This window comes from Muscardinus avellanarius, assembly GCF_963383645.1.
Source record: "Muscardinus avellanarius genome assembly, chromosome: 9".
NCBI classification, from domain to species: Eukaryota; Metazoa; Chordata; class Mammalia; order Rodentia; family Gliridae; genus Muscardinus; species Muscardinus avellanarius.
In genome coordinates, this window is record NC_137795.1 from 108285949 (window position 1) to 108424613 (window position 138665).

Consider the following 138665-nt stretch of genomic DNA (forward strand, 5'->3'; position numbering starts at 1 on the left):
CCTCCTTCCTGTCTGTTCCAGTCCTAGCACCTCTCAAGACTCTCTCAGGACCCTCCCCCCTCCAAAACCCATCCTGACCCCTCCAGCCCATGCTGCTCCTCCTCCTCCTCCTCCTCCTCCTCCTCCTCCTCCTCCTTCTTTGTTGTCTGATACTGGACATTCAACCAAGGTGGGGGGGGGGTCCTACCTCTGGGTTACTTCCCAGACCTATTTTATTTTGAATCAGGTCTAAGTTGCTGAGGGACTTGCTAAATTTCTGAGGCTGGCCTTGTACCTGCAATCCTCCTATCTCAGCCTCCCAAGAACTGGGACTACAGATGTGTGCCACCAAGCCCAGCTTCCCTGCACTTTTCTGCTAAAGAATAGGATTTGCCGGGCATAGTGGTGCACGCTTGTAATCCCCGCGCTTGGGAGGTGGATTGTGCTGGTTCGGAGCCAGCCTTGCTGGCTTAAGAGACCCTGTTTCCAAATTTAAAAATATATATTAATATGTATATATTAAAAATACATACATATTATATATTATATATTATATATTACATATTATATATTACATATTATATATATTATATATTATATATTATATATTATATATTATATATTATATATTATATATTAGGTCTGGGAGTGTAGCCCAGAGGTAGAAGGGCTTCCAGGAACCCCAGTACCACCAAAAAAAAAAAAAAAGAATAGGATTAATACCTGTACCCATCCAACCACAGATGACAGCCCAGGCGTATCATGAAACTCTCAGCTAGGGCTTAACTTGACCAGTCAAGGACGTCTTCAGTTTCCCAGAGCACCAAGCCCTCAGAGCCAACAAGTGAGCAATGTGCTTGTTGTCTATCTCAAGGATCGACTCCAGAGGGCAAGAGGGTTTTTTGTTGTTGTTGTTGTGTGTGTGTGTGTGTGTGTGTGTGCGCGCGCGCGCGCGCGCGCGCGCTATTCCTTGCAATGTTTGCACAGGGCTGGGTAGATCTGAAAGCTCGGATCTTTCAGAGTAGCAGATTAGAATGCCGGGATCTTCCTGTGGCCTGAGCTGGTCAAACTGGGACACACCTGGAGTCTTCCTGACTTGAGATTTGCAGGTGTCTGCTCAGTGTTCAACCCTGTAGACAATGTCCTCCGAATCATGCGATAAACAGGTTTCCCCAAAGCCTAGTGAAGTTCTGCTGGTCTTCTCAGCCTGCTCCATCTCTGCTCCTGCCAAACACCCTCTCCATCGCCAATTAGTTCCCAAATGAGGCATCACGTAGATGGGATTGAGGGGCGGCATCCAAGTATCTGGACAGCCTCTAGGACAAAGCAGTACCTAGGCTCAGTGGTTTATTACAAGTGTACCGTGCTGGCTCATCGTCTGAACAATTCTCCTCCTCCTGGAATTGAAAAGACAACAGCAACTAGGAACTGAAGCCGTGTGGCGCCTGTGAATCGGTGTTCATGTGCTAAGGAGCCAGACGCACCTCAGGAATGGGCTCTGCCTCCAAAGCAGATGCAAGCCACCGTCCTCTGCTCTGGACGAGTGCGCTGGAGAGCCTGCTCCAGCCTCCTGCCTCCTAACCTCTCATGTGGGAGGGCGGGCTGGCTTTTCTCTCTCCCCACCTCTCCCCATCGTCACAAGTCGCTAGAATGACTGTGGGGCAGGCTGCGCGCCTTGGTCTTGCTTTTGCAGGCCAGTTGAGTGATGACTGGGGTAGTGGGGGGAGGAGGAAGAGACCCAGAGAAAGGACTCGGGAAAGTGTTTGCTGGACACAGGTGAGCCCTGGCCTTCCTAGGTGGATCGTGAAAGAGCACCTGAGTTCATGGCCATGCAAGTTCTAGAATGACAGCGATTGGATGAGCTGCCCCCAGCTCACCCCTGTGAGAGGGGCTGGAAGGGGGGGTATGATCTGGCTCTGGCGCGGACCCTCTGAAACTCATGCTGACACTCGATTGCCATCATGGTTTTGGGAGGCGGGGCCTTTAAGGAGCAACTAGGTTGCTGAGAAGGAGAGGCCTTGCTCATGCCCAGGGTTAGTGCTCACTGCAGGGAGGTCGCCATCTTGCAGTGCTGGGGTAGTTGCCATGAGAACGGTCGATACAGAATGAGGTCGCCCTTGGGTTCTGTGCCTTCAGCACCCGCCCACGTGCCCTTTTTCATGTTGTGAGGAGCAGGAGGCCCTGGCCAGATGTGGCTGTTTGATCTTGGACTGGCAAGCCTCTACAGCCAGGAGCTAAATTAAATCTCTTTTCTTTCTAAATAACCCAGTCTCGATATTCTGTTATTACAACAGAAAATAGACTGTATCCATTTGTATCTGGAATACAGAAAACTGAGAGCCCTGCTAAACACTAAGGCATGAAGAAAGACTCAGCACCACTAGGTCAGTGCTCAGTGGGGTCAGACCTCTGTGATGCTTTTTTTCTCTATTAACTACTCTAATCCAGAGGAATGTGTTGGCGCGCATGCTCTCTCTCTCTCTCTCTCTGGGTGGTGAGTGAATCTGGTCTCCATCTGACACTCAAGGGATGGGACAGTTTTCTAACTTGTGGGGTAAGACAGGAATGTTCTCATTCATTTGTCTTTTCTCTCTCTCTCTCTCTCTCTCTCTCTCTCTCTCTCTCTCTCTCTCTCTCTGTCACCAGGTGGGTCCAGGGTGCTGCCAGGCTATGGTTGTACCTTCACTGTGAGCCCAATATAATCCTTATCAAAATGTGCCATCACATAAAAAGACTGGGAGCATAATTTCCATTTCTTACCATTCGGGAGATGAAAAAGCTCTAGAAGTAGATGGGGGTGAATATACTTGATGACTTTGTATGCTTAAAAATAGCTCAAATGAGCCGGGCGTGGTGGCACACACTTGTAATCCCCTCGCTTGGGAGGTGGAGACAGGAGGATTGTGTAGGTTTGAAGCCAGCTGCGCTGGCTTAAGAGACCCTATTTCCAAATTTTAAAAAAAAGTATAAAATAAGTCTGAGAGTGTAACCTGGAAGTAGAAGGGTTTCCAGGAACCCCAGTACCACAAATAATAATAATAATAATAATAATAATAATAATAATAATAATAATAAAAAAAGGTAGCTAAAATGGTAAATTTTATGCTATATGTCACAATAAAAAAACTTTAAAGTAAAAAATTGGAAAACTGGACAGGTCCCACAGAGAGCAGGAGAGGGGGAAGAGCCACTGATCAGGGGACAGGGGAAAGCTGAGAGGACAGAGGATGTGGGGGAGACGCAGCCTCCTCTCTCCCTCCCTCTGTCCTCCACTAATCAAGACCCGCTCTCTGCAGCTTTGTGCTCCCCGCTCCTCCTAAAGCTCTGCTCCCTTAGAACTGAGCACTTACCATCTCTGCCTGGTGGATGCAACATTTCATCTCCAGCTATTGTAAGTTTACTGTGGACACGACGCACGTTCTGAACACGTCTGTATCACATACCTAGACCAAACTGGGCACATGCTGGGTACTCTAGACCCATCTTTTTTTTTTAAATAAGATTGGGCAAGCTAGGTGTATTGTTGTACACCTGCAATCTCAGTAGTTGGGAGGCTGAGACAGGAGGATCACAGGTTCAAGACCAGCTTCAGCACTTAAGGAAGGTTCTCAGCAATGTGGCAAGATCTTCTTTCAAAACAACAAAAAGAGGGCTGGGAGTATAGCTCAGAGGCAGAATGCCCCAATTTAATAATAATAACAATAATAATAAATAATAATAATAATATTGTAATATTAAAATTTACCTTAGTAAGACTTTTCTCTGGGCTATACTTTCAGACCTATTTTTTTTTTTAAACAGGGTCTCACTGAGTTGCAGAGAGCCTCACTAAGTAGCTGAGGCTGGCTTTGAACCTGTGTGATCCTCCTGTCTCAGCCTCCCAAGCACTGAGATTACAAGCGTGCACCACCACGCCGGGCTAGTAAGACTTATTATATATTTATAAATAGTAAGTTTGTACTTTACTCCCCAGAGCAGTATCACATACTGGTACGGTGGTTCTAAAGTAACGAGTGATACTGCGCCAAGACAGACCGGATGCTCACTCCCGGGGTGCATGGGTAATCCCCTCCCTGGAGCAGTCTTCAGAACCTAGCCTTTCACCGCAGACACCTTACATGTTGAGTACACCTCTTCTGTTTCAATCACCACCACGCTTGGCGTGAAATGTCTCCACGATATGCAAACAAACTCAAAGGACAAAGATATGCCTTGTAGAGAATGACGTCTTCAAAAGCACATGAAATCCTGCAAATGTCTGGCACACCGGAGGGCCCACAAAATATGCCACAGGATACAGAGCTGTCTTACACCAGAATTTCATAACATTTAGAGAAGGGGAAACGTTGATAGGAGAAACATAAATGTTTTCATGTGTTTGGATGGGAGAGTCTGTGAGATGAATTTTTGCTGTAATCACACACTCGGTGCCCATGAGGCTAGGCAGGCAGCTTCAGAGGGAGAGACCGGGCTGGCTTTTAGGATGCTGAGGAAGTCCAGGAGCCCAATCCCTTGATCTAAGGAGGCCAGCTTTTGTTCAGTTACCACTAGTTGCCCAAATTTCTCATTTCTCACTAGAAGAGTAAGAAGTTCAGATTTCTAGGGGGAATGCCCAGATATTTAAAATACCATGGGGGAGGGGAAGGGAAAGCCTTCCCTTTTTTATGGCCACACCTGCATTCGCCAGCAGTCACCTTATTCTCAGCCATGAAACGTAAAACCTCACCAGTCCCTGACGCCCCCAGCCCCATGGCGGCGAGAGTGGCTGCCAACCCAAACCTGTCCCTCACCTGCGTTCCATGCTCACGTCTTCCACCTGCTCTTGGACTTAGCTTTTGTGACTCAGCGCTGCCTGTGAATTCTCCCCACCACCCCGACTCCCACGCTGGACTCCACGCAGAGCGCAGGGGTCCAGACATCCCGACTCAGGGGGCCTCACCACAGCCTCCAGCGGTTCCCTGTCCTGAGGCTGTGTCCCTTGGCTCCTTCATTACTTCCTCTTTGGGGGTCTTCCTTACCATTCTCTGTCACCCCCCCCCCAACTCTCTCAATCTTCTATACAGGCTTTTTCTCAAATCTTGAGAAAATATTTTTTCTTCTAACCTTGGGGTTCCCAAGGGTTCTGTCCCAGGCCTCTTCATTTCTCTCTCCACACCCATTTTTTGGGGGGGATTATCCACTTAACCATAGCTTCCAAAACACATCAATGGTTCTCAGAACGTCCTGTCTCCAGCCCAGCCCTGTCCCGCAACCCGACCCTGAATGGCCTAGGTACTATAGGTCACACCAACTGAACAGGTACAAGACTGCTCCTCCTCCGGAGTGACCCTTCTCTGGGGGAGGCCACTGTCATCCCATCCCGTCAATTACATCAGCAGAAATCAGGCCAACCCACCAGAAATCAGACCAACCCCACCGATTTCCCCTCCTTAACAGCCCCGTACAATCTGCCTAGTAACTGTCTAATCTCCCCCCAGCCCCCCTCTCATAATGGGAGTTGAGCCCAGGTACTTTTGAGCTACACCTTCAGCCCCATTTTACCTTTTTGCTTTGAAACAAGGTTTCGCTACGTTGTTGAAGCTGGCTTCAAACCGTCAGTCCTCCTGGTCTCTGCCTTCCCAGCACTGGGAGTAGAAGAGGGGGCGCCAGGCCTGGCCGTGTCTCTCGAACGCATCCCTCGGTTCATCCCAAGGTCTCCACTAGCTGACACACAGATAACTGATCAGGCCCCCAGTCTGTCCCTCGGCCAGACACCTTTCTAAAACACACCCATGCACCCACGGCCCCAGTGCCCACTCCCTGCGATGTGCTCTGACTCCTTTCTAGCTCTCAGGCCGGGTCTCTGGCGTCTCCCCTCACTGGGCACTCCACCTCCTTCCTGTTACCTCTGGTCCACCCCTTCCTCTGCTTCCTGCTTCCAAGGGTCCCACCCTCCCAACCTCGGACTCCCCTGCCACAGCCCCTGCCCGCTGACGGCCAGCTCTGGGGCTCTGCAAGGGCAGAGTCCTTGCCGCCTGCCTCCTGTTGTGCCAGTGCCCAGCACCGTGCTTGACTCAGACAGCAGCACCTGTTACATAGTTGCTAGGGTTGTTTTTGGTGGTGATGTACCACTGCCAAGGGCCTTGTTAATATTGACTTCATTGTAACATTGGCCCTCATTGTAACAGAGGTGAGGGGAGCTTCATGCCCCAGACTCAAGATTGCTGTCCTAAGCCCAGCATGCCCGGTCCCCTACCCTTGCCCTCCGTTGCCAGGCAGCCCCAGCACACAGCTGCCTGGGCTGGCCAACTGCAGATGCAGAGGCTTCGCCACCAAAGCCCCTCCTCAGCAGCAGAGCATGTGACGGAGTGCTCTGTGAAAGCAGCCTTCATCCCTGGCTGATGTGCTTCCAGGCAGGCAACAGCCACCTGCTGTAGTGGAGCCCCTTGGGAACCTGTAAACAGGCACAGAGCCTAGGGTGGCCCGTGTCTCCATGGGAACAGCCAAGGGCAGCGGGACCCCCCCCCCTGCCTTCCTCCGGAGCAGTCTTGCACACCTGCCACAAGGGGAAGGCGCACTAATGTCTCTTCTTGTCAAATTTCTAAGCTGGAAGCGGTGTGGCGATTAAACCTATCACATTCGGATTGGGAGATGCCAATCAACAGCAATGGGTTAATTGTTGCCCAGGAGGTGGGCAGTGGGCTTGGGGAAACGCCCCGAACTTCAGACTCGTGCTTTGATGTCATGCTATGTACAGAGAGCCATCCTTTGTCTCTGGGCAGTGGTTCCCCACCCAGTCTGGCCGTGGCGAAGCTCCCTCGAGGGAGTGGCTGCCTTCCCGTGAGACGTCTGTAAAGGTGTCTCCGGGGCACCATCGCTGCTGGTTCTTTGTCATCCACGTCCAAGTTGGGCAGCTTTAGGGACTCCTCCCCAGACGCTGATAAAAGGATCCAGGCCTTCCACCCCAAGGTCTCCTCCGGCGTGGGCCTCCAGAATCCGTCGGGGAAGGACCTACCCAGGTGAACACTAGACTCAGAAGAAGAGCGGGGGCGGAGCCGCCGGGGCGGGGGCGGGGGCGGGGGCGGGGGCGGGCCAGGCCGGCGCGGGGAGGTCGGACTCGGCGGCGGGGTGCGCGGCCTCGCGGTGGAGGCGCTGGTGCCGCACCAGGTGGGTCTTGCGGCTGAAGCTCTTGCCACACTGCGGGCAGGAGAAGGGGCGGGAGCCCGTGTGGATGGCCTGGTGGCGCACCAGGTTGGTTTTGGAGCTGAAGCTGCGGGCGCAGACGGCGCAGGCGTGGGGGCGGCTGCCGGTGTGCACCGCCTGGTGGCGGCCCAGGTGCGACTTGCGGCCGAAGCGGCGGCCACACTGCGCGCAGGCGAACGGCCTGGCGCCGCTGTGCGCCCGGGAGTGGGCCGCCAGGTTGGGCCGCGAGCCGAAGCGGCGGCCGCACTGCGCGCAGGCGAAGGGCCGCTCGCCCGTGTGCACGCGCCGGTGCCGCGCCAGGTGCTGCCCGTGGGAGAAGCCGCGCCCGCAGTCGGGGCAGAGGAAGGGCCGCTCCCCCGAGGGGGCGCGCGGCGGCGCCGCCGAGTCCGACCCCGGCTCCACGCCCGGCCCGCGGGGCGCGCAGGCCGGGGGCTCGGCGGCCGCGGGGTCCACCGTGGCGCCCAGGGCGCAGTCGCCGCACCCAAAGGGGCGCGCCTCGGGGCGGTGCAGGCGCTGGTGCGACGCCAGGTTCTTTTTCCAGCCAAAGCTCAGGCCGCAGTCGGAGCAGGAGAAAGGCTTGGGCCCGGGAGGGGACGGGGCGGGGGGCGCGGCGGGGGTGGCGGGGGCGCCGGGCGCGGGCGCGGCCGGGCACGCCGCCTCGTGCACCCGCTGGTGCCGCACCAGGTGCTGCTTGTGCGTGAAGCTGCGCGCACACTGCGCGCACTGGTAGGGCCGCTCGCCCGTGTGGATGCGCTGGTGCCGGATCAGGTGCGTCTTCTTGCGGAAGCGCTTGCCGCACTCGGCGCAGGGGAAGGGCCGCTCGCCCGTGTGGGTCTTCTGGTGCGAGCCGAGGTGTATCTTCTGGCTGAAGCGCTTGCCGCACTCGGCGCACGGGTAGGGCCGCTCGCCCGTGTGCGTGCGCAGGTGGCGGGTCAGGTGGGCCTTCTTGCTGAAGCGCTTGCCGCACTCGGAGCACGGGAAGGGCCGCTCGCCGCGGTGGCTGCGCTGGTGCCGCAGCATGTGGGCGCGCTGCGTGAAGCTGCGGCCGCAGTCGGGGCAGGCGCAGGGCCCTTCGCCGCGGTGCAGCCTCTGGTGCAGCCGCAGCGTCAGCTGGTCGCGGAAGCGCCGCTCGCACTCCCCGCAGCCGTAGGGCTTGTCGGCGACCGGGGCCCACCCCGACAGCGCGAGCCCGCCGAACGCCCCCGGGGCCCCGGGTTCCAGTTTGTACGCTGCGGCCAGGTGCCCCAGGTCTGGCGCGGGAAATGGGGTGGGCAGCAAGGAGAGATGCTGGGGCCATTCGGCCACCTCCCCTGCTTCCTGGTCCTCGTCCTCCACCTTCACCTTCCGGATCATCCACTCGTCCCCTGAGTAGTCAAAACAAGAGAGGTCTGTTAAGGCCAAGTAGACCCACCACTTCGCGAGTCCTGCACACTGAGGTCTGCTCCTCTCTACCCAGAAGACCAAACCCCAAACTCCTCTCCACCTGCAGCTCTCTGGAGGTGGGAAGCCGCTGAACACCTGTCCCTCCCCTCCTGGGCCCTTTCTCCAGGCTTGCTGGCCAGCCCAGGTCTCCGTTTCCTGCTGGTTCCTTTCTCTAACCAGTCTGTCATCTCCAGATGAGCACCCCTCCCGCCCCTCCGGGATGTCTGAAAACCTGGTTGGTGCTTACCTGGCCAGAGTTCTCCTGACCTTCCCACACCACCCCCTGGCTAGCTACACCATCTAGGGCCCCAGCCTCCTCCTCCCAGCAGGATGCCTGGGAGCCCTGACCCCTCCCCTCCACTGTTTCTCCTGCTCTCCCCCTCCCCTCTGACCACAGAGGACAGGGTATCCTGCAACTGTCCCCTGCTCCCCCTGCTGAGACTCCCCTCAGCCCCAAGGGGAAATCTCAGCCTGAAGAGGGCGCTGGAGTTCACAGGACATGACCTCTCAGAAATGCTTCAGCGGGGGGAGGGGGGGGGTGTCAGCCCAAGGGCAGGTTTGAGTTCTGGGGAACTCCTACAAAATGTATCTATAGAGGCAGGCCTGGGAGTCTGCTCTCCTGCAAAGCTCCAGGGTGAGTCTTGTCTGAGAACCACTGTGATCCGAGTTCCTGTTTGTCCCTAAAAGTCATGAGTTTCAGGCTGAGTCTTAGTAACATTACACAGTTGCCACAATGACAGCTACCTCCAGTTCCTTCCATCCATCCATCCATCCATCTGCATGCCATGCTGTGATCTCACTTTCATTGACTTTGTGAGACTTTCAGGAGTCATCAATAGTTGCTGATTGGCTAAAGTAGGATAAAGCAGGTCCGAGCTGTGGCTGCGGCTCACCCAAACCTACGTGTACTTTCTTCTTCCAGGTGTGAACCTTCTCACGGCCACGCTGCTCTTCTTGGACCCCCGTCCCGTGTCCCTTTTCCTTTCTTAGCCTAGAATGTCTTTCCATGCTGCAGCCCACCCCAGTTCTACGCAGAAGTCTATGCCTCGCTCAAGCTAGAGCACAAAGCTACATGTCTGGCAGATCCAGTCAAAACCCGGATCCTGCCACGGACTTCCACGGCACTTACGTTAACCCTTTCACACTTATTTAGGTGATTCTTTTAATTCTTTGTGCTGGTTCATATTAATGTCATCTCAACTAGATTTTAGCTTCTGGAGGGCAGACTTTCTGTGTATTTTTTTTTTTTTTTTTGTACTGAGACTTGAACCCAGAGGGCATTCTACCTTTAAGCTATACCCCCAGCCCTTTTTAGTCTTTATTTTGAAACAGGGTCTCACCAAGTTTCTGAGACTGGCCTCAAACCTCAAATCCTCCTCTCTCTCAGCCTCCCAAAGTGCTGGGGTCACCGGTGTGGTCCAGTGGCCTGGTAGAAATGCCTGTACCCTACTTTTGTGTCTAATAAATACAGCAGTATGTCTAATAAAGATGAGTATTGGCACCATTTATGAGGGCCAACTACAGACGAAGCCTAGGCCACATGCTGTCACAAACCTTCACAGTGACCACGGAGTAACTAGGATCCTTGTTTACAGATGAAGCAGGGAAAGCAAAGGAGGCCCAGCCGCACGAGCTCAGAGGTAAACGTGCAGCCAGGGCGATGCCAGGCCTATGCAGCTCTAGGGCCCATTTCCTCCAACGCTTCTCAACACAGCCTGTGCGTGTAGTCACTAAGTCAATCCTCCTGGAGTGAGTGAGGTCACTTGGGCAAGTGGTGACCAGGAGCCGCGCGTGGTGGCGCACGCTTGTAATCCCAGCACCTGGGAGGCAGAGGCAGGAGGACCGCACAGGTTCAAAGCCAGCCTCAGCTACTTAGGAGGCTCTCAGCAACTTAGGCCCTGTTTCCAAATAAAATAGGTCTGAGTGTAGCCCAGAGGTAGAATGCCTCTGGGTTTCATCCCCAGGCCACACACACACAAAAAGTGACAAGGATGGTGGTCCAGAAGGAAGTGATGCGTGGGCCATGGAGTGATCACCCTGGGGTGGGAGAGATGAATTGGCTGTGACCGGTTTTAAGCACTTGGTGCCACCAAGGTCAGAGGAGGTCTGGGGGAGGAACATGCAGAAGAGAGACTGAAAGAGCTGACCAGCACTCTGACTCTTCCTGGCAACTGTAATCCCGGTGGCCAGCAGCTTGACTTCAGTTGGGGGGAAGCCAGGAGGGGCAGCTAGAGGGCGCTGAAGGGAGGTGTTTCTCTTGGGTGACCCCCCTCGCCTCTTGATTCTGCTGCCCACATATGAAAACTCCCCTGGAGCTCTATAGCAGAAAGCCGCAGGGCCCCAAGTCGCTGTGGTTGGAAGGTCCTGGAGCGGCCCACCCTACTCCCCCTGCCTCGCCCCAGGGTGGACCTGGCCCCAGATCAGCGGGAAGACTCACCACAGCAGGAGCCCACAGGCTCAGCCTTCGGCAGGGTGCATGAGCTGCCGCCTCTGCAGGGAGCCTCAGCTTGTTCAGTCCCTTCACCTTCCTCTGGGCCAGGAGCCTGGTGGCCTGGGACAGAAGAGGACAGCTAAGAATTCCAGGAGCATTGGCCGGACAAAGGTCCCCACTGAAGATCTGGTGCTAGGAACCAGAGGCAGCTGAAATCCCAGCCCCATTCCCCAGGGCTCCATCCCACCTCATCCTGTGTCTGGGGGGGGGGGGGGCAGCGAGTTCCCAGCTGCCCTAGGGAACACCTCAGGCTCCTGGGAGCAGGCAGCTCAGGGAGTGCAGGTTGCAGGAGCCACAGGCGAGGAGTTTCTGGGATGCTTGGTAGTGAAGGCCAGGAAGGGCCTGACCTGAGGCTTGCCTGAGACTCCTAGGTACAGGGCGGGGCCTCTCAGACCCTGGCTCCAAGGCAAACCATTGGTGAGGACGGGATGTCAAGAGGCAGGCAAGCCCCTGTTAGGCTCCATCCTGGGTGCCCCTACCAGAAAGTTCTAGGGAAACCCCTTAGCTACCTCTCCCATCTGTCTCTTCCAAGTCTCTCCCAACCTGACCTCCCAGTGAGCCTACCCTCTCCACCCTGGGGGCTTCTGCAACATGCCCACAACACTAACATCTTCAAATGGTGTTTACAAGTGTCATATATTTACGTGTACTACCGGTTGACTCTGCACTCTCTAGGATTAAGCCCTTTGGAGGTAGGACTCTTTGGTCATGGAGATATTTCAAATATCCAGAATAGCACACAGTAGGTGCTCAGTCCATATGTGATGGGAGGAACGTTCCCCTGAGCCACCCCTATGATCCCCGTGACTTACCTGAGCATGTGCCCAGGGTTCTTTCTTCCTGGGAGGAGGACACCTGCCTCTGGGCATTGTGGGAACTGTCCCTGGGCTCACTCTGGGGCGCCATCTCTGGCTGTCCTACAGAGAATCCTGTTACAGGAAGGAGGACAGTTCCATGTAAGCCATCCAATAGGGAACTGTGACCAGCCTTTCCAGGTGCTCAGGAAGGACATAGCCTCCCACCAGCATGATGAGGGTCAGCCCAGGCTCCCTAGAAGCCTGGCCAGGCTCAATCTTTGAGTTGAGTCAAGGACAAAAAGGAGAAGCTGATCTGGCTTGGTGACACACGCTTATAATCTCAATACTTGGGAGGCTGGGACAGGATCACAGGTTCGCTGCCAGCCTGGGCTATTTAGTGAGGACCCTCGGCAACTGAATGAGACACTGTTTCAAAATTAAGAATTAAAAAAATAGGACTGGAGGTGTAGCTCAGAGGAAGACTACCCCTGGTCTCAAACCCCAGTTCCTCAAAAAAGAAAGAATATATTTAAATAGGTCCTTTGTGAGTCTCCATGAACACACAGTCTGACACAAGCTCGCTCTTCTAGGCATTCAAATACACCTGGTGTAACCTAAAAGGATGCTGCCCTATAGGCCCCAGGGCTCGGAGGTGCAGCCTTCCAGGAGTGGCTCCCTCGTGTGAGTGTAGACCCCCCTGGCCCCCCTCAAGTTCCTCCAGTTTCCCATCTCACCCAGGGAGCTGAGGGCCTCCAAGGTCTCTCTCATGACAACCAGGTAGCCCCTCCTGGGGTGAGGACAGACCCTGCAGAGAAAGGACAGCCTTGTCAGGCTCTCCCAGGGGCCCAGCGCTACCCACTCTCCCTCAAGCTGCAAAAGGAATGTCCTCAGGTGGGGCAGGGAAGCTGGACTTCAAGAGCAGAACCCTCTTGGGGGGGGGCATGGAGAAAGGTTCCCAATCCTGTAAGTTCTGGTTGGCTCTGGTAAGCCCCAGCCCCACCTGACCTGCGCCTCAGGGACCTTGCCTGGGCAAGGGAGGAACCCTGGTATTCTCTGGGGGGAGAGAGTGGAGGCTGGGAGCCCAGGGTGGGGACGAAGGGTGAGACTCCCTCTCCCAGGTCTTGCAGCTGTCACTGCAGGAGCTAATGAAATCGGAGCCCGCTGCCTGGGCGGAGGTGTCACTTTAGGGCTAGGTGGGAGGGGGTCACTCGCAGAGAAGGAACCCAGTTAAAGGTAGTACATGGCCCTGACTTCCTCTCCCTAAACCCCTGCCTCAACGCCCCCCCCCCACCCGGGACGGACACCCCCCATGCAGCCCCTTCCCAGCTGCTCCTCGGGCGGTTCCTGCCCCTCCCTACATAGACTCCCCTCCCCCTCTCCCAGGCAGCCTTCCCCGTCCCCCTGCTCCCCCAGCCTTCCGCCCTCTCCCCCCACCAAATCGGGCAGCCTCCTGAAGCCCCGCCCCCGGCCCGGCCCCTCCCCTGCCCCTCCGGGTCGGCCCTCTGCCGCCACAGCCTCCCTGACCCTCGCTCCGGGCAGTCTCCCGCAGAGCTGGCTTCCCCTCCCCCTCCCTGCCCGCGGCCCTCCCCGCTCCCTCCCCTCCCCGCTGCCCGCGCCCTCCCTTCCCTCCCCCCTCTTTTCCTTCCTTCCCAACACCCGCCCTCCCCACGCAGCCGCTCTCCCCCACCCCGCCCCTCTCCTCCCCTCCCCTCTCCTCCCCCACTCGGGTTTCTCTTCCTTCTCCTCACCTCGGCTCCCTCCTCCTCCCCTCCCCAGCCCTCCTCCCGCTCTCCCCACGCGATCCCTCCCTCCCTCCCTCCAGCAGCTATCCTCCCCTCCGCGGCCCCCGCCTCCCTTCCCCCTCCGCCTCCCCTGCAGGCCAGGCTTCGCCTCCCTCCCCTCCGGGTCCCCAGAACAGCTCTTCCCCTCCCCCTCCAGCCCGCTCCCCAGCCCGGGGTCCGGCAGAGCCCCTCATCCGGACCCTCTCTGGCCCTGCCCCTCCCCTCCCCGCCTCCCCTCGGAAGCCTCTTTCCCCCCCCCACACCTCCCTCAACGCCCCGTCCCCATTTCTGCTCCCCACCGACTTCGCACCCCCTCCCAAGTTTTCCTCCCGACAAGACCCCCCACCCTTCCGCCTCGCCGGTCCTCCGGAGTCACTCCAGGTCCCGCGCGGGCTCCGGGCTCACCTGTCAGCGCCCTCTCCCGCCCCTCCTCCCCGCCGTCCCCGCACCCTCTCCCCTCCGCGGAGACTGCCCGCTCCCTCCCCTCGGGACCTCCCGCCCCTCTCCCCAGACTTCCCCGCCCCCCAGCACCCAGCCCGCGGGCCCGGGACCCCCCCGCCCGCCCCGCCCCTCCCCCACCGGCGCCGGCGTCCGGGGCTGTCACCTGCAGAGCCGGCCGGGCGTGCGCCGGGAGGGGGCGGAGCCAGCGCCGGGCCCCCCGCCCTTACCTGGCGGCCCCCGCCTCCGCGCCGCGGCCCGCTCGGGGACCCCGGCGCCCCGGCCTCCGGCCCCGGCCGGCTCCGCTTGCAATGGCGCCCGCCGCCCGCAGCGCGGGTGCCTACTGCCCGAAAGACTGACAGACTGACAGCCCCGAAACTTCGAGGGGAGGGGAAGGAAAAGCCGCCCGGGAGAGGGAGCTGGGCAGAGGCGCCCGCGAGGGGGGACCGGGAGAGCGGGAGCGGGGCCCGGGCGCCAGGCTGGGCTGGGGTCCTGGGGTGGGGGCGCAGGTGAGGGTCGGAGACCCGACGCCCGCCCGGAAGCGGGGATGAAGTGAGCGTTTGGGGGATGGAAAGGGGGAGGGGCGGGAGGAGGGAGGGGAGCCGGGAGGAAGGGCACTCTGCGGGGAGGGAGGGTGCTCGCGCCTCCGAGGGAGGAGCCGGGAAAGGTGGGGGGGGTGGGGAGGAGGGGGCGTGCGCGCGGGGGTGCGGCGGCGCCGCGGTCCCACGGGAGACCGGCTGGCTGGCAGACCCGGGTCCCGGTGAGGGGTGGTCGGGCCGGGAAACTCCGCCCCTTCCTACACCCGGATCCTCCGACCCAAACTCTCCAGCCCCGAGTCCACCCGCTGCGGAAGGACAGTGGGGAAAGGTCCCAGGCGAGAACGCTGAGCCCCTCCACGTAGAAATTGGGGAGGCTTTAGGCCAGTCCCCCAGGAGCGGCTGCTGGGGTGGGGCTGGGAGGAGACCCCGAGGGGGGCGGGTACGCGGGCGGGGAGCCCAGAGGTCTCTGCGATGGGCCCTGCTGAGAGGTGCCCGAGCCTTAGGTGTGCAGGCGCCCTCCACCTTCCAGCCCTGCCCCTCCCTGCCCGGGTTCTGACCGCTGCACCCCACTCCTCCCAGCCTCCTCGAGCTGAAATCCAGGCTGACCATTCCCGGCCTCCCCCCCACCCACTGCAAACTCCCCTGGGTTCCAGCTTCTCCTGCTGCTGCTGCGACTGGTGTTTCTTCCCAGTGCCAGTGCTGCCCCTCGTGATGGCTGGAAATCAGAGCTAGGGATGAATCTGGGGAGTGAAAGGGGATGGACAGCCCCTGTTGACAGAGCAGGCGTCCCTGGCTGTCGCACCCCCTCACAAGGATGGGACACCTGTGGAATCTGGGCACAGTGACCCAAGGTTGGGGGACCTGGAGAGCAGGTGGCCCCTGGACTCAGCCGCAGCGAGAAGCTCTCACTGGAGGACCTAGGCAGATAACCTGTCCCTCTGTGTGCTGGGGTTCAAGGCCAGAAGTGAGGTGTCCACGTGTGTAAGCACAAACTGGAGTATATGTGTGTGAGAGAGAGACAGACTCTGGGAGAACAGTGTGCACAGCAGACCCTTTCCCAGGGCCCAGAAGCCAGTCCTAGCCACCAGATCCATGGGCTGGCCCCGAGAAGAAACTCCTAACCTGGCTCTGGTTCTCCTCAGGGGCAGTGGCTGTGCTGAGTGCTCAGTGGGGCCACGGGCTTGGGAGATGGAGGAGAAATCTGGGCCACGTTCCAGTCTGGTGTCCTGAGCTCTGCTGGTAACCAGGATGCAACCAGGATCCCCCCCAGGAGCCTGCCGCTGCCGGCTCCCAACCGGACACCCAGATTATGCCATCCGGCTCAGCCCCCCTTCACTTCCCACCCAGGCCCTGCTTCCAGGCTCCCAGCCCAGGCACCTCATGCAGGGACCCTAGGAGCCCCTCACAGGCCACACAGAATCCCCCTCAGGAAGAAGTCAGATCAGAGCCAACAGGGGGAAGGGTTGTCCTCTCCTCTCCTCTCCTCGCACTCAGAAGCGCTCCAGCTACCCTGGCCCTCACTTCCTGAACACCTGGTAGGACAGGGGACCAGTGGAGATGGGAGAAGAAAAGGGAAGGTACCATAATCAGGTCAGTTCGAGGCTGGAGGACCACGCCAATCGCCGAGCCCAGTAACTCTTCACCTCTATGGGGAGCCATGACCTCCCCCTCTGGAGAATCTAATGAAAGTTGTGAAACTGTCCTCAAAAGATTGTGCACAAATCCCATTTCAAGAGTTCAAGCAGTCCCTGGTCCCACTGGTGCTTCCCTGGGAAGCCCTGCCGTCTTCACTGGTAAGGAAACAGAGGCCCAGGAAGGGGCGGCTGCTCGGCCTGAAGCCTCATGCTAATTGGTAGTGCCTGAGTGTAGAAATACCAGAGGCACTGGTGTCTGGCCGTGGTCCCCCAGGACACACATGCGAGGAGGGGTGGGAAGGGGACTGTTTCCAGGGAGAGCTGGCCTCTGAGGGGCTGTTGGGGCAGGTCCAATCTGGTTCTGGCCAGCTGGTGCCTGAGGGCTTGATGCAGGCATAAAGCCTCCTTGGTAAAAGGACCTCAGGCCTGGCTCTCTCCAGACTGGCCTCTAGCCACAGTGGGCAGCAGCGAGGGCAGGTGACCAGCGCTGGCTTCTCCTGCCCTGGGGCAGCACTTGCCCAAGCCTTAGGACACCCCGGAGAGCCGTGGGGGTGAGGCATGCTGCTCCCTGCCTTCCTCTTCGGGGTGCTGTGGGCACCCACTAGTGGGTAAGCAGGCCGTTGGGACCCCTTCAGCTAAGGTGTCTCCCCTCCACATGTCAGGAACCCCCTGGGATGCCCGAGCACCTGTCCCTTGGCCTCTGCCTTGCTTCTGGGACCCTCCCTGGGAGTTCATTTTTCCAGGAGTGGGGCACAGGACTGGGCTGCTTGGTGACAGCATCTGTGGCTCCCTGACTATGGGCAGGCGGTGGTGTGAGCAGACAGAGACCATCCATGTGGAGGAGGAAGTGGCCCCCCGTCAAGAGGACCTGGTGCCCTGCACCAGCCTCCCCCACTACAGCCGCCTAGGCTGGAAGCTGGACCTGCCCTGGAGCGGCAATGGGGGGCTCCGGGGGCCCCCAGCGCCCGGGCTCTGTCCCATCTACAAGTGAGTGGGGGTCAGAGCCTGGGCTGCCTGCCTGGCAGGAAAGGAGTGACAGCCGGACATCCTGAGAGTGGGGGAGGACCTGGCACAGACAGCCATGTGGGAAATGGGTCCCTGGTAGGCTCAGGGCAAGAGGGAGAGACTGGGGGTATATAGATGAGGGGGTGAAGCCTGCTCCCTCTGTCTGCTCTCCCCCATCTGTTCCCCAACCTCATTCTCACTCTGCATATGGGAGATTCAGGTCAGGAGGGGGGGGGATTCTGTGATGTGGCCCCTCAGAGTGGATGGCTAGAGAATGTCTCAGGCCATTCCCAAGACAGGCTGGGCTGAACCTCCCTCTCCTGCTTCCCCTGCCTGGGGATGCAGACCCCCAGAGACCCGGCCTGCCACATGGAACCGGACAGTGAGGGTGTGCTGCCCAGGCTGGGGGGGCACCCACTGTGCAGATGGTAAGTGCATGGATGGTTGGAGCACCCCAGGGATGGGGATGGGGAGACCAGCCCCCACCTGTGACTCCAGGGCTGGTGGGCTCCGAGGAGGGGGCTGACATCTGAGTGTGCCTTGTTCTCCCCTCCACCCACCGCAGCACTAGCCGAAGCCAGTCCCGGCGGCCACTGCTTTGCCACGCGGCAGTGCCAGCCTCTGGTGGGCTGGGTGAATGCTTCTGCAGGCAGCCTGGAGGAGTGCTGCGGCCGGCCCTGGGGACGCAGCTGGAGGAATGGCAGATCCCCCCAGGTCTGCCACAGCTGCTCCAGCCCACAGGGCCCAGGCGAGTCTGAGACCCAGACCTCTAGACAGCCCTGTCCTGGCCATCTCCGGCCCTGGGGTCCTGAGCTCTGCAGGGCCCTGCCTCCCCTGCCCACCAGAGTGCCCAGGCTCTGTCCTGCCTCTCGAGGCTCACAAAGCACCAATGTGATGTGTCTCACACAGGCAAAGGCAATGCTTCTTCTGTGGCCCTCTTGCAACCCCTGGCAGGGGCTGTGGGCCAGCTCTGGAGCCAACGCCAGCACCCCTCAGCCTCCTGCCTCACCTGGTCAGGCTTCCATTACCGCACCTTCGACGGGCGCCACTACCACTTCCTGGGCCGCTGCACCTACCTGCTGGCAGGCGCTGCCGACTCCACCTGGGCCATCCACCTCAGGCCCGGAGACCACTGTCCCCAGCCGGGGCACTGCCAGCTGGTGAGGGAGGGCCATGGGACAGCCCCCGGGGGAGCTGGCATGGGGGCAGTGCTGACCCCATTTCACTGTGCATCTCCCCAGGTCCGGGTGCTGATGGGCCCAGAGGAGGTGCTGGTCCAGGGCAGAGGGGTCTCTGTGAAGGGGCAGCTGGTCCCCGAAGGGGAGTCTCGGCAGCTCCACGGTGAGGGCGCTGCAGCGTGCAGCAGGGGAGCTGGGCCGCCGCGGCTCCCACACTACTGAGGGGGCTTTGGGGATGAGGAGCCAGGAGGGTGCAGCTGGTGCCCCCGCTCCCTGCCTCTCTGAGCGTGATCTTGGCAAGCCCCTCTGCTTAACGGAACCTGTTTCTACACCAGTCTCATGGGAGTGTCATCAGACTGGGGTTGCAGGGGTGGGAGATTGTTTTTCTGAGGGGTGTGTGGTGCGTATATGGTGGTTTTGTTTGTGTGTGTGTGGTGTGTGTATGCATGCTGTCTGTGGTATATGTGTATGTTGTGGTTTGTGTATGTGTGGTGTGTGTACATGATGTTGTGTGTATATGTGTGTGCTGTGTTTGTATGTGTGGTACATGTATGTATAGTGTCTATGGGGCTTTGTATATGCGTGCTGTAAATGCACGTGTGGTATGTCTGTGTTTGATTATTTATGTATAGTATGTGTATGTGTGGATATGTGGTGTTTTGTGCATGCATATTGTATGTATAGTGTGTTTATGAATGATGTGCACATATGTGTGGTGTGTATGTGTGGTCTGTAGGTATAGTGTTCTGTGTTTATATATGTATGTTGTATGGATGTGTGGTCTATGTGTGTGGTATATGTGGTGTTTTGCATATACATGTTATAGGTGTGGTATACATGTATATGTAGTGTGTACATGTGATGTGCATGTATTGTGGTGTATGTTGTATGTAGGTTTTGTGTATGTGTGTATGTAGTGTGTGGTATACACATGTGCAGTGTGTGCATGTATGGTGCATGTGCTATGTAATGCATGTATCTATGCATGTGCTGTGTGTGCTGTTTAAGTGTGGTATGTGGGGTGTAATGTGAATGTGTTAGATGTGTTTTGTAAGTGTGTAGTGTGCATTGCCATATGTGGTGTTTTGTGTACGTGTGATGTTTGTGATGTGTGTGGTGTGGGTGTGTGTTGCAGTGACTCTCATGAGCGTGCCCACAGAGGGAGAAGCACAGAGCTGTCTCAGCTGTCAGAATCCCTCCCCTCCCCGCTCCTCCCCGGGAGCGAGTCCTGCAGTGCTGGGGGTGCTCCGTGAGCCCTTTGCCTTCCAGGGCTGAGCCTGCAGTGGCAGGGGGACTGGCTTGTACTGTTTGGGGACCTGGGGGTCGTCGTGCGGATGGACAGGTCCAGTTCAATCTCCATCTCTGTGGACCAGGAATTCTCAGGACAGACGCAGGGCCTCTGTGGGCTCCACAATGGCCGGCCAGAGGGTAGGTGGGGTGCGGCTTGGTAGTGGTGCGGTGAGGCGGGGAGAGGGGGTCTCAGTCCAGCACCGCTGCCTCACTCTCTCTCAGACGACTTTTTGGAGCCAGGCGGGGGCCTGGCTGCACTACCTTCCACATTTGGGAATTCCTGGAGGCTCCCTAGCTCTGAGGTAAGCCTGCTGCCCTGGACTCCCTCCCGCTGGAGGGGCTGGGCATCCCCCAGGGGTGGCCCTCAGGGTAGGGAGACACAGGAAGTTGTTGGTGCAGCAGAGCCCACTGCTGCTGGAGAGTCCCGGACGCCCTCCCTGACCGGCTGACCTGTCTGCGGCCGACCATGGCCTGGCTCCCCTCCAGGGCCAGCCACTGCTGCCCTCACAGCCCAGGGTGTGGGCCGGTGGTGCGACGCTGGGGTCTTGAAGTGACTGTGAGGGTGGGAGGGTGGTGGTCATTTCCCTGGCGTTCTGGCTAATGTTCCTCCTCCTGTGGCCTGGCCTGGCTCCCTTTCATCCCCAGCCTGGATGCCCGGAAGCAGTGGAGGCGGGCCAGGGCTGCGAGGGTCCCCTGGAGGGCATCCAGGAGGGCATGGAGGCGGGCCAGCTGCAGGCAGAAGCCCAGGATGTGTGCCATCAGCTGCTGGAGGGTCCATTCAGGCAGTGCCATGCCCAGGTAGGATGGGTGGAGGAGAGGAGGGGCCCACAGGGTGGGTGAGATGCCCCGGTCTGGCCACCGGTTCACGTGGGGCCGTTGGCAGAGACCTGCCCTCCAGATTGCGGGTGGGATTCTGTCTGACCATCACTCTGGAACAAGCAAGAGGTGCATTCCATGCCGGTGCGAAGGGCTTTGGCTGAGAGCGGTCCTCCCCCGCAGGTCCCTCCGGAAGAGTATCACGAGGCCTGCCTCTTTGCCTACTGCGCAGGGGCTACAGCCCACAAGACCCGCGAGGGGCGGCGGTGGGCTGTGTGCGCCACCTTTGCCAACTACGCCCAGGCCTGCGCCAGGGAGCATGTCCACGTGCACTGGAGGAAGCCCAGCTTCTGTGGTAGGCACTGCCTACCCCACGGAGCCCACCGACGGCCCTGGAGCAACCCCATTTCCTGCAGGGTGTGGTGAGATGGCGCAGCCCCTCACGGCCCGCTCCTGTGCCCACAGAGCGCCGGTGCCCCGGGGGCCAGCTCTACTCGGACTGCGTCTCCTCCTGCCCCCCCAGCTGCTCAGCAGCGGGCCAGCAAGAGGAGGGTTCCTGCAGAGAGGAGTGTGTCAGTGGCTGCGAGTGCCCGCCAGGCCTCTTCTGGGATGGTGCCCTCTGTGTGCCAGCCGCCCGCTGCCCCTGTTACCACCGGCGCCAGCGCTTTGCCCCCGGCGACACCGTGCGCCAGCTCTGCAATCCCTGGTGGGTCCTTGGGCTATGCCCAGAGTGGGCGTCTTCCCTCTGAGCCCTTCCAGCCTCCCCCAGATTGCCTCTTCTGGGGCCTCCCTCACAGGGACCCCTGGCCCTGCCTGAGGTCCCGGCCAGTGGCCACCACCCCTTCCAGCAGTGGCGGGGCTCCAGCGGAGGAACGGAACCAGGGCACTGGAGAGTTCTTTCCCATTTGGCCTTCCCACCCGGGGTGGGGCTGATGCTGCAGCACGTGTCCTGCCCTGTGTGCCCACAGTGTGTGCCAGGATGGCCGCTGGCACTGTGCCCAGGCCCTGTGCCCCGCCGAGTGCGCAGTGGGCGGCGACGGCCATTACGTCACCTTCGACGGGCGGAGCTTTCCCTTCCAGGGCAGCCAGGGCTGCCGCTATAGCCTGGTGCAGGTGGGCAAGGGAGCAGTGCTGGGAAGGGGGTCCCGCCAGAGGAGGGGCCTTCCTGGGGTGTCCTGGGGGAGGTGACTGGAAGGCAAAAAGCAGAGGGAGGATGGCGCTGGGGGGACACTGCCCCCCGAGCCCCGTTTCCAGTTCCCACCTCCTCCCTGGATGCCCATGAAAGTCCTGCCATCCCACCTCAGGGCCACAGAAGAGAACCCCGCCCGAGATCACCTCTCACAGATGGGACAGGCCACATCACACACAACAACCCCAGGGGAAAGAAGGGACCCTCTTCCCATCCCAGCCTCCCCCAGTAAGGTTGGGTCTCTTCCCAAGTTCAGAGGAAGCTCCCTCGCTTCCACTCCTCCGGGGCACCTGTGGGAGTCTCTTCATGTAAATAAGGGGCCATCCCCATCCCTCTATCTGCCTCCTCCCTTTCTGAATAGTGATGGGTTGAGAAAATCACAGGAGCTTAGAGTCCTCAGACAGGCAGGCAGCATCCCCCAAACATACACAGCTGAAGATGAGTGGGTGTACACACACACACACACACACACACACACACACACACATCCACGCTTGTGCGCATAGACACAGCAAGTTCATATAGATGAACATACATACCCACGAGGAGGAAAGAGAAATCACCCCCCAACGCGCAGGCGTACATGCATACCTGTATACACGCAGACACCATCAGACACTCGTCCAACACCTGTGCACACACATACACACAGACATCTGTGTGTGCCAAGCCTTGGCCAGGCTAAGTCCAGTGCCATAGAGTCTGGCGGGGACTGGCAGCTGCCTCCAGGTGGGGCTGAAGGTCTGCAGAGACCTCCTAGGAACCCAATGCCCGCCCATCCCAATCCTTCATCTGCCTCAGGACTACGAGAAGGGGCAGCTGCTCCTGGCGCTGGAGCATGGGGCCTGCGACTCTGGGAGCTGCCTCCACGCCCTCTCTGTTCACCTGGGGGACACCCACGTTCAGCTCAGAGACTCAGGTAGCCTCAGCCTTGTGCCAGGCCTGCTGTGCTCCCTTCCCAGCCTGTGGACTCAGGTGCTGACCTGAGCCTGCCCTCCACGCTGCCAGCCCTGTGGAGCCCAGTAACTCTCCCCCAGACTGCTGCAGCCACCTCACTGCCTCGACTTCCCCCCTGCCCTCCCTCAGGCAGGCACACTGTCCTGATGACATTGGCCGAGGCATCTTCTGCCTCATGGTCAGGGAAAACAGCCATGCAGTTATGAGAGGCTGAACGGCCTCATGGCACGACCAGCCGAGCAGGGCTCCTGGCCCATTTCGGCCTCTCTCGGCCTCTCTCAGCCTCTCTGCCTCCACCTCCTCCAGCCCCAGGTTGCTCCTGGGCACACTTGTGCCGACCACAAGGAGAAAAGGATATGCAAAAATGAGTACTGATGGGGTTCCTTGGGCCATGGTGAGATCTCAGGTGGTCTCAGGTGGCAGACCACCCTGGCTTCTGCCTCCCACCCAAGTCTTTTCCTTCCTGAAGCCCCGCTGTCCCGCTGCTCTAGCAGCCCATCAGCAGGCCCTTCTTCCAGGAGCTGTGCTGGTGGACGGCCAGGATGTAGGATTGCCCTGGACGGGTGCTGCAGGCCTCCGTGTCTCCAGAGCCTCCTCCACCTTCTTGCTGTTGCGCTGGCCTGGGGCCTGGGTCCTCTGGGGAGTAGCAGAGCCTGCAGCCTACATCACCCTGGACCCCCGCTATGCCCACCAGGTGTGCCGGGAGGCTGGTGAGGGGCTGGGCAAGGCTGTGCTGGGGCTGGACGTGACTGTCCCGCATGGCCTGCATGGCCCAGGTCCAGGGTCTATGCGGCACCTTCACCCGGAACCAGCAGGATGACTTCCTGACGCCAGCCGGGGACGTGGAGACCAGCACGGCTGCCTTCGCTAGCAAGTTCCAGGTGGCAGGTGGCGGAAGGTGCTCCTCAGAAGGCAGCACCCTGCTCTCCCCCTGCAGTACCCACTCCCAGCGCCTTGCTTTTGCAGAGGCAGCCTGTGCCGCCCTGCATGGCCCAGCCTTCCAGGTAGCCATGGCGTCTCCTCCCACACCTGTAATACCAAGGGACCAATGCCAAGACAGAGCTGAGAGACAGGGGAAGGCAGCAACAGGCACCGAGAGGCTGGGGAATCTGAGAAGGAAGAGTGGACATTTCTCTGGGTGTGGTGGCACACACCTGTAGTACTTGGGAGACTGAGACAGGAGGATTGCGGTTCATAGCCAGCCTCAGCTACTTAGTGAGGCTCTTTGCAACCCAGTGAGACCCTGTTTCAAAATAAAGAATTTTATTTATTTATTTATTTATTTATTTATTTATTTATTTTTGTTTATTTTTGGTGGTACTGAGGTTCCTGGAAACCCTTCTACCTCCAGGATACACTCCTACGGGCTACACCCCCAGACCCATTTTTTTACTTTTTATGTGGAAACAGGGTCTCTTAGGCCAGCAAGGCTGGCTCCGAACCAGCCCGATCCTCCTGTCTCTGCCTCCCAAGCGCAGGGATTACAAGCGTGCGCCACCACGCCTGGTGCTCAAAATAAAGAATTTTAAAAAATAGGGCTGGGATGTAGTGTGGAGGTAGAATGCCCCTGGGTTCAATCCCAGTACCACAAAATCAATAAATACATAAATAAGGATAGATCTGGGGTTGTACCTTGTAGATAGAACACACTTGGGCTCAGTCCCCAGCACCAAGAGCCATTTCCTCTCTTCCTAAGGAGTGTCATGGGCTGGTGGACAGGGAGCCCTTCTATCTACGCTGTTTGGCAGCGGTATGCGGCTGTGCCCCTGGCCGGGACTGTCTGTGCCCGATGCTCTCTGCCTATGCACGCCGCTGTGCCCAGGAAGGTGCCCTTCTGCCCTGGAGGAACCAGACCTTCTGCCGTGAGCCCCTCAGCCCAGCCAGGCTGGCCCCAGACACCCTCCCTGCCCTCTCCTGGGCCCCTCCTAGGAGAAGCTGAAGGGGCGGGACCTCTGGCCTTGGGGGTTGCTGGGATTTTCTTCCTGTGGAAGCACTGGGTGTATGGGATCCAGTGGGGTGGTAATGCCCCTGATTTTCATATGTCCCTGTGTCCAGCTATCTCATGTCCTGGTGGCCAGCAGTACCAAGAGTGTGCCCCATTGTGCGGCCGCCACTGTGGTGAGCCAGAGGATTGTAAGGAGCTGGACAGCTGTGTGGCTGGTTGTAACTGCCCCCCGGGGCTGCTGTGGGACCCTGAGGGCCAGTGTGTGCCCCCTGCCTTGTGCCCCTGCCAGCTCAGAGCCCAGCACCATGCCCCTGGCAGTGCCACCATGGAGGACTGCAATCGCTGGTGAGGGTGGCAGCCCGTGGGGAAGGGAAGAGGTGGGCTGAGGAGGGAGGGCTTGGGGGAGACGAGCTGGGTGTGGAGCAGTGTGGTTACAGTAGGGCCAGCGGATGCTCATAGCCCCCCCCCCACACACACACACACACTGAGGTAGAGCGCTTTCGGTCCAGGAAGCACTTCAGTATCTCCACCGTCTATTAAATTTTGCTTTCTGACAACAACTGAATGGAGTAGGAAGTTTCCACTTTGCAGATGGAGAGCTGAGGCTCAGCTAGGCTGGACAGCTTGTCACTGAGAAGTACAAGCACATTCTAGACCAGAGGAGGCAGGGCCAGGCCCGGAGTTGGGCGCAGAGGGCAAGTGAAGCTTAGGTGAAGTCCTCTCCTACCTGGGCTGGGGTGGCTTGTTCAGCATTTCCGCCCTGCCCCAGCGCTCTGAGAACAGTCCCTGCGGAGCTGGGGCAGGAGAGTGACTGTGTCTATCCCAGGCACGGGGCCACTAGAGCAGCCTGACTTCCTGCGCTGGTGGCTGGGGTGTTGGCAGGGGGCTTCCCAGGCCCCCAGCATTTGGGCTGTCTTCCCACTCAGTGTTAGCAGATCCAGATACCTATGTCCCAGGTGTCTGGCCCCTGAGACACCCTAGGCCCAGCTCACTCCCACCCACCCTCTGCCAGTGTGTGCCAGGAGAGGGGTCTCTGGAATTGCACGGCTCTCCGCTGTCCCCTGCAACGGGCATTCTGCCCCGGGGAACTTGTCTATGCCCCCGGTGCCTGCCTGCTCACGTGTGACAGCCCCAGCACCAACCACTCCTGCCCGGTGGGCAGCAATGACGGCTGTGTCTGTCCCCCAGGCACCATGCTGCTGGTGAGGACAGGCAGGGGCAGTGGGGGGCAGCAGGGTGGCCTTCCCTATGCCAGGGCACTGCCCTACTCTCCTAGATGCCTCAGTGTCCCCACCCCTCTGTCCAGGACAATCGCTGTGTGCCTCCTGACCTGTGTCCCTGCCGTCACAGTGGGCAGTGGTACCCGCCTAATGCCACCATCCAAGAGGACTGTAACATTTGGTATGCCTAGCACTGTGACCTGTGACCCCCACGACCCTGTGACCCCTTGCTCCCCAAGCATCATTCTTCCCTCCGCTAGAAGTGTTGGGGTGGTAGCGGGATGGGATCCCAGACTGGCCTGGGCGCTGGGAACCCTCCAGAATGTACCACGTGGGGGCCCATCTGGAGTTGCTGGGGCCCACACCAGCCGCGCCTCCTGCACGCAGCTCCAGCCCCTGTCCTCAGTGATGCCTCCCCGCTCCTTGCCCACAGCACGTGCCAGGGCCGGCAGTGGCGCTGCACAGGCCAGCTGTGTAGTGGACGGTGCCAAGCATCAGGTGCCCCCCACTACGTGACATTTGATGGACTGGCCATCACCTTCCCTGGGGCCTGCGAGTATCTGTTGGTTCGCGAGGCCAGCGGCCGCTTCAGCGTCTCTGCCCAGAACCTGCCCTGCGGGGCCAGCGGCCTCACCTGCACCAAGGCGCTGGCCGTGCGCCTGGAGACCACTGTTGTGCACATGCTCAGAGGTGGCTGTGCTGTCGCAAGGGTGACACTGCCGGGGGGCACTCCAGCGTGGCACCGAGGCTTCCTTCGCTCAGGCCCAGCTTCTCTCTGGGCTTGGTTGTCCTCAGCTTGGCGGGGCTGGGGGCTCTCCTCTTGGCTGGGAATCATAATTTTGGAAGTCTTTGAAAAATATAAGGCACAAAAAAAAATGTAACAACTTGCAGTAAAGTCACATAGGGGGGAAAGTAAAAGGAAGCGTAGGGGGGCGGCTGGGAGGCCTCATGGACCTGGGAGGCTGTACTCCAGGCGGGGCCTCAATGCCTCTGTCCCTCCACAGGCCGGGCAGTGACGGTGAACGGGGTGAGCATAAGGCCCCCCAAGGTCTACACAGGCCCAGGGCTGAGCCTGCGCCACGCCGGCCTCTTCTTGCTGCTGTCGACCCGCCTGGGCCTCACTCTGCTCTGGGATGGAGGTCAGGCTGCCCTGAGCACTGGACTCACCCAAACCCTTCCTGCCCAGTTCTGTCTCGTTCCGAGGTCAGGGCGGAGCCCCTCAACACCCCCACGGGACAGGTTCCAGCGTGACAGCCGGGCCAGGTCCTCTGCCTTCCCAGGCCCTTCCACCTGCCATTCTAGCCTCTGCTGGGCACCCTCAGCCCCGTGCCACCCATCACAGCCCCAACAAGTGGTGGGATTCTCCAAAGTATGTTTTCATCATTCTGTTTTTCTTCGTTATGAAAGCAATACCGCCTCGCCCAAGAAACATTTAGAAAATACCAAGTTTTAGGAAGGAGAAGAAATGAAAATAGATCTCCTAACATCCCACCACCCAAACACAAGCAGTTGGCGTTTGAGAACTGCTAGTGAGAAATCGAGGGAATCCAAAATAACCCTGCGTGGACTTGGCACAGTGCAGCTGAGCTGTTCCCAGTCTCCCCCCCCACCCCCCCGCCAGGGCTGGGGGTTTCAGCTCATCCTAGAGCCAGGTTTCCCATCCAGGATCCAGCCTGCTGGGAGATTCTGCTGCTCCCTGAGGGAACTAGGCTCCTCCTTCTCACCCTTTCTTCTCCAGTGTCTGTCCCTTTATCTCTCCCTACCCCAAAAAGGAGAGAACCAGTGCTCACTGTTGGGGGCACACAGGATGGCCTTATGCCCCAAGGCTTCTTGCCCCAGCCTTGCTGAGGGATAGCCAGCTCATTTTTCCCAATGATGCCGCCAGGCACCCGGGTCCTGATACAGCTGTCCCCACACTTCCGTGGCCGCGTGGCTGGACTTTGTGGAGACTTTGATGGTGATGCCAGTAACGACCTGCGGAGTCGCCAAGGGGTCCTGGAGCCCACGGCTGAGCTGGCTGCCCACTCCTGGCGCCTCAGCGCCCTCTGCCCCGAGCCAGGGGACCCGCCACATCCCTGCACGGTGAGCCCACGGGATGGTGGCTGGGACTGTGGGAGCTGAGGGTGGGCAGGGGTCAAGCAGCCGAGGAGATGAAGGTGCCGCCCTGTGCCGCAGGTGAACGCGCATCGGGTGGGCTGGGCGCGGGCCCGCTGCGGGGTGATGCTGCAGCGGCTCTTCGCCCCATGCCACGCAGAGGTGCCCCCGGAGCGGCACTACGAGTGGTGTGTGTACGACGCCTGCGGGTGAGGAGGCCGCCTGCGGGTGGGGGCAGCAGGCGGGGGAGGCGAGAGTTCTGGGCTGACCACTCCCTCCCACAGCTGCGACTCGGGGGGCGACTGTGAGTGCCTCTGCTCTGCCCTCGCCACCTACGCAGACGAGTGTGCCCGGCGTGGGCACCACGTGCGCTGGCGCAGCCAGGAGCTCTGCCGTGAGTGCCCGCGCTGGGCCCTGCTGCCTGCTCAGCCCCTTGTCTCACCAGCCCCTCATCTGCACCTGCCTGCCCGCTATGTGCCGGGAACTTTTCTAGATGAATTAAACATTTCAGGGGTAGCTGCCCCCTAGGGACGCCATGTTCCAGCTCTCCTTGGAGTGGGTGGAGCGGTCTTTACAGGCAAAGATCTGCCCCCGCCTCCTGCCCTCTGGCCGTGGCCTGGGGCTGGCTCACCTGGCGCTGTTGGTCTGTGCGTCCTAGCACGTTGGGAGCAGAGCCTCTCTCCTCTCCCCAGCCCTGCAGTGTGACGGGGGACAGGTGTACGAGGCCTGTGGTCCCACGTGTCCCCCGACCTGCCATGACCACCATCCTGAGCCTGGGTGGCACTGCCAGGCCGTCACCTGCGTGGAGGGCTGCTTCTGCCCCGAAGGGACTCTGCTCCACGGTGTGTAGTGAGAAAGGGCAGCGGGGAGGGCGCAGGCCACGCGGGCAGCGCTGGGCCGGGGACACCGGGCCCGTCCTTGAGCCTGTGCTCTGTGACCTCAGGAGGGGCCTGCGTGGAGCCGTCTGCTTGTCCCTGCGAGTGGGGTGGCAGTCTCTTCCCACCAGGGACTGTGCTGCAGAAGGACTGCGGGAACTGGTGAGTGGGGGGCCGGGCAGAGCTTGCGCCCCTGGACTGACCAGACCCGGCCTTGGCTGATCCCAGGCCCCTGTGCTTAGCACGTGCCAGGAAAGTCAGTGGTACTGCGGGGGTGACGGTGCCCCCTGTGAGGAGCCGGAGCCTGGCTGTGCAGAGGGAGAGGCTCCGTGCGGGGACAGCGGGCAGTGTGTGCCACAGGAATGGCTCTGTGACAACCAGGACGACTGCGGTGACGGTTCAGATGAGGAGGGTGAGGGTCTCTGCCTGTGTGTCTGGTAGCTACGGCTGTGGGGCAGGGTGAGGGGCCGGGGCCAGGGAGTCTGTCCCAGCTTCTCTACCTCAAGGACCTGAGCCCACCTGCTTGCCCCACGTCAGGCTGCGCCACCCCGGGCTGCGGAGAGGGGCAGATGACATGCCGCTCCGGCCTCTGCCTGCCCCTGGCCCTGCTCTGTGATGGGCGGGATGACTGCGGAGATGGCACAGATGAACAGGGCTGCCCCTGTCCCTCCGACTCGCTGGCCTGTTCTGATGGACACTGCCTGCCCCTCTCCCTGCTGTGTGATGGACATCCCGACTGCCCCGATGCTGCGGACGAGGAATCTTGCCTGGGTGAGTTGCGTCCAGCCTCCAGGCACCCTCTCCTACAAGGCCCAGGTCCTGGTGACCCTGGCCTTGCCCACCCTTACCTCTGCCAGGTTCTGGCTTGTGAAGCTGGCACCTGTGAGTGAGTGAGCAGGGCACCCCAAAGAGTGGGAATATGGGGCAGAGTCCTGGGAGCGGCTCCTCCTCTCTGCCTGCAGGGCAGGAAAACTGCATCCCTGGGGAGTTGCCCTGCATAGATGGCACCTGCGTGGGTGCCATCCAGCTGTGTGATGGAGTCTGGGACTGCTCCGACGGAGCTGATGAGGGGCCTGGGCACTGCCCCTTGCTTGCTCTGCCCACACCCCCTGCTGGTACCATACCTGTCCCCTCTGCTGGCTCAAGTCCCCTGGGCAGTGCCAGCCCTGGTGAGTCTCTGAGGCCTGATAGCCCCAGCGGGCAGGATGTGGGGGGGGGGAGTATGAGGCAGGTGTTTGTTAGCGCTGAGCTCTGGGAGGGCTGTGCGGGGGGGACTTGAGGCTAGCGCACGTTTTCTGGCCTTGGACCTTCTCATAGTGTGGGGAATAGGGTAGGAGCCCTTGAAGCAGGAGCAAGGTCTGGGGAAACCAGCAGAAGGCAGGAGGGTTTGGCCTCTGGGAGGGCCCAAAGGTGGGGAAGGAAAGGACTTAGGCCAAGAGTCAGGTGGGCCTGGAGCAGAAAGAGGGGCCCAGGGCCATGGGAGGAGGAGCTCCCTGCGGGAGCCACTGAATTCCTGAGGCACTAGCGAGGCTGCCTTCCACAGCAGCCCCCTGCAGCCCCTTCGAGTTTCCATGTGGCAGCGGCGAGTGCACCCCACGGGGCTGGCTCTGCGACCAGGAGGAGGACTGTGCTGACGGCAGCGACGAGCTGGGCTGCAGCGGGCCTTGCGCGCCACACCAGGCACCCTGCGCCAGCAGCCCGCACTGTGTGGCCCTGGGACAGCTGTGTGACGGTGAGCCACAGTGCCCTGACGGCTCAGATGAAGGCCCAGACACCTGCGGTGAGTCCCACCCCCCCAGGCAGGCTGAGCCCTGCTCTCCCAAGCACCAGGCCTTCCCTCTCTGCATGAGGCCCTGCAAACAGTGACTCTGGAAGACTTCAGAGTCTCAGCGACTTTTCTGACTTTTCTGCTCTTTTGATCTTTTTGTGACCATGTCTTTGAGAATTTTTGGCCTCCCATGCATGCCCAGGGGACCTTTCACATTGAGGCAAGAAGGGGCAGGAGTGTGGGCAGTGGCTCTGCGGTGCCCCCAGCCTCTCTCCATCCCTCCTGGTGGAACTTTCTGTGAGCTCCTGCAGCTAGCCCTGTAGGTCTTGGCCACTTTCCCCAGAGGAAGCTGTCCACAGGCCCCCAACTCCTCCCCAGGGTCCTGCCCCCGGGCCCCTCCCGCAGCAGGTTTCTTTGATGGGTGAGCCACCTGGGCTCTGCCTGTGGACCTGCCTTTAACGCCTCCCTGCCAGCCCCTCTTCAGGGAGGGCCCGAGCCTGTAGGACAAGTCTTCCCGCTGGCCCCCGCAGGCTCCAGCCAGCCACCCCCATGCCCTGGCCTCGTTCCCTGCGCTTTGGCCCCCTGGCTGTGCCTGAGTCCTGAGCAGCACTGTGATGGTGTCCCTGACTGCCCCCAGGGCGAGGACGAGCTGGGCTGTGGTAAGGACACTGTCCTCCAGGCCAGGCCGTGGGTGGCACACCAGGGGGCAGCTCTAACTCCTGCTCATCTGTCTTCCCCAGAGAGACTCCCAGTCCCAGGAGGCCCCAACAGGACCAGGGCTCCCTGCCCAGAATACTCCTGCCCCAGCGGCACCTGCATTGCTTTCCAGCTGGTGAGGTGGGGGCTGGGCTCGGGAGAGGCTGAGCGTTGGTGCACCCCAGGCAGAAGCCCTGAAACTGCTGATCCCCAGGTGTGTGATGGGAAGCCGGACTGTGAGCCAGTGGAGGAGGCAGGACCCTCCCCTGAAGAGCAGGGCTGTGGGGCCTGGGGCCCCTGGAGCCCGTGGGGGCTGTGCAGCCAGACCTGTGGGCCTGGGGTGCAGAGCCGGGGCCGCCGCTGCGTCCCGCCTGGTCTCTCGGTGCTACAGCGCTGCACAGGTCCTGAGTACCAGTCTCAGGCCTGCTTCGCCGAGGCCTGCCCAGGTGAGGGGGGCTGGGGACCCCAGGGAGGGGAAAGAGCATGGGCCCCAGCCCTAACCCACCCCCATTCCCGGCACAGTGGATGGTGCGTGGAGCTCCTGGTCTCCCTGGTCTCTGTGCTCCGAGCCTTGTGGGGGCACCATGACGCGCCAACGGCAGTGCCACCCGCCCCAGAACGGTGGCCGGGCCTGCGCCCTGCTGCCTGGGGGCCCTCCAAGCACCCGTCAGATGAGTGAGTGGAAGAGAAGAGGGCTGGGGTGCTGCTGGGGGACACTTGCCTGTGGCGGGTCCACCTTCCCAGCCTCTGACAGTCCCGGTTACTCTCAGAGCCCTGCTCTCAGGAGGACTGTCCCAACGCCACCTGCGCTGGGGAGCTGGTGTTCCGGGCCTGTGCCCCCTGCCCGCTCACCTGCGATGACCTCTCTGGCCAGGCCACGTGCTCACCTAATGGGCCCTGCCACAGCCCAGGTGAGGGGGGCTCTGGGCCCAGGGTCTGTGGAGGCCGCACTCTGTGTAGAAACTCACCCCAGGCCTTCCCTAGGCTGCTGGTGTCCAGAAGGGCAGGTGCTGGGCAGCGATGGGCAGTGCATGCGGCCCCGGCAGTGCCCCTGCATGGTAGATGGTGCCCACTACTGGCCTGGGCAGCATATCAAGGCCAACTGCCAACTCTGCATCTGCCAAGATGGGCAGCCCCGGCATTGCCGGCCCAACCCAGAATGTGCGGGTATGTCCCCTCGCCCCAGGCCCTTCCTTCAGGGTCTCTGGACCCCTCCCTGGGCACCCAGGTGGGCGCCCGCCCTTGTCCTGGCTCTAACTCTTTCCCCTGCTTCAGTGAACTGCGGCTGGTCCTCCTGGTCCCCCTGGGCTGAGTGCCTGGGCCCCTGTGGGACGCAGAGCATCCAGTGGGCCTTCCGGAGCCCCAACAACCCCCGCCTCTCTGGCCGAGGACACCGGTGTCGGGGGATCCACCGCAAGGCTCGCAGGTAGCAGCCGGGACCTGGCCCTCGCCCCGGCCTCCCACGAAGGAGGCCTCCCGGGTGCCCCTTCCCACCGAAGCTACTTCATGTCCACCATGAACCCCGCAAGAGGAGGCTGCTCAGTGTCCTCCCAGGCCCAGCCCCAGGACTCCCTGCAGCCCAGCCTTCTGCTTCAGTATCATGGCCCCAGAGCAGGGCAGACAGAGCCCGTAGGTGGAGCTCCACAAGTCCAGGGGCAGGATCGGGTCCCCTGTGCCTCTGGAGGTGCGTGGGGGAAGGCTTTGCAGGAACACAGCCATTTATGCCTGCCCAGCCCCTCTGGAATGGGCTCTGCCAGCTGGTGGTACCACTGCAATGGTTCCCCAACTCTGGGCTGGTTGTAATTTCTTGGGGACGGGTTATGGGATGGGGTTATTAGGTGACCATATGTTAACCCAGGACTTTCCCAGTCTTATCACTGCAAGCTCCCAGTCCCAGGGATGCCCTTGGCCCAGGCAGACCAGGAAGACTGATGGCCCAGGTGAGCCCCTCCCAGGCTGGCAGCACCCTCCCTTCCCAGGTGCCAGACGGAGCCTTGTGGGACCTGTGAGCAGCAGGGCATTGTTTACCGTTTGGGAGAGCGCTGGCGTGGGGGGCCCTGCAGCGTGTGCCAGTGCTCACAGGCAGGCATCGTGCACTGCGCTCCCTACTGCCCACTGGGCAGCTGCCCCCAGGTGAGGTACCCCGGGGCAGGGCCAGGCAGTCTGGAAGACCCTTTGCGGAGCCCAGACTTGAGGAGGCTGGTGGTGGCGTGGGTCAGAGGTGGGCAGGTGGCCTGATGTGTGTGTCCCACAGGGCTGGGTGCTGGTGGAGGGAGCAGGAGAATCATGTTGCCACTGTGCCCTGCCTGGTAAATGATCGGGGGGGGGGGGTGAGGGACCCCAAGGGGAGAAAGATCCAGCCAGGACTCTAAGAGGTAGCTGGGGAGGCCCGGCCTCTACATCCTAAGGTGTACCCCCAGGTCGTCGGCATGAGGCCTGAGCCGGCTTGCACAGTTGTGTGGTGCTCACTGTACGGCATGGCTGGTGCGTGGGGCCGGGCTGTCCATCTAGAGGCAGCCCGTCCTAATGCCTAGACGTTGCTACTCACGACAGTTGTTCCCAGTTAGGAACCGCACCTTCTAGCCTAGTCCTAGCGTGGCTTTGGACTGGCCATGTTATTCTGTTGTCTAAATATTCAGTGAAAACCTCCAGTTTCACAGAGGGCAGGAGGGACCCTTCCCAGCTGGGGGTTGATGATGGGGTTCTGAGGAATTCATAGGAAAGAAAGTGCTTCAAGAACTGGGGGGCCTGTGTGTCGAGCCAGGGATCCTGGGTCTCTTTCACCTCACCCCACATAGGAGAGAACCAGACAGTGTCCCCCGTGGCCACCGCTGCCCCTGCTCCAGCACCTAGTCCCCAGATGGGCTCGCCTCTGGTCATCTACGGTCTGCCTCCCCCTGGAGGTAAGGCCATGTACTGTTGTGGTGGGTGCTTTAGGGGGACAGCCCCTTGCCCCCATGTGCAAAATTATCCCATCCCTAGCTGCTTGTCCCTGCCCTGTCCATCTATCCTGGTCAAGGTAATCTGTGTGGGTCCTTTGCATATACCCAAAATATGCCCTAAATGTGCCCACTCCAGCCCTCCCTCTCTCCTGAACCCAGATTCCTGCTATGCTCCCCTGGGCCTGGCCCAGCTGCCCCAAGGGAGCCTGTGGACGTCATCCCAGCAGCCTGGGCACCCGGCCTGGACTGCCTTCCTGGGGGATCCCACTGAGGAACCGCCTGGAGAGGAAGCTTACGCTGAGCGGCACGGCCAGCCTGCCTACCTAAAGGTGGATCTGCTGCAGCCCCGGAACCTTACGGGTCAGTGAGGAGGAGGGCGGCTGTGGTGGTGGCAGCGGGGTAGTAGAGCTGCTGCTTGGGCCCCTGGCCCCTGACTCCTGCCCACACTGGCCCTGTCCCAGGCATCATGGTGCAGGGGCCCCGCTCCCCTGATGCTTCCAGAACCACCTTCTTGCTCCAGTTCAGCAGCGATGGTCAACGGTGGCACAGCTACCGGGACGTCCTCCCTGGCACCCTGCGTCCACCCAAGGTACTAACACCCAGCATGCCCATTTGTGGATACCACATTTTCTGTCCCCAAGGGCTTTGCGGTCTCCCTGAGGGACAGTCCTACATTAGATGCTTGTGGGATGCCTGGTAAGGGGGGCCATGCTTCATGGAGCCCAGTGCCTGGGGGCCAGTCAAGTGGATGCCAGAAGGCAAAAGCAACTCAGGCTCTGGGCAGGTGTGCGAAGCTCTGTAGCAGCCTGCAAAAGGGAGGGGTGGGGAGACATCAAATTCACTGAGGCCTTGGGGGGCCCAGACCCATTCAGGTCGGTGTGGAGCAGCCAGACCCATCTTGCCTGTGTGGGGTCTGCATCCTGCCCAAGGAGGCCCCAGCGGGGAGACAGGCCCCATGAAGCGGCAGGATCGGTCCACACAGCTATCACTTTTACCTATTTAAGGAACACTGGGCTCTGTGCCAGGTGCTGGGCTGAGGCCTAGGGACAGATCCCTCATTCTTGGGGCCCTGCCAGCCCCGTGGGAAGGGCTTAGGCCAGGACCAGACCCCTGCAGCCTCAAGGGACCAGATGGCTTCAGCCCCAAAGGCAGGGTTCCACCAGGGGCAGGGGAACTTGGATGGGCAGAGAGGAGTCACCCAGCAGGGGCACAGGAGCAGCCCGAGCAGGAGGCAGGCCTCTCAGCAGGCACCCTCTGCTGCAGCATCTCCCTGGGAACTGGGATGGTGTGGCCCTTGAGGTATGGACGTTTGGCCAGATGGTGCAGGCAAGGTACATCAGGGTGTGGCCACAAGATGTCCCCCACAACGATGTCCAGCACAGCATGTTCCTGTGGGCAGAGCTACTGGGCTGTGAGCCAGGTACAGGCTGGGCCTGGGGTGGGAGGGCCGGGAATGGACAGGGGGGCAGCAGGAGCCTTCAGTAATACATCCCACCAGCACCCCCATGCCCAGGAGGTGGGCCCTGCTGTGCCAGTGGCCGGTGTGTCCCACTTTCTTTCTGATCTGAGGCCCCTTGGAAGGCAGGGGATAGTTGGTGGCTCCTGTGATTACGCTGCACCACCAGAAGCTTGAGCCGGAGAAAGGTCTTCTCATGGGAGGGACTTGGGCAGGCTTCACTGGCTCCTGCTCCACCCACAGAGAAGAGGCCTGTGAGTCCTGCCCCAGCCCTTGAGCAGATGCTGAGTACCAGCTCCACAGCCCAAGCTGGGTTCAAGAGCCTACAGCCAGGAATGGCAGCCATGCCCACACTCCCCCCACACCCAGAGGCTCCGGAGACCCCTGCTGGTAAGACCCTGTGCCCTTCTGCCTGGGTGCAAGGCCTGTGTGAGCCCAGCTTCTCTGAGAAGGGACAGAGGCCCAGGGAGGCCAGTGGCTTTGCTCAAAGTCACACAGCTCAAGGTTAGTTTTGGTAGACTCAGACCTAGAATGCAACTTTCCTGACCCCCACCCCCTTTCCATTGCCCTAAAAGAGGCAGAAAGTGGGGCACCCTAGATCCAAAGGCAGAGAGGATGGGGACTGCCAGGAGGGGCTGGGGAGGAAGTCAGGCCCTGGGCAGCTGGCTGCGGTGGCACCCACAGGACAGAAGATTGCCCCCAGGCCCTTCCCGCCTGTGCGGTGCAGCCCGGGGCAGGTGCCCTGCGAGCTGCTGGGCTGTGTGGAGCAGGAGCAGCTGTGTGACGGGAAGGAGGACTGCGGTGAGCCTGGGCCTCTTCCTCCCGCTGCAGCTGCAAGAGGGCTGCAGGCCTGGGGTGGGCTTCCCACTTCCAGCTCATATGGGAAGGATCTGGAGAGGGTGGAACAGTAGGGAATGGAGAGAAACCTAATGTCTGAAAAATGTCAGGAACGGGGGTGTCTTTAAAGATGGTAAAGAGGAGGAATAGGGTAGGCCCAGGGTCCCACCCTGTTGTATTAAACCTAGATGACCTTTGAGGAGACTCATCTACCATCCATCTGCTCATCCATCTGCTTATCCACCCAGCCACCCATCTACTACCCAACTACCCAGTCACCCTTCCAGCCACCCGCCCACCCACACATATATATGCATGCCTTCGTCCACCCACTTGCCCATCTACCCACCCCTCTCCCATCTACCCGCTCATCCATCATCCATTCACCCATACATACTGCACTTATCCGTCAATGCATTCATCTATCCCTCCATCCACACACTCAACAATCCATCCATACATGCCCATCCATCCACTCATCCTTCCATCCATCCATCCATCCACCTACATGCCCATCTGTACATGTATCCCTCTACCCATCAACCACTCACCCACTTGCCCACACATCCATTCACGCACCCACCCATACTTACACGCATCCATCCATCCACTTGTCCATCTACTCCCACCACGTCATCCATGTACCCATGCATCCAAAGTAAATAATTATAATCAAAGCCTAGTCTTCAATCAGGAGAAGAGAAATCAAGTGTTAGTTAATCACAGGAAGGAGCACTCTAGGCTATACCCATTTAGGAAGAGGGTACCTATGTTCGATTTTCATTACTGTAATAAAATACTGAATTTTCTTCAGCGTTTAACTTGAAGGAGGAAAGATTTATTTTGGCTCAAGATTTCAGAGGTTTCAGTCAATGGTCATTTGGCTCCAAGGCTGAAACATCACAGCAAAAGATCATGGTGGTAGAAAGCAGCTCAGCTCATGACAATCAGGGAAGAGAGAAAAAGAGAAGGAGAAGGCTGAAGACAAGATATAAGATGCTCCTTTCCAGGACACACCCCTCAGTGACCTACTTGACTCAACTAGTCCCCACCTCCCAAAGTTCCCACCACCTCCCAGTAGGTCATCAGTATGAACTCATGACTAGATTAATCCACTGATGAGGTCAGAGCCACGCTTCCCAAGAGCCCCACCTCTGAACATGGCTGCACTGGGGGCCAGGCTTTCAACACATGAGCCTTTGGGGGTCATTGCAGAGCCAAACCCTAACAGTACCCAAGGGAGCAGACTGCTTTTCTAGGCAGTATGACCTCTCTCTGGAAACTCCAAGAGCCTTTGACACGTAGAGACGGTGTGAGACCCATGTAGACCAAAGATCCTCATGGGCCTCCCCCAGGCATGGGGGTGGAGGAAGCTTCCCTGCACAGGCTGCAAGAGGCTTTGGGAGGAAGCAGAGTTCAAGGCCTCTGGTCAGCAACTGCGGTTCTGCTCCTGGGCTGAGGCTGACGCTCAGCTTATCACCCCCCGCAGAATCTCTGACATGGCTCCTTTTGCTCCGTTTCTCTGGCAGTGAGCACCATACGCTTCACGGTGCCTGCTACGGCCCTGCCCAGGCTGCCAGCGTCAAGGGCGCTCTGTTCCCCGAGCCAGCTGAGCTGCGGCAGTGGGGAGTGCCTGCCCACTGAGAGGCGCTGTGACCTGCGACCTGACTGCCAGGATGGCTCGGATGAGGATGGCTGCGGTGCGTGCCAGCTGGGCAGAGGACAGCCCTGGAGCCCTGCTCCTGTGCCAGCCTCCTCTGAGCCCTGACTCATCTGTCCTCCACAGTGGACTGTGTGCTGGCACCCTGGTCTGGCTGGAGTGGCTGCAGCCGCAGCTGTGGCTTGGGCCTGGCCTTCCAGCGCCGGGAGCTGCTGCGGCCTCCGACGCCTGCGGGCAGCTGCCCACTGGAGCGGCTCCGCAGCCAGCACTGCTTTGTGCAGGCCTGCCCAGGTAGCCAGGCACCCCATAGGGAAGTGGGGATCAGCCCCCAGGCCTCCTCAAACCACATCAAATGGGAGACCTGGGCTGGTTCCCAGGGATCCTTACCAAGAGATTCCCCTGCTCTCCCCGGGGGCCGCAGTGTCCAACCTCCTTCTCTGGGACCCTAGAATGATGCCCCTCTGATGTCATAGCCTAGAGCCCCAGAGGACTGGCCAGAAAACTTGTTCACACATGCCCTCTTGCCTGCCTGAGTGGCCCGTGAGGCCCTTCAACCACACATCTCAGGTTCCTCCTGCGTGCAAACTGGGGACGGTCATTGCTGCCTCTGGGAAGACAGGAACACCATCGTGTGGCGGTTTTGGAGCCTGACCTCATGTGTCAGCTAGCTGTACCACATCTCTGGGGCCCACACCAATGGCCTTCCAGTGCTTCTGTCTCAGGAATTCAAGTTCAGTCCCATACTGCCACTGTGCACTCCAGAAAGGGGCTTCCCACACATGGCTCCCAACCCAGTGGCAGGTTCATCTGTGATCACCAGACTTCCTACTGTCACAACTCTTCTTGGGGTCCAGAGTGTGATCCTGGGAGGCAGCTGAGGTCCTTCCCTGGGTGGTCTCCCCTGTGGGAACCTTTCCTGGGACAGCAGAGGAAGCTGGGCTTCCCTGGCTCTGCCAGCCTTTCCCTCTAATACAGCTGGTGGGTTTTTTTTGTCTCCATCCCCATGGACCCCATTCTTCCTTCCTCCACAGTGGCTGGGGCATGGACAGAGTGGGAGACCTGGGGACCCTGCAGTGTCTCCTGTGGGGGTGGCCACCAGAGCCGCCAGCGGAGCTGTTCAGACCCGCCTCCCAAGAACGGGGGTGCCCCCTGCCCCGGAGCCTCCCAGGAGAGAGCCGCCTGTGGCTTGCAGCCTTGCCCAGGCAACACAGGTAAGGAGCCACTGGGCTGGGATACCCATCTTGCGTCAGAGCCCCAGGGCCAGATCTCTGGGCTCACCCCACCTGGCCCCATCTTCCAACAGACTGCGGGCTGGGCCGGGTGCTTGTGAGCGCCGAGCTGTGCCGGAGAGGGCTGGTGCCCCCGTGCCCACCCTCCTGCCTGGACCCTGAGGGCAACAGGAGCTGCAGCGGGCACTGCGTGGAGGGTGAAGCAGGCCTGGCCAGTGGGTTGAGGGGTGCCCACTCAAGCCCCCAGCCCTCAGTCCCCAGCTGAGTGCCCTCCTTGTGGCCCCCAGAATGCCGCTGCCCCCCGGGGCTCCTGCTCCATGACTCTCGCTGCCTGCCCCTCTCCCAGTGTCCCTGCCTTGTTGGCCAAGAGCTGAAGCAGCCAGGGCTGTCCTTCCTCCTAGACAACTGTAGCCAATGGTGAGGCCTGCATCTGGGCGGGGGGGGGGGGGGATCTCCATTCCAGCGCCTCCATCCTGACCAGCCCCTCTGCCTCCCTACTCCCACAGTGTGTGTGACAAGGGGGTGCTGCATTGCGAGCCCGGGGGCTGCCCCCAGCCCTGTGGCTGGTCCGCCTGGTCCTCCTGGACTCCCTGCGATCGCTCCTGCGGCTCTGGAGTGAGGGTCAGGTTTAGGTGAGCAAGGGGATTGGAAATGGGCCGTAGAGGGAGGAAGTCTCAGAGCTGGCCAGCCTGGTAGGGCAGGATGGCAGGACAGAAAGAGAAGGATGAGCAGGCATGGTGACGCACGCTTGTAATCCCAGCACTTGGGAGGCTGAGACAGGAGGATCGTGGTTCATGGCCAGCCCCACATACTTAGTGAGGCCCTTTGCAACCCAGTGAGACCCTGGGGTGTAAGCTAGGGGTGTAGCTTAAAGGTATAATGCCTCTGGGTTCCAGTACTGCAAAAAAAAAAAAAAAAAAAAAAAAAAAAAGGACAAGCAAGGCTGGGTGCACGGCTGGAGGGAGACAGGCACGTGCCCAGGGCTGCCTCTCTCCCCAGGTCTCCTTCCAACCCTCCAGTGGCTTTCGGAGGTGCGCCCTGTGAGGGTGACAGGCAGGAACTTCGAGCCTGCCACACGGATTGTGGGACAGGTAGGGCAGGAGCCCGCCTCCTCTTCCCAGTTCCAAGCCCACGGCAGGATGGGGCCAGCGAAGCTTCCCTGGTCCCAAGGGCAGCCCTTGAAGTGGCCTTGGTGGGTGGGTTTCAGTCGATGGGGAGAGACAGGCTCCCGGGCAGAGCCCACACCCCATGGTCTGCAGAGCTGAGGAGAAGAGGTTTGTGGGGCCCGCTGCATGTGCTGGGCTGGAGGAGGCAGGCAGGAATAGCTAGAGACCAAACAGGGGTGCCGAGCGGTGTCCCTCTCTCCGTGGGCCGGAGGCTGTGCCAGCACCTGGGCAGAGTTGTACAGAGTGGGCCAAGCCATGCGTGGGAGATCGGGAGGAGAGTGTGGGTAGGTGGGGTGAGGAGGAGGCTGCAGTATGGGTCTGGGCCGGGTTCTTGCAGCAAGAAGGAAGGAGAGATGGGTGAGTGGCTGGTGATGTGCTGACAGCTGTCCCCAAGGACTCGGAGTTTCCCACATGGCAAAATCTGGAAGAGTCAATTTGGGGAGCTGTGAGGATGGGTGATGGTAGTGTCAGGTGCTGGCCAGGCCGTGGGCATGGAGCTGGGACCAGGCTCCTTGGGGGGCTCTGCTCTCGACCCCCAAGTGTGAGAGGTAGAGCTGGGAGTGGGGGTCCTAGCTAGCTGGGAGGTGGCAGAGGTCTGTCCTGAGCCTAAGCAGGACTCCTCATCCTCATAAGCCCCTCACTGGGCTCCAGGCTCCTGAGACCCCACCCCAGCACTCCCCAGCCTGACCAGGGCCCGTGCATCGAGCCTGTCCTGTGTCCCCCTGCAGGGCTGCTGGGCTGGACACCCTGGACATCCTGGTCCTCCTGCTCCCAGAGCTGCCTTGTCCCTGGAGGGGGCCCCGGCCGGCGACGGCGTTCCCGGCTCTGTCCCAGCCCTGGGGACACATCCTGCCCAGGAGAGGCCCTCCAGGAGGAGCCCTGCAGCCCCCCCATGTGTCCAGGTACAGCCTGACCATCCCTGGTGGAGCCGGGCACGTGGGTGGGATGACCCAGCAGGACTGACCCTTGGAGCAGATTCCAGGCCTCTAGGAGCCACTGGCTGTGGCTTTCAGCTGCTCCCTCTCCCAGCCGTCCCCAGGAAGTCAGCATGTGATTGGCAGTGCTTGGGACCATCCTAGAGGTGGGGAGCCCACACCCCCAGAGCTCTGACCCCTCTCAGCCCCTCTCCTCCCCACATCTCTGCCACATCTCTGACCCTGAACTCGGCTCTCTGGACAGTGCCCAGTGGCTGGGGCCTGTGGGCCTCCTGGTCAGCCTGCTCAGTCCCCTGCAATGGGGGCACCCAGACACGTGGGCGCACCTGCTCGGGCTCAGCTCCTGGGAAGCCTGTGTGTCCTGGACCCCATAGTCAGACCAGGGACTGCAACGCGCAGCCCTGCACAGGTACCAGGTTCCCTCCCGCTCTCCAGCTGGGGCCTCTCCCACCCTCACCTGGCTTTGGGAAGCTGGTGCCTTAGGCCAGGGAGGCTTCACAGGAGTCCCCTGTCTCCCCAGTCCCTCCCACCCTGACCTGTGACCAGCCAGTGACCTGGCTGCAGGCTCCTGCACTCCTGCTGGGGCAGACTCCTTCCCAGAGGGGCCCAGTAGGGCTTGGCTCCTCAGGCCTGCATGCAGGGGCAGATCCCAAGGAGCAAGGCTACCCCCGCTCCTCCCTCGTCCTGGCCTGAACGCTGCTGTCCTCAAGTTCTCCTCTCAGGGCCATTTATACCAAGTGGATCAAAGCCACAGCTCCATAGGTGACCCCCAGGCACCTGGGCAAAACTGAGGGGGAGGGAGGAAGGACAGTCCTGCCCACCAGCCCACCCGATCACGCAGGTCGGCCCCTTCCTATGGCCCTCCCTGCCCTGCCCGCTTGCCCAGACCTGCTCTGTCTTCCCGTCCAGCCCAGTGTCCAGGGGACATGGTGTTCCGCTCAGCAGAGCAGTGTCGCCAGGATGGAGGTCCATGCCTTCTGCTGTGCCTGGCTCAGGACCCTGGGGTGGAGTGCACGGGCTCCTGCACCCCCAGCTGCACCTGCCCCCCGGGCCTCTTCCTGCACAATGCTAGCTGCCTGCCCCGCAGCCAGTGCCCCTGCCAGCTGCACGGGCAGCTCTACCCACCCGGGGCAACGGCTCGCCTGGACTCCTGCAACAACTGGTGGGTGCTGGGGTGCAGGGGTGGGAAGGGTGCTGAGCAGGGGCTGGGCTCTAGAGGTGGACAGGTGTGGGCACACACAAAAACACACACACAGAGTTAGTTCATCAGGCCTCCATCCCTCAAATATGTCAAAGCCGTAAGTGCCAGGCGTGGGCCCGTGAAGACCGCGGAGAATGAGCGCCTGCCTGGCCGCGCATGCGCATCTGGCAGGACTGCTCAGCCCCATCTCGTATGGGTCTCAGATAGGGAAGACGTACGATGGAACCAGAGCCTGCAGAGGGGCTCTAACATCCCCTCTCAGCTTCCTGTTTCTTTCCTGAGTATAATTCCCTACCCAGGATCCCCTCCATTTCTGCTCAGAACTGGGGATCCCCGGTATGCAAAGCTGCCACCAGGTCCCACCAGCAGAGGGCGCACTCCCTCCCTCCCCCTCCCTCCACCCCTTTCCTTCCATCTTCCATTTCCTTCATTCTTTACTTTCTTTTCCCTTTTCCTTTCTGTCCGCTGACTCCTCTTTCAGTCTCCTCCTTTACTGTTCCCCTCCCACTCACCCCCTCACTCTCTCTTCTTATCTTAGATTACTTTTCTGGAACTTCCAGTATTTGACAAGTAGGCTTTAACACATGCATCGAAAAAACTCAGAATGAAGAAGAGCACCCAGTTCTCCTTCTGTTGACCCCTAGCTCTTTCTGAAGCTGGCCCTGGTGACCACTGTGCTGGGTGGCGCTGAGTAAACACAGATCGTAGATTCAAAAGTATAAAAAAGATGTCTCCCAATAAAGCTAGGTTCAAGGGGTGGCACAGGGCCTGGGACGTCATGAAGCCCATGGAAGGCGGAGTTGAGGGGAGGCCCTGAGTGGGCGCCCCGAGCCCACCATGAACTTCATGGCGTTGGTACACAGGCTCTCGGGTGGGTGGGGTTGGGCCTCATGGGCCCTTCCTCTCTCTGTAGCACTTGTGTGTCTGGCGAGATGGCGTGCACCTCAGAGCTCTGCCCAGGTACCCCCTGCAGCGACGGGTCCTGTGGTCCATGGGGAGCCGGGCCCTTCAGAGATGAACTCCCGGTAGTGTCGGTGGTGCCTGGGCAGGCAGGCTGCAGGACGGCTTGGCCTGGTTTCACACGCACCACCCCGCTCACCCTGACAGTGGCTTGTGGCTGGAGCCCCTGGACCCCATGGAGTCTCTGCAGCCGCAGCTGCGATGTGGGAATTCGGCGGCGTTTCCGGGCAGGCACTGCACCCCCTGCTGCCTTTGGGGGTGCTGAGTGCCAGGGCCCCAACATGGAGGCTGAATTCTGCAGCCTGCAGCTGTGCCGAGGTAAGAACTGGGGCTCAGGTCCTGAGGCCTCCTTAAAGAACCTTCTGTTCTGGGAAGTGCACACCTGTAATCCCAGGACTTGGGAGGGCGAGACAGGAAGATCAGAAGTGTGAGGACAACCTCAGCTATGTAGCAAGACTATTTCAAAACAAAAAAAATAAAATAAGGCTGGGGGTGTAAATCAGAAGTAGAATGTCTCTGGGCTCAATCCCTGGTATCACACACACAAAAAAAAAAACTTTCAGAACTAGACATGGTACTCAAGTACCTGTAACCCCAGTACTTGAGTATTTGGGAGGCTGAGCCAGGAAGATGGCAGTTTCAAGGCCAGTCTCATCAACTTAGAAAGACCTTGTTTCAGGCTGGTTGTGGTGGCACATGCTTGTAATCCCTGTACTAGGGAGGCTAAGACAGGAAGATCGCAGGTTCAAAGCCACGCTTGGCAACTTAGCCAAGCCCTCTGCAATAAGAAATAAAAATTGGGTTAGGGGTATAACTTGGAGATAGAATGTCTCTGGGTTCCATCCCCAGTACCAAAAAAAAAAAAAAAGAAAAGAAAAGAAAAGAAAAGAAAGAAAGAAAGAAAAGAAAAAAGAAAAAAAAGACCTTGTTTCAAAAGAAAAAATAAAAAGGGCCAGGAGAGAGAATGCCTCTGGGTTTAATTCCCAGCACCATGTACACACATAAGAAGAAAGAACTGTCCAGATAGGACCCAGGAATACCCCCATCCTCCCTACACGTGCAGGGGCTTCCCCAAGAGGTACCATTAAGAGGTGATCCCCAGAGACTCTAGGAACCCTTTCCCTGAGAGAGACCCTCCCTAGAGGCCAGCCGCTTCCTCCCTAGAACACAGGTCTCTTGAGGTGGGACACGGCGCTGCCGTGAAGTGGCCGTGAATATGGATGGGGGGTGTCCTTGGGTGTTTGGTTGGGAGGAGGAGGTGCGCTGGGCATGGGAGGCGAGGCCTGCACTGACCTGGCTGCCACCCCCAGGTCCTGGTGGGGAGTGGGGTCCCTGGGCTTCGTGCTCTGTGCCCTGTGGTGGAGGCTACAGAAACCGCACCCGAGGCGGGGGCCCCAACGGCCCTATGGAGTTCTCCACCTGCAGCCTGCAGCCCTGCGCAGGTGAGAGCTGCTCTGGGGACCCTTTGGTTCTTGTCCCTGGCAACTCAGGGCACCCTTACTCCCCTCCCTTGGCCCTGTCCGTTGGCCCTGTGCAGCCCCCATGGCAACCCCAGCCAAACCCGGAGCCGATGCCCTCCAGGCTGGGAGCCCAGGGGATAGTGAGTATACCCAGGCTGGGTGTCACTCTCTGTGTTCCCAGGGCCAGTACCCGGCGAGTGCCCTGGGAGCCAGCAGTGGCTGGACTGTGCCCAGGGCCCTGCCTCCTGTGCAGAGCTCAGCGCCCCAAGAGAGACCAACCAGACCTGCCAGCCAGGCTGCTACTGCCCATCTGGGATGCACCTGCTGGTGCGTGACCCCTTCCTGGCCACAGCGGGATCTCCTCGGGGACTGGACCCTGGGGTGGCAGGCAAGGGGCATGCACACTCTGGGCAGAGGCAGAGCCAAGGGTGTGGGGCTGAAGGAGGAGGGAGGGGAGACCCTGCGGAGTTGAGGAAGGAGCTCTCGGGCCCTGGATCGGCTCTGACCTGAACCAGGTGGCCCTGGGCAGGCGTTGCACCTCTCTCTCGCCACCGGTTATTTACTGAACTAACTCCTACTATATGCTTGGTCTTGGACTGGGCTATAACATGTGGGGGGGCAGGCTCTGCCTTCAAGAAGCCACTAGCATCCAGGCATGGGGCGCACACTTATAATCTCAGTACCTGAGAGGCTGAGACAGGAGGATCACAGGTTCGAGGACAGCCTCAGCTACTTAGTGAAACCCTCCGCAACTTAGAAAGACCCTGGTTCAAAATAAAGAATAAAAAATAGGGCTGGGGGTATAGCTTGGGGATATCATGCCCCTGGGTTCCATCCCCAGTCTTGCCCCAAAAATGCCACTAGCAGAAGAAACCAGACCTGGGGCTCCCAGAATGAAGGCAAGCATTGGAAAGACAGGAGGCGAGCTTTATACATTGTGGAGGCGATGGCTCAGCCATAGTGGGCTTCCTGGAGGAGGGGCCCTTACCTGACTGGCTGAGTTTGGAGGGTAGGGAGCAGGAGGCCCCATTGCGGCCACAGAGTGAGGGGACCAGGGCTGAGAAACACGGGCAGGCATGGGGGGTGTTGAACAAAGGGTTCCCAGCCAAAACGTGGGGCGGGGTTAAAGATCACTGGGTCTCATTACTCTCAGGCCATTACTCTGTGAGCTCATTACTCTGTGAACTTGGGCGGGATCTTCTGCTGCCTCAACTGCTTCCTGTGTAAGGTTGGGGTCAGGCTACTCCTAGCCGTGGGAGTCAGCTGGTGAGACAGGGAAGTGCCCCCCACGGCCTGGCCACAAGCTTCCACACACTTGACCTTGACCCAGGTGCTCCTGGGTGGATGTTTCTGCTAAACTTGAGCAACTCCCACCCAGTCTCCCTGTATATACATGTTGTTTTTCTGATTTTATTTTATTGGTGAAAACTTGGGGATTTTTACACTACTGCTGTACAAATTGAAAAATTTCATATTTTCATAGCTTATTTCAAAGGCATTTGACAGTTTGGTCTCATGTCCTCAGAGGAAAATTATTTTTTCCCAGAAATATTGGGAGAGGGGTCTGTCCCTTGGTGACCCCTGCAGCAGCTAAGGGTCTGCTTTTGCCAGACAGGAGGGGACAAGGGAGGGCTACTTGTGGAAGGAACGTGGGTGGTACGGGAGGGGAGCTGAGGAATTGGTGCTGGCTTTGACCGGGGAGGTCCAGGCTAGACCCAAAGTTGATGGAGGGCTTTTGATTCCAGAACAATGTGTGTGTGCCCGCCCAGGACTGCCCCTGTGCCCACAGGGGCCGCCTCCACCCCCCAGGCAGCACTGTGCTCCGTCCATGTGAGAACTGGTGAGACCCTGGTCCTGCAGTGGCCCCGTGACCCCTGAGGATGCCCCGGACAGCTATCCATCCTTGGTCACAGAGATGCACACCACCCCCCAGGCACAACCATCCGTCTAGCCCCTTCTACCCTCTACCTGCCCATCCCCACTGCCTTCTCTCCCCTTGCCTGTGTAAGTACACACACACACACACACACACACACACACACACACACACACATACACACCTTGAACAATAGAGGCTGCGGGTCTCACTGTCCTGGAGGCTAAAGTCAAGACCCAGGTGTCCGCAGGACTGGCTGCCTCTGAGGCCACATGGGAGAGTCTGGGAGTCTATTCCCAGCTCTCTCCTCTTCTTTCCTGGTAGCCTGCGGGCAGCCTGGCACTTCCAGGCCGGCAGGTGGCCTCTCCTCCTGCTCTCTTCCTGTCACTTACCCCAGTGCACGTCTGTGTCCAAGGACGTGAGTCACGTTGGATCAGGGCCTTAACTTAGGACCCCTGGAAAGATCTGATCTCCCCACAAGGTTCCATTCACAGGCACTGGGGGCTGGGGCTGAACGCGGGGTGCGGGGGACACCATGCAGCCCATAAGGCCACCGCCCCGCTGTCCCATGCAGCTCCTGCATCTCTGGGCTCATCACCAACTGCAGCTCCTGGCCTTGTGAGGAAGGTGAGAAGCCCCCACTTCTGGCGGCCCCCACCCCTTCCCTTGGCAGCAGCGAGCCTGGGCTGGAGGGGGCTTCCCTTGCCACACGCCTGGCCTGCCTCACCTTCTCTCTCTGCCCCATTCCTGCGCACCCCAAGGCCAGCTTACATGGTCCCCCTGGACCCCGTGGAGCATGTGCTCAGCCTCATGCGGTCCTGCCCGACGCCACCGGCACCGCTTCTGTAGCAGGCCCTCCAGCATGGCACCAGCCAGCCCAGCTCCACTGGCCTCATGGGCCACGCCCTCACCCCTGTGCCCAGGCCCGGAGGCTGAGGAGGAGCCCTGCCTCCAGCCAGGGTGTGACCGTAGGTGCCACGGCCCGCAGGCTGACCCTCCTGGGGCCCGGGTGGGCCCATGCCTGCCCACACTGCCACCTCGCACCCACTGCCCTGGTCTCTGTCGCACTCCTGGACCCCTCCTCTGCTCTCCCCCAGGGGCCGGGGGCTGGGGGCCTTGGGGGCCCTGGTCCAGCTGCAGTCGGAGCTGTGGGGGAGGCCTGCGGAGCCGGACCCGAGCCTGTGACCAGCCACCGCCCCAAGGCCTGGGAGATTTCTGCGAGGGGCCTCAGGCTCAGGGGGAGACCTGCCAGGCTAGGCTGTGCCCAGGTACCTGCCAGTGAGGGGCAGGATCCCAGGGCAGAGGTGATTTGAGGCAGGCCAGGGTGCTGCCCCCCCCCCCACATTTCTCAGCCCATCCTGTCCCCTCCAGTGACCAACTGCACTGCCATTGAAGGGGCGGAGTACAGCCCTTGTGGGCCTCCCTGTCCCCGCTCCTGTGACGACCTAGTGGTAAGTCTGGCCCCCTTGTGCCCCCACCTGGCCTCAGATCCCAAGGCCACCTTGGGGGGCGTGGGGGGGCAACGAGGCCCTGGATCCACTTTACAGTTAGCACATGCCGGGCTGGTTCCACCTCATTTCAGAGAGCACCAGCCTCACCTGGAGGCCCTGGGCTTCATTCAGTACACAAATTAAAACATATTACATCAGGGTGTGGTGGCACATGCTTGTAATCCCAGTACTCGGGAGGCTGAGACAGGAGGATTGTACAGGTTTGAAGCCAGCCCCAGCTTCTTAGTGAGGCTCTCCGCAGCTTAGTGAGACTCTGTTTTCAAATAAACTATAAAATAGGTCTGGGAGCCGGGGGTGCTGGCACACACTTATAATCCCAGCATTAGGGAGGCTTGAGACAGGAGGATTGCGGTTCTCAGACAGCTTCAGCTTCTACTTAATGAGGCCCTTTGCAACTCAGTGAAACCCTGTTGCAAAAAATGAAGAATAAAAAATAAGGCTGAGGGTGTAGCTCAGAGGTAGAATGCCCCTGGGTTTATTTATAAAAAATAAATAAATAATAAAATAAAAAGGTCTGGGAGTGTAGACTAGAGGTAGAAAGCCCCTAGGTTTAATCCCCAGTACCACACACACACACACAAAAAAAAAACTTTTATTACAAACATAGCACAAACACCTAGCATGGGGCAAGGGCCATAAGTGTTTGGGTGTACAAACTTTAAGTGTGTGTGTGTGTGTGTGTGTGTGTGTGTGTGTGTGTGTGTGTGTGTGTACACCCACCCAGGCATCATAGACACTGAAGGAAGTAGACACGGACAGGATCCCTGTCCCCATGATCTCCCATTTTGGGGGGGAAAGACGCAAGTCAAAGGCTGTATGTGTCTTTCTCTGATGGACCTGTGTGGAGGGACCAGTGCTCCGCAGTGCTCTGAAGGTCTGGGTGGAGCTTTGAGGCCTTTGTGTAAAGGAGGTCCCAGAAGGGTCCAGATGTGGTGAGATAGAAGGAGGAAGGGGAGGAGCCAAAGGACTTGACCACAGCCAGAGAACATGGCCTTGCAGCAGCCAGCCTGCCCAGCCTCTCCAGAGGACCACAGCTGTTACCCAAGCAGCTTCTTGGGGTCCCTGCTCTCCGAGTTCTAGGGAGGCCTGGGCCACACACTAAGCCCACCATTCTAAGAAATTGGGGTTTCACATTTGGAGGGCATTGAGTTCTAGGTCCTTTCCTGGGGAACTGCTGGGTCCTTCTCCCTCCCCCCAACCCTTCGCAGGATGGAAACTCAAAGCCTGGCTCCTGTCCCTTCCTGCCTTTCTTAACAAAACTTCAAGGCATAGCTGGATTCAAGACAGGAAGTCTTGCCAGGCGTGGTGACGCACGCAGGCTTGTAATCCTAGCATTTGGGAGGCTTAGATGGGGTGATCATGATTTGAGGACAGCCTCAGCTACTTAGGAGGGCCTGTTTACAATGAGACCCTGTTTAAAAATAAAGAATAAGCAGGGCATGGTGGCGCACCCTTGTAATCCCAGCATTTGGGAGGTTGAGACCCTGTTTCAAAATGAAGAATATAAAATAGGGCAGGAGGTGTAGCTTGGAGGTCAAATGCCCCTGGGTCCCTCCCCAGATCTGCAAAAAAAAAAAAAAAAAAAAAGAATAAAATATAGGGCTGGGGGATCGCTCAGAGGTAGAATGCCCCTGGGTTCCATCCCCAGGACTTCAAAAAGACAGAGGTCTCTGAGCTAAGGCTCCTGCTCCCTCTCAGCCTCCTGCCCCCGCCCCTCCCGGGGGACCGACTCTCCCCTGGTCCCTCGGCTCACCAGAGCCCTCCCTTGCTGTCCCCGCAGCACTGCGTGTGGCACTGCCAGCCTGGCTGCTACTGTCCTGCGGGCCAGGTGCTGAGCGCGGACGGGGTGCTGTGTGTGCAGCCGGCTCACTGCAGCTGTCTGGACCTGCTGACTGGGGAGCGGCACCACGCAGGCGCGCAGCTGCTGAGGCCTGACGGCTGCAACCACTGGTGAGGGAGCGGGCGCCCTGGGAGGAGAAGGGCAGGCCCACCTGGCGCCTGTGCACCTGAGCTCTGCAATCCCAGCCTATGGGCACGGAGACCCTGCTGTCCCTGAGAAGAGGTGGGGCAGGGCCCCTGCCCATTGTGCGGGGAAACCAAGGCAGCCGGCTCTGTGTGTCTGCTGAGGCTGGACAAGCAGCAGATCTAGCACGTGCTTCCACCGTCTGGACTCACCTCTGTCTGCGAGTTCCCCTCCCGGGATCCTGGGTAGAACATAGCAGCTGAGACACCCCCAAAAGGGCCGAGTAGCATATGGAGTGGCTTCTGAGGCTTCTGGAGAGTGGGAGAGAGGACAGGACCCAGGACCTTAGCTGGAGGGATGGGGGCAGGAAGGGCTGGCCACGCTGCCTGTGGGGCCTGGGGCTGCACTGAGCTGCTGATTTCCTCCTGCACCTGCACCCCTGCCCAGCACCTGCGTGGAGGGGAGGCTCAACTGCACAGACCTGCCTTGCCCAGGTACCAGCCCAGGTGGAGGGAGGTGAGGGGAAGCAGCCCTAGGGTCTCAGAGGGGCCTGGATGGGGAAAGGGACCCACTACACCCATGGCCGCCATGTTCTCGCAGTGCCTGGGGGCTGGTGCCCGTGGGCAGAGTGGACGGCATGCTCCCAGCCCTGCTGGGGCCAGAGGAGGACCCGCGCCAGGGCCTGTGCCTGCCCTGCTCCTCAGCACGGGGGTGCCCAGTGCCCTGGGGAGGCAGGAGAGGCCGGGGCCCAGCAGCAGAAGGAAGTCTGTCCCAGTCCCACCCCGTGCCCAGGTATGGAGTCCCCACAGCCCTGTGTCCCTCCCACGGAGCCCCCTAACTTTCACTCCAACCCAGTGGCCTGAGGCCTCCTCCGGTGAGTAATTTTCTTCCTGGCACAGTGGACGCGTCCTGGAGCCACTGGGGTCCCTGGTCTCCCTGCGACGCCTGCCTGGGACAGTCCCATCGGAGCCGGGAGTGCAGCCGGCCCCCCACCTCTGAGGGAGTCAGGCCCTGCCCTGGCGGCTACAAGCAGAGTCGCCCTTGTCAGGGCAATGTGACGCAGTGCACAGGTGAGGGCCCGGAGGGCCAACCAACCCCCAACAGGCCCCTCTCGGTGGGGACAGTCCGCTAGCCACCTGCGCGCGGTCCTGGTCAAGGTGGCAGGCAGGAGCAGGCGGCAGGCAGGGGAGAGCCCCTGGGAGTCCTCCCGTCTCTCTGCTTCTCTCCTTCCCTAGACTGTGGGGGTGGCCAGCATCTGCTGCCCTGTGGGCGGCCCTGCCCCCACACCTGCCAGGACCTGTCCCCCGGGAGTGTGTGCCAGCCAGGCCCGATAGGCTGCCAACCCAGCTGCGGGTGCCCCTCAGGCCAGCTCTCCCAAGACGGGCTCTGTGTGCTCCCAGCCCTCTGCCGCTGCCAGTACCAGCCCGCAGCCATGGGTCAGTGCCTCACCCTCCTTGGCCTGGGCACCAAGGGGCCGCCCTGCCTGGCCCCTTCACTTCTGCCCATTGGGCCCAAACTGGGGCTACGGAATGGGAATGGGAAGCACCCACATCCCTTCACATCTTCCCACATCCCAGGCTGGTCCAGGTTGGAGTTTCCATCTCCTTCCTCCAGGACTTGAGCGCTGTGGGGTGCACGGGTGCTGGAAGGCGGGAGTGTGGGGTAGGGTTTGATGGGGGGTGCTGAGCTGTCTGGAGCCCCTCACTCCTGCACCCTTCAGGGATCCCTGAGAACCAGAGCCGGTCTGCAGGGTCTGGGCGCAGCTCCTGGGAGAGTCTGGAACCTGGGGAAGTAGTGACCGGGCTGTGTGACAACTGGTAAGCAAGGAGGGATTGCAGAGGCCATGGCGCCCTGGGGAGGATGGGCTGGGGAGGGCGGGCTAGGGGAGGGCAGGCTAGGGAGGGCCCCCTTGGAGGGTGGGCTGGGGAGGGCGCCCTGGGGAGGACGGGCTGGGGAGGGCCCCCTGGGGAGGGTGGGCTGAGGAGAGGGGGCTAGGCCCTGCCCCCCCCAATGCTGTTTCCCTCGTCCCCAGCACCTGCGTGGCGGGTGTCCTGCAGTGCCGAGATGTGCCCAGCTGTCCCGGGGCTGGCATGTGGGGCTCCTGGGGACCTTGGGAGGGCTGCAGCGTCTCCTGTGGGGGAGGGGAGCAGCTGCGCTCCCGGCAGTGCCCACGACCCCCTTGCCCGGGACTGGCCCGCCAGAGCCGCACCTGCCACACCCAGGTCTGCAGAGGTGAGCCCGGCCAGCCTCTGCCCTGGAGGCCCCTGGGCTGAGAGTCCCGCGGCGCCCTCACCCTGACCTCTCCCACCTTGCCCTGGCCAATGATGGGCAAGCCAAGAAGGAAGTAGCCAGGTTCAGAGGAGCCCGTGGAAGGGGGCACTGCTGGGAGGCTGAGCACGGGGTGAAAAGCAGGTCCAAAGAATGTGGGTGCAGAAGTAGGCAGCAAGGACAGGGAGCTGGGCTGGGCACTGATGGGGTGTCGCCGCAGAGGCAGGGTGCCCAGCCGGCCGTCTGTACCGTGAATGCCAGCCTGGCGAGGGATGCCCCTTCTCCTGCGCCCACGTCACAGGGCAGGTGGCCTGCTTCTCCGACGGCTGTGAGGAGGGCTGCCACTGTCCCCAGGGCACCTTCCAGCACCACTCAGCCTGCGTCCAGGTCAGAATTCAGCTGGCCAGGAGCCCAGGGCCCCCCTCACCTGGCAGCTCGTCGCTTCCACAGACCCCATGGCTGCTGGCAGGGGCCCCTTCCTCACCTAGGCCTAGGCAGTGAGACTGTCTGGGGCCTTTTGCTCCAGCATCGAGGCAGGCAGAGCTGGAGGGCTCAGTCAGAGATAGAGGCTGTGCAGCCTCCTTGGGTGTCCCTTCTTCCCAAGGGCTGGGGACCATCTGCCACCCATGGGCGGTGCCTGGCCTCCTCCCCAAAACTTCTTCCGGCTCCCAGGTTCCCCTGAGGGCCACCCAGCTCTGCAGTGCTGGTCCCTGCAGGTACAGGGGACTCCTTTCCAAATCCCAGGGGCCTCCCCCTGGGATTTGGAAATCCCAAATCAGTTCCAGCACACCCACATCACAGGGCAGGTGGACACTGAGTCCAGAGAGGGGAAGGGACCCGCCGGGGTCACGCAGACAGTGGCACTGAGAGACTCAAACCCAGTCATCCTGACTCCTAATTCTGGCTGAGACTCTTCCTCTGCCAGTGGCTGCCCCCGCGGGGGGCCTTCAGGTCACACCTTCTGGGGTCTTGCTAATTCGTTCCATGTAGGAAGCTGGCTGACCCCTCTGGCCAAGCCCCTGGCCTACCTGCTTCTCGTGGTGTGTTTACGCCTCTGATGCAGGACCACTGTCCTGCTCAGGCCCAGAAATGCCCTACTGAGGCCCAGAGCCCTCCTCCCTGTGCCTGCACCCCAACATCTGTCCTCCTCCCTGCGTCTCTTCAGATGCCGTGCATGGGTGCCTGGCCAGCGGGTGGTCTGTGCGACTTTTCATCCTCTCTGCCCCACCAACCCAGGAGTGCCCCTGCGTGCTGACCGCCTTGCTGCTGCAGGAGCTGGGGCCCCCTGGTGCTGACCCTGGCTCGGAGACATACCCAGCCCTTCCGGGAGAGGAGAGTCGGCCTCTTGGGCTTGGAGCTGAGCTGAGCCCAGGCCAGACGTTTCAAACAGGCTGCAGCAACTGGTGAGGGGCACGGAGGGTGGGAATGGGATGGGACATTTGGGGAGACTTGGGGTGTAGGGAGGGGCTAGAGCACAGGGAGCTCTGCCTGCCCTCTGCCCCCACCCGGCTCCATCTCCATCTCCGCACCCTGTGGGGCCACCCTGTCCCAGCCAATCTGCCCTGTCCCTCCCACGGTGCCCTCTCCCCAGCTCCTGCAGTCACGGGAAGCTGTCTTGCTCCGTGGAGGACTGCTCCGAGGCCCGCAATGGCTTCGGTCCCTGGGGCCTGTGGGGCCCATGCTCCCACTCCTGCGGTGTGCTGGGCACCCGCACCCGCAGCCGCCAGTGTATGCAGCCCACGCCTGCTACTGGTGGCCAGGGCTGCCATGGGCCCCATCAGGACCTCGAGTACTGCCGCAGCCCTGCCTGCCCTGGTGAGAGCAGGAAGGCGTTGGCGCCAGGGTGGGAGGGCATCCAGGGGGACATCCAGGAGGCCTTCCTGCTGGAGCAGCCTCTGATGGGGTTGAGGATGGAGAGAACATGTCCAGCTTTGGAAGAGGAGTGGCAGGTGGCAGCAATGGCCTTGGCCCTTCTGTCAAGTGCTGAGCCTGGACCGGAAGTGTCCACTGGAGATCAACCGAGATCTCCAGGGAGGGCTGGGCCAGAGAGCGAGGGCTCGGCCCTGACCACCAGCCTTGGGCGTGTTCCTGGTGCACCGCCAGCTGGGAAACATCTGAGCGGGGTCATCTTTATCACAGGGGCTGAAGAGTCTGCGGTGGAGTCAGTGACAAGCCTTCCAGGTAGCTACAGACGCCCCACACTTCTCCACAAAGCCTCCCTGTGGGAAGACCAGCCCAGGGCCCCCTCCCTCCCCAAGCCTGCTTCAGGGCTGGGAGCCCAGCTCCCTTCCTGTCTCCTTCCTCCCTCTGCAGGCAGCTGGGGGCCGTGGTCGCCTTGGTCCCCCTGTTCCCGCAGCTGCACTGACCCCGCTCACCCTGCGATGCGCAGCCGTGTGCGCCTCTGCCTGGCTAACTGCACTGGGGGGGACCCCTCCCAGGAGCGCCCCTGCAACCTGCCTTCCTGCACAGGTGTGCCTTCCAGCCCCAACCTCTGACCCCAGCCACCACCCTCAAATGAGTCGTTCTAAACACAGCCAGCGTCTGATCCCCAAACACCAGCGTCTAATACCCCTTAAGCCGGGCGTGGTGGTGCACACTTGGAATCCCCGCGCTTGGGAGGCGGAGACAGGAGGATCACGCAGGTTCAAAGCCAGCCGCGCTGGTTTGAGAGACCCTGTTTCCAAATATAAAAAAGTATAAAATAGGTCAGGGAGTATAGCCCGGAGGTAGAAGGGCTTCCAGGAATCCCAGTACCAGCAAACAATAATAATAATAATAATAATAATAATAATAATAAACACCCCTTAAGTGATGACCCATTTCCAATGCTGACATCTGGTCTCAAGTGAGTGTCGAGTCCAGGCCAGGGGTCCTCTTTGCCGACTCAACAGCTGCAGGGGAGCCTTGCTAACGTCCAGCAGATCCCTTGAGTTCATGCATGGGTGTGCTGAACACTGGCCCCAAGGCCCTGCCCCATCCCTCAGTAGCCCTATCAGTGAGGAATTACTGTCCCCATGAGAAAAGGGAACACGGAGGCCCAGCACCCAAACCACACAACCCTCAGTATCCGATCCAGAACAGGAGCCCAGGGATCCAGCTGAGTTCACAGCTGGCCCACGGAGGACATCTGCACAGAACCGGGGCCAGGGAGGAGGGCGGGGCAGGCTCTGCTGGCTCCAGCCACACTCTGTCCTGCAGAGCTGCTGCCCCTGTGCCCTGGCCCCGGCTGTGGACCAGGGAACTGTTCCTGGACCTCCTGGGCCCCATGGGAACCATGCTCCCGCAGCTGCGGAGCGGGCCAGCAGCGCCGCCTTCGAGCCTACCGTCCCCCGGGGCCAGGTGGACAGTGGTGCCCTGATATCCTTACTGCTTACCAGGAGCACCGCTTCTGCAACCTGCACGCTTGCCCAGGTGAGGCAGGTGGAGGGAGCCCACCCCACCCCTCCCTGGACCTGCCCTAGGGAGGCCCAGGCCTCTTGCTTCCTCCCGGGCCCCCTGCCTGCCTCATCCATCGCTCAGGCCAGACGCAGGCTGAGGCTTACGGGGTGTGGGGTGAGGGGTCCCAGCCTGAGCTGACCTCTGATAGAGCTCTTCTCTTTCCAACACAGTGCCTGGGGGCTGGTCACGCTGGAGCCCCTGGTCCTGGTGTGACCGGAGCTGTGGGGGGGGCCAGTCCCTGAGGAGCCGAAGCTGTTCGAGCCCCCCACCCAAGAATGGGGGTGCCCCCTGTGTTGGGGAGAGGCACCACGCCCGGCTCTGCAACCCCATGCCTTGTGGTATGGCAGTGGTGACAGCCACTTCCTGTCCCTCCCTGGCTTCCGTCTGCAAAGCTCTCTCCACACCTGCCACTAACCTCATCCCCACACCTGCAGGAGCCCTGAGACCCAGAGGCAGGAGGTCACCTCACGGGCTGGTTAAGAAGGCAGACCCGCAGGGGTGGGTGGCGGGATCTGGGCTCTGGGCAGGAGCTCCCTGTCTGTGTCTCTGTGCTGCCAGGATCCGCCCCTGACCCCCCACCCTGGGGCAGAGCTCATTCCCTCCTTCCCTGCCCTCCAGCCTGGTGAAGTTTGTCAGAGGGTTTGAGGGCAATTCAATATGGGGGTGCCTGGTCCTACTGGGACCATTGAGCAGAGGCTGTCACTGAGCCCTCCCCCTTCAGTTCCTCCTATCACAGCACCTCCTAGCATACTCATCCCCCATTAGGAAATCCCCACCCACACTGCACACAGCCCCCAGGACAAGCACCACGGAGCTTCTGGGAGAGAACGTTGGCCTCTGAGGTCCAGATCCAGTCCAGCTCACTAAACATTCACTAGGTGCCCAGCTAGACACTCGGCACGACCTGTGAGGGCGCTCACCCTCCATGCAGGCTGTCCCAATCCAGGGTCTCCCCACAAGCCCCAGGATTCTCTAGACACCAACAGTGGGAACAGGGTGGGTCCGTCGCCTTTTGAGGTACCAGGGTCCCCAACTGGGCAAGAGGAGGGCTTCTGAGTCCTGGGGCTCAGCACCCTCTTGACACCGCCCTTCCCCCCACTCAGAGGAGGGGTGCCCAGCTGGCATGGAGATGGTCAGCTGTGCCAACCGCTGCCCCCGCCGCTGCTCAGACCTGCAGGAGGGAGTCCTGTGTCAGGAGGGCCAGGCCTGCCAGGCTGGCTGTCGCTGCTTCGAGGGTACACGCCCAAGTCCCCGTCGTGTACACCAGGGTGTTGGGAAGGCGGGTGGGGCCCGAGGCTGCCAGCCTCAGTCCTCCGGGATCACCTCCCCACAGGGTCCCTGGAGCAGGATGGCGGCTGCGTGCCAATCGGGCACTGCGAGTGCACGGACGCCCAGGGCCGCAGCTGGGCTCCAGGGAGCCAGCACCAGGATGCCTGTAACAACTGCTCCTGCCGGGCGGGGCGGATCTCCTGCACTGCTGTGCCCTGCCCACCTCCTGCCCACTGTGCCTGGAGCCGCTGGTCGGCCTGGAGTTCCTGCAGCCGCTCGTGTGGGCCCGGGGGGCAACAGCGCCGCTTCCGGTAGGGGGCTGCCAGACGGCAGGTGTCCTCTTCTGAGCTGGGTCTCACCCTGCCTGGAGCCTCCCTCTCTGATAGAGCACCATGGGTCCTTGCCAGTGATTTTGTTACCCTCCATGTTCTGACCAGCACTGTCCCTGGATACCCAGGCCCCTCGTTAGCACCCTAAGCCCGTCCCCAGCTCCCCCGGGGTGTCTTCCCAGGAGCCAGAGGGGTGATGCAGGGTCTGGGCTGTTTCTCACTGCCTCTGCCCTGGGCCCTCTCAGGTCCTCCACGTCGGGCTCATGGGCCCCGGAGTGTCGGGAGGAGCAGTCACAGAGCCAGGCCTGCCCTCAGCCTCCCTGCCCACCCCTGTGTCTGCATGGCACCCGCCCGCGCTCGCTGGGGGACAGCTGGCTGCAGGAGGGAGACTGCCAGCAGTGGTGAGTGGGGGCAGGGCAGGGTGCCTGGAGTGTCCTGCCGGAGAGCAGGCCCTGAGTCTGGCCTCCTCCCCAGCTCCTGTACCCCGGAAGGCATACTATGTGAAGACATCGAGTGCCCAGGTCTCAGCTCATACCCCCCACCGCAGCCCACCCCACTAGCCTCCTGCTTCTCAGCCCATCAGCAGGGTCCCCTGCCCCCCAGCACCTGCCTGCCACCCCCATGCATGAAGGCCAACCCCTCCACGCCTCTGACCTCACCCATGCCTTCCCACAGTGCCCGGGGGCTGGACACCCTGGTCCCCCTGGTCCAGCTGCCCTGTGTCCTGTGGAGGAGGATACCAGGTTCGCAGCCGGGTCTGCATGGTGCCAGTCCCTTACCACATGGGCGCCCCCTGCCAGGGCCCCGACGCCCAGACCCAGCGCTGTGGGCGGGAGCAGTGTTCGCGGTTGCCGGAGGCCTGCTCCTGGGGCCCGTGGGGGCCCTGTTCCCGCAGCTGTGGCCCAGGCCTGGCCTCGCGCTCTGGGTCCTGCCCCTGCTCGCTGGCTGAGGCAGACCCAGCATGCAACGGCACCTTCTCACACCTGGACACCCAGGCCTGCTACCCAGGGCCCTGCCTGGGTGAGTGCGCCTGGGATGGGGAGCCCCCGCCCTGGTTTTCCTACCTTGGGAAATGCAGGGGGAAATGTTTCCCCCACGCCATCCCCCCAAATCTGCCTGTAACTCCTAGCATTCTGCTGTTCCCTCTCGCCCTCCAGAGCCCTTCACCACTGGGCCTCCTTGCTGGGGGCGGGGAGCAGCCAATAGGGTCTTTCTGACCCTCTGGTTCTCGCTTGCCTTGTCCTGGGTGAGAAGGTGCAGGGCAGAGGCTGGGGGGCCAGAGGGGCCTGCTGACGCCCCCTTCCCCTAGACGAGTGCCTGTGGAGTGGCTGGAGCCGCTGGACGCGCTGCTCCTGCCAGGTGCCCATGCAGCAGCGCTACCGACACCAGCGCCCAGTGCCCGGCCGCGCCACCGAGGGCCCCCCGTGCACGCGTCTGGATGGCCACTTCCGGCCGTGCCCCCTTGCCAACTGCTCAGGTGAGGCCCAGGACAGAGAGGCCAGAGAGCAGAGCAGAGCAGCTGCATTTCCTCCTGTAGAGCCAGCATCCCCAGTTATCCACACGCATTCTGACCCACCTCGGTACCCAGTTACTGCCCGATTTGTTGAAACTGCCCTCAGTCTTTCCCCATCTACCAATCTTCGGAGCACCTTCCAGGCCCCTAAGCCCTGTAGCTCCCCACTCCATGAAGATTCCAGGCTCCCCAAGGCCCAGCCCACCCTGATCCTGCCCAGGGGTAGACGGGCTGAGCAAGTGCGGGGGGCAGGTGCTGGCCTGTCCCGATGTGGAGTGGGCAGGCTTGTAACCTCGCCAGGTGGCCCTAAGGACCTCACTGGGACGTGCTCTAGCGCAGGAGGGTTCGTGAGTCTCCCACCAGCCTGCTTCCCCCTCCTCCTCCCCCTTTGCAGAGGACAGCTGCGGTCCTCCCTTTGAGTTCCAGCCCTGCGGCTCTCCCTGCGCCAGCCTCTGTGCCACACGCCTGAGCCGTCGGCTCTGCCAGGACCTGCCGCCCTGCCAGCCTGGCTGCTACTGCCCCAAGGTGGGGGCTGGGGGCCTGGCGACTGGGCGGAGGAGGAAGGCGTCCTCTGTCTACACTGCCTGTCCCTCCTCCCCACGATGCCCGCAGGGGCCCTGCTTCCTCCAGACCCTCAGAGCTCTTCCCAGGTCGTGGGCACCATCTGTGCATTTGCTCAGCAGAACCCACTGCTAGAAGCACAGCGACCGCCAGCCAGATCTGACCTACCTCTCCTTCCGCACAGGGGCTGCTGGAGCAGGCTGGGGGCTGCGTCCCCCCAGAGCAGTGTAACTGCTGGCACACCTCGGGAGAGGGAGCAGGGGTGACCCTGGCCCCGGGAGACCACCTGCAGCTGGGCTGTAAGGAATGGTGAGCCGTATTGGAAGGGGAGGCATAAGGCTGAGGATGGGGGTGGGGCAGGTCCCGAGGGACAACCAGACCAGGCAGAGGCCAAGCCAAGGCCCTGGGGCCGAGGTAGGCCTGCGGGCAGGTGGCCCCAAGACACCAGACTTTGACCTTCCTCACCTTGTCCTGGAGGCCCCCAGAGCTCAGGCTGCCCTGGCTGAGCCCACCCCTGCACCCAGGGCCCACCATGATGTCCCCTTCCCACAGTGAATGCCAGCACGGAGAGCTGCAGTGTGCCAGCCGGGGCTGTGAAGGTAACCCTGGCCTAGGGAGACAGCGGTCCCATCTGCGCAGGGCTGGGGCTTCCCGGGATGTGCAACTTTCAATGCTAAAACTGGGACAATCCCAGACAACCAGGACCATTCGTTCCCTGCCCTCCACCTCCCCCAGCCTTTCCTATTTCCTACCCCTCCTAGCCATAACTCTGATCGCCCCCTGCTGCCCACTGGGGTTTGGGAGCTTGGGGGTTGGGAAGGGCACAAACACCCTGTCTTTCTAGGTCTTCTGCCTCTGAGCGGCTGGTCCGAGTGGTCACCCTGTGGGCCCTGCCTGCCCCGAAGTGCGCCAGAGGGGCACCAGCCCCTGAACACCGGAGGCCCCTCTTCAACCTCTGCCCCCCTGCTGGCTTCGGAGCAGCACCGCCACCGCCTCTGTTTGGACCCTGAGACAGGGATGCCCTGGACCGGAGACCCTCAACTGTGCACAGCAATCGTCAGCCAACATCGCCCCTGCCCTGACCCTGGAGCCTGCTCTGGTAAGGAGGGCGGTGCCTGCCGTGGCCGGGGCTGTCCAGGTGGCAGTGGGCAGAAGTTAGCCAAGCCGCTAACTTCTGTTGACCCTGAAGCTGGTGTTGAGGCAGTTAGAAAGAAGTGGACATTGTGGGTCTTTGGGCACATTAGCAGGGGTCAAGCCCAAGGTCTTAGGTGGAAGCCGGAGGTGGGGCCTCAGCACTGCCATTTTATCTCCCCCAGACTCTTGCCAGTGGAACCTGTGGGGACCCTGGAGCCCCTGCCAGGCGCCCTGTGGCGGAGGTTTCCGGCTGCGCTGGAGAGAAGCGGGGGTCCCCCCAGGAGGAGGCTGTCGGGGGCCATGGGCTCAGACTGAGAGCTGCAATATGGGGCCCTGCCCAGGTAACTGGCACCCAGCATCCAGAGGGGGCCCAGCACTGGTACATCAGAAATGGCACCTGTGAGCAGGACATGGGTGCACCTGCCTGCAATCCCAGTACTTGGGAGGCTGAGACAGCAAGATTGCAGGTTCAAGGCCAGCCTCGGCAATTTAGGGAGATCTCATTTCAAAATCATATAGATAGATATGGATAGAGATAGAAGGCTGGGAGTGTTGCTCAGAAGTAGAATGCTTCTGGTGGGGAGGAGAGGGAAAGAAAGAAGGGGAGAGGGAGGGAGAAGAGAGAAAGGTAACTAGCTAGCTAGATGATAGATAGATAGATAGATAGATAGATAGATAGAAGATAGATGGATGTCTCTGCCCCACGGGGGACAGTAGAAGGAAGGGTGCTGTCCTGGGGACCAGAAGTGTCTCCAATAGTTCCTACTTTCTGGACCCTAGGGGAGGGCTGCAAGGCCCAGGACACCGTGCCCACCCTTGACTGTGCCAATCAGTGCCCTCGAAGCTGCATCGACCTCTGGGACCATGTGCAGTGTCTGCAGGGGCCCTGCAGCCCAGGTAGCCAGCGATGCCCAGCCTGGCCTGGGGATACTGGCCATGCCCAGTCCCCCTTCCCTGCTTCCTGATTTCAGAAAGTGAGGACTGGGGTGGGGTGGGGGGAGTTCCGACTGCTGTATCAGATCATCGTAGGACAGGAAAGTGGGCCCTTGGGTCCCTTGTAGTGATCGGCTCTGAGTCCCGCATGGACTGGGGCTCAGCCAAGCCCTGCCATGTCCACGACGATGCTCAAGCGTGCCATAAGGATTACCAGTGGTGCCCACTCCTACAGTGGGTGAGGGAGTGCTGTGCCTTTGAGGCACAGGCTGTGAGAGGCATTGTGGATCCCGGGCTTTAGACCCAGGCTGGCTTCTGGGACACACATCAGGTATGCCTTGCCCGAGCACAGGACCTTTCAGTCTTCTTGACTCCATCCTCAGGCTGCCGCTGTCCCCCTGGCCAGCTGGCACAGGATGGGCATTGCGTGCCCATCTCCTCTTGCCGCTGTGGGCTCCCCAGCATGAATGCCTCATGGGAGCTGGCCCCGGCCCAGGTGGTGGAGATCGACTGCTACAACTGGTACGAGCCACGGCAGGAGCCAGGCAGGGCTTGGGGTGGGAGCGTGGGGCAGGATTGGGCCCTCAGCGCTGCCAGGGAGTGAAAGTTCTGTTCCCCCAACCCAAACCCTGGTCAACAGCACCTGCATCAACGGGTCGCTGGTGTGTCCACGCCTCGAGTGTCCAGTCCTCGGGCCTTGGTCAGCCTGGAGCAGGTGCTCGGCTGCCTGTGGTAGGGGCTCCATGGAGCGCTATCGGAGCTGTGAGGTGCATGCTGGAGGGGCACCATGCCGGGCCCAGGACACAAAGCAGATGCAAGAGTGTAACCTGCAGTCTTGCCCTGGTGAGCACCCTGGCCCGGCCAGCCTGTCGCTCTACCCATCCCTCCATTGCTGTGGGTGGGAGCAGGGAAAGGAGGCCTGGCAGGTGGCCTTTGGGTGAGACACCCCCGCCTCTCCCTCTTTCCCTCTTTCTCTCTGTGCCCCCAGAGTGCCCTTCTGGCCAGGTATTCAGCACCTGTGCCACCTTGTGCCCAAGCCTCTGCTCACACCTGCAGCCTGGCACCCTCTGCGTGCGGGAACCCTGCCAGCCTGGCTGTAGCTGCCCTGGGGGAGAGGTGGGTGCAGCCGCTGGGTCTTGCCTCCTGCGTGGGGGGAGGGAAGAGGCAGTGGTCTGAGTGTAACCCGGCCTGCCCCGCGCAGCTGCTGCACAACGGCACGTGTGTGCCCCCTGGCGCCTGCCCCTGCACCCAGCTCTCCCTGCCCTGGGGCCTCGCTCTGACTGCTGAAGAGCAGGCCCGGGAGCTGGCCCCAGGGACTGTGCTCACCCAGAACTGTACCCGCTGGTAAGAGATGAGTGGCTGGAGCAGGCGCGGTGGAGGACGGGGTTGCTGAGAAGGGGCTGGGGAGGAGGGCAGAGGGCCTCTGAGCAGTACTCTGTCTTCCCAGCGTCTGCCAAGGTGGAGCCTTCAACTGCTCCCTCTCTGACTGCCAGGGTGAGATGTGGTCACCATGCCCCCACCCACAGCAAGGCTGGGGGGCCTGAGCCAGGAAGAAGGGCCCTGCCACAGCCTAGGCCAAGCCACCTCCCCCAGATGGCCTCTGTCTGCACCAACCCCAGGGCAGCACCCCTGCCCAGCTCTCCTTGGGCACACAGGGTGTCTGCTCTGCTTATGGGGGCAGTACCCAAGTACACTGCTCACATACCGCGGCTGTAGGTGAGGCTGAAGTAGAGGTCCTTTCCTGCTGATGGAGAAGTCCAGGTCGAGAGGGGTGAGCTCAAAAGAGGAGGCTGGCCGGAGACCCAAGGCCTGTGGTACTGGCCCTCTGCTCTCGTGTGCCCGGCTCTGCCGCACTGGGCTCTGAACTCATCCAGAAGACAGGGCTAGCCCCAAGATCTTCCCAGCTGGCTGGCGAGGGTGGGCTGCCTTCCAGGAGACCATCTCTGGGTCTGCACCAGCAGGCAGCACCAAGGATGTGGGCGGGGGATGGAGGCTGGGTCCAGGGCTGACCTGAGAGTGGGTAGATGGTCTTCCCCGCAGAGTGTCCTCCTGGGGAAGTATGGCAGCAAGTGCCCCCCGGGGAGCTGGGGCCCTGTGAGAGGTCGTGCAAAGAGAAGAATGCCACAGAGACTCAGAGCAACTGCGGTGCGGCCGGGGCCTCGGGGTGCGTGTGCCCACAAGGGCGCTTCCGCAGCCAGGCGGGCGCCTGTGTCCCCGCAGACCTCTGTGAGTGCTGGCACCACGGGCGTCCCCACCTGGTGAGACACCGTGTCCCCTCTGCTGCTACCACCGCTTCCTGATCCCAGGCCTCCCCGCCTGTCACACTGAATTTGTTTGTTGTTGTTTGTGGTGCCGGGGATTGAACCTTGGGCTTCACACACGCTAGGCATGCGCTCAACCACTGAGCTGCATCCCTGGCCCTTGGTGTGTATCTGTAACGCCCCAGTGGGATGGAATCTGGCCCTGGGCTGGACCCCTTTCCTGACCCCAATAGTTGGTGACCCTCCTAAGGCTTGGGGAGGGCTGGCACGTGGACCCCAGTCCCAGTCCATGGCCCTGGTTGGCTGCTTCCAGGCTGGGTTTGGGATCGGGATATTTGGGGAGATTGGGAGAGACCAAGCGAAGGCTTTCCCTGCACCCTAGCTTGGATCCGAGTGGCAGGAGGCCTGTGAGAGCTGCCACTGCCTCGAAGGGAGGAGTGTCTGCACCCAGCACTGCCCCCGCCTCACCTGTGCTCAGGTACCCTTGGCCCTGTCCCCCTCTCGGCTGGCTCCCTGGGCTCCTCCTCCATGGCTGGTCTCAGGGTCTCTGGGCAGGCAGTGAGGGGTGCAGGGTGCAGGACCATCCAAACTTCTGGGTGCTGATCAGGCACTGCTCCCTCTACAGGGCGAGGTGATGGTGCAGGAGCCAGGGAAGTGCTGTCCCACTTGCCAACGGGAGACTCAGGGTATGGAGAATACCTGGATACTCCTGCTGGACCCTTCTCCCCAGTTACCCACACCCGGCCTTCCAGCTCAGCATGTGCCAGCCCTCCCCAAGCCTGCCTCGGTGGGGGAAGACCCCCAGGGCTACATCATAGCGGCTGGCACCCTGCCCACAGGCTCCAGCCATCCCAGGGGCTCTGTCCCTCACGTGCATTCATCCACAGCTTCCCCTACACCCCACCCGCCTCCTGCCAGGCTCACCTGCACCCCTCTTCACAGAGGAGCAGCCAGCTTCCTGCCGGCACCTCACGGAACTCCGCAACCTCACCAAGGGCCCCTGCCACCTGGACCAGGTGGCAGTGAGCTACTGCAGAGGGCTCTGCCCGTCCAGCACCGACGTCATGCCAGAGGTGAGCCTGGGGCTGTGTCTTGACCAGAGCAGGTCAGCCAGAGCCCTTGAGGGCCTGGAGCCAGCCCAGGAGCTGGGCAGAGCCTGGAGGACACAGTCCATCCTCACAGAGATAACAATGGAACTCTTAGAGCCTTTCACTAGGTGGCTCTGCATAATCTGGGAACACATCGTCCCCTGGCTGCTGTGCGCCTTGAGACAGAGGAGGCAGGACATCAACAAAGAAAGGCTAGGAGAAGGGAAGCCCCAGAATCTGCCCTGCCTGGACAGTGCTGTTCACAGATAGGTCCTCTCAGACATCACCCACAAGGTGTCCACCTGAGCAGGGCACAGGCTGTCTCCCTCTGTGCTTGCTCTCCCTGACCCAGAGGCTCGTTGTTGGATCTGCTTAGGGGCTTTGTACCCCTGACTCCCCCAGCCCTAGGGCCAGAAACCTGGGACCACTGCTGCCAGCATCCAGTCCGATGGAGCCCAGCTCCCAGCCCACAGCCCCAGGGCCCAACTCATGTCACTTCTACACAGGCCATTCCCTCCTGCCTCTCTGCCCACCTGGACTGTCTAGTCCTGCAAGACGGCTCCCAGCTGGGACCCAAGACACTGCCCCTCCACCCTCGGCCACTCTTCTGCTCCCGGGGGCCTCCTGCACCTCCCAGGGCTGCTTACCCAAATCACTTTTGGAATCTTTAAAACATACAGTGAGGAAAGAAAGTAATCAGGAGATATAACCAAATTACTTTGGTAGTTTTGAACTTGGTATCACGTGAGTGTATTCTGAATCTCCAAGTAGAATTATAAATATGATCATAGATAAAATTAAACCATTTGCTCAGTGGGACTTGCTATAGGGCAAGAAGGGCCTGCTCTGGAAGGAGAGCTCCCTGCACTCGGGATCAGGACGCAACTAGGGCTTAATTATGTGCAGTTTCATACAGTATTAGTCTGTCTCTCCAGGGAGGCTGTAAGCCCCTTGAGGTGGAAGCCTGTCTACCGTGTTCATTTAAACTGCGGGTTGTTGGACGCTAAGACTGGCGGGGTCAGAGTGAAGGAGGTGGGCTCTTGGGGAAGGGGGTTGCTAATGACCCCTCCCTCCCCCTGCCCAGCCACCTGCCTGGGGGGCATTGGGATCTAGCCCTCCCTGGGGTGGGGAAGAGAGGCAACTCGGCTTTCCCTCCCCAGTTCAGCCACCCTGTCTCCCGCAGGAGCCCTACCTGCAGAGCCAGTGCGACTGCTGTAGCTACCGCCTGGACCCGGACAGCCCCGTCAAGGTCCTGCACCTGAGCTGCCCGGGCGGCCGCACCGAGCCCGTGGTGCTGCCGGTCATCCACAGCTGCCAGTGCAGCGCCTGCCAGGGTGCGTCCGCATGGGCTCTGGACGGGGGCGGGGCTCTGGGCGGAGCTGGGAGTGGGCAGGGCTCCGGGGCGGGGCTGGGGGTGGGGTGGGGGTGGGCGGGGCCAGGGCTGGCGAGGTTCTGCCTTAGGGAGCATCTCCAATTTACCGTCAGTTCCTGCCCCCTTTCTTCCTGAGCCCTTCCGGTGCGATCCTGTCCTCCACTCCGCATTCAGTTGATTTTTTCTCCAGTCATGCATGAGCTTGGGCACTTAGAGTAAATCGTACCTGGTTCAAATCCCAATTCATCTGTTTTCTTTCTGAGCACCCTCCACCCCGCCCGTGACCTCACCCTTTGAATGGGGCTGACATCTCTGCAGAGGTGTGTGTGTGTGTGTGTGTGTGTGTGTGTGTGTGTGTGTGTGTGTGAGAGAGAGAGAGAGAGAGAGAGAGAGAGAGAGAGAGAGAGAGAGAGCGGTAGCTGGTATATAACCGAGGTCTCACACTGGGCAGGGCAGGTGAGGGAGAAACAGACGGAAGGGTGAGGATGTGTGCTCGGAAGCGCAGTGGAAGAGTTGGCACTGGCTCTGGGCTGCCTTCTGCCCTGACTCGGCCCCTCCTCCGGGCCTGGCAGCTGCCTCTCTTGCTAGATCACCGCTCCCTCTCCCTCTCTCTCCAGGAGATGATTTATCAAAGCACTGACAGTCTCCACAGGACGTGTCCACGGCGCTCCTCTGGAGACATTCGGGCTCGGCACAGATGGCTGCCACCACCTCCCCCAAACGGTGTCCACGCCCAGGCATTAGCATGTCTCAAATAAAGTAAAGCTGGCGGCAAGGTCTTGTGTAGAGGCTCCTCTGTCCTGCGACCTAGTGGGGAGAGTGGGGGCGGGTGGTCGTGAACCCCGCCTAGACCTGCAGAAGGACACTGCCAGTGCCATGGGGACCTCTGCGAGTCTCCACGGGCCAACCATGCGTCCCCCTGGCTGGAGAACCCGGGCAAGGCACTTCCGGTGGCTGGACACGGCTTCCTCATCTGTAGCAGGACGCACCTCCTGTGTCCAGGCCCACCCTTCCCCAGCGTGGCCTCAGCTGCAGGGGCAGAGAAGCCTGTGGAAACTGCAGCTGAACCGGTCCCTCCTCCTTTTCACACTTTAATGAAGTAGAACTTACCTGGAAATTTGTAAAAAGCTGCACTAACATAATCATGATCTGGTTCTCGAACATTTCCCTAATTCCATGCCCATGTGAAGTCAATACCTCCCACTTGCGGTCCCAGACAACCACTAAACTGCTTTCCACCTCCAGCCTTGCTTTTTCTGGATATTTCATATAAATGCCTGGCTTCTTTCAGTTAGCATGACTTTGAGGGTTTTTATAGTCTAGCATATAACAGTATCTTCTTCCCTTTCTTTGCTAAATCTTAATCCATCATATGGATACACGGCCCTTTGCCTCGCCATTTACCAGTGGACATTGAGCTCCCTTCTTTTTTTCTCTTTTTATCTATCATGAATAAAGCTATTATGAACATTTTAAAAAGTCTGTGTGTGCAGATACATTTTCATTTCTCTTGGGTATACTATGCCTAGGAGCGAAACTGCTGGGTTATATGATAAGGTTATGCGTGACTTTTCAAGAAATTGCCAAAAGGAACTGGGCAGGGTGGCCCATGCCTATAATCCCAGTACTTGAGAGAATAAGACAGGAGGAGTCCAGGTTTGAGGCCAGCCTCAGCACCGTAACAAGACCCTCAGCTATTTGGTGAGCCCCTGTTTCAAAAAAAAGCGATCTTTTTTGCTGGGGGTGTGGCCCAGAGGTAGAATGTCCCTGGATTCAATCCCCAGTACCATACACAGACACACAGACACACACACACCCTTCAAGGGCTCACCCCTCAGTCCTCCTTCCTCCAACTGGGCCCCGCCCTCTAAAGTTTCACCACCACCCAGTCGCACCATGAGCTGGGAACCAAACCTTCAACACACGAACTTTCAAAGGATGCTTAAGATCCGACCATGACCATACTTCACTGAAGTTCTGAGCTGTGGTTCCTTCATGTTAAGCATTTTGTTTGTATTTTATTTTCCTTCATATTATCTCTTTCGAAGCTTCTTTAAGCCTTGGGCACAGGGCTTTGCTGACACAGAGTGGGAGGTAGTTAATGCCTCCCCACTGTGGGTGAGAGCTGCAGATGAACGCACCAGCCTCCCGTTCCTCAGAGAGAGGGTTGTGGGGAGCGACAAGGACAAATAGAAGGGCAGTCAAGTCCAGGGGCCTACAGCAGCGATCGCTGAGCTACACCTCCAGCCATAACACTGGTGGATGTGCCGGGCGTGGTGGTGCAAGCTTGTAATCCCCGCGCTTGGGAGGCTGAGACAGGAGGATCGCACAGATTCAAAGCCAGCCTCAGCTACTTAGTGAGGCTCTCAGCAGCTTAGTGAGACCCTGTTTCCAAATAAAGTATAAAATAGGTCTGGGAATATAGCCCGGAGGTAGAAAGCCTGTGTTCCACCCCCATTGCAACCAATAAATAATTAATAAATACCAAAATGCACCTTCGTGTGGGGCTTTCCTCTTCCCTGTCCCTCTCCTGAGCCCCACAGCCCTGCCTTGGTCCTTTCTAGCACCAAGTCCACTTCCAGCACAGGCGGGTGGGAGCCAAGCCGGCCGCTCCGGCCCAGTGCTGGGTGATGCTGCATATCACCCCCTCCCTCGCAGTCCTCGGACACTCTGCAAGCCAGATTCCCATCCTATCCCTTAGGAAAGGACCTAAGGGAGTTGGAAAAGAAGAGCAGCTCTGGTTAAGAGGAGCGGGACACAGGAAGGGGGACGTGTGGCTGAGTCAGCATTGGGACTTCAACTGTAGGAGAGGCCCTCGGCTGGGCCCCATCACGCAAGTCGGTGGGATTCCTGTGAGGGTCTACCACGGGGCATATTCAGTGTCCATGTATTTCCTGGAAATGGCCCCTTCCTGCAAATCCTGTTTCCCTCTCTGGCTTCCAGCTCCTGGTCAGTCACCTGTGCCCACACGTGTATCTTCATCATGCGTCTCCAGCACCTGCGTCCTTCCAGTTACTAAACGTATGTATCTCTGCGCCCTCCCTCCCTTTGTCCTTCCTCTTGGTGGTACTGGGAACTGAACTCAGGGGCACTCTACCTCTGATCTACACCGCCAGCCCTATTTTATATTTTTAATTTGAAACACAGTCTCCCTAAGTTGCAGAGGGCCTCACTAAGTTGCTGGAGCTGGCCTCAAATCTGTGATGATCCTCCTGTCTCCACCTCCCAAATACTAGGATCACGGGCATGCACCACTATGCCCAACTTCTCTTTCTTTCTCGACCAGCATGCATGAGCACCTTCAGTTTCTTTCTACCTTGTATTCTTCTCACCGTCCCTACAAAATCCAAGTCTTCTGCCAGTGTTGACTCTACCTTATCTCTCCTAAACCCAAGTGGGATGCACTGAAGACCCATCGCCCTGGAATTCAGTGTCTGCCCCCAGTCAGCCAGTGTCAAGCCAGCGACAGACCGCGCAGGTATCTGGGTGCACTGGGATCCGCCGCGGCAGGAGTGGTGGCAGATCCTGAGCACAAGGAGAGCAACGTGCTGGTGTCCCCACAAATCCCACAAAATCGCCGCCTCTGTGCCTCTTCCAGTTAGCTGTTGCGGTGTAACACAATGTAACGCAATCCCCACTATCTCACAGTTTGTTAGGACAAGAACACCACGTGGCTAAGCCAAGTTCTCTGCTTAGCGCACACAAGGCCAAAATCGAAGTTCTGGGCAGACGAGGCTCTTCTTGTTGAAGCCGGTGCCTGGCGGCTACAGGACTGCTGGCTGTCGTCCTGCTCAGGACTGTGAAGCTCTGTTCCTTTCCCTGTGGCCTCCCACCTTGAAGCCATCAGGAGCACCTTGCATCTCCCCCACACCTAGAATACGACTTCCTTTTTTGCCCCCAGACAGAGAAGCTCTACTTTTTATAGGTCTTCCATGATGACACTGGGCCTGACTGCAGACTTTGGGATGATATCCCTATTTGAAAGTCAGGTGTGCCATACAACGTAACATAATCACGATAGTCAAGTCTTATCAGAGCCACAGACCAGGAGGTCAAGGTTGGGATATCTTTGGGGCTTTTTGAGAAGGCATTCCTTCCCCAGTAGGTCCACTTGGCAGGTCAGCAATCCCAGTTTGGTCTCAAATACCAGGCATGCATCCCTACTCCCCGCCAGGTGGCAGGAAGCAACCAGTGATATACGTGATATATTCCTGAACACATATAAACTTCTATGGGGAACAATAATCAGGAAGAGCTGGGAAGAGCTGGGCCTGGTGGCACACTCCTGTAATGCCAGGACTTGTGAGGCTGAGACAGGAACACTGCAGATTTGAGAACAGCCTCAGCAACGTAGCAAGACCTTGAGGAATCAATTTTTTAAGGGATAAGAAGGGTGTAGCTCCCTGGGTTTAATGCCTAGTACCCCCCCCTACACACACACACAAAAGCTCAAATATTCACTTACCAAGCATGCCTCCTGCCGTGCCCTGCTCAAGCACGCCACTGCCATAATTCTTGCTGTTCCGTGATTTCAAATTTATCGACTCTATCTCTCTCTCTTGTCACTAGCCCCATCCTATCTGCTCTCGTGACTCAGATTTGTGGCCCACGCAGTGATTCTCAACCCCCAGCGCACACTAGAAGTACTTGAGTAGCTTTAAAAAATGCCAGCGCCGCAGCCCCATCCTAGGCCTATTAAATCACCGTGTTTGAGACCCCACGGGTGGTTCCAATGTGTAGCTGCAATTGAGAGTCACTTTTCTATCATTATAATCACTCTGCTGCAAATACCACAAATCCCCTTGCCTCTCCATCCCCTCGTTTAAACCTACCTGCCACCCTCCAATCCAGGGTGAACGCACACATCTGCCCCAGCTTCTGCTTCTAAACAGAATTTTGCACCCAGGTTTTTTTCCTGTCTTAAATTCATGATCATAAACTCCAAATTGGCTTTTGAGTGGCCTTAACATTTCTGCGGTAAGTTCTGATTCCCGGTTTCTGAACCCCACTTCATTTACGTGAGATGACCTTGTCTGACAGGTGTCATCAGACGAGAAACCCCTCAGTAAATTAACTCCATCTTCTCCTTCTTCCAACCTGGCATAATCTGGAAGCCAACACTCAGGAATGAACACCCTTTAAGGGAAATAAAGCAGCCAATCTAGTTCTGAGTCTTATGGAGCTAGCAGCCCATGCAAGAAAAGCAGGAGTGAGACGGTGACTTAGAGCCAGGCATGGTAGCACACACCTCTAATCCCAGTGTAGGCTGGAAACCAGCCTCAGCAAGTAGTGAGACTCTCATCAACCTAGTGAGACCCTGTTTCAAAATAAGAATAAAATACGGCTAGGGGTGTAGCTCTAAGGTAGAATGTTCCTGGGTTTAATAGTCAGTACCATGGGAAAAAAAAAAAAAAGTGACTTAGTCTTAAGGCTGTGGGAGCAAGCAAACACCCTAGCGGACAAGGCTGGGAAAGGCAGCTCAGCCTCCTGAGGTCGTGTGGTCAGCAGAAATGCCAGCTAACGCCCGACAGAGCGGGATCCACACGGCCTGGAAGTAACGTCACTGAAGTAACCCACCGTTGTCTTTATCTCATGAGCCTGGTACAAAGCTCGGCCTGCGGTGGAGAGTTAAGATGCTAATGAGACATGTGGTCTGTGAAGAAACACGACAGAGAAGCCCACTCAACCCACCTCGCCCTGTGATGACACCGGCCCAAGCTCCTGCTGGCTCCGCAGACGCTGCAAAAGCTTGTCCCCTTGTGCTCCGCGTGGCCAGCCTGGCAGGCTCACTGTCAGAGCTGCGAAAGCTCGTCCCCTTGTGCTCCGCGTGGCCAGCCTGGCAGGCTCACTGTCAGAGCTGCGGCTCCCCTGGCTCAAGCAGAAGCACCTAATAGAGTCTGTGCTTAAATGCTTTATGGGCCTGGCATTCATTCTTATATCTTTGGTACACGAACCAGAGTATGGTAACATCCCCACCCCCAGAAAGAGCCCTTTCTACTCTGGCCCTGGCCGCTCTTGCCTTTTCAAGGACTTGAGCCCTCACATCATCCCATCTTTGTTAAAACATCAAATTTCTAGAAATCAACCTAGAAGCATGGCCTCGTGTCTCACATCTTAGCTCTCCTGCTTCGAACTCACACGTTCCCTAGATACTGTGTTGGGGATTGAACCCAGGGGCATTCTACCTCCAAGCTCCACTTCCAGCTCTATTTTATTTTATCTTATTTTATTTATTTTATATTTTGGTGGAGTGCTATAAATGTCTATATCTAATTTGGTGAGTGGCTACATAGTACATATGTAAAAACACATATATAAAATCACACTGAGGTGTACACTTGAGATTTGTGCACTTGACATTTGTGCTGTTATTATAACAAATATATACATGCATTACAAATAGTAAATTGTTTTAATTGTTTTATATAATTTTACGTCTTGCAAGGAAGATAAGAGAAGAAAGCAAGTATATATTTATATTTTATTTCTCATAGTTCTGGAAGCCAAGAAGTCCAAGATGAGAGAGCCGTCGGGTTCTGCTGTCTCGTAGGGCTTTTGTCTCTGCGTCTACTGTAGCGAAGGCAGGGTAGAGCAGAGGAGTGAGCTAGTTCCCTGGAGCCCCTACATAATGGCACTGATCTAGCCCCAAGGTCGCAGTGTGGGGGTCCAGTTAACTTCTAAAGCCCCCACGTCTTAATATTATTGCTTCGGAGATTAAGTGCTCACTGTCTGTATTTTGGAAGAACACATGCATCCAAACCATAATATTTTCCCTAGCAATTCAGTCCTCATAAATGGGATTAGCACTCTTATAAAAGAGGTACAAGAGACCTGTCCGACCCTTCTGCCACGTGAGCACATAGCAAGAGGCAACATCCTAGAAGCCGAGAATGGTCCTCACCAGTCACCAGCTCCACCAGAGCCTGGATCCTGGACTTGCCAGCCTACAGGACTGTGGTGAAATGCATTTCTCTTCTTTATAAATTATCCAGTATTAGGTGTTGTATCACAGAAACTAAGACATCTCCTCTTTCTGGTCCCCTTTTAAATTCAATCTCTACTCTGCAATAGGACCGATCCACCTAAATTTGCCCACACAACTCACCTTCTAAAGCACACTTCAAATCCCTAAGGTAGCGCAGGACACCCGCATCCAGCCCTGCGCACCTCTGTCTTCCCCTCTCGCCGCACACCCACGTCTCGCCTTCCTGGCGCGGCTGCTCCTTACGCCCAATCGCTCTTTCTCATTACGTAAGCCTTTCCTCCCTCCTGTCTTAATTTGTTTTGGATGCCATAACAAAATACCAAAACACTGCGTGGCTTAAACATCAGACATCTGTTACCATGTGGTTTTAGAGGCTGAAGAGATCCGGATGTCAGGACGACTGGGTCCTAGCCGGGGCTCTGTTCTCGGCTTACAAGTCAGCTTCTCCCTGGTGGAGAAGAGCACTCTGTCTGCTGTCTCCACTAACAAGGACTCTAATCCCATCATGAGGACCCCATCCTCGTGACCTCATCTGAACCTAACTACTCCCAAAGGCCCCATCTCCAGATGCCAGCACGCTGGGACGTCAGGAAGCAGCCCACAGCACCTCCTCTACTTGGCTAAGTCTTACCTCTTATTTTAATTCAGGTCAGGCACCACCACCACCTCCTGCTAAGGTGACAAAACTTGCTTCAATAGTATCTTGTGCTTACCTTTTGTTTTTATTGCACTTGTATCTCTATTTTGTAATTCTGTTTTTGGTCTGTTTTCCCAAGACTATGAGTTCCTTAAAGGTTAGGACTTTATCTCATTCAACCCAGCACAGCTCCTGGCACATGGCAGACACGCGACAATGCTTTTTTTAAATTAATGTAAGTAAAACAATTGCCCTCCTTGATTAAATAAAATCTGGGACCTTCATGGTTGACATTGGCACAACCCAATCAGGGCGCTCTGCTGGTACTGCAGGGCCCGAAGCACACCCGGAACGTTGCCTAGTAACCCTCCCGCGAGGAGGGGGAGAAAGGCAGCTGCTGGCTGCTCAGCATCCAATCGGGACCCCGCATTCGGGAGCCAATAGCAGCTTCGAGAGCGCCTCACCGAGGCGGGACTACACCTCCCGAGATGCCCCGCGGTCTCCAGGAGGAGGCTGCCGTAAAGCAGCTCGCCCGCACGACGCTAGTCCCCGCCCAGCGCCACTCGGCGGGGCTCTAGCGCCACCGCCCCCTCGACGTGACAGCCGAAGTTCCCCGCCACGCTCCGGCCCGCGGGGCGCCCTTCTCCTCTGGGAGCCCTGGTCCCCAAGTGGGTCAGGCCAGGCTGCGGGGGGAGGGGGCGGCCTGGAGGCAGCGGCGGGGTCCGCACGGGCCACGAGAGCGGGGCCATGGAGCCCGGGGAGTCGGGGAAGGTAGGACTGGAAGGGCCCGGGGGCGCCCGCTCCTCTCCGGGATCCCGACCGGGCTCCGGCGGGCGGGCGAAGATGAGCCGATGAGCCAGCCCTGCAGGGAGCGCTCGCCCGCCCGCGCTTTCTCTTGGAGGGAAAAGATCCCTCCGGGGCTGGCATCCTCCGGCGCCCTTCCCGGCCCGCGGCTGTCCAGCCGCCCTCCCGCAAGTGCGCTCTGCTGATGCCGGGTTGGGGGACCCGCCGAGTGCAGCGGTGCCAAGGCGCTCCCTGTGCCCGGTCGCCGTCGTTGGCGCTTTGAAGAGGCCCAGCCTGCTTTAAGGCTTTGGGGTTGGGTGGGGCGCCAGTGGCGCCAAAGGGTGAGGGTCGCAAGGCGGGTGAGGGCCTGGCCCTGCCTGCGTCCTCCTTCCCGAGAAAGGGCCGAGAAGAGAGCGAGCCTCTGGTGTAGTTCTTGACCACTTCTTTTTCTGGGTTATGTACCTCCTAGAGGCATCGTCCACTAATTTGCTTCGGGCTTTGGGCCAGAGGAGGCTTTGAGTTGGAAGATAAAAGCGGAAAGAAAATGCTTGGGAATAGTTAGGATGGTTTGACCGGAGCCTGCTACAGGCCAACGCACACGCCTGCGGTCCCAGTACTTGGGCGGCTGAGCAGGAGGGTCACAGGTTTGAGGCCAACCTCAGCAGCTTGGCGAGACGCTTAGCAATTATGAGACCCTGTTTAAAAAAAAAAAAAATCAGGCTGGGGTTGTAGCTCCGAAGTAGAATGTCCCTGGATTCAATCCCCCACAACCACCACCAAAAAAGATGGTTTGACCGGATTGCTAGAGTTCCAAGAATCCCGGCATGATTGTAGACACACTCGCTGGGGGGCAGTGGCGGCGTCTTGGGATTAAGAGCTTTCTAGATCTTTGCAGCCAGTTCCTTTGGGGATGGGCAGGCAGTGCTGGGCATTGAACCCAACACTTCGTGCATGGTAGGCAAGCATGACCTACCACTAAGCTACACCTGGGCCTTCAGACAGTTCTTGAGGATGATTCTTTGGCACAGAGGGAATTCTCGGTGCCAAATTCTCACCAAACATTTTCATGTGCTTATTGAGTCTCCTTTTTTTTTTTTTTAATTTAATGCCACTCAATAAATATTTGTGCTCAGATTGGTATTGAGTAAAATAGTTAAAGTACAAGAATAAAATAGAAAGGGAGCCCTACTTTATTCCTCACTCACTTCAGTAACTTGGGAAGGTCCCACCCACACTAGAGAAAAAGGCTAAGGAGGGAATTCTGGTGTTTTTCTTGGGCGGCCTGGGAAGGCCTCTGACTTACAAAAGCCGCTATTTCTTTCGTAAGTACCTCTTCCAGCCTCCCTCCCCTCCACAAGCTACAGTAATGAATTTTCCAGACTCAGCAAACTACAGGGGCCCTGGGCCAAGACAATCAAACTCAAAAGACCTAAAAAAAAAAGTTTGAAAGCCAACCCTGTGCTAGTCTTATATTTAGCACTATTTTGTATGGAAAATACAAAAAAAAAAAAATAAAGGAAGTGGCCCTCACCCTTAGGTAACATCTAACAGATTAGTTTAGATTGAACCTGAATTTGGATGAGGAGGAAGAAAATTTGAGGGGAAGAAGGGTTATAAAAATATCAGCAAGTGGGGCATTGTGGTACGTGCCTGAGCACTCGGGAAGCTGACACCAGAGTTTGAGAGCAGCCTGGGCAACACAGAGAGACTGTCTCAAAAGAGAAAAGGATGAAAATGACATGGAGATGGTAGCTAGTGAGTTGAGGCTGATTTCCAAGCCCTTCTGTGCAGTGTTAGGCTTTCTTAGCCTTTAGCAGGAAGAGAGCAATGCAAACATGTTTGAGGTGGAGCCGAAATTTGATTTGATTTAACCTCTAGTTGAAAGCCCTAGCAATTGCAAATCTCATTCCTCCGATCTTCTTTCCTTCCTTCCTTTCTTTTTATTTTTTAAGAACATCAGCCAAAAATGAAATGGAGTGGTTGAAAAACCAACTGGCAGTAGAAGGAGGCCTGAGTAAAATATGAGTCTTGGGAGCGTAACTTCGGGAGTCAAGGAGCCTTGGAGGCGGTGCCTTGGAGTATTACTAGGTTCTTCCTTAGAGCTGTTCCGTGATGCCTGTTAACTAACAGCAGTCTCAGGCCATTTGGGTTGCTTGTGGGATATCTTGCCTAACATTGGTGAAATAATGGATAGAGGTCAAAGACACCCCCGTCACATTCTATCCCATCATCCTGTTGTATTTTCTTCCTATCCCTGATCACTATGTGAAATTCTCGCATTTATCTATTATATATGTTTGTTGACTTTACTATCTGTAATATTCCAGCTAGGTCAGTAGACCAGTACCTAGCATTTGTAGGTTCTCAGGAAGTTTTTTTGTTTAAGACTGATATACAAAGCTGCACTGTTACAGGTACCGGTGTGTGTGTGTGTGTGTGTGTGTGTGTGTGTGTGTGTGTGTGTGTTGTGTGTGTGTGTGTGTGTGAGAGAGAGAGAGAGAGAGAGAGAGAGAGAGAGAGGGAAAGAGGGAGGGACTGGGGATTGACCCCACAGGCATTCTACCTTTGAGCTAAACTCCCAGCCCAATTATATTTCATATTTGGAAACAAGGTCTCACTAGGTTGATGAGTCTCACTACTTGCTGAGGCTGGCCTTGAACATGTCTCAGCCTCCCAAGTACTGGAAGTATAAGCCTGTGCTACCAGGCAGGGTCTCACTAAGTGTGGAGGGCCACACTAAGTAGCTGAGGCTGGCCGCGAACTTGTGATCCTCCTGTCTCCCAAATACTGGAATTAAAAGCATGTACCACCATGCCCGGCTTCCAGGAGCCCTTCGATGCAAGGTGTGGCACGCTGTGGTCTAGCACCTTGTGTGCCCTCCAGGAGGGCACGTGGGTGCTGCTGTACACATTTCGGAGTCTGTATGCATGCACTGCCTTAACTTCTCTACAACATCTCTCTGTCTTTCCCATAGAAGTGACTGTTTCTGTCTCGTTTTCCTTTGAACCCATTTCTGGTATTGTATTTATGCTGTGGTTGTTTGCCACTGGTAGATTTTAATCTTGATTTTAATTTATTTCCTATCTTCAAACCACCATGTGGCAAGCACATCAAAACACTTAAATAATAAATGTATGTTGAATGAAAAAATGAATTACGTGCCTATGAAATTCTTTCTGTACAGTGTGGTGGAGGAGAGTGGGGTGGGGGGTTATAAAAGCCAATCAGCACTGGCTTTCTGGAAGAGGAAGTAGAGAATTCCCAGCTCAGGGAAAGCAGCAAAGCTGCTAAGGAAATCCCTCAGGAAAGATGGAATGGAATAGGACCGATGGGTGGGCCCCACTAAGTAGTGGGAGGGAAGAGCCAGGCCTGGGATGGCATCTTGGGTGTACAGAGGCGGGGAGGCGCAGGGTAGGTCGGGTGATTGCAGTGATAGGATCTGGCTGGGGGAGGATCCGGGGCCAAGGCAGCGCCAGAGTGAGGAAGTAGTGGTGCAGACCGAGGGCACCTCTGCTTGGCTGAGAAGGGGGAGCTGTTCCCTGTAGGTCGTGGGGACTCTAAAGTAGAATTTCCACAGATACTTCTTGGACTCTACAATGATAAGAAGTTCCTCTTATTTAAGCAGAGTTGTGTTTGCTTTACACTGAAGTCACCCAGAAGCAAAAACTCTTGCCATAATGTTACTCAAAAGAGGAGTGGCAGGTGTGATCACCCTCCCTGGGAAGACATCTCCATCATCCAGACATCCAGCCCAGCCACAGCCTCACTGCAGCTGAAGTGCCGGGTACTCAGCAGGCACCTGTACACTCTGGGGGCAGGTGTGCCCATGGGCCGTGGGGTATGGCTCCCGCACAGTCTCAGGGCTCTTCTCCTCTCCCCACTTTAGACCTCCTTCAGCCACCCTTGAGCGCACCGTGTGTCCTCGTGGACAGTCGTCCTGTGCTTCTGCACAGTCTCCTTCAGCTGCCCTCTGTATGCCCATTCTCCAGTAGCTTTCGGAAATCTAATCATATAGTAATTGAAGTCGTACATTTTGTAGTACAATTTCAAGTTTGTGTTTTTGTTTTGTTTTTTGGCAGTACTGGAATTGAACCCAGGGCCTATCTGCTTCTGAGATATTCCTCCAACTCTCATGTGTGTATGTATGTATGTATGTGTGTGTGTGTGTATGTGTGTATGTATGTATTTATTTATTTAATTATGGTACTGAGATGGAACCTGGGAGCATTCTACCACTGAGCTACACCCCCAGACCTATCTGTGGAGGACCTCACTAAGTTGCTGGCGCTGGCTGTGAACCTGTGATCCTCCTGTGAACCTGTCTCAGCCTCTCAAGTACTGGAATTATAAGCATTCACCACTGTGCTTGGCTTCTCTTTTTTATTTTTGAAACAGAGTCTCACTAAGTTATCACACATTGACTTCGAATGTGACTGTCCTGTGTCAGCCTCCCAAGTACTGGGATTACAGGTGTGCGCCACCACGCCTGGCTCTTAGCCTTCTTTATGGCTCTATTTTATTCTGGTCCATGATCTCCCTTGAAGAATGAGTCTCGGCCTCGCTGTGATCTTTACCTAGGTGGTGAGAAAGGTAGGCTGTACGTTGTGTGTGTGGGTTGCCTAGGTGTAGAGAGCCCATCCCAAGTCTAGCAAAGTCCCAGAGCAGCAGAGTCACAGGCAGTTGTGCACACAGATGTCAAAGACAGATCTCAGGAGGAAGTTGGTACTTAGCTGGTGTCATTTTTCTTTTCAGGCTCCCGTGACATTTGATGACATCACGCTCTGCTTGCTCCAGGAGGAATGGATGCTGCTAAGCCAGCAACAGAAGGACTTCTGTGGTCCTGACAAGCTGGTGGCACCACTGGGTATGGACTCCCACGTCCCCATCTCTGTCCGAGATCGCTGTCCCCAGCCCTATCCAGGCTAGGAGAAGTGAATTGAGCATTTTCTGGAATCCTGCCATTTTTGTAGGCATTTAAAAACCAACCATCTGCTTAAACTCGTATCTAACTTAACTTGCATGCAGGTCACACTCTTCTCTTCTCCCCTCAAATTGCCCAGGAGAGTCAGGAAAGGCTGCACTCCAGGGGATGGACCTTGAGGTGTGCCTCCTGGCCGCCAGGTGGGAGTCCCAGGCTGCGAGCCTGCGGAGCTGGCAAACTGTGGTGGGAAGAGCGTTGGATTTGCAGTGGAAGCTGCTCTCTCTCCCAGCTCTACCCCTGGGAACCTGCGCGCCCTGGCCTTGTTAACCCTTGATTTCCTTCTTTGTAGGGTTGGCATAGAGATTTAATGAGATCAAACAGTTGAAAGCTTTGTACAAATGTAGGTATTGCTCATCTCTTCTGGTTTTTGAATGCACTTTTTTCTGCTTCTGTGGGTAGACTTTCTGCGCCGAGGACAGAGGTGGTTAAATTTCAACTTGGGTGTGCACAAATGTTCTCTGTGTTGGCATCCATAACCCAAGGTCCAGAATCTGAAATGCTGAGACCTTGGCGGGTGATCTCCATTCAAAGAGTTTTGGATTTCAGTCTAGGGAAGCTCAGCATGTATAATCTTTGCAAATATTCATAAATCTGAAGAACTCCCAAATCTGAAATACTGCTCCCAAGCTTCTCAGATAAGGGAATCACCCTCTGTTTTGCCGATTGCCCTTGTATGAGTGTCTCCAGTTCCTTCTTTATCTCATTCTAGGAAGGAAGAATGAAGTCAGGGAAGAAGTTTTCTTTGGTTGGGGGAATGTAGCCGAGCTGGGTCTCCTTCCTGTGTCTGCTAAGAAAGGTGTGAAAACCCACAGATTATTCAAGGCCAGGAATTGCAGAGTAGCAGCTCAGGGCCAGATTTGACTCCCAGACTGTAGTTCTATTTTGTTTTGCCTTTTGGTTGTTTGACTCCTTTTAAATACTCAAGCGACTTACCAATATTTAGCCATGGGGAATTCTCACATAAAAATATGGACTTCTGGCTTGTCTTGACCAACAGGACTATGTGGCAGCACCAAGCCCGTACCCCGCGTGGTGGCCTTCTGGAGATGAGCAGCCACTGTCCCCCTTCTGCAGGACCACGTCCTCTAGGTTGTCACCGCCCGACGCCCGGCCTGCTGTCCTTGTTCTGTAACGGTCTGCCCTTTGGCATTGGGCATCTGGCCTGTGGCCTCCGTCTAGAGCAGCTTTTTACCTGTTTAGCCCTGCTGGCTTTCCCCTCCCCCCTTCTCTCAGGGCTCTCCCCCATAGCTGCGCTTCTGTGCTAACCACCCGACTCTCTCGCCCGCCTGCTATCTCACGGTCCAAGATGTCCCTGGCGGAGCCGCCTTAGTTCTGTGACCCGGAGTCAGACACTCACACGGTTTTCTCTGTTCCCGACTCAGGGCCAACTGTTGGCAGCCCCAAGCTGTTCTGTGAGTTTGGGCGAGGGTCCGAGCCATGGCTAGGCAATGCCCAGAGCCAGAGGAGTCTCCTGGATCACCGTCCCGGTGAGTGTGGCCCCTGCCTGGAGGGAGTACAGAGCTGGTGGCGCCCTGGCCCCCAGTCTCATCCTCTACCCTGCCTGTTCTCCACTACCCCGGACTTGATGAATACTGCTCTCCCCACAGATGGCGCCTAATCCGAGGGTGCGCGCCTCTCCCAGCAGGCCCTCTGCCCTCTCAGCTCCCGTTCTCTCACTTCTACCTAGAGTCTATGTTTATTCATACTGAAGTTCCAAGAAGGCCTGTCTGCCTGTCTACTACCCTGTCCCCTGTGCCTGCAGCCAGGCCTGGTGCTTGGATGCAGGATGAAGGAATGAGTGAACAGCTGTCTGCTAAGTCCCGGGATTTTTCTCTTTTTCCTCCTTTGATAAGCCTCTCAAGGGGTGGCTTAGCCAGGGCCAGGCCAGATGGCGTCTGGTTATAATATGATGGAGCCAAGCCAGCCCTTCCTATGGGAAAAGAGGGAGCTGGGGATGTGATCCCATGAGAGCTGAACCAAGCACATCTGTGCTCCCCTGTGCTTCTCCCAGATGGACCAGAAGCAGCCCTCGACTGCTTTGTGGCTCTGGAAAGAATCATGGAAGCCAGGTGCAGTGGCGCATGCCCTTAGTCCCAGTGACTCAGGAGGTCGAGGCAGGAGGATTACAAGTTTGAGGCCAACCTGGGCAACTTAGCAAGACCCTGCCTCAAAATGAGAAGTTAAAAGGGCTACGCAGTACTGCCTCCCCCCCAAAAAAAAAATAAGAAGCCGGGAATGATGGTGCACACTTGTTATCCTAGTACTTGGGAGGCTGAGGCGGGAGGTTTGCAGGTTGATGGCCCGCCTCAGCAACTCAGTAAGGATCTCACTACTTAGTGAGACCCTGTTTCAAAATAAAAGAATAAAATAAGGTTGGGGGTGTAGCTCGGAAGTAGAATGCCCCGGGTTCCATCCCCAGTGCCACACAAAAACAGAAGAAGCAAAGGGACTCCTTTGTTTTATTTGGCGGCACCTCGCATGGCTGTTCCTTTGGAGCCCACTGACCGTCAACAGCTCGGTGCTCTTGGGATTAGCACAGTCTTACAGACTGGTCCATTGGCCTGAAGATAAAATGTTGAGTCCTTGGCCGCTGTACCTCTAAACTTGTATGGATGCAAAAGAAATGATTCAGGCAGTTAGAGGCATCTCGACTGCATTTCATGTGAGGAGTAGAAAAGGCAACTTCTAGTTCAGTTTGAAGGAGAAAGATCTTGCCGGGAGTGGTGACACACACCGGTGATTTCAGTACTTGGGAGACTGAGAGAGGAGAATGGCAGGCTTGAGACCAGTACCTGGTAACTTAGTGAGACCCTGTTACAAAATAAAAAAAAGTAAAGGCCTGGGGTATAGCCCGTGGTAGAATGCCCCTCACTTCAACCCCCAGTACCACACCAAAAAATTTTAAGAAAAGTCTGGTGAGATTATAAGTTCTACCTTGCTATGGGGCTACAGTATAAGACAGGAAGCTGAGCTGGGCATGGAGGCACATGCTTGCAATCCCAGTATCTGGGAGGCTGAGACAGGAAGATCACAGGTTTGAAGACAGCCTCAGCAAATAGTGAGACTCTCATCAACCTAGTGAGACCCTGTTTCAAAATTAAAATAAGGCTGGGGATGTTGCTTAGAATGCCCCTAGGTTAAATCCCCAGTGCCACAAAAATAAGGGAGGAAGCCTAGTGTCTCTCGAGCACCGCCTCACCATCGCCAGGTAGAGGTGCAGTCACCTACTGTGTCCAGTGCTACTCCCTTGCCCCAGCTACCCGCCGCCAACATGGTCAGTACAGTACAACAAGATAGTCTGATTTTTTAAATTTGCTTTTAGTCTTTATTTTTTTAATTTTTTATTGGTGCATTATATTCATACATCATATTGGGGTAAAAAACTTGTGTGGACACACATGTACACATCACCATTTAGCCCCTACCCAAATCCCACCCCATTCCCTCCCCATCCCTCCTTCCCATGCTTGGCTTAGTGGTTGACTTCGATATGTTTAAGTACATTGTGTGTTTTAGAGATTTTCCTTCTTCCCTCTCCCATCCCCTCATTTAGGTTGTCTTGTTTGCTCCTCTATAGGATTTCCTTTTTCAGAGAGACCAAAGCCACGTAACTTTTATTACAGTATATTATTATAATTGCTCTATTTCATTATTATTGCCAATCTCTTACTGTGCCTGATCTATAAATTTTTATGCCACGTATGTGTAGATAAAGAAATCTGGCATAGTCAGAGTTTGGCACGCTCCATGGCCCGGGCAGCTGTGGGGTTCTTGGTACGTACTCCCTGCAGACAAGGGGAGCTGCCATATCTAGCTTAAAAGAAACTATCTGGGGACCAATATTGTGTCCGGGAAATAGGGCGCTCCCCTGCCCTCGTGGCCCTTAACCAAGACGCAGATGGCTCCCCATCGGGCCATCCACAGAAGGCTCCTGCGGAGCAAGGAGTGGCGTCACCCTTTGCAGATCCCTTTAACCCCGTGTTCTAGTATGTCAGTGGTTTTATCCCTAAGTCAGTTCCAAGAGCTGGGGCAGGGGAGTCTCCCAGTAGGGGAGTACTCACTCTGTGTTCAATCCCAAGCACCATGAAAATGAACAGATAAGTAAGTTCTGAACGCGAAGACTGCTGCTCCTCAGGTTGCTTTGATGGACGCACAGGGTGCTCCCGTTAGCCAGGTGTCTCTGTCCTTTATATTTTCAAAAACGCTCCCATCCTCTTGTTTTTCTTCTGGGTCGTGCAGGACAGGCCTGGGCGTCCAAGGGACTGGAAGCAGAGGATTCACACGGGATACACCCCCTGGCGACTAGAGCCGAGGCGGCCTCAGGCGCCCTGAGCGCGAGCCTCCAGGCCTTCTTGTCGATGCGTCCTAGGGCCACTGCGAGCTGCGGCGTGCGAGCCACGGAATCTCAAGGCAAATTCCATTTGTCTCTTCTCTCTAAAGGGAAATACCGAGTGGGCTGCACGGGAGAAGTGGACACACAAGGCCTCACCAGGGAGAGAGGACTGTGCCTGCCACCTCCAAAGAAGGCCTGCCCAGCCCACTGCGGTACTAAGGGTGGCGCCAAGGGAGACTGGACAGAGAGCAGCAGGAAGCCCCTGAAGCCCCGCTCCATCCAGAAGTCCTGGTTTGCACAGTTTCCATGGTTAATCATGAACGAGGAGCGGACGGCTCTGTTCTGCGCTGCCTGCAGAGAGTCCCCATCTGTCAGGGACAGGCGGTCAAGATTAATAGAAGGTTATACAGGGCCATTCAAGGTGGAAACTCTCAAATACCACGCCAAGAGCAAAGCCCACGTGTTCTGTGTCAATGCCTTGGCAGCCAGGGACCCCATCTGGGCAGCCCGTTTCCAGAGCATCACAGACGGGTCCTCAGATGTCCTGGCCGGACCCGAGCACCCCTCCACTGCAGATTATCCCCTGTTCTACCCCCCGGGGTCCCCGGGAGACTTCGATAGTTCAGCTGAGCTCCTGCCAAGCTCAAGAGCGGAACCGGAAGACCCTGGAGGGAGTGGCGAGATCCCCGCACTCTATCTAGACTGCATTTCAGATCTGAATCAAAAAGAAATTGCCAACGACAGCCACATCTCCTCACACGTGGACAGTGAACGCGACAGTGCTAGTGAGTCCTGCGGTCAGGTAATACATTTATAAGGTGCTGTATCTTAAAGAGGATTCCAAATTGAGTGCGACATGTATTACCGAAGATAGAAACAGAGTAAGAGCAATCCTCCGGGCTAACATTATAACGTTATCATTTGCTCGTAACGTACTTTTGTTTTAAAGGCTTTCTAGTTATTATCTCATTTATTTCAAAAATCCACCTTATTATTATCATCTCAGTTTTGCAGATAACAAGACAATTAGTGGAACAGAACATTCTAACTTCTGAAATAAGGAATGATAATCTTATCCAGAGTCTAGAACAGCCATAAAACTCAAGAAATAATCTAGTCACAGAATGGCCACAGAGCTCTTAAGTAATCAGTATTTCAAAAGTTTATCCTGGAAGTCATGCAGCACTCATTGCAGATTTTCTTGCATATGCTACGTGACAGAATCCATCTAATGATGCTGTGAGGTTCCTTAAAGAGGTTTATTAGACTCACCAGTGTTCTTAAACTCAGAAAACTGAGAAGCAGGAGGACGTGGCTGGTCAGAGTCCATGAGCTATTGAGGATGCCAGACTCCGCCCCCAGCACTTCACCACCAGCCTGGCGCTTCCCTTCCCTCCCTACAGGATTGCTGGGTCCTAACCAGCTTTAGCACTCCCTTTAAGCTTATTCTGAATTACCTAGTTTCCTGGAAAGTTGGTCACTAAGGAAACTATGTTAATTGGAATCTTTGAGTAGCTAGAACCTTCCCCATGTGCCACCTATTGCATATGTGGGATTTTACTATAAAACATTCTTAGTGCTGGGCGTGGTGGTACACACTTGTAATCCCAGCATTGGGGAGGCTGAGACAGGAGGATCGTGGTTCGAGGACAGCCTCAGCTACTACTTAGTGAGGCCCTTTGCAACTCAGTGAGACCCTGATTCAAAATAAAGAATTAAAAAATAGGTCTGGGAGTGTAGTTCGGAGGTAGAATGCCCCTGGGTTGCATCCCCAGTACCACAAAAGGTAATAATAATAATAAACGTTCTTAGCGCCCCTTCAGGGGTCTAGTGAGAGTAGCTCAGTTGTTCTTCACAGCTAGCATCATAAAGAACCCAACTCAAGTTGTAAGCTTGAATTTCTCCAGAATCCAGAAAAGCAGCAAAGCTCACTTCTCTTCAGAGCCTCAGTCTTGCTGTTGCTATTGTGTTTTTTTTTTTTTTTTTAAATTTTGGAAGCTAATGAATCTAAATTCTTTTTTTTTTTTTTTTTTTTTTGGTGGTACTGGGGTTCCTGGAAGCCCTTCTACCTCCGGGCTACACTCCCAGACCTATTTTATATTTTTGAAACAGGGTCTCTTACGCCAGCGCGGCTGGCTTCGAACCTGCGCGATCCTCCTGTCTCCGCCTCCCAAGCGCGGGGATTACAAGCGTGCGCCACCACGCCCGGGTAAATTCTTTTTTTGTGTGTGGTACTAGGGATTGAACCCAGGGGCATTCTACCTCCAAGCTACAACCCCAGCCCGATTTTTTTTATTCTTTATTTTGAAACATGGTCTCGCTAAGTTGTGGAGGGCCTCAAAGTAGCTGACGCTGGCTGTGAACCTGGACCTCCTGTTTCAGCCACCAAGTACTGGGATGCCAAGTGTGCGCCGGCACGCCCAGCTCACAGATCTGACTTTTATCGTCTGAATTGCTGTAGCAGCGAGACCTGAGTGAACCTAGTCTCTGATTACAGGCATCCTGAATCTCCTTGACTTCCTTCATGTCCCATTGGGAAACCCTAAAGCCCTGAAGGCAGGAAGCCTCTCTGTGACCGCGATGGGTAGAGGGCGCTGCCATGAAGGACTAGCAGACAGGAACAGTCAGTCTCCTCCGAAATACCTGCTTTGCCCGTGCAGTTTTGCTTTCTCCCAGGAGATCCTAGGATTTGCCTGAGGCCCATTTGGATTGACCTACTAATTCTGGGCCTTGTGCACTTGATTCTTTGATTTTCAATGAAGAAATTAATTGCTCAGTGTGCATCTGAGCCTCTTACTGGGCCTCTCAGGAGAAAGGTACCCTCAAAGGCCACCGGGAGTGTTTCGGGTGCCCTACTGCAGTGGTGAGCCAAACCACCCCACTCTCTACTGCAGGACCTTGCCAGTGAGGGGCTGCCCGAGGTTGCTGTGGTGTCTGGGGAGCTCCCGGCCGTGTTTGACGATGTGGCCGTGTATTTCACTCGGGAAGAGTGGGGCCTGCTGGACAAGCAACAGAAGGAGCTGTACAGAGACGTGATGCGGACCAACTATGAGCTGTTGGTATCCCTGGGTAAGGCTTCCTATAGTCCTCTCTTATCTCGTTGATTTTATTTTTGCAGTGCTGGGGATTGAACCCGAGGCCTCACATACCACTAGCTACTTCCCAAGCCCTTTGTATTTTGAGACAAGGTCTCACTAAGTGGCTCGGCCTAGCCTTGAACTTGTGATCCTCCTGCCTTAGCCTCCCAAGTCACTGGGATTACAGGTGTATGGCACCGCACCCAACTTCCTGTAGTCTTTTATACACCACCATTATTTGATTGGGAACCCACAAGGGCGCCTTGACTTGTGGCCCTTTCCCACTTCTACCTTCTCCCTGTGGGCAGAGTGAGCCTGTCTTTTGTCCCTCAGAACCCTCCCTTCATCACCTCTTCCTCCATTTACCTCTCCTTCTATCCATCTGCCACACTTATGGGATACCTACTGTGCTGCCTACTGTGTGTGAACGAACACAAGCCAAGGTCTCTGATTTCAAGGGGCTGCTGGAGGGCAGAGATTTGAAACAACACGCAGGTTCTATCAGAGCTACTGGGCATGGGAAGGAGGGGTCCGGCAGTCTTTGCAGAGGACTTGATTTAACAGAATCAAAGCCAGGGTGCAGGAGGAAGGGTATCTAATACGCAAGAAGATGGGGACAGCCTGAGCAGAGGCCGGAGGCGGACGGCTCCGGTGGGCTCCACGCTGTCTGTGCAGTGGCGCTGAACCCTCTATCTGGCCCAGGTGCCAGCCTGGCTGCAGCCTGGGGTGTCAGTGCCCTAGGTGTGGGCTCGGGGAGTCGTGGAGGTGGCGGTGGCTCTCACGTCTCTCCTGCAGCTCTTTCTGGTCCTTCACTTCGCCTCCGGCTGGCAGACACTCGAGCACCCAAGGTACTTACGCAGCATCAAGATGGAAAGACAGCTTTACATCTTCTACAACTTGTATTTCTTTTTATTTTACTAGCATATATCATAGAATCTGTGGAGCAGGCTGCTATGTTAACTTAATGCAGCCACAGCTGTGTCATGAGTTCTGCAGATTGGGAAGTCAGGATATTTCTGACCTCAGTGACATCACCCGCCTTTGTTTACGCTGCAGCTAAGTTCTGGTTTATCATCTTAAGATTATTGCACTATATCTTTGGAATTTTTTGGCAGTACTAGGGATGGAACTCAGGGGCATTCTACCTCCTGTAGGGCATTTTGCCCTATTTTCTTTTTTTTTTTTTTAAACAGGGTCTCACTGAGTTGCACAGGGCATGAGTAGCTGAGATTGTCCATGAACTGTGATCCTCCTACCTCGGCCTCCCAAATGCTGGGATTACAAGGGTGCGCCACCACGCCCAGCTATATATTTGGATTTTTGTTGTTGTTCTGGGGATCAAACCTAGGGACACTGCCACTGAGCTACATCCCTAGCCTTTATTATTTTTTATTTTGAAACTAGGTCTCACTAAGTTGCCCAGGCTGCCTCTAACTTGTAATCCTGTCTCAGCCTCCCAAGCACTGGGATTAGAAGTGTATGCCACCATGCCCAGCTATACTTATTTCTTATTGTTCATAAATCTTTTCTTGTGGTGCTAGGAATTGAACCCAGGGCTTTGTACATGCAAGACAAGTGCTGTACCACCGTGCCGCACTCCCAGCCCAATTTTCCAAAATTTATAAATGGCTTCCCAAACATTCAAAAATGACTTAGGTCCTAATTTTGTGGTGGGTGACAGAGGTTTTGTATTTGTGCCATAGGCCCAGGGTACTTGGACACAGGATACCTTCAAAGGGAATGAAAAGTAGCAAGAACCAAGGGAAATTTATTTGTAAAAATTACACACCCACTTACAGGAAGTTGGGTTTTCCTTTAAGTAATCCACAGTGGCAGCACGGTTTGCCCCAGGAGCCCTGTGGACAGGTACGAAAGCCACAGGTGATCCGAGCTCCCCTGGCCCGGGCGCCTGGTCCTGCGGGCATTTGTTTGGACAGGGCATGAGCTAATCATTGCATCCTTTTCTTTATGCATATAAGTTGGGAAATGGGGACATTGTAGCTAACTAGGTAAATCAAGGTACAAAGTCATCTTGGTTAAGTTTTATTTGGGTGAACAAAAAATATAATCGAAGAAAGGGGCTGATTTTGCTTGTGGTAGGAGCGGGAGCCAGGAAGGCTGTAGGGAGACTCAGCGTTCGCTGCTGCCGTGCGGGGTGAGATGCGGAGGTACAGGAGTCCTAGGGACGCTCCAAGCGTGGGCCGCCCTGGAGTTCCTCCACATCTCCAGCCACTCCCCTGTACTGCCGCCCAATTTAAACGATTTTTCATATTTAAGACATGAAAGCATGTTAAGGAGCCTGGGGATAATAAGTAGGGCCCAGCATAAATTATTTGTATGATTTTTTTTGGTGGGGTGGGGTACTAGGGATTGAACCCGGGGTGTTCTACCTCTGAGCTACACCCCCAGCCCTTTTTATCTTTTATTTTGAAACAAGGTCTTACTAAGTTGCCAAGGCTGGCCTCAAACCTGCTGTCTTCCTCCCTTAGTCTCCCAAGTACTGGGATTATAGGTGTGTGCCACTATGCCCAGCTGTTTATATGTTTTAAAATGACCTTTAAAAACACACTGAGCGCCGGGCGTGGTGGCGCACGCTTGTCATCCCCGCGCTTGGGAGGCGGAGACAGGAGGATCGCGCAGGTTCGAAGCCAGCCGCGCGCGCTGGCTTAAGAGACCCTGTTTCCAAATAAAAAAGTATAAAAAATAGGTCTGGGAGTGTAGCCCGGAGGTAGAAGGGCTTCCAGGAACCCCAGTACCACCAAAAAAAAAAAAAAACACTGAGCCAATTATTGAAATAGAAAATAGTGTTGAAATGTAAGAAGAGATTCTCCAATTATTATTTTTACTTTGGCTAGTTTATTTTCTCTATTTCCTTTTTAAATTTCTTACATTTTACCTCCTTGTGACAAATGCTTTATGAGTTTAAAAAAATATTATCGTGTGCCACCAAAAAAAATATTATCTTTTTTATCGTTCTTTTTTTTTTTACGGTACTGGGATGGAACCCAGAGATATTCTACCTCCAAGTGACACCCCCAGCCCTATTTTTTTATTCTTTATTTATTTTTTGCTCTTGTGCTCCCTTTCCATGAAGAAACTTTCCAGTTTAGAGAAATGTTCTTTTTTTATTTTCTCTATGATTTCTTCCTATCTACTTTCTGTTTTCTTTTTCTTTTATTATACCCCTGAGCTACACCCCTAACCCTATTTTTATTCTTTATTTTGAAACAGGGTCTCACTAAGTTGCAGAGGGCCTCACTAAGTAGCTGAGGCTGGCTGTGAATATGTGATCCTCCTGTCTCAGCTGCCCAAGTCCTGGGATTACAAGTGTGCGCCACCACGCCCAGCTTCTATTTTCTGTTTTCTTTCTTCCAAAAACTCCTCAGTTAGTTGAGACACGGGGTGTCCTGGATTGGGCCTCTGGTTTGTTTTGCTTCTTTTTCTCGTGTGTTCTGCTTCTGTCTGTTTTGTACTCTTTTCTCGGAGATTTCCTCAGTTGTATGGTCTGGCAATTCTATTGTTTTAATTTTCCTCTTGGGTTTTTCGTTTATAAGCACTCTCGCTTCTTCTTTCATGGGTGGCCGTCATGACTTTTCTCACTGTGAATATTAACTTTTTTTTTAACCAGCACTGGAGAGTGAACCCAGGGCCTCACACGTGCGAGGCAGGTGCTCTACCAGAGCTCATCCCTAGCCTGTGAATATGCATTCCTAATTCACATTGTTTTGAAGTGTTTTTTACTCCCTGCAATGTCTCTAGTTCTTCTGGCACCTTTTCCTGCTTGTTCTGGTTTTCCTTTTCCCTGTTAGAGTCTTTTCTTAACCATTTCTCCCTTGCCATTCCTATTTGTAAAGCAAAGCTTTAAAAACTAACGGGAAGCGTTTACTTGGCTAGGACCCATCACGGGGAGGTGACGGCAGGGACCAGCTCTAGCCTAGTGCGTCAAGGAGTCAGTGTCCATTGATGCTTTGGAGGGAGAACGAAGAAAGGGCAATCTCATTTCTGCAAACAAAACTCTCCTGCCTGTGGGGTGGAAGCCCAGCTAGGTTTCTTGGTGCTGAACAGCACCCTCCTCACGCACCTGTTCTCAGCACCCACCACTCTGCCTTTCCGTGTCCTGGGGTCTTTCCTGGTAGTCCTGTGGACTCGTCTCTGTTCTCCCTGGAGGAGCAGAGAGGGCCCAGGTGGCTGTGTAGACTCTGACCCTGCCCCTGCTCTGCCCATTCCGTGCCCACGTCTTCCCTCACACCGGGGCCGACGTTTCTGAATCTTCTGGGACTGCACTGAAAACCAGCTTGCTGCCTGTTAGCGCCTCTGCAGCGCCAGTGTTCAGCTCTGTTGCTTCTTTCTCTTTCTCCTGTCTTTCTTCCAAAAATGTATTTGCTTTTCAAATCCATTGTTTCTCCGGGGCTTATTCTTCTTTTATTGTTATTCCTTCTCTCACCTTAGAGATGTTTCAAGAAAGATATATGTTCAATCAATCACACTAATAACTGCTCCTTTATTGTTATGGTAGTAGATATGTAGCCATACATAAAAACCTATAAATAAATATAAATACATTCAAGTTGTCCGAAAGATGAGTAGTGAAAAGCAATCTGTCAGCCAGGTGTGGTGGCACTCACTTGTAATTCTAGTACTTGTGAGGCTGAGATAGGAGGATCATGGGTTTGCGGCCAGCCTCAACTACTTAGTGAAGCCTTTCTCAACCTAGTGAAACCCTGTTTCAAAATTAAAAAAAAAAAAAAGACCTGGAAGAGGTGTAGCTCAAAGATAGAATGCCTCTGGGTTCAATCCCAGTACCACAACAAAAAAAAGAAAAGAAATACTTCTTTCCCTGCCCTCAGTTCCTCCCCAAAGTACCCACAGTTACCAGTTGCTTATATGTTCTTCCAAAAAAAAAGTCTAGACACAAAAACACGTGAGTAGATAGCAATAGGCTTTATCTTAAATAAAGGAAGCAATACCTTTGCATTTCCCTGAACAGCAGTCATATTTTAAGCAAAGGGCAAATCTTTCAGTCCAACTGTAGGACCTAGTGCAGGCCCAGGTATCTTCAGGGCCCTTGGAGTGCCCCTGGAGCGGCCTGCGCAGATGGCCGCCTGCTCCAAGGCCAGGTGGGACATGGGGGCAGTGCGCCTTCCGCTTCCTGTGTGGCTTTCCTTTTCATCCCTGTCTCCTCAGTGTTATCTGCTGTGTTCTTCCTACTTCCCCTCCCCTCTGGGGGCATTTCTCTGGCCCCTGGCTGGCCCACTGGGGCTGTGGGGACCGAGCCTGCTGGCTGAGGGTGCCGCTCCCCTTGCTGCCTCTCTGGGCTCTGGGAAGGTTTGCTCTCAGCCTGCTGACTGCGCTGCTCCAGGACGGACCCCAAGTAGCCCTGTAGGTGTCAGGGGCCAGCTCTATGAGGCAGGCTGCTGGATGGGATGACCTGCAGCAGTGACGCGGTGTGACTCACTCCTATAACAGGCCCCACTGCTGCCAAGCCAGACTTGATCTCAAAACTGGAGCGGAGAGCGGCCCCCTGGACCAAGGACCCAAACGGGCCAGAGTGGGAGCAAGGTCGGCCCCCAGGTGAGTGTGGCCACTGAGCTCCAAAGGCCGGTGCTGGGCACGTGGAGCTACGGAAAGTCACAGGGCCTTCGCTCAGCCTCGCTCACCTTGGGCCCGTCAGAAACCAGGCCCCTCTGTGCGCTGGGTAGACAAAGATGAACAAGAAACCGCCCTGTCCTCAGAGTGCAGAACACCCTGGGAAACCATAAGGGGAGGCGAGGTCCTTCGGTGAGCAGAAGGCGAAGGGCTCCATGGCAGAGCTGATGGGAAGAGGTGCGTGGGGGTCGCGGGCCCGGAGGACCAGCTCACCCAGGCCTGTGGGCCTCCCCTCCCCAGATGTGTGGTGACAGTGGGGCACCGCTATGTGAGAATTAGCTGCTTCTCGTACATCTCAGTCTGTCACTCGCTGGCTAATAGCCACCATGTGTGCTTCTCCACTTTCCTTCTTCCTGAGGCTCTTAAGAGCCTCAGAAGTGTCTCATTTTGTTTCTTTGTGGAGCCTCACTAGAGGACTAATGCCACCTGTTTAATGATAACATCTTGGCCAGGGGTGGTTGAGTTTATTGGCATCTGGTCACATGACCCCAGAGAAGTTGGAGGATGGGTAGAGGGGGCAGCGAAAGAACCCACAGACATCAGCCAGTGGGCTCGGGAGTCAGACTGGCTCTCCTGTCAGGAGTCATGATGGGAGGTTTAAGCTGAAGCCAGGAAAGCAAGGGCCCCTAGCAGGTGGGTCCCCTTCAGCTTCTCTGCTTTGCATGACGGGCACTTGTTGAATGGAGGTATCTTAGCTGGTACAACACAGCAGAGCTCAGGCAGCAAAACCAAGCACAAGGTGATTTTCTCCAAAGGGAAAAAGAAGAAGGTAGCAGTAAAGGAAGCAGATGCACCGGCCTCAGCTGCAGCCTCAGCACCGCTTCCAGCTCCCGCTGGGGAGACCTGTACCTCGTCCCCCCCTCCCAGCATGTGTGAAGCAGAGGCGGACGGACCCAGGAAGGTGCAGAGGACTTACAGACCCCGTTCCATCCAGAGGTCTTGGTTCGGGCAGTTCCCGTGGCTAGTCGTTGACTCCACAGAGACCACGCTCTTCTGCTCGGTGTGTAGAGAAAGACCTACTCTCCATGACAAGTCATCTCGGTTAGTCCGGGGCTACACTGGGCCTTTTAAAGTGGAGACTTTAAAATACCACGAGGTCAGCAAAGCACACAAGCTCTGTGTCAACACGGTGGCCATCAAAGACGATGGCCCTCAGGCCGTCCTCGTCCCGGAGATCTCTAGCGACCTCATGGCCAACATGGAGCACTTCTTCAACGCTGCCTACTCCATCGCCTACCACTCCCGGCCCCTCAACGACTTCGAGAAGGTGCTGCAGCTCCTCCAGAACACCGGCACTGTGATTTTAGGAAAGTACAGAAACCGCACCGCGTGCACTCAGTTCATCAAGTACATCTCGGAGACCCTGAAGAAGGAGATTCTTGGCGACATCCGGAAGTCCGCCTGTGTGAGTGTGCTGCTCGACAGCTGCACAGACTCCTCCGACCAGGCCTGCGTGGGGCTTTACATCCGCTACTTCAAGCAGCTGGAGCTGAAGGAGTCGTACATCACCCTGGCCCCGCTCTACAGCGAGACAGTGGACGGGTACTTCGAGACCATCATTGCCGCCCTGGATGAGCTGGACATCCCCTTCCGGAAGCCTGGCTGGGTGGTGGGCCTGGGCACCGATGGCTCCGCCATGCTAAGCTGCAAGGGAGGCCTGGTGGCAAAGTTCCAGGAGATCATCCCTCAGCTGCTCCCTGTCCACTGTGTGGCCCACCAGCTGCACCTGGCCGTGGTGGACGCGTGTGGGAGCATCGACCTGGTGAAGAAGTGTGACCGGCATATCCGAACCGTCTTCAAGTTCTACCAGTCCTCCAACAAGAGGCTGAGCGAGCTGCAGGACGGCGCGGCCGCCCTCGAGCAGGAGATCGTCCGCCTGAAGGACTTGAACGCTGTCAGGTGGGTGGCCAGCAAGAGGCGCACGCTGGACGCGCTCATCGCGGGCTGGCCCGCCCTGGCCAGGCACCTCCAGAGTGTGGCGGAAGCAGGGGGCCAGATTGGGCAGAGGGCCAAGGGCATGCTGAGGCTCATGAAGAGCTTCCATTTCATCAAATTCTGCCACTTTCTTTTGGACTTCCTGAGCGTCTACAGGCCTTTGTCCGAGGTGTGCCAGAAGGAGATGGTGCTAATCACAGAGGTGAACGCCACGCTGGGGCGGGCCTATGTCGCACTGGAGACCTTGCGCCACCAGGCAGGGCCCAGAGAGGAAGAGTTCAATGCCAGCCTCCGGGAAGGACAGCTCCATGGTGTCTTCCTGGACAGGGCAGAGCTGGCAGAACAGCGGTTCCAGGCAGACAGGGAGAGGACGATCCTGACCGGGGTCCAGTACCTGCAGCAGAGGTTTGACGTCGACCGCCCCCCGCAGCTCAAGAACATGGAGGTGTTCGACACCATGGCCTGGCCGAGGGGGGCTGAGCTGGCGCGCTTTGGGAATGACGACATTCGCAGCCTTGCCAGGTGCTTTGAGCTCTCGCTCCCCACAGGGTACAGCGAGGAAGCGCTGCTGGAGGAGTGGCTGGCTCTGAAAGCCGAGGCCCAGGACCTGCCATTCTCCATGCTGTGCAAAACCGCCCTGGGCCAGCACACCCGCTTTCCCTTGCTGAGCAGGCTCATGGCCGTGGTGGTCTGCGTGCCCATCTCCACCTCCTGCTGCGAGCGGGGCTCCAAGGCCATGAGCCGGATCAGGACTGACGAGCGAACCAAGCTCTCCAATGAGGTGCTCAACATGCTTATGATGACCGCGGTGAACGGGGTGGCGGTCACGGAGTACGACCCACAGCCCGCCATCCAGCACTGGTACCTGACCTCCTCGGGCCGCCGGTTCAGCCATGTCTACGCCTGCGCCCAGGTGCCCGCCCGTTCCCATGCAGGTAAGTGCACGGGCACCTCCTGGACGTGGAGGCAGGGCAGAGAACCTTATCAGCCAGGGCTGAGCCAGAAGGGTGAACAGGTTGGTCCACAAAGGAAGCCCTCCTGGGCTTCTGCAGTGGGCCAGTGGATACCGAAGGCGTGAGCATGTGTGGCCCAGCCAGAGGGCACGGGGCCTGGGCAGCAGGCATGGTGAGAGCGTGGCTTTGCGGTCCTCCTTACCCGTTCCATCGCTGTCCTGCGCCCTCCAGATTTGCATCTGGCCCAGGGAAGTCCATGGCACAGTTTTCCACCTGGGAGTGAATGCAGCCCCTTAGAGCGCAGAGCAGTCTATAAGCAGCCAGGCACGGCCCTGCCTGGGCAGGTCGGGGTCACCTCTGCACACGGGCTGGGTCAGCTCTGGGCTGCACAGAGAGGTGCAGGAGAGTCCTGGCTGGTGGGGCGGGGGCTGTGGAGGAGGTGAGGCGTGGAGAGAAGGCCCTAGCTCTGGCAGCAGCAGACACCATGGAGCAGGACCACTGCTGGCCTAGACGGAGGGCCTGTGGGGACATGTGTCACCCTGGATGGCAGTTACTGACAACCATGAACAGGAATCTCCCTCTCCTCAAGCAGCCACTGAGGATGAGAGAAGACGCGCAGCCATGATGTTCCGGGCTGCTCCGGCCCCCGTCCTCTGGCTGGCCGCCTTCCCGCTGGCTCAGCCTCATTTGTCACCTCTGAGCCTGTGGTCATCAGCAGCCGGGGCTGGCGGAGGCTCTGTAGGAAGCCTGGTGCCTGTAGCCCCAGCTGGGGGCAAGGGACAGGGAGCAACACCTTCTAGGGGAGACTGAGAGCCTGGCAGAGGGGACTTAGGTGAGTCCCCCAGCACACATGGGTTGAGAGAGTGGGGTGCCACCGGCCCTCCAGCAAGCCATCCTTTCTGCAGGGACAGTGGGATTGTACCTGCAAGGCTGTGTGTGACCATGCCCTCCCCCTGCAGACACCATGACTCTGGGGCAGTAACTCCTCGTGGTGGGTCCCCATGCACTGTGGGAACTTAGAGATGCTGGCCTCTCCCCATGGTTACCCACTGGGTACCAGTAACTTCCCCACACAGCTGGGACTATCAGAAGTAACCCAGAAATTGTCAGTTGTTCCCCAAGTGTACACGTGCGTGCAGGTGCACACATATGCATGCACACATTCAAACACATGCACGCACACACCCAAGGCCCCATAGGCAGAGCAGGATCGCAGTGTGCTCTGCCATGTGGCGCTCACCACACACGGGCAAGATCGGCTCTGGAAAGTGCCCAGGGTGCTGGTCTGACTGGTCTGTTTCTGCACAGGTGCGGGGCTCCGGAAGGAGAGGAGGGGAGCACTCTACGTGGAGGGCTCTGTGGCCCAGAAGACACCGGTCACACGTTCCGGGGAGCCCTGGAGGTTCTAAGAACTCCACCCTGGAGCCTCTCGAGATTCCTGTACCCCACTCCCGCCCAGGGAGGGAGAGGCAGCTAGCAGAAAGCCTTGGGCCCCGCTTGACCCGGGTCCCTGCTCCCCCTGCAGTGGGGACAGGTTCCCTGCAGATTGTAGGCTATCCTGGTGGCCACACTGAGCTCCAGAAAGCGGACAGCATCCCCAGGGACAAGGCATTAGGACCCTGTTGCCCAGGGTCCTTTCTGAGCACTGCAGGGTCCCACAGCTGGAAAACAGCTGGAACCTGTCAAGTTCACTTTTAAGGTGCTCCAGGAAAGAATCCCAGTTCAGCCCAAGCATACCGTGGCGTGGTGGCCAGAGGACTTTCCTGAAGTGGGAGGGACAGCTGCTCGTACCTTACCGGAAGGAGCGCCCCAGCCCTCTGCTGCTTCATGGGGCGCAGGCTGACTGTGCCCTGGGACTCTGGCTTGGCTGCCAGAGCCCCAGGAGTCACCAGAGAGGCCTTGAGGAGGTGAGAGACACACCGAGAATTCTCCTACTCTCCTGGGCCCACTTTTAGATGGAACCCTTTCACAGATTGCCCAGAAAGGTGGCCTCACTGCGTGCCGGGACGGTGAAATGGGCACTTTCCCTGGAAGGGGGCCTGGTGCCTCCCTCGCCCCTGGGAGCCCTTGGGTTCTCCTAAGGCGCACTTGGGATCCAGCCTGGCTCTGTGCCGCGGCTTGTCACCAATTAACCCCTTCCTCTTTTCGGTGCCTCAGCTCCCCTCTCCGTGCATCAGAGAACCTGAGTGCCTGCTGACTGTCTGCCACAGCAAGGGAAATGAGAGAGGACCCCACCAGGGCATTTAGCTGTCCATCGCCTTGCCCTGAGGGACAGATAGGGATTGGCCAGCAGAGTCCTGCCGTGGGAGGAGCAGCTGCCCTGGTCAGCCTCAGCAGGACAGGCACCCACTGTGCGGACTGCCCCACCCAGATGTGTGGAATCACATGCCCCCTACTGGGCGCAGCCACGGGGAGCTCTCTAGCAAGCTCCTGGGGCCTAAGAACCACCATCCTAAGGCACAGAAGGGCCCCGGGCACCCTAAGGTGCTGTCCCCTCAGCCATGTTTCCTTACCTGCAGTGAGGCACTTACCGCGCCCACCGGGCAGCTGGGGCTCAGCAGACTCCTGCGGCTGCTCATCTGTGGGGGACAGTGGTCCAGGTTCTGCCTTCCCAGGCACAGGTGGGAAATCAGGAAGGTTCTTGAGACAGGCTTCTTCCCCGCCTCGTGCTCATTTTAGACAGGCAGGAAGCTTGTCTGCTGGCTGCCTGCAGGTGCACGTGCTCAGGCCCTGGCCAGCCACTGCCTGCTGCCTAGCCACCGGGTGCTGGAGGCCCTGAGGTGCTGGCCAGGCGCCTCCCCATTCTACACACCCTTGTGCCCCACCCTCAGCTCTTGGCCTTAGCGCCCCTCTCATTTTCTCCCTAGTCAGGAATCCCTCTACCCTCTGGGCTCTCTCCCCTCCAGCAGTGAGGAGGCGCACAGGCCTCCCTCTCCCATCCTCCCAAGTTTCTACACAGTTCAGGGATGTTCCAGGTCAGGTGTGGTGTTGTAGGGCTCCAGCCACAGGGATTCCAGGCTGAGGTGATGTTCCAGCAAGCCCAGTGCCCTTCCAGTGGCATCTTCCCTCATTTCAGAGTCCCTCGGAGCAAGACCCCAGGCCTGTGAGCAGCCAGGGTTGGCTCTCTGCAAAGTATTCTGGGAGAAGTGTCTGGGAGCCCAGGTGGCTGCCCTCTCCTTCCACATCAGCACACTCTGCGGCACCCACCGCCCAAGGCCTTCCTCCCCTTGGGGTGGTCACTTGTGTAAGAACCCCAGGGACCAGGCTGGCCTCTTTGTTCTGTGTCCAGAGGCCAGCTGTGTTTTGGAGCTGAGAGAGAGGCACCTGTTCTGCCTCACAAGAGAAGCAAAATTGTCAGAAAGGAGAAGCACTTTCCCTTTGGCCAGAGTCCTGGCCTCTGTCTCCATTGCCTTCCCTGTCGTGATCTTGACAGCATCTCCACGAAGATGTCCTCACACTTGTCCCCCTCCCCTGATGACCGAGGCCCACTGGGGCTGACATCCCAGTTAACCAGCACTGTATCTGACACTTTGATTTTAGTAGCCATAGAGACTCGGGTGTGACAGCTCAGCCCCCTGTCCAGGCCGGACACCTTAGACTGTAGCCAACCCCTGACCTTTGCCCCTGTCTCCTGTAAAGGACAAGTCCCTAGGGTGGTAAGTACAGATTGGGATGGGATTGGGGTTGTGAGTTCCCTCACACAGGTATCTTTGTAGCAGAGCACACCGAAGGTGACCAGCCAGGGATATCATTGCCTCCTCTGATTTTAATGTGTGCAAATGACGTTTTAAAAACCATGTTCGACCAGGCATGGTGGCTCATTCCTGTAATACCAGTACTTGGGAGGCTGAGACAGGAGGATTGCAGGTTTAAGACCAGCCTCAGCAACTTAGTGATATCCTGTTTCAAAAAATTAAAAAAGGGCTGGGGGTGTAGCTCAGAGGTAGAATACCCCTGGGTTCAACCTCTAGGACCAAAAAAAAAAAAAAGAAATCATGTTTAATTCTTAATCTTTTGCTATCTGAATAAAGCACAGTTTATTTCAACACGTGTCTGTCCTGTAAGACCCCAAGCAAGAACAAGGAGACGGGAGACGCTGTCCAAGGCTGGCTGGGCCATCCCTCTTTCGGGAGGGCACAGGGTGCAGGCCAGAGGGCACCTGGGCACCTTGGCTGCTGTCTTTGGGTTTCTTTCCGATCGCTGAGAATGAGCTGCATCACACCATTTTTGCCAGTGAGGTTGGAAGGTAGAGCCGAGGTCACTCGGCTAGTCATCACCAGGCACTCCACCACCTTGCTTTGACTTGGCACTCCATGCTGACAAAGTGCTTTGACAGACACTTCACTGGGATTACTGGGAGCAGCAAAGCGGGGCTTTCAAGGGAAGAATATCTGTTCCCATCAGTCGTGCCAGACCTGCCACTGCGGCGTTTCTGAGGGGCTTAGAATACCCTGCAGCCCTGCCCCGGAGTCCTGGGTCACCCTCGCTGGCAGAACGGAGCAGAGGTTTACAGAGGCTGGGTGCTCCGTTCATCCATGCTGGCAAGATTCAGGGACCTTTTAAAGAGCCTCTCAGGCCGGGTGTGGTGGGCACACTTGTCATCCCCACGCTTGGGAGGCAGAGACAGGAGGATCGCGCAGGTCTGAAGCCAGCCACGCTGGCTTATGAGACCCTGTTTCCAAATTTAAAAAAAAAGTAAAAAAAATAGGTCTAGGAGCGTAACCCGAGGCAGAAGTGTTTCCAGAAACCCCAGTACCACAAAAAAAATAAATAAATAAAAAATAAAGAGCCTCTCAGTGGCTTCTGCTTCTGCCCTTTCTGGGAATTCATCTGTCTGCACATCTGCAGAAAGACAAACATAGGTATCACCAACATCAGGACACTGCTCCCTGGGACACACCAGGGAAACTTGTCGACGCGCCCCAAAGTACCTCCTGGGGAGCCAGGTCAACCAGAACCACCAGGAAAGAGGGGAACAGCGAAGCCAGTGGGCGCATAGCTGCACCTCAGGATCTGCCAACACGGCCTCTGCCTCTGTTTTCTAGGAAAGCAGCGTCTTCGACCTGGCCAAGCTGGGAGGCGGGTGTGAGGTTCTGTGGAGGAAGGAGCAGCATGGCCTTGGTTCTATTACTGACGAACCTGGGGCTTTGGGCCAGTTACATCAGTTCCCTGACACTCAATCTCATCACCTGCAAAGTGAATGGATGACCTTGGTCTCTAAGATGCCTTCAGCCAGAACCAAAGTTCCATGAAATAAGTGTGTGGCACTGTGGCCCTATATTCTGGGGAGCTGCTTAATCAGGGCGGTCCACCTGCCCCCAAGTGCCCACGTTAGTAAGTCATGGTCTGTGGCGCAGCCTGAGCTGGGGTGCAGATGAGGTTTCCTGGTTGGACTTTATGACTTTGACCCCCTTGTAGACCACAGAGGGACCAAATAGACAGCACAAGGAACCAAACACAAAGGAGGACAGGACTGACCATCCAGGGAGCAGGGAGCAGAACCTACATGCCCTAAACTAAGCTGCTACTTAAACGGAACAGATTCTGGTTCCAGCTGAAGGAAATATATTTCACTATAAGCTTGTCATTTCATACAGAGAATTTTTTTTGAAACAAACTTCAAGGGAGTAGATCTTTTTTTGAGCTACAGAGAGATAGGCTTTCTTGGCGATTTTGTGTAGGTGCACCCTTATTCCTGGCCAGTGTTCTCAACGGTGCATATTCTTGCTGGGAAGAACCAGTCTTTATAGTCCAGCTAAAAATTTCCCCTCTTCTCGGGAGTCTTTCCCTGATTTCTCCATCCTCTGAATTCTCATAATGAACACTGACTGTTTTGATCCTAGGGCTTTTGTCCCAGCCTGGCCAGCATTATGGTTTTACCATAATAACGCTGCTTCTCAACCTGATTAGAAGCTTCTAGAAGGCGCAGGTGGCCTTTTATACCTAAAACCCTTGTGCACAACCTCCTTCTACTTGCAACTTGCACTGGATACCGAAAGGATGGGGGATGGTATTTTATTCCTACAATCTCTGCATCACCCACTTCTATGTCCAACTTGCCTAAATGTTGAAAAGATAGACATGGAGTTTTCAACTAGACCGGGGAGGATGGATGTGTGACTGGTTCCTGTTTGGGGAAAGCAGCTAGACCACACATGCTGGCCAGGGTCAGTACAGGGCCAGGCATATTTCCCCTGGGGAGGGTGCTCCGTTTCCCACACTGTGCGACCATAGAAACCAGGAAATTTTCGTGGCAGGCCGCTTGGGGCAGCATCTGCTGCTGCTAGAGACGCCTCCTGAAGCCAATGATGTCTACAAAAGGGGTCTCTAGAGAAAATAGAGATCAACAGATCCTACTAAACTCCACAGAGGAGAAAACCAGACCAAAAAGCCCAAGCACGAAACCAGCCTCCAAGGTTCCTTCCAGCCCTGATGGAAGAAACTATCCGAGGTGCTTTCCACAGGTTTATTTCATTTAACCCCACCGCAGCCTTGTGCGAACTGCGCGTGGAGTCGGAATAAACTAGACACCAGGAGAGGGCGCGGTGCTGGGCTCCGTGTGGGCTCCGTGTGTGCACCGGGCCCACCGCACTCCCCGCCCGCCGCCGAGCTCCGAGCCAGGCGAAGATCGTCCCCCAAACTGTGCTCAGCTCGGGCCGGGGCCCCATTAGAACCGAGGCACCTCAGGACACCGATGGCATCTCCTCCTACCCTACCCCTGGTCCCCCCCGCCCCAGAATCATAGGATGCTCATGAGACCAGTGGACCGGCCTGGGGACGACCTCTGCGAGGGCCTGAAAGATCTGGCCGGGCGCCCCAGTTTAGCCAATCAACCAGTGGGCTCCTCAGAAGGCCCGCCCTATGGCCCTGAATGACAGCCTCTGGGCTCCCCTCGGGCCTATCAGGAGACGCGCGTGCGCGGAGGACCCGAAGGAGCCTCTGAGTCGTTCGCAACGAGCTGCGCATGCTCACCACTCGCTGACAGGCTTGGGACCTGCGAGCCCGCAGCATCTGCAACTAGGCCCTGCATCCCCGCTGGGCATCCCGCGCCCATCATGACGGCTCATTCCTTTGCCCTTCCGGTCATCATCTTCACCACATTTTGGGGCATTATCGGCATCGCCGGGCCCTGGTTCGTGCCGAAGGGACCCAACCGCGGGTAAGGAAGACGCGCTGGTTCTGGCTTCCTGCAGACCCCACCCCTATCCCCAGGCCAGACTCGCCCCTCCAACCCCCGGCGGTGTCCTTCTGCGCTGCAGCCCTGCACCACGGGGATGCCCCCAGCAGGTCTGCGCACCTGGGCCCCGTGCAGCCCCGGGACAGGCGGGAGGAGGCAGGAGCAGGCCACGTTGCACAAGAGCCCCATGCAGTCTCTCCACTCCTCACCCGCTCTGTGACACTGAGCAAATGCCAGGCCTCAGTTTCTTCATAGTGAAATGGAGGTAAGGACGACCCCTGCTTTATAAGGCCGCTGTGAAGTTACTCGAAGTAACGCACAGAGCAGTTTATGGTTCCTCTCTTGCACCGAGTCATTTAAACTGGCATTATTTTTGTAAGGTTCCTTAGGTTTCTCCACCATTCACGAGTTCCTGCTTTGTACTGGCAACTGTAAGATGCTCGACCTTTGCCCACAAGTCTGTGGTCTTGCTGGGCACTGTCTACCCAGTGCCCAGCCAGGACTGGCCCTGACAAGCTGCTTAGGAATGTTGAAAGAAGGTATCAAGCACTAATCTCTCAGCACCAACTTGAAGTGCCTTAGAACTGAGGTCTAAGGCCCTGCTTACCTTAGTTTTACTGTTGGCTGGAGGCTGCTTGGACTGTTGACTTTGCCATTATTTCTAAAAGTCTGCAGAGCTCCAGGGCCCCACACCTTCACTCTGTGTGTTTGTTTTTGTACCCAGGGATAGTCTATCTCCAAGCTACATCCCCAGCCCTTTTTATTTTTTAACAAGTTCTCATTAAGTTGCTGAGACGCTCACTAAGTTGCCGAGGCTGGCCTTGAACCTACGGTCCTCCTGTCTCAGCCTCACAACTACTGGAATTACAGGTATAAACTACCATAACTGGCTTCCTGCAAATCTTTTTTTTTTTTTTTTTCAGTAGTGGGGATGGAACCCAGGAGCATTCTACCTCTGAGCTACACCCTAGCCCTATTTTTTTATTTTTTATTTTGAAACGGTCTCCCTGACTTGCAGAGGACCTCACTAAGTAGCTGAAGCGTTCCGCAAACCGTGATCCTCCTGTCTTAGCCGCCCAAGTACTGGGGTTACAAGCATGCGCCACCACGCCTGGCTTCCTGAAAATCTTGATGAGTTTTTCTTGAGTCTAACCAATGTCTCTCCGGTTTCATTTTAAGCTTCTGTCTTTAGTCTTCTTCCAGTGATGCAGAGTAGCTAGTCCATGTGCTCTATTAATTATTCAGCCTCAGAAATAATTCATTCTTCTTGCTTCTTGCCCCATCTCTGGTCCATTACTTTTCTTTGTCCGGTGAATTCTGAATTCCTGAGGCCGTGCCCCAGTCGGCTCCCACGGGTGCAGCTCTGGGTAGTGAGTGCCTTTCCCAGCATGCCTGCATTAAGATGGAGAAGTAGAAGGTATGGAGAAGGAGCTGAAGGGGAGAAGTTGCACCGTGCCTGGATGCAGGCAGGGTGGGCCTCCTGCCGAGGCAACACTTCAGGTTGGTATTTGACATCCTGCAGTTCTTACCTGCATAGGACCCAACCTCCTGTGCCCAGGCAGCACGAGGAAGGCCAGTGGGAACAGAGCCAGGCCGGGAGCTCTTTCTCCGGCCCTGGCCAGGCCCCTGCGGGTGCGGCTCCACCCTGCCTGACTCGTGTTTTTTCTGTTGCAGGGTTATCATAACCATGCTGGTCACCACGGCTGCGTGCTGCTACCTCTTGTAAGTCCCGCTCTGCTCAGCTGTCCGCTCTTCCTCCCCCGCCCACTCTTTCCTCTCTCGGGGTAGTAAACACCCCCTGAGAGCTGAACCTATAAACCAGGCGTGGAGGCCGCGTGGGCTGGGGGTCACAGGGCAGCCTGGGCGTTGCAGGGAGTCGTCGTGAGCTCCGGCTCTGCCACCCAAGCGTCAGCTGCACGAGCGAGCTGTCCAACACCCCTGGGCCCAGTTTTCTCACCTGTGGGATGAATGGGTTGGGCAGCTCAGTGGTGTCTGGCCGACTGGGGATCGAAATGGGCCATGGATGGTGTGTTCAGACAGTTTGCAGGCTCCATCTCCAGCAGATCTCAGCCCTCAAGTGTGCGCCTAGGAATCTGTGTTTTTAATGAATGCCCTCAGACACAAGAATGCAGTTGGTGTAGAACCAGTAAGCAGAGGAGCAGGAGCCTTCAGACTCGGGGAAGACACCCTGGGGAGATAGGAAGGTGCTAAGGTGCACGGATCTGCCCGGTGTGCAGGAATTAGCTCCCGACCCTTGGTCGCACATATTCTCTTCCTAACACCGCCATTCCCAATAGCTGTCCCCTCTTAACAACAGCAAAAACAAAGGCTCCGTCTAGTGTGCTCCGTGGCTCCATGTTTAAATCACCCTGCTTGCCAAACCAAGGGATAAGTTCAATTTCTAGTTTCGGGGACAGCTTCTCATGTTGTTAATCAAATCGCCGTACGCCTCTGGGGGTTTCCATCTTCTACACCTTGGCATTTTTATTTTTTAATTTTTTTTTTTTTTTTTTTTTTTTTTTGGTGGTACTGGGGTTCCTGGAAGCCCTTCTACCTCCGGGCTACACTCCCAGACCTATTTTTGCATTTTTATTTGGAAACAGGGTCTCCTAAGCCAGCGCGCGGGGCTAGCTTCGAACCTGCGCGATCCTCCTGTCTCTGCCTCCCAAGCGCGGGGATTACAAGCGTGCGCCACCACGCCCGGCTATTTTTTAATATTTTTTAATGGTACTGAGTAGTGAACCAGGGCCTCTCACACGCTAGGCAAAGACCTTTCCACTAAGCTACACCCTCAGCTCTCACCCAGGCAGGCCTCGAACTTGCGATCCTCCTGCTTCCGCCTCCCAGGTAGCTCAGATTAAAGGCGCGTGCCACCGGGCCTGGCTATCATTGTTTTTATGGGTGAAGCTTGGCATAGCTGGGCACTCTTAATTCAGAACAGTCCAAACTGATGGGGCGCAGTTGGGTTCCCGGGGAGCTCCTGGCTGAAGGACAGAGGTGGCTCAGCTGCCTAACACCCATGGGCCCAGTTCTGGAGACCCACTCACCGCTCTCTCTGCTCACCAGCAGCTCCTGCTGTGGGGTACTCACTCCATCTTGCTCCTGAGCAGAAGTGACTCCAGGCTGGGTGTAGCTCAGCGGTAGAGCACTTGCCTAGCATGCGTGAGGCCCTGGGTTCCATCACCAATGCCATGAGGAAAAAAGGCGATTCTGTCATGGCTCCCCCAAGCCAGAGCTTCCCTGCCCCATCCACGTGGGGACTGGGGACCCCAGGCCAAGGGTGTATGTGTGTACCTCCTCCCCGGTCCGGCCCCAACTCAGGGACCTTACAAATCTCCAGACAACCAAAGCCCACGAACCCCAGCGTAGCAGCCATGCCTGCTGGAGTGTGTGGGGTTCCCAGGGCCCTTCACACACACACACACACACACACACCCCGAGACACAGGCCCTGCCACCCCCTGGGTTGGCCGCATGCTCCCTGGGAGAGAAGAGTGGCCAGGGGCTCTCCTGGTGCGTAGGTGGGGTCCTTCAGTGGCCACCCCCTCCCTCTGCTGTCCCTGGCAGCTGGCTCATCGCCATCCTGGCTCAGCTGAACCCACTGTTCGGGCCCCAGCTGAAGAATGAGACCATCTGGTACGTGCGCTTCCTGTGGGAGTGAGCAGCCGCCGCCTCCGCCCAGGTACCACGCGGGGCTCTGCGGGGGGCGGGGGGGGGGAGGCCAGGAGAAGAGTTCTTGCTGGATTAGTTCTTGTTTGCTGAGCCAAAGAAGGCTAAGCACCAACTCCCTGTCACCTGGGCAGCCACCAGGGGCACAAGATGGGACCCCCAGTCCCCATCCTCAGCCTCCGGCACGGTGTGCCCACCCACAGGCGGTGGGGGAGGCGAAGGTGGAGCCTTAGAGCGTGGGAACCCGCCCGGGCAGAGGCCGTGGCAGGGTGAGCTGAGTGGCCAGGCAGGGCCGGGCCCTGGCGGGCTCTTCAGGGAGCGGGAGAGCAGGGGCCCCACAGAGAGGCCCTGACCCTTCACTCGTGCGTTTCAGGTGCCCGGCTCCCTGGACGATCTTGGCTCAGTGTCTCTGGCGACCCTTCGTCCCTGCCCTTCCCACACAGCTGCCCTGGTCCCTCTGCGCTTCTTCCTGCCGGCACCTTGAGGTCCACACCTCCGGGGCCCTCCTGGTTTAAGGACGGCCCATCTTCCCAGGCAGTCAGGGCTGTAGAAAAGCCTTGAGCTCAGGGCCTGCCGCAGGGGGCGTCCTGCTCCTAAATCCCTGCCCTGGAGTTCTCCCCATCCTAAGCAGATCCTGGCCACGGAGCTGTAAGGTAGGCTCTGGCCAGGCCTAGCCCAGTGAAGTGACACCCTGTAGACAGGGCGTTCAGCCCTGAGCATTATCAGCCCGGGCTGGGTGATCCCCGTCCCCATCTTGCTGTGAAGTGGAGAGCCCTGTCAGGTGAGGCCAAAAGCCTTTCTCAGCTCTGGTGTTGAATTTGGAATTATTCTTTTATTTTTGGACACACCCAGATGTGAAATTTCTGAAAATATTGACATGATAGAGAAATAATCACGCACCAAACACCTTGGGTCAGGACCTGGATGGCGGTGTGCTTTGTGGCTGTGACGTCACTTAGTGGGTGGCTGGCACCTCGGGATGCCCTGTCCCGCCTTCCTCCCTCCCCGGGCGTCCCAGGGGCCGTGGGGCTCTCAGCCTTGTTCCCTGCACTCATCACTGGGCTGTGGTGGCGCCCATCCCAGCGCTTTGCAGCAGCATCTAAGTGGCCCGGAGCTGGGTGAGGAGAGGCAGACAAAGGTGCTGCTTGGGTGGCACTGTCGCCCAAGTTCTGGGCCGGACACCTGGCTCTGGGGCTCCAACAAGTCAGATCTGGTCACTCAGCCCAAAACTAGACAGAAAAGTAATGGTGAAAATCACGAGAGGAACTTTAATCAGCGCAACTGCCAGGAGACAAGGGACCAGCATCCTTAGCCCTGTCTCCCGGGGCTGACCACTTGAGGTTTACAGAAAGGGGACTGAGGATGGGGGTTGCACAGCTGAGCCTTTGCACAGCCACCAGAGCAGGCGATCTGGATCAGGTGCGGTTCCCCATGGTTATCTCAGGATCGGGCAGCCGGCCTCATCAGGGAGGAGAAAGTAGCTCCTGCCTGGGGGTAACTGAGTCATCACAGGTGTCTGTTGGTCAGACCCGCTGCTCCTGGAGCCCGAGGAGACTCAGCAGAGGAGACAGCTGCAGCTGGAGGCACAGATGCCGCGTCTCAGTCCTGCTTCTAGCCACCCACCGGCCAGCAGAGGCAAAAGTGGAGAGTCTAAGTCCTTGTTACAGTACTGGGGGTACTGGGCTCCCCTCGGCTCTGCGCCCCAAGTGTGCTGGCTCTGTATTGACCACAGTGAGTGAGGGAGGACGTGAGGAGCCTCGCCCTGCCCTCCTCCAGGCTTGATGGGCACATCATACTCTTGTCCGGCTCCCCATGTTACCTGGTTACCAGCCCATGGCCCGTCCACACTGCCAGCCCCCTATTTATTGACTATTTATTTGGAACCCCTTCCCTTGCAGTAGGTATCAGTTTCGGGGCAGCACTAAGACATGGGTCCCCTGATTCCCTGGCTCTGGGCTTGCCCGTCTCTCCGTCTGTGGCCTCCCATGGATACCCCCCAGCCCCTTCCTCCCGGGACTTTAGCCTTCCTGTGCAGTGGAGCGTGCTGAGCACAACTTGTAGTGAAAACCTGTCTCGTGTCTAATAAAAGTGATGCACGATTTCTGTTCAGCGCCCAACTCCTGCTTCTGCCAAGCTTGCCAGCTGCCACCCTGCCCACCCAATCTCCATTTCTTCAGCGGGTGGATCGGGGCAACAGCAGAGAGGCTGGCACGGGTGCCCTTGGAGATGTGCTTCTGGGACACGGACCCACGAGGACCACGTTTTCCTGAGCCCTGGAGCAAAGGGCCCCTGCTTGCAGACAGGCCCAGAACCAGGCCCAGCAGGAGGAGGAAGACCAGGTTCATTCAAGTCAAACTTGGATCACTGTCCCCTGTGCCCCCATGACAGTGTGTGAGAAAGCAGGTCCCCAGCGTCTCCAGAGCGTAGCCTGCCTTGTTCCTCAATATCTAGGGGCTGGAGTCTGCGTCCAGCTTTATGGAGGGAGAGCAAGGAGCCAAGCACAGCCAGGCCAGGGCCTGTAGCTTATGGGGAGCACGAGAAGTCCCTGGGATGGGAGAGACTCAAGAGAAGCAACATGGAGCCCACTTCCGAGCTCTGGACCCTGTTGAGGGGCTTGGGTTAACCCTAAGGGCAGTTGGGAGCCATGAAGGGCTTAAGCAGGACGTGGCGTGACCCAACTTGATTCCTAGGTTTCTCTCTGCCAGTGGCCAGGAGATTAGTTGTACATCTGATGATGGACCAGCCCAGGATGGAGGAACGGGAGGGGACTGGGCAGGGTGCATCTGCTATGGGTGAGGAAGGAGGCAGGCCCAATCCGCGTGCACTGTGCCCGAGACCCTTCTGGACAGAGGGGGCCTGCAGTAACAGGACACCAGGGTCCTGGCCACCTGGGACAGCTCAGTGCAGAAGCAGGTGTGAGACAGTGTGATGGGCTGAGGGTTCCTTTGTTTCCTGTTGAGCTGAAATATCCAGTGAGTGGAGGCAGGGGCTGGAAAGCCAGGGGGAAGTGTGCCTGGGATGCAGGGATGGGGGCACAGAATGAGCCTCTATGTAAAATGACCAGTGGTCCTTGTGGGATGGGCGTCACCCAGGGGACCTAGAGGGAAAAATCCAGGACAGCGCCCTGCTAGAGTTTATAGGGTAGGCATGTTGAGGGTGCTGGGAGGGGCAGGAGCCAGCTCAGAGGTGGCCCAAGAATCCAGTGGAAGAGGATTGGTGAGGAGGGCATGCTGCCGAGTTTCATGGGTCCCTCGCCCTCCACCCCAAGGAGTCAGAGTTGGCTGGGAGCTTTGGTGAAAGGTAACATCAGGCTTCTGGGGGCTTAGAGGGCCTGGGCAGATGAGGGCAAGAACGGGTCGGGGACTGTGGACCCTCTGAAGCTGGGCCCAGAGAGAGGAAAGGGAACTGCACAGAGAAGGGAGCTTCTGGGCCAGTTTTCCCAGATCTCTGTGGGTCAGCCTTGGGCCTGGGGGATGAGCCCAGCTCCTGCCACTGTAACTGCTGTGACTCGACCAAGCCCCGCCTGCCTGCCACGTACCCACCATTAGGGCCTCAGGGCTGGGATTCCCAAGAGCCTTGCTGGCCAGGGTTGGGGTCAGAGGGTGGGGAGAGCTTGCCTATAAAGGATATTTCCGAGCCAGGCATGATGGCACACAATTGTAAACCCAGCATTCGGGAGGCTGAGACGGAAGGATGGCGGTTCGCAGAAGGGCCTCAGCTACTTAGCGGGGCCCTTTGCAACTCAATGAGACCCTGTTTCAAAAATAAAAATACTAAGCCAGGCGTGGTGACGCACGCTTGTAATCCCAGCACTTGGGAGGCTGAAACAGGAGGATGGCACAGGTTCCAAGCCAACCTCAGCTACTTAGTGAAGCTCTCAGCAACTTAGTGAGAACCTGTTTCCAAATAAAGTATAAAATAGGTCTGGGAGTATAGCCCAGAGGTAGAAAAGCCTCTGAGTTCTACCCCTAGCACTACAATAAATAAATAAATAAATAAATAAATAAATAAATAAATAAATAAATAAATAAATATAAAAAGACTAAAGACTGGGGCCGGGGGTGTAGCTCAGAGGTACAATGCCCTTGGGTCCCATCCCCAGTACCACTCACCTACAGAATAGGCTTCCTCCACCCAATCTCTGTTTTCTGGATTCCCGGTTTCTTGGTGCAGGATTGTTAGTGTCTTTAATGCTCTGGGGACATGCATCTCTGCGCTCCCCCTGAGCCTCCTGGGCCGCAGCAGCAGCTGTTCCCGGGAGGCGGCATCCCTGAGAGCTGCCTCCTGCTCCCTGGGCAGCTTCTGGGGCTGGCACTTCCTCAGCCAGGTGGCCTCTCCCACACTCCCTCTGTTTTCCCTGTGCCGGTGGTTTTCATTTAGACTCTAAGATAGAAGGCACCTTCTTCAAGGATTACAGACACACAGAAATAGCCTGCCACACACACAGGTCGGGGGACGTGTGGGGAGATACATGGACCTGGGGCAGTGGCTTCTATGAGTGAGGGACGTGTCAGGAGAGCAGGGAAGCTGGAAGCAATCTCCATCGAAAGCAGCCTCTTTCCCAAAGGAGCTCCATCTTGGGGTTCTACTGGCTCTAAGGCGGGGCTGTGAGTTTGGGGAAGATCCTCCTGGCCTCAAGCAGAGGTCACAGCTAAGCAAGACAGCCACGCACAAAAGGACTCGGCCCGTATTTGCCACAGATTTCAACACAGCTGGTCAAGGAGGAGTGAGAGGGGCCAAGAGCCCATGTCCACCACACTCCTCGCCGAGCACCACCCCTGGACCAGGGAGGACTGTATTCCAGCGGGGCTTCCCCTCCATGGCCAAGGTGGGAATGTGCAGGGCTGGCAGGCTTTGTCAGAGACAGACAAAGCTGGACATTAGTTAAAGCTATGAAGGCAATCTCTTTTTGTTTTTTTTCAGTACTGGGGGTGGAACCCAGTGGCATTCTACCTCCGAGCCACACCTCCAGTCCTATGTTTGTTTGTTTGTTTTTATTATTTTGTTTTGAAACAGGGTCTCACTGAGTTGCAAAGGGCCTCACTAAGTAGCTGAGGCTGGTCACGAATCTGGATCCTCCTGTCTCAGCCTCCCAAATGCTGGGATTACAAGAGTGCACCACCACGCCCGGCTTATGAAAGCAATTTGCTTACGTAACTACTGGCAGTAAGTGGGGGAAAGAGCTGAGCTCCGTTCGGGTTTGTGAAGAGGGAGAGGGCATGTCTTTCAGAAGAGCGAGGGCATCTTCCTGTGCCAGGGGTCCGGGGAGGTCTCCAGAAGCAGGAGACACCTCTACTTGGGCTCATCACAGAAAATAATTTAGAGACAAGTCAGGTAAGAGTAGAGCTGGAGATTTATTATAAAGGGAAAATACACACTAGAATATGGGAGAGAGGGTGGGCCACCTGGTGGTCTCGTTTATAGAGCAGCTGGGGCTGGCCTGGGGTGAAGGCAGCATGGGTTATGACATGTCGGCCAGTTTTCTTGCATTTACCAGTTGCTCCTGCATGACCTAATTATGTCACTACAGCATGTCTTGTTAGCACCTTAAACCTCCACTTGGTTGTGTCTTACTCTTAAGATGAGCTAGGTGAAAGGACAAAGTTTGATCACACCAGAGACCACCTTGTAGCCAAGAGATTTATTGGAGGGGCCGGTATGAAAGGAAGAGAGAGAGAGAGAAAGAGAGAGAGAGAGAGAGAGAGAGACAGACAGACAGACAGACAGACAGACAGAGGGGGAGAGAGAAAGAAGAATCCGGGAAGAGAGGGAGCATGTGCTGGGATCAGGGTTATATAGGGGCTTGGGGTTACAGATTGGGGGCTAATGCCCTTTGAACTAATTGGCTAGAGTCCCATGGGAGGGGGTCGTGTGGCCAGGTAATTGGCTCGGGGTCAGTGGGGAATGTCCCTTTCACTGATTGGCCAAGGGCACCAGGAGGGGGCAGGTCTCCCAGGCAAGTGACCAGGTTTCAGAGGGGGATAGTAGCTTAACTGGTCAGACCAGGGCCTTTCAGGACACTTAGCTTATGGGGGGGGGGGATCTGAAATAAGAACCGAATTCATCTAACATTCCTCCCTTTTTGTTTTGGTTGTGGAAACGGGGCGTCGTTCATCAGTCTGGCTGCTTCGGAGCTGAACAGGGGCGACGTGGGGTCACTCAGGGAGGAGTTAAGGGGAAGAAAGTCCAGTCTCAAAGTGACTAGGAGTCCAGCTAGGAGTCCAAGGACCCAGGTGCCAAAGGCAAAAATTTCACAAGGGCTGAATTCAGAAAAGGTTCCTTGTAGCCACATATCTTCAAGGACGGTGGCCCAGTTGGTGATGGAGTTGATAGAAGGAATCATCCAGCTGCCTTGCCTGAGACTGTATAGGAAGAGCACACGTTGGCATGTCAGAGGTAGCATCCGTCAGCATTCACATGAAGAGGTGAAAGTGGGCAAGGCCAGCGGTGGGCGGATCGATGAGGGAGCGAGTCAGTGTCTGCTCGTAGATCTCGAGACTTTATATCGGGGTGATCGCTTCTCCCTGTTGAGCAGTCTTCTGGTGTTGCTGTCAGGAGTGGCTGATAATCCCTGAGAAGAAGCTGGTTGAATGTTTGATTAAAGATTTGGGTAATTGGGTCTTGGAGGCATCAGATGATGCAGGAGACTACCATCAAGATCAGGTCTAAGGTTAGAAAGGGGCCCAAGAGTGGTAACAACCATGGGGCCAGCCCCTTCCATCTTCCCCAGGAGGCCTCTCGGTGCCATGAGGTCCTCTTTACCCTTTAGGTCCTGTATTATCCTCTTAAAGTGCTGTAGGTTATATTCCACCTGACCTGATTGATTGACATAATAGCAGCAAGTACTATTCAGAAGTAGGACCTCAGCTAAAGAAGAAAGTTGTTGGAGTGCCTGGACAAGAGAATGTGCCAATTCCCCTGCTGCCAGTCCCATAGCTGTACCTGCTGTAACTAAACTATCCCCTAGGAAGACAGCTAGGGTGGCTGCCGTCCATCATGTGTCCTGGATAAGTCAAGGTTAGGTCCAGGAAAGGAGCTGTCAGCTGTGGGAGAGGTGAGCAGGTCGGTGGTGAGCAGGTCGGTGACCTCGGCCTCAGTATAGAGGGTCAGGCTGGGAATCAAGGTAACTGAATGACAGGGCCCCTTTGTGGCGGGCCCAAGGCAAGGGAAGACTTGAGAGGAGCAAGGAAAACACATGCCTGGGGGAAGGGTAACTGAGTTCCCATTTAAAGGGATCCATCGGGGTCACAGGCAGCATAAGGAACTATTTCTGGCCCAGCAGGAAGTGAGATTGAGAGAAGAGGGAATCGGGGAGAAGGAGGAGCTGAGTAAGGGTCTCCCTGAGCAGGTTGGGGTGGACATAATGTTAAAGGACATCACTGGGATGGGAATGAGCAAGGACCTGTGGAGCGGTGCACATAGGGAACAGGCTGAAGTACTGACTGACGTTTGAAAAGTTAGCCAGTAAGGATAGGGAGAGGGAGAGAAGTGTCCCACGAGAAGGAGAGGGTGAGGTTTAAGTGATTGAGATGAACCACTGTCTGTTGTCTAGTGACACTGACCACTGTCTGTTGTCTAGTGACACTGAGGGCTTCCAGAGCCTTAGGTGTGCAAGAATTAATTTTTCCTAAGCCATGGAAGTAATCGTGATTATCAAATCCTATGGCTGCAATGCGGCTCTGCCAGGTGGTAGGGCTGTTAATTTTAAAAGGTACATTATTTTCGCTGCCTTTTGTTGGTAACTGGGATGGTATAATTTCCCAGGTCTTAGTTGTTCACATATATGGGTAGGCCCAGTGGTACCTGCCTTTCCAACATAGGCATCCCTCCCATCCTCCAGGGTCTCTGCTCCTGGTCCCCCTGGAGGCGGAGGTGTTTTCTCCTAGATTGTGGTAGGCACTGATGAGCACATGTGGAGACTGCAAACATGAGAAGAACATGTGGGCAATTATCAAATGGGCACAATTTTTTTATCAAGAAGACAGATTTGTCTTATCCTGTTACCTAATTGCCAGACTTCAAAAAGATACTGGCAAGGAGGTACAGTACAGTTAGGCACTGAGCAGCATAGCTGACATAGGAAGGCAGGAAACAGGCCAAGAAAAGGTAGAATCATGCTTTCTCTGGGATGGAAGAAGAGGTATGAGCATGGGAGAAGTGGAGTTTAAGGGGATTGCCGAAAGAGGGTGTACAAGTAAAGTGAGAGGAGCGGGGTGGGAGATATTTAGGAGGGTCTGCATTGTCATGCTCAGCAGGCTTAAGTCGGGAGACATGAATTCAGGATGTTAGGGTTCCAGACGGTTTATGCAGCTTAGCAGCAGTGGGGTGCACAGCACCACTTAGAGAGGGCATGTCCACTTTGCAGCAAGAGAAACCTTTCTTAAGTTCCAAGGGAGAGAGAAATGGACCCCAGACCCAGGTGTTAACAGAAACTGGGAGGCAAGCCTATTTAGTCAGGCAGCAGTGTGTCCTGAGATTTCCAGAGTTAGTGCCTAAACATGGCCTCAGAAGGGTTTTTTTGTGGGGGAGAATTTAATTTTACCCAATCAAGGTGGAGTTGCAAAGAGAGCTTAGAGAGAACTTTTGAGAGTTCGACTGGTCCTTTCAACTTTACCTAAGGATTGAGGGTGATAAGGAATGTGAAAGTGCCACAGGACGTTAGAGCAGAGGAGGGGCACTGGGAGTGCGGATATGGGATGGAGACAAGGAAGTTTTGCATTAAGGAGGACCTGACAGAGAAAGCAATACAGAACGGGGGTGGGGGGCAATAGTGGAGAGGAAAGGAAGCGTGAAATCCCCACTGGTGGTCTTGATAGAGGCGCAGCAGGTGGGTTTCTGGGCTGCAGGCAGGGAGTTGGTTAGGATCTCTCTCCTGCCACTGCTGGAGTGTCTTGTTCCCTACCTCCTCTGGCCAGGCCTCACAGCCAGACCTCACAGTGCCCACATATTGGGAAATGGGCAGCTGGGTTTTCTCTCTGGCTACTTCCTGCATGACAATGGGACGAAGGTAGACCCAGAAATGGGAGCTGTGTCGCAGGCACTGTGAGGGTCTTCAGAGGTCCTGTGCATCTGAGAGGAGGGTATGTTGGCTTTTGGTCTGCAAGAGAAGAAGCTCCTTAACAGAGCGGTTAGTGAGTTTCTTTTTCTTTTTTTTTTTCTTTTTGTTTGTGTATTTGCAACCTAATCAGGTTGATTATGCATGGCCCAAAAAGTAGGATGAGTAAGGAGTTAGAGCAAAAGCCATGCTATCCAGGGGGATCATATCCAAAGATTTTACTTGCTTGGCAAGTAACGTCTAGTTTTACACGTCATATATCAAACTAGTTATGCCCTTGAATTATCAGTAATATTAAAACAACATACCACAGGAAATTTCTGACATCCCAAAGGATGAAGTAAGCAGGAGTAAGAGCAGGTTATCGTTGCCCTATTTTATCTATTGAATATGGGCAAGGGACAAAATATCAAGGTGAGAAGCAAATTTGGAGATGAGGGTATTTAGGGGAACAGGTGCAACGAGGTTGATAACACCTCGAAGCTTTTGTGACATAAATCCTAGAAAAAGATTTTGCATGTTTTGTCCTCTAGGAATTTACACAAATAGGAATTTTTACTTGTTAGAAGTCTGACAGTCTTGGACCTGTAAAACTTACAAATGGCTTTAATACAGATCCTATTTGTCACTCTTGAAACAGCATATTTGCCTCTGGTTATACTGTTTTTCTGGGAATTCAAGGCCAAGCTGGGCACAAACATATGTGTTTAAGAATTTTGCTGTTGAGGTCAGTCAAGGCTCCTCAGGGTTACTCTTAGGGACTTGGTGAGGCTTCACCTCTGCCAGTCGTGCCCTCTGTCAGGACAGGTCATATCATGGTACTGCTGACCATTTTGCTTTACTTGAAGCATGAGAGGACTTTTTCCTCTCTGATGACCTTCCCTTTGCAGAGAATGGGTTGGTGGCTCTGTCTCTGGGTCTCCACAATCTCCCTTCTCGGGGGATTGGGTGACTTCCCAGAAAGTACAAACCCCTTAGAAGTCCCATCACGTATTCCCTGGGTTGCATTTGACCTTAGAGGACTAGGGCCAAAATATGGGTGGTTTTACCTTAGTCCTTTATTTCCAAATTGTTTCCTAAGTCTCAGCTTGAAGACCCAGAAGGTCAGTTCCACCAGGTCTATTAAGCTGCCTTGCAGGTGACAGAACAGTTACATAGCTCTTTTTGGGGAAAAAAAATACAAAGCAGAATTAGGCCTGTACATATTCAGAACACAAATATCTAAAATGTTATAGTTCATAGGTATACACAGGTCTTATTAAACTTTACCCAAGGCAGATCAATGTGATAGGAAGGATCATCACTGCAATATATATTTCCAGTGCCAAAGAAAAACCTTCTAAGAGAAATAAACATTGTATTTGGAAACATCCATGAGCTCTAAAAGAGCAAAAATGACCATAATAAACTTGTATAAAGGCTTGCATCAGAAAACTAGGTCTGCAGTTTACCCTTTTAGGTATTTGAGTTTTTAACTAGGAACAGAACCCAGGCTACCAGGGCATTTTAAAACTCCTCTAGCTTTAAAGGTGGTGCGGAGGCAAGGCTGAGGCTCAGCACCGGGTGTGGGCAGGAAACAGGTGGACTTGGAGCCTGGACCCTGGGCCAGGTGGATGGGCGCTCTGAGGAGGAGGGCCTGAGGGGGAAGCAAGTTTTACAAAGGGATGACTGGGACAGAGTAGGAAAAACTCATGGAGATAAAAGACTCATGCCTTTCGCTGGTCTGGGTTGCAGGAGAGCGTTTTTTACAGGCAGATTTTACAGATAGATAATTATCTTGGATATTATCTGCAGCAGCATCTGCATCTTGATGGCTTTAACTCTGTTGATGACAAACTTGACCACATAATTTAGTAACCATGGGCCAAATATAAGTATGAATTGAATGGTCTCCAGAGGCCTAAAAAGGTAGGCTGCATAGAAACTTACTGCAGGTTTTTAAATAAATTTTATATAAAACCATCTTTACACATATACAAACAAACATCCACAAATGCTTTACGATTTGCCAAAAACCCTTTGATTTTTATACTAGTCCCTCCTTTTTTTTTTTTTTCCATTTGGGACAATTGTAGAATAAACATTACTCTATACCAAATGCTTTTTTATTCTTACAGACTTTCCGTTCTTTATATCCTACATACAAGCTGACCCAAAAGCAATGTCATTTTATAATGTTGTCTTTACACCAACAATCTAGAAATCCATTTAAAAGACTTAAATGTTACTTTAAACCTTATGAAGTTAAGAGCATTTTAAAAGCATTACTCACACTTTACATTTATCTAACTTAATAACCAAATTACAGTTACTGTAGAGAATTAAGACGTTAGATTTACAAACTAAGAAATCTTGGGAAACTGATCAGCAGGAGCGGGTCTCTCTGTAATTAGCCTGATGGTCCAGGCAGTTAATTTCAGCTTTCCAGCCCCATGGACAGTCTGACCTTTGGCCAGGGCTGTGTAAAATAAATTGTGCCTTCCCTCTTATCAGGCTGATCTTCCATCTTCCCTGGGCTCCCACCCCCTGGGGTGTGCGAGTGCTGGCTGCGCTGGCCTGTGCTTTAGAGGAGATGGAATGTCAAGGCCAATGTTAAGGAAGCCTGGGAAGGAGATGCGCCAGCCTGGTTAGCCAGCACAGAGGGCCAGATGGTGGAAAGGGGAGAGTAGGGAAGATGAGCAGCCTGTGAAGGAGAGTGAGTAAAGGGCCCACTGAAGGTGGGGAGGGCGCAGAGGAAGGAAGAGAGGAGAGGGAAGAATCAGCCGCTGCACCAGGAGCTGCTGCTGCGAGCAGGGAGAACCAGGGCTGATAGGCATTCCCTGAGGGTGGGGTTGAAGCAGCCGGGGACAAGACCTGAGGGTGGGGGAAGGGACTAGCTGTGAAAGGGCTGCAGGAGGAGGGGTCGCAGTTGTGCAGGAAGAGGAGGAAGGGTGAGGGGTGGAGCCGTGAAGAGGAGGCTGAAGCAGTTAGACTCAGAGGTTGGAGGAGGGCAGGGAGGAGCCACTGCTGATTGCAGAGCTGTAGCTGTGGCGGGAGAAGAGAAAAGAAAATCTCTGTCCATAGTTTCGATCACTCACAGAAGTTAAAAACATTCCTCAGCAGGGAGAAATCCAGAGACCCCTGGGGGACTTTTTTTTTTTTTTTTTAAGGGCTACGTAGGCCAATCCAGAGTACAGAGTTTTATACATTGGACAGATTAAGGGCATTTAAAAGACACCTTAGTGGAAAATCGGCCAGAATAGAAGAAGACCACCCATGAGGGGGAGGGCTTAGTGGTGGAATAGCTGGAGAAGCGTCCTTCTCGAGCTAACCACCTGGTCCGCTCACTGAATCCTCCGATCGTCACCGGAGTTCAGGAGGCGGAGAGAGGTCAAGAGACCGGAGATCGTGGGTTACCCGGCCGGGATTTTTCCCCCTGGGGGAGTGTGAGGAAGGGAGAGACCCACGATCGGAGGGGAGGGAAAGGGAGAGCACTTCGACTACTGAGGCCGAGTTTCCGAGAAGGAACAAACTGGGACTCCACAAAGACCACTGTGACCTTGAAGGTGGGGTACATTCCTCCCTGAGAGATCCTTGAAGGAGTTGCTGGGGACAATCAATGGTCAATCCCGAGTTTACGAGCCCAGGAGGGTGGGGAGACTTACCAATTGGAGATCAATGTTGAGTGCTGCTGAGAAGTGATCAAAAGAATGGATCCTGGCTAAAGGGGCTCGGTGGGTGTTTGTCCTCCGGTTTAGATGGGGTCCTGCCCCGGGTCACCACGAGGCAGGGAATCCCAACCGAGTCACAAGGCACCACTGAAAGGACAAAGTTTGATCACACCAGAGACCACCTTGTAGCCAAGAGATTTATTGGAGGGGCCGGTATGAAAAGAAGAGAGAGAGAGAGAAAGAGAGAGAGAGACAGACAGACAGACAGACAGACAGACAGACAGACAGACAGAGGGGGAGAGAGAAAGAAGAATCCGGGAAGAGAGGGAGCATGTGCTGGGATCAGGGTTATATAGGGGCTTGGGGTTACAGATTGGGGGCTAATGCCCTTTGAACTAATTGGCTAGAGTCCCATGGGAGGGGGTCGTGTGGCCAGGTAATTGGCTCGGGGTCAGTGGGGAATGTCCCTTTCACTGATTGGCCAAGGGCACCAGGAGGGGGCAGGTCTCCCAGGCAAGTGACCAGGTTTCAGAGGGGGATGGTAGCTTAACTGGTCAGACCAGGGCCTTTCAGGACACTTAGCTTATGGGGGGGGGGGGGGATCTGAAATAAGAACCGAATTCATCTAACACTAGGGTCATCCCTGGGTCATCAGAATCTTTAATGAATGTACTACCCGAAGGAATGGTTCCTACCAGGTGTGGTGGCCCACACCTGCAATCCCACTTGGGAGGCTGAGACAGAAGGATTGCAGGTTCAAAGCCAGCCTCAGCAACTTAGCGAGACCTTCGGCAACTTATCGTAACCCTGTTTAGAAATAAAAAAAAATAAAATGACTGGAGGTTAGAAATAAAAAAAAGGACTGGGGGTGTAGCTTGGAGATAGAATGGCCCAAGTTTAAGCCTTAGTAACACGTGTGCGTGTACACACACACACACACAGACACACACAGTGGTTCCTCCAGATGCCTGTGGTTATCTTGTGACTTTGTTGCTTTTTCAATCAATAAGCCAGCTACAGGCAAGGACCTGGGCACAAGGACAAGGGCTGGATCGCTCAGGGGTTGCTTGTCCTGAATGCCAGGGGTCCATTAGCATCTTTCTCGAAAGTCCATGTTTTCTCTGTATCTCTAAATTCCTCTCTGGTGATTGGAGCTCCAGTTCAATCAGAAAAGTGCAAAACTACAAAAGATTGGTCACTGCTGATGAGATCAGGCCACTAGCTGGCAGCGATGGAAGTTAGGATCCTGTCCTGCAGAGCCTGGGAGAAGAGGCCCAATCCTGACCCGGGCATTTCAAAGGAAGAGCTTTCAGGTCCTTGAAGAAGGCATTCCTGGGTTGTAGTAGATACCTACGTGTCAAGGGAGGCCCTCCCCCAACCTGGGACGGGCACCGGCAAATGTCAATGGAAGCAAAGATCTCTACAGAGAGAGGCTGAGAGCAGGTACCATAGCAGAGCTCGCGTGCAGGGTGCAAACGTCCAGACCCGGGAGTTCAATTTAAGCCACACCTGGGGGAGGTTAGAGGCCTGCTCTGGGAGCCCTGCATGACTCCAGAGGCATCATAGCCTGGGTGAACCGTACTTCAAGGATTTGTGTGTGTGTGTGTGTGTACTGGTGATGGAACCCAGAGACAGTCTACCTCCAAGTTATATCCCAGACCTTGCCGAAAGCCAGCTAGTCCAATGGGGCGCGAGTTTGCTCGCGGTCGAGGGTCTCAGTAAAGGTGGGGAAGGACAGAGTGATTTTCTACAGATTCTTATCTGTAGCGGTTCTTTCCTAGGAAAATAATCCTATGATCGGCGCTTTAGAAAGAACCTGACATGGATCGATGCTTCTTGTGCAATCGAACACTTTATTTTGGACACAAGATTTTTTATATATTCCCCTCTCCCAGTGAATTTCTAGTAAAAGGAAGTGCAAAACACATGCAAATTACCAACCCTGAACAAGACAAAAGTAAAGCCTGGGATATCCCAGGTCTTTGTGATTGAAATCAGTCCCATTATCTCAGGTGGGCCTTGTGCTCGGGAACCCAGCCCCCTTTGGCCTTGCAGCTGCAGAGGCTTCTATTTGGCTAAAAGTCACACCCAAAATCCATTGAAGTATTTAGTTTTTAAGATCACTCGAAGAATCCAGTTTTTAAGAGTTTTCTTTAACCGTTTTGGAGCTCTCATTCCTAGGGCTTAGTCCAATGTCCTCCTTTATAATGGGGGACGAAGTCTGAGATTCCAGCTTTCATATAGTTATCTTAAGGAAAATCCGTGTTCCTTCATGATGATCTAGGGAATTTCGATGAACGTCTGCTGGATTTTGTCTGCAATACTATCCGCTGTCTGAAAACTTAAACAAACTCATGACACAGTTTAAACACCAAGAAATAACATGAGGTCTTTAGATTTAGTTGTCAGATATATTTCACTAGCAGCTGAGCATTTTCCTTCTTTTAATAATCCATATTCCTATCACTAACCTTCTGCAACTTTCTTTTCTTTTCTGATTACCCTAATTCTCTCTTTCCCATTCGGGCCAATCTCAGGATAAGCTCTTCTTCATACAAAATACTTTCTTATTCTCACCATATTTTCTTTCTTTCTTTCATCTTTACACATCTATTTTTATCTGTCCTTTGTTTTGACATAGCTATTTATAACCAGGTGGTGTCGCTGTATTGAAGGTCGAAGGTGGACTGGAATGCTGCTTCTAATTACCATTTGAACAAGGCTCATCTAATTACCATTTGAGCAAGGCTGAAAGTTTACTGGAAGGACATGGATTCAATTTTCACTCACAGTCCTGGTCTTTTTTCCACCGGAGCAATTTCATGTGGAAAGTTAAAAGAATCATTACTAAAAGAATAGTAGTTATGAAAGAATATCTAAGAGTGGAGGAGTTTTTTGGCCGGAGACGATGCCCTCTCTCGGGGCTAATCGCCGATGACTACATGGATTCTCACACATGTAGATGTCGAGATGGAGTGGGCAGCAAAGTCTTGGCAAGACCTTTTGATTTTTTATTTTGAAACAGAGTCTCACTAGGATGCTAAGGGCTTCTCTAAGTTGTTGAGGCTGTCCTTAAACCTGAGCTTCTCCTGACTCGGCCTCCCAAGTCCTGGGATTATAGGTGTGCGCCATCACACCTGGCTCTTCAAGGTTATTTTGTTCTGTGGAACTGGGGACGGAACCCAGGGGCTTTCTACATCCAGGCTACACTCCCAGACCTACTTGGTATTTTTATTTGGAAACAGGGTCTCACTAAGGTGCCGAGAGCTTCAGTAAGTAGCTAAGGCTGGCGATCCTCCTGTCTCAGCCCCCCAAGTACTTGGATTACAAACGTGTGTCATCACACCCGGCCCTTCAAGCATGTTTAAGAATAGTGATGGGTAGGATTTACTGAGCAGATCTGAGTGCTCGGTACTGCTCACGGAAACCAAGGGACAAAGAGTGGGGATGCCCTGAAATGTCATGCTGCCCTGGTCCCAGGTCATCCTGACAACCGCCTGTGACTTGTCCTGCTGGAGATCAGCACATTCCAGTCTCTGACACGGACACCCACCTGCCAGGCTCCCCGTGGGGAGAGGCGGTACTGCTCATTTTCCTGCAGACACCCCCAAAGCATAGCTGTCAGAGATTCTGGTTGTTTTGCACAAAAACAGGGTCATTTCCAGAAACAGGATCATTGATAATTCTGGAAATGCAGGAGCTGGATGTGAAGCCGAGGGGGCTGGAAATGAACACCTGTTTATAATCCTAGGGATTTCCAGGAACTGAAGTTCCACTCGACTTGAAACATCAGCAGAGTGATGACAAAGTCCTGTGCGATTCAGGCCACTGTCCAGCTAACAAGTTAAAGAATGTCTCACCGGGGAGGTACTGGTCACAGGACACAAAATTTCAGTAAGATAAGAGGAATCCATTCAAAAGATCTGTATACAACATGGTGACTATGGTTAATGACATGTTGAACAGCAAATTGATGAGAGCATACCTTAAGTGTTCTCAGCACACGTGCGCACGCACACACACACACACATACACACACACACAGTATGTGTGAATACTATTTAATTAGCTCCATTCAGCCACTATACAATGTATATGTGTTTCAGAACCTCACCCTGTGCATGATAAATACAGATACTATTTCTGTCACCTTAGAAAACAAATTTGAACAAAAGGCTCACTCCAAGTAAAACAACCCATGGAATGCTGGGGCTAAGGCAGCTCAGTTAGGACAGACCCTCCCGGCATGGAGCAAGCCACGTAGGCAGTGGGCTGGGGGTCTCCTGCAGGCCGGCCACGCAGGCCGAGGCGCCAGCTTTGGAGCCCCGCCGGACTCCGTCTGTAGTGCTGTTCCTCGGTGTGGAGCATGGTGCACCTGTAAGAGAAGGAGTGATGTGTAAGGCCCTGGAAGCCATGCCACACCCTCCCAGCTTACGGTCTGACCAGTGGGACTCAGACCCTACTTTTTCTTGTTTGTTTGGCACTAGGGATTGACTCAGGGGCAGTCTACCTCCAAGCAAGACCCCAGCCCTTTTTATTTTTATTTTGAAACAAAGTCTCCTTAAGTTACCGAGGCTGGCCTCGAACCTGTGATCCTCCTGCCTCAGCCTCTCAAGTACTGAGATTATAGGAGTGTCACTGACTGCGTCCAACTCAGGCGTCGCCTCTTTTCTTTTTCCTTTTCTTCCTTTCTTTCCTTTTATTTTATTTCTCTATTTTCGTACTGGATTGAACTCAGGGGAATTCTACCTCCAAGCTACACCCCAGCCCTTTTTAATTTTTTTTTTTTTTAAGGGTCTCTTGCCGGGCATGGTAGTGCACGCTTGTAATTTCCGTGTTTGGGAGGCGCTGGCTTAAGAGACCCTGTTTCCAAATAAAAATATAAGATAGGTCTAGGAGTACAGCCCGGAGGTAGAAGGGCTTCTAGGAACCCCAGTACCACCAAAATAAATAAATAAATAAATAAATAAATAAATAAATAAATAAATAATAAAAAGGATCTCTCTAGGTTGCTGAGGCTGGTCTCAAACCTAAGAGCCTCCTGTCTCAGCCTCTCGAATCCTGGGATTATAGGTATACGCTATACTTTACTTTTTTTTTTTTTTTTAAGGTACTGGGGATTGAACCCAAAGGCATTCTACCTCTGAGCTATACTTCCAGGCCTATTTTTTATTCTTTATTTTGAAACATATTCTAAGTTGCAGAGGGACTCACTAAGTAGCTGAGGCTGGCCGTGAACCTATGATCATCCTGTCTCAGCCTCCCAAGTACTGGGATACAAGGGTGCATCACCACACACAGCTCAGACTTTACATTTGAAATCAGCCCCCAGGTCTGTGGTGCTAACTGGCTTGGCACTCTTGACTTTGAGCTAGATAATCCTTTGGGTCTGGGAAGTCCAAGGGGGTGGTCTTGTGCGTTATTTGGTGGTTAGCAGCACCCCTGATCTCTGCTTGCCAGGTGCCAGCAGAATCTCTTTCCTTGCTTCCAAATGTGACAGCCATAAATGTCCCTAGCCATTGTGAAATGTTTCCTGGGGAAAGCACGCACACACACACACACACACACACACACACACAATTGTTGGGAACCACTACTCTCAACCCTTGATCCTTCAGTGATTTCCAAACTTAATCATCAACGCAGAGCTCCTGCAGAGGTGGAGACGCCTTTCCAGCGGGAGGCTGGGATCCTGAACATCGCACAGCCATCTCCTTTTATCGGGCTTCCCCGGCAGCACCCAAGCTTTGGGGAATTGCTGGGTATCCAAGCTGGCACCAGTTCCAGCATGAGATGGTCCAGCATAAGCTGGTGGTTCCTGGAGTCCAGGAGAGGCTTGCTCACCGCGCAGCCTCTGAAAAGGTGAGCGTCTGTGGTCCAAATGGAGGTGCTCAGGATCCCACAGCCCTCCATCTTCATCCCTAAACCTCGGGCTGAAGGGCCAGGGCACGGCTCACGCTCCCTACTGAGAGCCCAGCAGTCCTTGGCCAGGGGAAGGCCTGGTGCATCTCCTTCCCCAGGAGCCCCGGACACAAGACTCACGGCGGCCTTGAGCGCCCTGATGCCAGGCAGCGGCTTTGCCCTTGGTTGGCAGCAGGTGATTCGGCAAACATACGTTGCCTCTTTCCCTCGGCCCACCTCCCAGGAGCGGCTCCCCTAAGTGGCAGCTCAGCTCAGCTCAGCGTTGGCGTGGACTCTAGAACCCGGTTCCAGCTTCACCTAAATCCAGTTGAGTGAAGTGATGGACTCTTTCCGAGCTTCAGTCTTACTGAGGGAACAGTGATAACAGAAGCACCCACCTCACCGAGGCTGTGATAATGAGCAGAGACGAGGGATTCGTGTGCCTGGCTGGGCAGTAGACGCGTTTGAACTCCTTAACTCTGGGCCACACTTTTTGCCTTCTCCGTTTCCACTGCAACACTTGCTAATCCACCTGGTGGAACAGAAGTGCCAGCATCCCGGGTGCTTTGATGTGGGAGACAGGGCTTGGCCAATAAACGCTGTGAAAAGTTCCGGGGCCCGATTTTGTGTCCGCATTTCTGTGTTTTGTGGCAAGTGTAGGTTCCTCTTAATAAACATCTGGGGAGGATGGAGGGAGGGAATGAGTACTGCAGCTGGCAAGCTGATTCTAAAGTTCTTAGAGGGAAAATAAACACGTAGGAAATCAGGAAATATTCTTGGTGGGGAAGGCAGGGAGTACTGGAGAGGGATATTGGCATTCCTAGATACTAAAAAGGATGATAAATGCCAGGCATGGTGGTACACAGCTGTGATCCCAGTACTTGGCACGCTGCGACAGGAGGACCAAAGCAAGGACAGCCCCTCACCTATTTAGAGAGGCCTTTCCAAACAAAAAATATATAGGACTGGGGTGTAGCTGGGAGGTCGAATGCCCCTGGGTTCAATCCCCAGTAACAACACACACACACACACACACACACACACACACACTATGATAAAGTTACAAATTGCAAGGTTACAGAAATTAAGTCAATGGTACCAGTACTGACAACAGAAAGAACCAGATCAAAGGAAGAAAATGAGGCCAGAAATAAATTTACAACCAAGAGTTAAGACTGAATAAATAAGCCGGGCGTGGTGGCGCACGCTTGCAATCCCAGCATTCGGGAGGCTGAGACCAGAGGATCACGGTTTGCTGACAGCCTCAGCTACTTAGTGAGGCCCTCTGTGACTCAGTGAGACCCGGTTTCAAAATAAAGAATAAAAAAAAGGGCAGGGGGTGTAGCTGGGAGGTCGAATGCCCCTGGGTTCCACCCCCAGACCCACACACACACACACACAAAAAGAATGAATAAATATGGCAAGTCAAACCCATAAGGAAAGATGGCAGAGGCAATGAATAGTGTCTGGACTCCCCACAGCAAAATAAATGACAAATAGAGTTGCAATATAACAAATTTAAATGAAACTATAAATGCGCTAAAAGAAAACATTGTTTTTTTCTTAAGTGGGGAAAGTAAAGGGAAAGAAAAAAAGTCCAGAAGCTATGGAGATAAAGTTTTAGAAATTTAACTAAATTAAAATTAATATTTTCTAGCTGGATGTGGTGGCGCACGCCTATAATCCCAGTACTTGAGAGGCTGAGACTGGAGGATTGCAGGTTCGAGGACAGCCTCTGCAAATAGTGAAACTCCCACCAACCTAGTGAGACCGTTTCCAAATAAAAATAAAATAGGGCTGGGAGCGTGGCTTGGAGGTAGAATGCCCCTGGGTTCCATCCTCAGAACGAAAAAAAAAAAAAAAATTCTGCAAGGCAAAAAGAACACAAGAAATAGGCAAAGGGCACAAACAGGCAATTCACAGAAGCATAAAGTTTTACATGATGCTGGATGTGGTGACTTCTACCTGTAATCCCAGCTACTGGGGAGGCTGAGGAGGGATTGCGAGTTTGAGGCTGGCCTTGACAACCCTCGATAACCTAGTGAGACCTTGTCTTTGTTGTTGTTGTTGTTTTTGGTTTCTGGGGATCGAACCCAGAGGCATTCTACCCAGAATCTTTTTTATTTATCTGTTAATCTGAAACAGGATCTCGCTAAATTACCTGCACACACCCTCTTATTACAGGGGTCCAGCTTTTACCCCAAGCAGGAAGGCAAGACTGGCCTAGCCTGGATGATTTGCTTGGGGTAGGGGAGGCACCAGGGAGATGGGAGCCTGGGAGCCGTCTATTTAGGATGCAGGGTGAAGCTCCGGGCAGCCAGTGAGGCAAGCGTTTTGTGTTCTGGATTCTGGTGCCTAGGTGGCATCAATGTGCAGGAAAAGAGACTTTCTCTGCTCCCCCGAGCGAGCGCGACCCCTTTGACCTCTGCAGTTTGCAGACTACGCGCTGTGCAGAGGTGGCAATTTAGGAAGGTCCAGGAATCTGTCCCAGGAGACCGCATGGCTCTCTTTCCCGACCTGATGGGCCAGCCTTCCATAGTCCAGGTGAGGACATCCACGTGTGGATCCTCCTTATCATTATGGAATGCCGCTCGTCGACGCACGGAGAGTGGGACTACTTAATGGCCGGGGAATCTGGGCGACCATCGGCCGGGGCCGACGCGGGGAGAACGCAGCCACGTTGGACTGGATAAGGGCAAGGAAGCGCCTTCTCCACTGCCACGGGGCGGAGCCTGCGGTCACAGCCCAGCCCGGACCGGAAGCCCCGGCCGGCCGCCGGGTCCGCGCCTGCGCACTGGGCCGCCGGGTCCGCGCCTGCGCACTGGCCCCCAGCGCCCGCGCCTGCGCACTGGGCCCCGGCGGGGGAACGTGCGGGGCCGGGGGCTGGGGACCCCTGCGGCGCCGTCCCCGGAAGTGGCCGCCCGCGCGCACCGGAAGCCGTGTGTGCGGCCGCTGCCCGCGGTCGGCGCGTCCCGGAGCTCGGGCTTCGCGGCCGGAGGCTCGGCGGTGCCGCCCCGCGCCCGCACCTGGCCCCAGGTAAGCCGGGGAGGGGCTCAGGGTCCGGCCCGGGAGGGCTGCCCCGCCGTCCGCCCCTGCGCCCGGGCTCCAGCACCCGGGAGGCCAGAACCTCCCCGCGCAGACCGCGCTCAGCCATCGCCCCGCGGGGCAGAGGAGCCCGGGGCGGCTGCGGGCAGAGCTCGTTTAGCCAGTGAGAGCCCGTAAGACGGAGTCGCCATCGGCCCCGGGAGCGCGGTCGCAGCCGGTGCTGCGGAGCCCGGGTTTGAACCTGCGGAGCCCGGGTTTGAACCTGAGGAGCCCGGGTTTGAACCTGAGGAGGGGGTCCTCAGGAACCCGGGCCCTGGCCAGCTGGTGTGCTGTTTGAGATGCTTGTCACTTTAGGTCACGTTTGTAGGTAAGCTGATGGTGCTTGATTAGTATTTAAAGCGTGTACCTTTCCGTTTTGTAATGAGCCAAATTGGCATACGGGACAAAACCCCAAGTGCATAGTGGTTTGCGGTATTCTTTTCTTTCCACACTTTCCTCCTTCACCCTCCCTTTCCTCACCACCTTTCTACCTCCTCACAGGTGTTGGGGTGGTGAGGAACCCAGAAATGGGGGCCGAGCAAGTGCTTTAAAATCCTCTGCAGGTATTCAGGAGGCTGAGACAGGAGGATCGCGTTTATGGACAGCCTCAGCTACTTAGTGAAGCCCTTTGCAACTCAGTGAGACCCTGTTTCAAAATAAAGAATAAAAAAATAGGGCTGGGGGTGCAGCTCAGAGGTAGAATGCCCCTGGGTTCCGTTTCCAGCACTGGAGGGAAAAAAAAAAATCCTCTGCAGGGAGAGAGGAGGATTAGACACTCTCTCTTTGGGTGGGGGTTAGTGGGGAGGCCTGGGCAGAATAAGAACTGAGAAAGGTCTGGCATGGCCTAGTCAGGGACTGCCCAGGGTGGGTGGAGCTCCAGGCAGGCACCCAAGAAATAGAAGAGTGTCCCCTTCTCTCTGAGCCCGCTCAGGGCAAGGATATGAAAGAGCAGCCAGGAAAGGTCTCCGATTTAGTAAGCAGTGCATTTAGGTGCCCAGGCACTTCCTCCCACCTTAGATCAAGGGCTGTCAGAGATAACTGGTTGCCGCCTTTAGGATAGTCTGGCTTCCTCTGGGGAAGCCTCTGATAGGTGCCTGGCCAATAACTGCCTAACCCTGAGCAAGGCCTGGCCTGCTACATACCTATCTTATTCCTTTCCGTAAGAAAATGAGATTCTGTCTCAGCTCTGAGACTCATCTGGTCTACACCATTTACCCCAAACCTTTCCCTCAGGCCCCTGCCGTAGACATCACCTTTTTTCTTTTTTTTTTTTTTAGTTATCCTGGCCTTTCTTCCTGGTGTGCTCCTTCTGTTCCCCTCCCGCTTGTATCCCAGCATAGTTGGCCTTCCATATACTTGCCACCTCCACTATTTCTGCAGACGATGTAGTGTGTACCTGTAACCCCAGTACTTTGGAGGTTAAGACAAGAGGATTCCGGGTTCAAGGCCGGCCTCAGCAATTTAGCAAGGCTCTGTTTCAAAAATAAATAAGTAGGACAGGGGGTAGAGGAAGGAGGTAGACTGTCCCTGGGTTCATTCTCCAGCACCCAAAACAAAAGCCTTCAAAAAGAAAAATGTGTCTGCCCTGAACACGTACAGACTTTTTAAAATATTATTTCATAAGCAATATGGTATAACAACTATTTACATTGCACCAGGTATTATAGAGATGATTTAAAGTATGTGGGAGGATGTGCATGGATTATATACAGGTAATATGCCATTTTATGTAAGGGACTTGAACACCCATGGATTTGGCATCTGTGGGAGGCCCTGGGACTAGTGCCCTGGGAGATACTCAGGGGCTGCTGAACCTGCCTCTCCCATACAGCCAGGCTTCATCTTCATCCACTGAAGTCACCTTTGACTGCTCACCACTTCTTTCTGGAAAGTCTCTCCCCTCAGCTTCCCTAACCTTGCTTTGCTTAGGTTTTTCTTTCCCTCTTGGTCATCTTTGAGGTCTACTCATCCTCGGCCCTCCCCAAATTGTCCGGGTTACCTCTGCAGCCACCCTCCACTCCCTGGTGGTTTCTCTCAGTTTCTGCAGAAACACATTTGTTCCAAAAGAACCTCAATCTCTCCAGGACTTGTGTGAGCCTTTAGGATCCCCAAGGAGTCACTTTCTGTCCTTCCCCACCCCCAGCCTCATCATAACTGCCCCTAAAGGATCTTCAAACCGGTCCCCTTGCTGCTGCCCCGACCTGCCCCTTCCTGCCTCACCAGGGACCCCACTGCCCGAGTGACCTACTCAGCCTGCAGCCCCAAGGCTCCTTGACTTAGAAACCCTTCCACATCCGGTCTTCTGCTTGTAATCCTTGAGAATGTCAGCTCTGGTGACATGTCACAAGTGGCTTCTTACTCATAGCCAGAGTACTGGAGTCTGGATGATTTTCTTTTTAAATTTTGTGTTTTAGAGCCATTTAAATTCTAGCAGCAGCAGCAGCAGCCTCGCTCTTGTCCGGTGTGCTCCAGTGGAAGAGAATGGAGTGGCATTAGCCTTGTACCAGTGATTGCCTGCGATCTTGTACATTGCAGTTGGGGTTGTGAGGGATTAAAGACCCTGACGCCAGAACCCAAGGTAAACAGTCCCTTCCAGACAGAATCCACGCTGTTCATGTGACAGGCTCCGTGTACCCTGAGGTCAGTCTGAGGCCCCTGGGAATCCTGCTTGCCTCTTTCCTGTGGGTAGAGAGCCAGTCCAAGTATTCTCACCAGGGAGTTAGTATCCTAGATTTGTGTCTTGATAGTGCAGTGCTGGCTCAGAGTGAGCATTTTGTAGATTTTTGTAAGACAGCTGAATGCATCGAGAGTATCTGCAGGGATTGATATCCGCAAAGCTCACTGGGAAACAGCAGAATTGGTGCCTAGAGGCAAGCTGGTAGGTCTGTGAGTGGTTTGGGGGTGTGCTCTGGGCCACTGCTCTGGACAGACAGGTTGTTCCCTTCTCTGTCCCATTGCTGGTATCATGTAGTGGACCACGGCCTGGTTTTAACGTCCTTTCCTGTGTCCTCGTTGGTAGCGGTACAGCCACGCGCTGCTTCTGGAGGCCTGAGCTAACAGTCTGGGTCGCAGTCTCCAGTCAGCAGATAGGAGCTGAGGTAAGTCCTCCAGCCTCTACTTTGGGAGCAGGTCTGGGCCCAGGACAGGCTCTTGCGTCTCATTCCCAGCCGCTTCCAACCCCTCCGTAATCATCGTCTCATGTGGGCATTTGTGCCTTTACTGTCTTGGTGGCTGCCGAGTTCTTGGAGCTATAGCTCCCTCGCCTCCTGGGCTCCCTGGCTGGAAGGAGCTCCTCCTCCAGGTGGCAGAGTCTCGGAGCTGCCTCAGGAGGCCTGTCACCTGTGAGAGGCAACCCTGCGTCTCCTGGGACCTGTAGTTGAACATGGCTTTTCATCTTGGTCCTCCTTCATGACTTCCTCCTGTTCTCCTCTGAAGAGGTGAGGCCTGCTGACTTCCAGATGCTCACAGCTGGATGATCCAGGCACCTTCCTCTGAGGCTTCTCTGTCCCAAAGAAGAGCATCCGGGTTTATGGGGCTCTTCCTGTGTCTTCCCTCTTCCTGTGTCTCTCTTCCGATTTCTTTAGGCCTTGTCTCTCATAGCCCTGAACTTGACCTAATGTCTGGGAATAGAAATGAGGGGAGAAGTTGGGCATTCCTGGGCTTTTTTTTTTTTTTTTTTTTTCTTTTTCTTTTTTTTTTGTGGTTCTGGAAATGAAACCCAGGGGCATTCTACTTCCAAGCAACACCCCCAGTTCGATATTTTGCTCTTTATTTTGAAACAGGACCTCACTGAGTTGCAGAGGGCCTCACTAAGTAGCTCAGGCTGGCTGTGAACCCAGATCCTCCTGCCTCAGCCTCCCAGTACTGGGATCCCAAGTGTGCGCCACCATATCTGGCTCTGGGTTTGGTTTTGAATGTCTGGGTAGTTGTGTGTGTCCCTTTATTTTTATTTATTTACTATTTATTTATTATTTTTGGTGGTACTGGGGGTGGAACCCAGAGACTTTCTACCTCCAGGCTATACTCCCAGACCTGTTTTATACTTTATTTGGAAACAGGGCCTCACTCAGTTGCTGAGAGCCTCACTAAGTAGCTGAGGCTGACTTTGAACCTGTGCGATCCTACTGTCTCAGCCTCCCAAGTGTGGGGATGACAAGCGTGCGCCACCCCTTGATTCAGTGGAGCACAGGGGAAGCACAAGGAGCTGAAGAAGGAGTTGTGGGCCTGAGAGGGGCCTGGGCAGAGAGCAGAGGCTGCGGGGATCCCGGGACTGCGTGAGGAACACCAGAGGAAGAGGGCACCAGAAAAGTCTGAGAAGGAGCTACAAGTGGGAGGGGAATCAAGAGAAGATGTTCTGGGCAGAGGAAAGGTTGCTGTCGCCAGGGCCGTGACAGGAATCTTAGCAGTGCAGGTTGAGGGGAGTAGGAGGTGACACTGACAGACCCCTGTGGGGCTTTGTGGCTGAGAAAGGAGCGTGGGAGGACACGTGTGGGGCTGCCCCATCCTGCCTCCAGAGAGGGAAGCTCAGAGGACAGGAGCAAGGCCTCTGGCTTAGGACACCAGAGGCTGTCCTTCCGTGTCCCCCCCCCCCTCTTTCTCTTTCTTTCTTTCTTTCTTTCTTTCTTTCTTTCTTTCTTTCTTTCTTGCTTTCTTTCTTGCTTTCTTTCTTTCCTTCTTTCTTGTGGTACTGGGGATTGAACCCAGGGGCATTCTGTTTCCAAGTCACCCCCGCCCCGTCCTATTTTTTAAATTTTTATTTTTGAAACAGGGCCTCACTAGGTTGATGAGTCTCACTACTTGCTGAGGCTGGCCTTGAACTTCTGATCCTCTTGTCTCAGCCTCCTCAATTACTAGGATTACAGCTGTGTGCCCCCATGCCTGGCAGCTGCTTTGTTTAATAAATTGGAGCTATGCCGCACATTACTGTGCCCTCTTGGTACCAGGTGCAGCCCAGATGTTCAGGACACAGAGATGGGGAGCTCTACTCCCTCCCGGCCAGTGCTCACCATGGTGGTGGCTTAGCCAGACCGTTTAGATTTTTTGGTGAGATCGTTCCCCTCCCTGGGGCCTCACAGCACCATGTGATGCTTCTTACCTTCAGTGCAGCCTGAGTTCTGTGTGTGGTGAGTCAACACAGGGGCCTCATCTGCTTCACTCCAAGGATCAAGTGCCTTCTACATTCTCAGACTCTGAAAGAAAAAAGAGGGAGAAATCTTTGCATTTGGCAAGGAAGCTAGGCAGCTCATGTGGAGTGCCCCGGCTGGAGGGGTGAGGCCACGCCCTGGGGCGTGGCCGGGGCGGTCCAGTCCTGCTGCCTCCTGGCTCTCTTTAGCCCTCCTCCCCTCCTGTCTGGGCCTCCCCTTTTCCTCAGTGTCCCCGGCGCTCGGTTGGGCCACTGAGAGCCGTGCTTTCCATCTTGCCTTGCAGCCTGGCCTATCTTCTCATTTCCCCAAGCATGACGGAAATGGAAAAAATCAGAAAGACCCCCAAGAAACAGACACTGTACGGATTAGTGGGGCAGGAGCCCTGTGTGAGAGCCAGCTCCCCTGTGGCCAGACCCCAGAGCCCAGCTGCCGCCCTGCCTTGTGCTGGCCCCAACCTCAGTGCCAGCTCCACCACCGCCCCTTGTGGACCTGGCAGGGCTGACAGGGAGGGCCTGCCTGACACTGAGGTCAGAACCGCGTTGGCAGACCTAGAGGAGAAGGCCGGCAGTGGCCACCAGGGGAAAACCGGAGCTCCCAACTCCCAAAAGAAACCTGGAAGAGACTTGTGCCTGCCAGGGAGCAGCCCCTGCCCCCTGCCCAGTGCTGTACTGGCCCCGCCATCTGATCTGGACCAGCTTTTCCCAGAGAAGCAGGTAGAAAGTACCTTTGGCCTACCCACCTGCGGCGGGAAGAGAAAAACCCACTCCCTGGGGAGGCCTGGTCTTCCCCCCACCGCCTCTCGTGCAAAGTGCCGGGCTAGTCTTGCACAGAGTAAGCCTCAGGGAGACCCCGGAGTCTGTGGCCTCAAGCCTGCGTCTGGGCAGGAGCCCCCTGTGCAGCCTGAGAAGAGGAAGGTGTCCAGGCAGAAGGGACGTGGGTGGGGGGAAGAGGGGGGGCAGGCAGGGAAGAAGGCCAGGTCCCTGCTGCTCTGTGCCGGCCCCGCCCCCTCTGCCCCAGCCCTGGCCCGGCCCCCCCATCCCTCCCATTCTGACCAGCTGGCAGCAAAGCCGTCCAGTGAGAGCGAGGAGGCAGGGCAGGACATCCTCACCGCCTGTCTGGGCAGAGGGGCACAACAGCCCAAGAAGTGGAAGAAAAAGCACTTTGTTCCTGGAGTGAGGGAGCAGTCAGGGCCCCCGCTGAGCCTCCAGAAGTCCCCCGGGGTGAAAAGGCTGGTTGAGGCTATAAAAACTGAGGCTCAGGGCTGGGATTCCGGCCCACATTCCCTGCGTGCCCCAGGTACAAAGTCCGTGCCAGATGTCAGCGGGTTCTTCACTGTTGACCCCAGGAACACCTGCCGAGCCATCTGTGCCCTGTGTCACACCAGTGTCAGACAAGGCAAGACTGAGGGTGGCCCTCGGGGCCTCGCCCGCCACCTGGCCAGCAAGCACGGACAGCAGTGGGAGAGGAGGCCGGTCCCCGGCGAGGCGGAGCGAGTAGAAGGGCAGGCACCACGGGAGGCCTGGTCTCCTGGCACTGCCAGCTCTGCCTGCGGAGGCAGCTCCAGGGAGCCGGCCCTGCCCGCCTCCCCCGCTGCAGGTGCAGACAGCCCCTCACCCCATACGCAGGCCTGGAACTGTAGCATCACGGAGCTGCTCTGCAGCCTGGCCCTGCCGCTCTCCTTTGTGTCCTCCCAGCCCTTCAGGAGGTTCATGGCCCAGGTAGACCCCAGCTACCACCTGCCCTCCCCAGCCTTCTTCTCCGCCAAAGCCCTGCCCCTGCTCCACGAGGCCGTGGGTGAGCAGGTGCTGCAGGAGCTGCAGTGGGCAGAGGGGGGCCGCGTCCACCTCACTGTCTCCATGTCGGCCCAGCCCTCAATGCTGAACTACGTGGCCATCGCTGCCCACTGGGTGGCAACACAGCAGGGCAGCCAGCCCTCCACATTGCCGAGGGGCCTCAGGAGGAGAGCCGTGCTCTGGGTCCGAGGCCTGCCCCTGGAGAGGGCTGCGGAGGATGGGCAGCAGGAGCTGCTGGAGCAGATCAGCCTGTGGCTGGGCCGCGGCACCCTGAGGGCAGGCTTCCTGGTGTCCAGTGGCTGCAGTAGCCTGGAGCTGGCCACCAAGGAGGAGGGCTATACGCACATCCCTTGTTTCATCCACTGCCTCGATGCCCTGGTCAGCAACTTCCTGTGTCACCATCACAGCATCCAGATCATCCTGGGCACGGCCAGGGCCATCTGCAGCCACTTCCAGGGCTCCGTGGAGGCCCGGAGTCTCCTCAGCCAGCTCCAGCACCAGTGCGGCCTCCCGGCCCAGCAGCCCAGCGAGGTGGTCTCGGGGCACTGGGGCTCGGCCTACCGCTGGCTGGAGTGGCTGGTGGAGCAGCAGCCTGCTGTGCAGGCGTATGCAGAAAAGCAGCAGCCAGGCAAGGCCAGCACTGCCCTGTCCGCCATGTTCTGGAGCCTGGCGGACAGTCTGGTGAAGCTCCTTCAGCCCTTCCAGATGGTGGTCCGCGAGACCAGCGCGGCGCAGGCTTGCCTGAGCCAGGTGCTGCCCCAGCTGCGCTACCTGCACATCTTCCTGGAACAGGTGCACAGCTACTTCCAGGAGCAGAGCGGTGGTGAGGAGAGCGTGGCCCTGCGGCTGGCCGAGGGCTTGGCACTGCAGCTTTCCACAGACCGTCAGCTCAACGAGCTCTTCTACCGCGAGGAGTTTGTGCTGGCCACCTTGCTGGACCCCCGCTTCAAGGGCAAGGTTGAGGCCATCCTGCCTGCGGGGGCCGACATCGACCACTGGAAGCAAGTCCTTGTGTACAAAGTGAAGGAGATGATGGTGTCTGAGTATTTCATGCCCACCCCGGATGCTGTGCAGAGCCCCAGGGACATGTGTGGGGGCACCTCCAAAAGAGCCCGGACTCCTAGGACCCAAGGGAAGGGCCAGAAGGAGACTTTGCAGAGAGACAGCAACCCCAGCTCTTCCCTGCTGGCCCAGAGGCAGAAGAGCTTGCTGGAACAGCTAGAAAGTGTGGGGCTGCTGGTGTCCACAAGGGGTGGGGCTTCGCTGTCCACTGAGAACCACCTGGCCAATGTCATGGTAAAGAAGTACCTGCGGGAGAACGAGGCCATCGGGGCCCAGGAGGACCCACTGACTTACTGGGAGAAGAGACGCAAGGCCTGGCCGGCCCTAGCCCGGCTGGCCACCATCTATCTCTCCTGCCCACCCACAGGAGCCTTCGCTGAGGAGATCTTGTCCTCCCTAAACAGCCCCACCATCGCAGAACAGAGGCCCCCTCTCAAGGTGGAGGCCATCGAGCACCTCCTATTTCTGAAGACCAACTTGGAGAGCTTCCCCCACTACACCCCGCCACCTCTCGTCTACAGTGGTGACCCAACGGAGCAGGAGCAGGCCCTGCAGCCTGCCTGATGTACCAGTGTGGGGGTCCTGGGTGGAGATGCCCCACCTCCTTCAAGATCTACCCAGGGAGCCCTGTAGCACTTAAGAGTGGAAAACAGCTTAAACCTGTTCGTAAGAATAGGGCCAGCTTCTCAGGGGTTTTGTTTTGTTTGTTCTTAGAGTACTGGGGATTGAACCCAGTGGCATTCTACCTCAGAGCTACACCCCAGCCCTATTTTATTCATTATTTTGAAACAGGGTTTCACTAAGTTGGGGAGGGCCTCACTAAGTAGCTGAGACTGGCCACGAACCTGTGATCCTCCTGTCTCAGCCTCCCGAGTACTGATTATAAGTGTGGGCCACCACGCCCAGCCAACTTCTCGGTTCTTGGCAGATTGCCATAATCTCTCTTGGGTGAAGCCATTTTCATCCCACATTGTTCCATTTATATCTAGCAGTGTGTGCATTAAAAAGGCTTATTGGATTCATATATGCCTGAGTTGTATTATGTAGGCTTACAAACTGCAACACTATTGAAATATTAGTGGGTATTAAGGCCTTGCATATGGCTTGACTATGTGAATACATGAATGCACAGCCCTTCGGAGGAAAGGCAGGCTTTTCTAAAAAGGAGACAGGCAGGCCACTGGGATATGAACTCAAACCCAAGGGGTCTATGTGAGCTCCTGCAGCTCTCTCTTCTGAGACTCCTTTCAGTGTAGAAGGTGGTGTAGACATCTCAGGAGGGAAGATTGTGCACATGCATACACACCAGCCTTGGGCATCCCAGAGTGGCTGAGAACCCTCGATGGGTGGAACCGACCAGCTTTCCGAGGGCTGAGATACCCAGTCCTCAACGTAGCGTTCTTGCCGATAGTGGCTGAGTCTGTATTCCACCTGCTCCCTTTGCCCCTGGCCACTTGTAGAGCAGACGATCCCTTATGTAGAAGAGAGAAAGGATGCATATAGAACCCATTAGTAAAACAATGCAGGAATTGAGGGATGGGATTGGAATGAAGAGAAAGAGGCTATAGTGCTTGAGAAAGTCACGCCTCACAGGACTTAAGACTAGGTAGCTTGAGGGGCAGGGTGGTCAGTTAGATGGTCAGAGGGTAGAATTTGCCCTTCGCCATCTATTCCCTACACCGGCAGCCGGGAAGCCTGGCCCTGGCCTCTCCTGGCTGGGTTGCCAGTTGTGTTTCGCCATAGCTAATTATGATATTGGAATTTTTCTGGAAATGTAAGAAAACAAAAATTGCCCTTGCGCCTGTCACTCAAGTCTCCATCAAAAGTAGTCCCCCCCCCTTTTTTTTTTTACCTTGATACTATGGACTTTTTTTTTTTTTTTTTAGTACTGGGAATGGAACCCAGGGCCATTCTACCTCTGAGCGACACTCCCAGCCCTATTTTTTATTCTTTATTTTGAAACTGGATCTCACTGAATTGCAAAGGGCCTCACTAAATGGCTGGGGCTGGCTTCGAACCTGTGCGATCCTGTCTCAGCCTCCTAAGTGCTGGGATTACAAGCGTGCGCCGCCATACCTGGCTCTACTGTGGACTGTTTAGTATGGGGCAGTTTTACCTTTGGATACTTATAATAAAGCTTTGT

At 56.3% G+C, this 138665-nt stretch overlaps 3 protein-coding genes across 3 annotated transcripts; all 3 read left to right on the plus strand.

The window, feature by feature from the left end:
- Nucleotides 1–12493: 12493 nt before the first annotated feature.
- Nucleotides 12494–74169, plus strand: LOC308266905 (SCO-spondin-like; the record flags this gene model as incomplete). Its single annotated transcript, XM_080701284.1, has 105 exons — nt 12494–12552; nt 12742–12762; nt 13255–13364; nt 13750–14579; nt 16124–16164; nt 17068–17250; nt 17614–17696; nt 17834–18010; nt 18178–18428; nt 18510–18609; nt 19716–19874; nt 19959–20038; nt 20382–20534; nt 20736–20907; nt 21018–21258; nt 21521–21665; nt 22543–22660; nt 23217–23392; nt 23475–23702; nt 24395–24560; nt 24754–24988; nt 25656–25845; nt 25950–26044; nt 26297–26553; nt 26868–27002; nt 27749–27945; nt 28039–28166; nt 28242–28351; nt 28650–28799; nt 28901–28994; nt 29075–29244; nt 29370–29603; nt 29795–30001; nt 30376–30612; nt 31341–31432; nt 31511–31742; nt 31819–31971; nt 32067–32207; nt 32281–32463; nt 32572–32722; nt 33276–33429; nt 33551–33605; nt 34095–34199; nt 34398–34598; nt 34700–34827; nt 35502–35658; nt 35938–36084; nt 36379–36495; nt 38061–38231; nt 38318–38482; nt 39223–39402; nt 39495–39617; nt 39708–39837; nt 39927–40052; nt 40420–40511; nt 41315–41488; nt 41766–41930; nt 42431–42683; nt 43636–43682; nt 43830–44000; nt 44993–45124; nt 45324–45469; nt 46888–46982; nt 47593–47645; nt 47780–47986; nt 48116–48286; nt 48390–48469; nt 50310–50479; nt 50940–50986; nt 51093–51284; nt 51392–51562; nt 51728–51928; nt 52213–52309; nt 52525–52724; nt 52987–53147; nt 53997–54163; nt 54352–54603; nt 55000–55229; nt 55959–56171; nt 56369–56536; nt 57302–57433; nt 57532–57778; nt 58042–58197; nt 58271–58317; nt 58472–58816; nt 59106–59273; nt 59704–59834; nt 60055–60179; nt 60423–60469; nt 60715–60969; nt 61187–61345; nt 61785–61901; nt 62321–62459; nt 62578–62780; nt 62926–63053; nt 63139–63281; nt 63385–63431; nt 63978–64195; nt 64581–64676; nt 64824–64884; nt 65141–65271; nt 66470–66620; nt 67517–67728; nt 73792–73909; nt 74015–74169. 105 exons carry the CDS (start codon nt 12494–12496, stop codon nt 74167–74169), a joined length of 16629 nt encoding a protein of 5542 aa, XP_080557410.1.
- Nucleotides 74170–78889: 4720 nt separating this feature from the next.
- Nucleotides 78890–102863, plus strand: ZNF862 (zinc finger protein 862; the record flags this gene model as incomplete). The annotated part of the gene is made up of 15 exons (XM_080701285.1): nt 78890–78901; nt 79858–79927; nt 81427–81531; nt 84485–85179; nt 87272–87446; nt 92921–93025; nt 93154–93232; nt 93341–93388; nt 93968–95970; nt 97297–97390; nt 97514–97536; nt 98360–98609; nt 100837–100915; nt 101034–101078; nt 102726–102863. 15 exons carry the CDS (start codon nt 78890–78892, stop codon nt 102861–102863), a joined length of 3921 nt encoding a protein of 1306 aa, XP_080557411.1.
- A 180-nt stretch (nt 102864–103043) lies between these two features.
- Nucleotides 103044–106825, plus strand: ATP6V0E2 (ATPase H+ transporting V0 subunit e2; the record flags this gene model as incomplete). Its single annotated transcript, XM_080701358.1, has 3 exons — nt 103044–103147; nt 104840–104887; nt 106732–106825. The coding sequence occupies 3 exons, from the start codon at nt 103044–103046 to the stop codon at nt 106823–106825; spliced, it is 246 nt and encodes an 81-aa protein (XP_080557484.1).
- Nucleotides 106826–138665: the final 31840 nt, after the last annotated feature.